The 142407-nt window shown below is 49.9% G+C and overlaps 2 protein-coding genes across 3 annotated transcripts; one reads left to right on the top strand and one right to left on the bottom strand.

The window, feature by feature from the left end:
- The first annotated feature begins 26042 nt into the window (after window positions 1-26042).
- Lgmn (legumain) lies at window positions 26043-44880 on the top strand. The gene is made up of 13 exons (XM_051196506.1): window positions 26043-26216; window positions 33181-33278; window positions 34216-34297; window positions 35691-35776; window positions 36390-36465; window positions 37191-37253; window positions 37890-37956; window positions 39019-39137; window positions 39228-39317; window positions 40862-41062; window positions 43170-43340; window positions 44029-44096; window positions 44367-44880. The coding sequence occupies exons 1-13, from the start codon at window positions 26073-26075 to the stop codon at window positions 44407-44409; spliced, it is 1308 nt and encodes a 435-aa protein (XP_051052463.1). The 5' UTR covers window positions 26043-26072; the 3' UTR covers window positions 44410-44880.
- A 2745-nt stretch (window positions 44881-47625) lies between these two features.
- Rin3 (Ras and Rab interactor 3) lies at window positions 47626-140993 on the bottom strand. Of its 2 annotated transcripts, XM_051196502.1 has the most exons (10): window positions 140709-140949; window positions 111846-112053; window positions 101858-101975; window positions 81792-81864; window positions 73511-73602; window positions 63412-64872; window positions 60093-60401; window positions 54566-54697; window positions 50348-50511; window positions 47626-48916 (listed from the first exon to the last, which is right to left on the bottom strand). In XM_051196502.1, exons 1-10 carry the CDS (start codon window positions 140747-140749, stop codon window positions 48596-48598), a joined length of 2919 nt encoding a protein of 972 aa, XP_051052459.1. In that variant the 5' UTR covers window positions 140750-140949; the 3' UTR covers window positions 47626-48595. The 2 variants fall into 2 exon arrangements, with proteins under 2 accessions (XP_051052459.1, XP_051052460.1); XM_051196503.1 differs by lacking the exon at window positions 47626-48916 and having other exon boundaries at window positions 50362-50511; window positions 54566-54639; window positions 140709-140993.
- Window positions 140994-142407: the final 1414 nt, after the last annotated feature.

The raw sequence follows: 142407 nt of genomic DNA, 5'->3' as shown, positions 1-142407 counted from the left end.
GACACCCCACAAGCCTGATTTACAGAGGAAACCTACTAAGATAAGAGAGACCAGCTTGTACTTTTGTACTTCGCTTCTAAACGTTGCTTAATCTTTAAAACTTGTTGCAAATTACTTTAGGAGCAATGTGACTTTTAAAAACACAGAAGATGTGGGCACCTGGCTAGCTCATTTGGTAAATCATGAGACTCTTAAAAACACAGAAGTGTGTGTGTGTGTGTGTGTGTTCTGATTATGAAGACACTCTCTTTCTCTCTCGCTCCCAGACCTGAAGTGATTCAATTCTGTACTCTCTCACTATGACTTGTATTGAAATTCTCTTTTTCTACTGGGATAGGACCTCAGGCATCCCAGGTGAGATAACTGGTATGCCTCACTTTACCCTGGTATACCCTGGCTTTATATGCTGCAGGGGATAGAACCCCAGGCTTCATCCGTACTAGGGGAGCGCTGTACAAACTGGGTGTTAGTTCCTAAAATTCTTTTTTTTTTTTTTTCTGGAAGGTCCCGGGTGGGAATCCCTAGGGCTGTTACAGCCATTGCTTAGGTGCATCTCCCCACTACAACTGATTGAATCAGCTCGTTTCTACAGCCAGATCCAGGACACTTTACTAACAAGAGTGCCAAATGAAGAGTGAGCACTTGAGAACAAATATGTCCCTAAATTTGGCCTTCTAGGAGCTGCTCCTGGCTTATTATCCCTCAGCAAACAATCCCTGTGACCAACAAGGAAGCCACAGTGTTTCCTGTGGCCATCGTGGGAGTGAGAAAGCAATACTTCCACTTCAACCTGCTGATTTCACAGTGTGTCAGGAGGATTCTCTAGGGCTGGAGCATCAGGAGGTAAAGATCACTGGGCACTACTCTGAGGGAGCAGCACCACGCAGAAGAGACAATCATGTTAGTAACTTGATAGAATATTCTGGGTGGCGATACAAAGCCACTGTGTTGCATCCGTGTCACCAGTTTTCGAACAAAGGTTACTAGCCAGGCCAGCCCAATTACATTCTGTCACTCTGGCCAATATGACAAGGGATAAGTAGTGGTGAAAGTCAGAGAATGGAGACTTTACCAGTGTGGCCACGTTGGGAAGAGGAAAAGAGGCCCTGTGATCATCCACTTCCAAGTGTTTTGTTTCTGTTTGTTTGTTTGTTTGTTTTGAGACAGGGTTTCTCTGTGTAGCCCTGGCTGTCCTAGAACTCACTCTGTAGACCAGGTTGGCCTCAGATTCACAGAGATCCACCAGCCTCTGCCTCCTGAGCGCTTCCATTAATAGTGCGCATCACCACCACCTGGCCCAAGTTCATTTTTTTGAGGTATTCATAAGGAACCTCCAGTTTAGAGGGGAAAGGAGCCTGGGATGAGAAATGTGCGTAATTCCTTATTCTTGGTTAAGGATCAGCCCTTATCTCAGTTTCTAGAGTAATCTGTACTGTCATTGCTTGAAGGGAATGATTCAGTTCCTATGACCTGGCTACAGTTGCCCAGGGGGCAACCTCGCCAGCAGAGATAATTGTGTCTGCTCCACTAGGCTGGCAGATGCTGGGGTGTTTTCAGTCCATCCTCACTCCAAGGAGCCTAGAAGAATGACTCAGCAATGAGGGCAAAGGAGCCGAAGAAGGACAAAGGGGAGTCAGTTAAAGCAGAGACTATACCAGCGGTTCTCAATGTGAGGGTTGGGGCCCAAATCCCCTTTCACAGGGGTCTCCTGAGACCATCGGAAAACACGGATACTTAAATGAGGACTCACAGCAGCAACACCACAGTCATGAAGTAGCAACAATTTTAAAGGTGTATGCGATGGCTCACACCTTTAATCCTAGCATTTGGGAGGCAGAGACAGGAGGATCTCTATGAGTTTGAGGCCAGCCTGGTCTACAGAGCAAGTCCCCGAACAGGTTCTTAAGCAACACAGAGAAACCCGGTCTCAAAAAAAAAAAAAAAAAAAAAAAAAAAAAAAAAAAAAAAGAAGAAGAAGAAAGAAAAGAAAGAAAGGTTAAACAAGCCATCAAGCCATCAAGCCATGTAGAGAAAAAGCAGCATCCCTTCCTCCTGCATGGCCTCTGCATCAGCTCTGCCTCCAGGCCCTGTGTGGGCTCCTGTTCTGACTTCCTTTAATGAACAGTGATCTGGAAGTGGAAGCCAAATAAATACACCCTTTCCTCCCCAATTTGATTTTGGTCATGGTGTTTCATCACAGCAATAGAAACTCTAAGACTCTGCGTGTGTGTGTGTGTGTGTGTGTGTGTGTGTGTGTGTACACCTGGAGGATGGAGAACAATCTCAGTGTCATTTTCAAGAATGCTATTCTCCTCTGTAGTCAACTTTGTCTTTGAGCCACCAGCTCACAAAAAAACAGCAGACAGACTACCACTGCCCAGCTTAACAAATGATGTCTTAAGAAAAAAATCCAGGACGAGCCCTACTTACGTTATTTATTGTACGTGAAGTCATAGCCAACATAATAAAAGAAGAAAAATAAAATGTTTCAAGTTGAAGCAAATGATCCTGGTCTTGTCATAGTATCTGAAACAAGATCTTTGGGGTGGGGGGGTTGCTGTAGAATATTATTTTGAGGTGTGTTACTTTTGTTTATGCTCTGGAGCATTTGTTTAATGATGCAAAGATGTGTTTGATTAAATAAAGTTCACCTGTGGTCAGGAGGCTGCCATCAGCAAGTAGCTGACAGGAAGTTGTAGGGAGGAGCCAGGTGGAGAAGGTTCGTTAGGAGGGCGAGAAAAAGCAGGAGGGCTTCTTGGGAGATGTGAGGAGGTGAGCTAGTGAGTGGTTGCTACTCAGCCTTTCTGGGAAGCAGGCTTCTACCTCAGGCTTTGAATCCTGAGTTCTTTGGCAGGACAGAGGTTTAAATAAGTTTCCTTAGTAGCTTTGAGAGAGTGCTGGAAGGAACAGAATTCCCTCAGGCTTCTGCAGCCTAGCCACTACTGGTAGCAACAGAGCTGTAGTTGCTAATAGAATAGCCATAGCATAAAAGGCCGAAAAAATAAAAAGAAAAACAGCAGGAATTTGGAAAAGGGATTTATTGTTTTTTTTTTTTTTTTAAACAACAGGAACAGTTAGTTGTTTGGGAGTGGGAATACAATAAAGATTTGTGAGCTCCTGGCCTGAATGACTGAAGAGAAGGTAAGGACCCTGGTTGTTTGTTACCATAATGCATCCTTACAGAGTGTGTTGAATCTGCTTACACCAGCTGTTTTAGGTTTCACATTGATTCATATCTCACGATAGCCCGGGTCTGGAGCTGAGAGTCTTTCGCTGAGCACACTGTTTTGCCAGATATTTTCTGCTTCCTGTTTTGAGTTGGTATTTCCTCAGTAGTGATCTGACTTTTAAATAAATGCTTGTGTTAGAGAAAGAAGAAGTAAAGAGGAACTCGGTCCTCGTGGTAACTATTTTTATTTTTGAGCTAACGCTAGCTATCATGTGTGCGGTTTGCTGAACATCACCACTGGCCAGTTTTACTGCTTGCCCAATTCGGACCCTTCGGGAAAGTTGGGGCTCTAGTATACCAATATAAAGAATGAGGGGGTTCAACCAGCCCTTTTCTAGCTCATTAGGGGCTGGAAATGGATGAACAAGAAAGACGATATTGGTAGTAGGTCTGTGTTGTACAAAGAAAAAAAGGCAATTGGAGAAGGAAGCATAAGAAAGGTGGTCTAGCCGGGCAGTGGAACAGGCCTTTTGACCCCAGCTCTTGGGAGGAAGAGCAGGCAGATCTGAGTTCAAGGCCAGCCTGGTCTACAGAGTGAGTTCTAAGATAGCCAGGGCTACACAGAGAAACCTGACTCTCTCCCCTCCCAAAAGGCCTAGTGATGACAGGAAGTCATCCCACAAGTCAGGGTGTGTTGGCTCAGATTGGACTCAGTCTCTCGGCCTCTCTCTTTCCTACCCTGAGGTATCTTGGCTGTGAGCCAGCTGCTCACTAGGCCACTGCTGCTTGAGCCCAGGTAGCCTGTGTCCTTCAGGGCCTCAATTCATGTATCTGACAAACCAGGCCAAAGGGTATTCCAGCTGTAAAATTATGTACAACCGAAAGTCAGACAGGGAGCTCAGGGCAGGGGGTGCGGCTCAGCAGTAGTGCTTTTCGGGGTAACACCACTGAAGACTAAGCGCGGACGTGCATCCATCCTGTCATCCCAGGACTCGGGAGGTGGAGACCGGAGGATCATAGCTTCAAGTGAGTTTGAGGCCAGTTTAGGCTACATGAGAACTGGCATGGCTTCTCTTCCAGCGACTCCAGAGGGCTCTTGAGGTCCATTCCTCATTTGGCATTCAGCCAGCATGTGCTGAGTGCTCATGGTGTTTTGCGGAACTGGGTGAAAGTGCATCTCGGAACCTCACCGGACTAAGCAGTGATTTCTGAGCCAGACATGGTTTCGGGAAGCAGAACAATCTGTCCAGGAAAACATCGAAGCAACTCCGCCTTCCTCGTGCAGAGCCTGGAGAAAAGTGTTCTCAAAGACGACCCTCTAGGGAAGAGACTATCTTCAAACCTTTTAGCCTGAGCTCCCTCCCCGGAACCTGAGTGGAGGAACCTGCATGTCTGAATGGGCTGATGGAAGGGAGATGGCTTGTGAACGCTGAAGCGGATCAGATCTATTATTCATCTCTCAGACCGGTTATTGTTCCTTCTTAGAAGATCATGTGAGATAGGACAAGAGCAAACGCTGTCTTCATGTCCCTATGTCCCACACACAATTCCAGGCTTCATCTAACAGACATGAACACATTTAATCCTCCTAACAGAGAGGAAGGGATTATCATTAGCCCCATTTCTCAGCCAGGGAAGCAGAGGCACAGGAAGATAATTAACACTTTCAAGATTGCCAAAAATATGCAGTGGACCTGGATGTAAACACCTGTGCCTGGAAGATTGTGCTGTTAACCCTAACCTCCCTCTATGGGTCTGTTCCTGGTGTAAATGAAGTTGGAGGTGTGGGGAGGTCCCCGCATGACCCATTGTAGTAGTTTTCTGTGGCTTTGGGTTACAGACTTGATGCCAAACACATGGAAAAACGCAAAGAGATGCTGAGGAGATATCTCAGTTGGCAAAGGGCTTGCTGGGCAAGCACAAAGACTTGAGTTCAAGCCCCAGCTCCTGCGTATACAGATTCATGATTGAATACAAGAAAAGCAAAGCAATCAGTCTCCATGGTGTGGGGAAGGGACTGTCTGAGCTTGAGCCCAAGGGGCTTCTGAGGAGCTGATGGGATTTCAGTTTCTGAGCCAGGTAGTGAGTACATGGGTTGACCATTGGTAGTCCAAGCTAGAAATGTATGGTTTATGTAGTTTTTGAAACCAGGTCTCCATAAATAGTACAGTGTTAGCTTGATCTCCCACCTCAGCTAGGAATAGAGGCATATATCACCATGCTCTATTTTATCATCTGTGTTTAAATCACAGCCCCCCCCCCACACACACAGAGTTTCTCTGTGTCACAGCTCTGTCTGTCCTAGAACTTTTTTTTTCCTTTTTTTTATTATTTTATTTAATTTTATATAACAAAGTCTGTCCTAGAACTTGTTTTGTAGACCAGGCTGGCCTCAAACTCACAGAAATCCTCCTGTCTCTGCCTCCTGAATGTTGGGATTACAGGCGTGTGCCACCACTGCCTGGCTCACAGCTCTCATCTGAAGATGACAGTCTATTCTGGAGCCGTTTCCAAAGACCATAGCTTGGGAACATAGTTGAAGTTACCACAAATTCCATGTCCCAACTGAAAGCAGTGTCACAGGCTTCTTTTTTTTTTTTTTAGTTTCATAGAACAAAGAAATTGATAAATCAAGACAAGTTTAAACACATTGAGTTCACCAGAGAGGCAGGTACATTGAGACGAGGAAGCTGTTCTGTAGGCCTAAGGCGCCACCTGATGTATTCTTAGCTCTTGGATTGGGAGAAGTTAGTGTCCTGCTAAGATAATAACTTCTAAGAGGTTTTATTTACTCTAGTGAGGCATTAGTTCAGATACAGATCAGGGCAAGGCATGGCTGTTCCAGAGGCTAAAACTAGCCCAACATAAAGTAATTAGCCTCTGAACCTATGAAAGCCCAACCTCTCCACAGTACTGAGTTCCAGCTGGTCCATCAGTCTCTGCAGACATAGAAACTCCTTCTAGGACCTTTTTGTTCACAGCTAGACACAGCTTCTTTTTAGGAATTTTCCTTTGTACAACAAATGTATATTATATATTCTTCTGTGCTCTTTTTATACCCTACAGAACACACAAAATAAGCAAACAGAATGAGGAACCTACCTAACTCGATTTTAAGGGCAAATGCCATTATGCTGTATTATTAAAAATAAGTTTCTATTTACTGTGAGGGTTGAGTAGCTCTGTTTCCTGGAACATGACATTCCCCAACCCATGGCCTTGATTTTTTTTTTTTTTTTTTTGAGAATATCCTGGCCCTGACCCTCTGACTCTTTGACCCTGCTAATTACATGGTGATTATATGATTTTTCTTAGGCTGTTTTTTTTTTTTTTTTTTTTTTGTATTTCATTATTGCCCCATTGTCTACATTCTGTAAAATTACTCCATAAAATTACTTCATAAAACAGGCCTAAGGGGTGGATTTGGGGTTATTGTCTTTAACCCAATTTAGAAGGCAGTGGCTAGCCAGCTCTTGAATGCACCCCAATAAAAATCAAGCTTGTTTCAAATTCAGCTCAGATTGTGGTATGGATTTTATTCTCAATGTTGGGATCAACAAGACTTTAGGGACTTGGTGTAAAGAGCCCCTATTTAGGAAAAGTCCAAGGGTGGGCCTTAGGCAGGGTGAATTTGGTATTTTTGAATTACAGTTAAGAGGTGGATTTGGAGCTGGGTGGTGGTGGTGGTAGTGGTGCATGCCTTTAATCCGAGCACTCAGGAGGCAGAGGCAGGCAGATCTCTGTGAGTTTGAGACCAGCCTGGTCTACAAGAGCTAGTTCCATGACAGCCTCCAAAAACACAGAGAAACCCTGTCTCGAAAAACAAAAACAAAAAACAAAGCAAACAAACAAAAAACCAAACCAAACCCAGACAACAACAAAGAGGTAGATTTGGTTGGGTAGGCGGGAGCCAGCAGATAGGGAGTGGCGACTGAGGAAGCTGGGAAGGTAGGTCACAGGGGCCTTAGACGGGGGCAGATAAGTAATCTGAATATTGAAAATGTGATTCTAGGGCTGGAGAGATAGCTTCTCAGATAAAGGTGGCTGCTGTCAAGCCTGACACATGGTGGGAAGAGAGAACCCGGGTTTCAAGCCGTCCCCCGACCTACGCATGTAGGCATGTAATAACACACAAATAAGTGTAGTTAAAACTTAAAAAATGTGGCTCTAGCCAGGTGTCATATTCCTTTAATCCCAGCACTTGGGAGGCAGAGGCAGGTGGATCTTATTGAGTTTGAGGCCAGCCTGGTTCCAGGCCAGCCTCCAAAGCTACATTGAAACCCTGTCTCGAAGAAAATGGAAATACACACACTTTGGCCTCTGTGTGGAATTTGACGATGACGGTGAGGTATGCTCAGGACGGGAACTGGGGATGAATGGAAGAAACAGCACAATGCCTAAGCAGCTCAGAGGACTTCATTGTTTGCATCACATAGACAAGAGTGTCTAATTGCAAGCAGTGGAGCCAGGGTTAGGAGTCGAACCCAGATCAGTCTAAAATAGAGACCCAAATTTACTTGATCAGATGACAAGGTTCATCCATTCTTATTGACTTGTAGGATTTTTTTCCTTTTTGAGATAAGATCCCTCTGTAGCCCAGGCTGTCCTGGAACCCACCGTTCCAGGCTGGCCACTAGGTACCACTTGCAAATCTATATTCATTTACCTGCAAAGTGGACACAAGTGGCTACTGCTTTGCTTTGGTCACAGTTTAGCATCTTCCCTGGAAGATCTGGGAAGCAGCCACCTCTCAATTCCCTTTGTGTTGTTGACTGAGTTTTGTTTCCCAAGGTTGTAGGGCTGATGTCCCCATTTCCAAGGTGGTGTGGGGGATGCTTTTTAGCCCTCATGGCTGTCTGCATATGCCTGGCGGTCCCCTGGTCAAGGCAACAGCAAACCTTTTTACTGCCGCCCACTAAAAATTCTCCACCTTTAGAGTGCAGTGCCCTGCTGGTCTCTTTGCCACTGGACACAATCGCAGGGCCTGGCTCACTATATTCAGACTCTCAAAGGGAGGACCTACTGGTGAGAGTTACGGGGGGGAGGGGGGGCACCCAGAATACAGCCTACCACTGAGTTAAGTGCCTACTTAACTACCTGCCTCCATAATCCATGATAGCATTTTTGGCAAAGACTTTACCACTGAATTGCATCCCCAGACTTGCAACACAATTTACATAGGTTCTTTTTTTTTTTTTTTTTTTTTTTTTTTTTGTTTTGAGACAAAGTCTAATCTAATCTAGGCTGGCCTTTGAATTGTTGATACTCCTGCCCTGTCTCCTAAGTGCCCAGATTATAGGCATAGGAAGCCATGCCTGTTTGTTTAATTCAATTAATATTTTTTTATTAAGCACCTCTTACGTGATAATAGATACTATTTCAGGTTTGAGGGTTAGAAAATAAACAGTTGAGTGCTAGCCATCAAGCTACCAGTTTGAAAACTAACAAATTTAGTTATTCATTCTCTCTCTCTCTCTCTCTCCCTCCCTCTCCCCCTTTCCCTTTCTCTCTCTCCTGCTTCCCCTACCCTGTTTCCCTCTCCCCCCCTCTCCCTCCCTGTCTCTCCTCCCTTTCCCCCTCTCCCTCTCCCCCTCCCTATCTCTCTTTCTCTCTCTCTCTCTTCCCGTCTCTCTCCCTCCCTGTCTCCCTGTGCTGGGGAATCAAACTCAGGGCTTCATACATTCAAGGCAGCATTTTTCTAGCTGTCTATATCCCCAGCCCCTCCCTCCCTTCCTTTTACATTTATTTATCTATTTTAATGTGTATGTGCATTGGTGTTTTGTCAGCATGTATGTCTGTGTGAGGGTGTCAGGTCCCATGGAACTAGAGATAGATCTTACCTGCCCTGTGGAATGGAACGTATGTCCTCTGGAAGAGCAGCCAGTGCTCTTAATCACTAAACCAACTCTCTTCTTTTTTTTATTTTTAAAGCAGGGCCTTGTTCTAGGCTGTTCTGGAACTCAACTCAGGTTGAGTTCCTGCCTTCAGCCTTCCTAGAGTTGGAATTACAGCAATTTGCTACCAATTTAGATAGTAAAGCTGGGTAGAAGACTAGATCAAGAAAGGCACGTAGGTTATTTTAAGTCAACCGGCTCAAAACCAATGCTCCGGGGTGGGGTTGCCCTCATGACCATAGAAACCAGCTGTGAGAGTGGAAGAGGAAGGAGATTTTGGGAACGGACTGCACAGATATGAAGGTTGGGAACTGGCTGCATAGGGGCAAAGGCTGGAGCTGGACCAGTTGGAAATGGTGAGAATTGAAGTCACAAGGAGAATCTGGGATCAGAGGGTATTAGCACTATTCCTGGAGGGATGCGAATGGTTTTGTGTTGGAGATTGTGATATGAAGTTTGGCAAACAGTGGTGATGGTAGCACAAGCATGTTGGTGTCACTGATGCCGGTGAGTGCGCATTGAAAATGGATATAATAGGGGAGGGGTCTGGGGAGATGGTGCAGCAGGCAGCAGTTAGGAGAGCTGGCTGCTCTTCCAGAGCAGAGGAGTTCAGTCCCCAGCACTCACAAAGGGCACTCCAACTCCAGGTCTGTGAGTGCCAACAGAGTGCCAGTGCCCTCTTCAGGTTCTCTTGGACACCCTCACACATCTATACATGGGTGCATATTACTTTTTAAAAACTCTAAATGAAAAAGGGGGGCATTAAATGGAAATTTTTATGTTGCATGCAACCACCACAATTTAAAACATGAATAGAAAAGACAAATAGTACTTGATAGGGATAATGACAAAAGAAGTTGGGAGCAAGAGGAGAAAACACAGCCTGGTGTGGTGGTGCATGCCTTTAATTCCAGCACTTAATAAGCAGCAGGTGAGTCTCTGTGAGTTCAAAGCCAGCCAGAGCTACATAGTGAGACCCTGTCTCAAAAACTAAAAGTAAACAAACAAACAAACAAATATAAATAAAAACAGGAGAAGACACTATTAAACTTCCCAAGTTAGCCGGTGGTGGTGGCACACACCTTTAATCCTAGAACTCAGAATGCAGAGGCAAGCAGATTGCTGAGTTTGAGGCCAGCCAGGTCAACACAAAGAAACCAAGAAACCTTGTCTTTAAAAAGTGTGTGTGTGTGTGAGAGAGAGAGAAAGAGAGAGAGAAGAAGAGGAAGGGAGAGGGAGGGAGAGAGAGCGAGCACAGATATCTCCAGAAGGAAACTGACTTAGAGACCAGCAGACAAGTAAAGGCTAGAGGTTTATCTTGGATTGTGGCTTGGCTTCTGCTGAGGGCCTTGTGCTATATTGGGACTTAGTGGAAGGGAAGAAGAACTCGTGTGGTATGAAGTGATGCAAGAGAAAGCCAAGGAAGTCAAATTCTTGTGGCAATCCGTCTCAAGATTACTAACCTCCTCCCACAAGAACCAACTCCTAAGAGCAGAGCAGAAATCCCCACACTGCAGGTCTGTATTACCAACACACCTTTTTAGAGCAGGCTGCCTCCGGCCCACAGAGATCGGCCTGCCTCTGCCTCCCATATGCTGAGAACAAAGATGTGGCTGCCACCGCCCTGCTACCTGCACACCTCTTAAAGGTCCCGTACCTCTTACGCTATTGCACCGGGAAATATGGGGCGGGCGGCACAGGGACCTTTAAGGGGCACGGTCAGCTATAGCAGTCATTATAGTGTGGTGGAGAAAACTGACTGTAGGGTCTTGAGGACTCAGGTTAGTGCTTGGCTCTGTCATATAATTGGTAATTAGTTTCACACAGTGCTAGATCCTGTCCTAAGTTTTTCCATTACACGTATGTCTTCTCTGTGCTTCTAAAGCAGAAAAACATGAACTATAGAATTTTTGGAAAAATTTAAAATTATTTACTTAGTGTGCACTACAGCACACGTGTGGAGGTCAGGGGACAACTCTGGGAGTTTGTAGTTTGTTCTCTCTGGCTCTGGTTTGTTGAGGCGGTTTCTCTGTGTAGCCCTGACTATCCTGGAACTCACTATGTAGACCAGGCTGGCCTCGAACTCACAGAGAACCTCCTGCCTCTGTCTCCTGGCTAGGTTCTGAACTTTTTCTTCTGAGACAGGATTTCTCTGTGTAGGCCTGGGTTCTGAACTTTTAAAGAGCGTGTATTAAAGACCGTACTGTCCCTTGGGTGTTAAAGCAGATTGCTGTGGCTGACATTGTTAATACCACATATGCAGACCCTGGAGCTCAGTGAGTGGCAACGATTGTCTGAGGTTGCATAGCAGGAAGTCCTCGAGCTGGGACTGAGATCCAAGCAGTCTGGGTCCAGTCTGGCCTTCGACGGCCAGCTCTGTATGAATGACTAAATGCATGCTTGATGGGTGTATTCGGCCCTCTGAATTGGTGGGTCTAAACAGGGTGTGTGTGTGTGTGTGTGTGTGTGTGTGTGTGTGTGTGTGTGTGTGTGTGTGTGTTGCCTTGCCTTGCCTTGCCTACACAGTTTTGGTAGCATCGGTAAACTTTCTTTCTTTCTTTCTTTCTTTCTTTCTTTCTTTCTTTTTTTTTTTTTTTTTTTTTTTTTTTTTGTCACAGCTTGGCGGAGGGATGCACTGGGCAGTTCTCCCCAAAACAAAGAATCTCATACCCCAAACGTCCGCGGTGTTGGGGTTAGGGAAACTGCTCTAACCCTTACCCAGAGTTTTCATACTTTTCCTAGCTCCTGCTGCTATATGACTTTTTGTTGTTGTTTCTCTGTCAGCCGGTCTCCAAACAACCCTTTCACAGGAGTGGAATATCAGATTTACATTACAATCGCTAATAGTAGCAGAGTTACAGTTGTGAAGTAGTAGTGAAAGTGATTTTATGGCTGGGGGTCGCCACAACATGAGGAACTGTATTATTAAATGGTTGCAGCATTAGGCAGGTTGAGTGTGGGCTGGAGAGATGGTTCAGTGGTTAAGAGCGCTGGCTGTCTTTTCAAAGGACCTGGGTTCCATTCCCAGCACCCACATGGCAGCTCCTGTAAGGATTCAGGCATTATGCTGGCCTGCCGGTCACCTGGCAGAATGCACTCAGGCAGTACCCTGGCCAGCACAGGGTTCTGTGGCTACATAGTCTGCACGTAGGTGCAAAGGACCCCTTTAAAAGGAAGAGCCCCGCCCACTTACGCTCTTTCTTGCTGTTCCCCTGGGGCAGAGAGGACTTTCCCTGTCCCCTCTTTTCTTCTGTTCCGTCTCTGTGTCTCTCTCTGTCTCTTTACCTTGTTTTCTTACCTCCCCTTCAGTAAAACTTTCAAAAAGAGTCACATCTACAGGTCTCTTTCCCCATCTGCCTGCCATCCATCACCTGCCCAGACCGGGATTCTCTGGGTCCCAGCTTGGGACTGGGAACCTGCCACTTGAGGTTCCCTTATCTTGTATTCCTAACAACTCTCTGTAACTCCAGTTACAGGGGAACCGACACCCTCATATAGAGTATATACAGGCAAAACACCAGTGCATAAATAAGTAAATAAAGCTTAAAAAAAAAAAAAGGAAGATTGAGTATAGTAGGCTGTGTTGTGAGCCATCTGTCTGTGCCCCACCTTGAGGGGCCATTGGTCGGTGTCCTGCATCCGGGAGACAACAGCTGGGTCCCGCCTGGCTTGTTTGTGCTTGGGGGATGTGTATGGACTAAGAAATGGCAGGTGGAAAATTAAAGATGTTAAAAGATAGAAACATGGGATAGAGTCCAGAGGGCACCTGATGACTCCAGGGACTATTGTCACAAGTTTATTATTCAAAACTCTCTGATACCTCAGTCAAAAGGGGGGGGGGAGATACAAGAAAGAAACAAATGAAAATACTTCCTTAATATTCAAAACACTCAGTAATCACCCCCTAGACCAAATATCCTGTTGTTAAGACATCCATTGTTATCTCCCTAGGCCGAGTTCTGTGGGTTTCCGCAGTAGAGAGAACCCTTGCTCTATGTACTCAGTCTTCAATCTCCCATTGTTTGTCCTTCAAAACACTTGCTATGCCCAGGTGGTGGTGGCACACGCCTCTAATCCCACCACTCTGGAGGCAGAGGCAGGCACATCTCTGTGAGTTTGAGGCCAGCCTGGTCTACAGAATGAGTTCCAGAACAGCCAGGATTACACAGAGAAACCCTGCTTTGAAAAAAACAAAACAAAACATGCCACTACCACTAAAACAAAACAAAACAAAACAAAACAAAAACACCAAACCCTTTTTCTGAAATGGCCCTCTGTGCTGGTACCTCTGTGGAGCCAGGAGGCTGTCAAACTCTCACATCACCTTCTAATATCCTGTTTCACCAACCTCTGACCCCAAGGTGGAAGCTGGGGCCACAACCAGGAATTTTCCTGGCAGTTGTTCTTGTGGGGTGATTTTCGTGCCCATGCCTATGTCTGCAGGGAGTCTGGTGCTAGCCTGCTTATTTAGCCAACATCTATCTTGTACTGCTATCCCATGAGTGGGCACCAGAGTGAAGGCAGTTCCCAAAGTCACAGATCCTTCGTCCTTCCTTTTTTCCTTCCTTCCTTCCTTCCTTCCTTCCTTCCTTCCTTCCTCCCTCCATCCTTCCCTCTCTCTCCCTCCCTCTATCCCTTCATCCCTCCCTCCCTTCCTCCCTCCCTTCTTCATTCCCTCCCCTTTCTCTTTTATTTTTTGAGATCGTGTAGGAGAGGTAGAGGTCCTAGAGTTCAAGGATGCAGTAAAGCCTTTGAGTCATATGAGTACCAGAACCCTGGCCCCTCCAGAGGATGATGTAGCTTTCCTGACCCCAGGCAAGGAAGTCCTTGGGAACAGAAGCACCCAGCCCTACCCTGATGCAGGGCCAGAGCTCCCAGAGTCCTTCCAAATTACCCAGTGTCTGGTCATGTGCCCCTCTGAGTGGAGGGGCCTGTCAGTTCTAGTGACCAGATCTTCTCATATAAGGTGCCAAACAGGGAAATCTGTGAACACAGCCATAGCCAGTGCTCCCAGCAAGGCAGGGTATCATGATGTAGCCCAGGCTGGCCTTGAACTCGAGGCAGTCCCCCTGCCTCAGCCTCCCAAGCATGTGTGCTCCACCATACCAAGCTACCCTGTTTTTCTCATTAGAATTCTCAAGTTACAACCCAAGGGGTCACCGGACCTCAGTGGTGGCTAATATTTGCAGGACACTTAGTTGATGCCAAGTATGGGAAAAGCTCAGCACTGAGACTGTTAGAGCTTGCTTGGATCATGCAGCTTATAGCTGGCATGGAGTTGAAATCTGAATCTAGGTAAGGAAAACAGAGCTCACCTGTGCTCACAGGCCTCTCTGATGTCACCTTGCAGGTCTCCTGGGCTGCCCATCACCTTAGCAACCCCCAGCAGCTCTTCCCATTGCATATCCACTTACAGTGCCTGCTCTTCTGGTCCACTCAGCTCAACTGTTGCTGCGGGGGTGAGGGGGGAGCACAGGGGCTGTCCCAGGCCTTTGTCTAAACATATCAGGCTACAGGTTGCCACTTTCCTTTATCATTAAGATGTAAGCAGTCAAAGTCTACCATTAATTGTGGGTGGAAGGGAGCATTTAAGGACACATTTCTGTATCTCCTGCTGGACTGCCAATTCCCAGAGGAAGAAACAAAATCTTATTTATCTCAGCACTTCACAACATGTGGTGCTTAAAGGGACCTGGTAAATACACTGAATGAGGTGAGCGAGCTTCACATACAGTGGGAGACCGGAAAGCGTGTTTGGTCATGGGTCCTGACCTGAAGCCAAACGTCACTTTCAAGCTTTGATTCTAGGCCATGTAGCTAAAGCCAAGGACTGACAAATGTCTTCAGGGGGTCAGTCGTCATCTTCATGTCCATGCCCCTATAGTCTGTTTAAGGCTTTCTTGTTTGCAAAAGTCTCCAGAGATTAAGCTGGCAGGTGTGATATGATCTTATACATTTTTATTACCCAAGATAGGGAGCAGGCCTGGTATGGGTTGGCAGACCTACGATTTACTGGGAAAAACAAACAAAAATACAACACCAAAGCCCCAAGACTCAAGGCTGGGGAAATAGCTCAATTGGCAAAGTACATATTTTGCTAGTATGAGAATGTGAGTTTGATCTCCAGAACCCACATATTAAAAAAAAAAAAAAAAAAGGGCCAGGTGTAATGGGACATGCTTGTAATATGGTATACACACACACACACACACACACACACACACACACGAGAGAGAGAGAGAGAGAGAGAGAGAGAGAGAGAGAGAGGAAAAGCCCCTGTAGGTGGCCTTACTTGGTCCTGACCTGATATACTCACATGCATTCTATCACACTAACTCCATCAATTCAGTTTACTGAGCGCCAGCTCGCGACACTTGCTCATATAGTATTTTATTTTTTCTCCAGCTCTCTGTGACACCCAACACTTGAGACATAACAGCAGATTAAGATCTTGGGATTCAGGAACCAGACTGCTAAGGTTTGTTTCTGCCACTGAAAGTGTTCTAGGAGCTTGAAAACATTAAGGTGCATGGTTTTGTCAGGTGTTAAGTTGGAGTGGTCACCCATCTCTCCTGGTTGTGACTGCAGGTCAAAACAGGCTAACAAAATAACAACACACCCTGGGAGGGTGGTGGCGACATGGGAGCATGAGTAGGCCCAGAGTGCTGACAAGGCAGGAGACCCGCGACCCTTCACTGTTCCCAACCCTTCACTGTTCCCAGAGTCCCCAGACTCAAGCTGCTCAAGCTTAGCTCATTGTAGGAAGGCAGGTCGGCCCAACCCTAACCACAGGGCCCTGAGCCACGCCCACAGGGCCTTGCCCCGCCCATGCATTCTGGGATTCGTGGTCCTTTGGGCTCGCCGGCTTCAGTCTCAGCTTCTATTGGTTTTCTTAAACGCCACGCCCTGAGGCCGCACCAATCAGGGATACGCAGATATCGGAGCGCAGGGAGCGGTGGCTGCGCCCCTCAATCACGGCGGGGTGGACTCTGGAGGTGCTTGGTCTGAGGCTGCGCAATCCCCGGAGTTCCCACGGTCCTGCAGTCAGCGCGGCGGTCACCCGCCCAGGTAATCGCGGGCCCCCGGGAGGACCCACGTCCCACGAGAGGTAACTTACAGGCATCTGGCTAGGCTTTCCATCCCTCGACCCTTTCTGAGTACTATTTCCCTCCTGGGGCCACCGAGCTGGAGGCTTGTTTGTGTCGCGAGTGTGTTTTACTGAAACGGGGGGGGGGGGGGATTCCCCTGGAGGGTTAAACTGAGGTAGGAGGAGGAGTCAATTTGCTGATGCCCACAGCCCGCAGCACCTGACGGGGTCCTGGGCGTGATTGTTGATGCTTTTAACTTGGAGCATTGCACCGGTGGAGAGGGGCAATTCCCAAATGTCAACAAAAATACCCTGACAGGAATACCCCTAAATATTCCTTCCGAGAAGAATTGGTGGGTTTCAGGACGGCTCACATCCAGCTTGAAAGTGAAAGCTAGCCTTGTGTGGTCCCCAGCCCTTGTTAGGGTTAGGATTATTTTGTGCAAGCAGTTTAGACACTGAGGACTGGAGGATGGAACTTACGTCACGTGCTCCGTGGTCAGGTTTTGAGACTCGCCCTGTGGTCTGTAGCGACTGGAGTATCCCTTATTCTGGGGCTGCAAAGCAAACACTTATTGGACTATATAGTAAGCTTCTGTTTGGTTTTGGCTTTGAGACAGAGCTTTAAACTCAGCATATATCCCAGGCTGGTTTTGAGTTCAGTGACCTTCCTGCCTCAGCTCTGTGAAGGCTGGGATTGCAGGACTGGGCCACCATGCTATATTCTTTGCTAACATTTTTTGAGGCGAGTTTATCTTGTCAAGGATGGAGATAGTCCTTTGTGTACAGGGACAACATCCATTCTCACTTGGGAGGATGTAGGACGTTGTGGGGGGGGTGGAGTGAAGTTGGAGCGGTGTGGGCAGAGGCTAGTGGAATGGAGGAGTGTGCAGTACCTGGAAAACAGCACGGCAAAGCTGTGGGCTACCTGGAATTGTAGAGTCTGTTTGGAGAAAGGGAGTGAATTGATCCAGGAGAGCTAGGAGCCCTTGACTGGGATGGGAAATTTGGATGTTGTCCTGAATACCCAGTGAGCTGCCTTTAGTGTAGATTTCTCTTTATTTTGAAGTGGTTTTGGCGTTAGAGGAGGCCACAGTGAAGACCAGAAGGGCGCCACAATAACCCCCAGGGGAGTTATAGCTGCTTCGACCTGTTAAGGAAGTAGACTTCATCATGCCCAGACGTAGCTTTTTTGGTGGGGATGTGTTCTGTGACACCTGTCACACACCATGGGGGTAGGGAGTTTTCACAGCCTGCATGGTGTAGGGTACTCGCTGGACCAGCTGCTAGGTATGGTCAGAGATGATGTCGTGTGCATGAGAGATATGGGGCTGGTGGCTGCTGCCCGGCCAACCTGGCTGCTGTTCCATAGAGTATTTCCTATTTATAGCAACTGGGGGACTCTGCAGTAATTAGCTAGTGAAGGGTCATGCCAGGCACATAATTATATGTCACTGGCAGCACAGTGGCTTTGTTGTTACCAGTATCGTCCGAGACACATGAGTCAAGCGCTGGGTCACTTTAGTGATGGGAGGGATGGGACGTTCTGGCTCTAGATCTTCTGGGACCACCATTGTTTACGTGATGTGGTTGCTGGTAACAACAGCAAAAGTCACATTTCACTGCATTGAAGTAAAAATTTTGCCTCTGGAATTTTCCTGTGACTCTTTGGAGAAACGCTCATTGTTGTTGTTATTATGATTATTACTGTTTTTTGGAGACAGTTTTTCTATGTAGCCCTGTCAGTCCTGTAACTTACTACGTAGACCAGGCTGGCCTCAGAGACCCTGCCTCTGCCTCCCGAGTGCTAGGACTAAAGGTGTGTGCCACCAGCGCCCTGCTTGAAATTTTAAGGCTGGGTGTGATTGATAGTGCATACTTTTAGTTTCAGTGCTGAGAAAGGCTAGTGGATCTTTTTGAGTTCCAGGCTAGCTGGGGTTGAAATCTTCCTTTAGTCATTTTTGGAAAAAGACCACAGACTGTAATGGAACCAGTTTTCAAAAATAATAATCTTGATTTAAAAAAATTAAATTCCAAATAGGCATTGAAGATAAAAGTGTTAAGAAGTTGTCAACCAGGCCTGGTGGCGGTGGCACACGCCTTTAATTCCAGCACTCAGGAGGTAGAGGCAGGGCGGATCTCTGTGAATTCCAGGCCAGCCTGGTCTACAGAGCTATACAGAGACAAACAACCAAAAAAAAAAAAAAAAAAAAAAAAGGTTGTCAGCCACCCACTGGGGACTGTGTCGCTGGACACCTGAGGCTTCCCACCGGCAACCTTGACCTTGATTCTGTTTGCTTAGGAGTATGTTAGATGCTTGTGGTTTCTGTAATGGTAAAAGGTAATTTTTTTAAAGGTGAAGTTATCTCTGTACACATCTCAGAAATGAATATGTGCTAAGGGCTTCGCTTATGAATAAGAAGACTAGCTGAGCTGTTACAGCCAGTTCCAAGGATGCTCCCAAGTGCAGCCATGTCTGTAGACCGGAAATACTGGAGTGTGAAACGGGGTAGGGGTGACTTGGGGTCAGGGGAAGTCAGTGTAGCCTCTCTTTGTTAGAACCATTCGAATGCTCACCCGACAGTTATTTGCATAGCTTTTTATCCACAGGAAGTAGGTAGACAGTAAGGGAACCAGAATTAGATGGGCCTAGAGAGGTTAGGTGGCACACAGTCTGCCTCCTCACCAAATCTCAAATTCTCCTGGCTGAGTAAAATGATAAGCTCATCTGGTAATACGTTTTCATTTGAGAGAGGATCTAGTTACCATCGTCTTCAGCAGGAACAAACAACTTTATCCTGTAGTCCTGGAGAGGGAGTGGTTGCTGTGTTGTAGCACAGGGTCCTGCTTTAGAGAGAAATTAGGGTGAGGATGAAGCTTAGTCACAGAGTTTCCCTAGAACTTGTGAGGCCCTGTCTGGGTTTGATTGCTAGCACCTGAAAACAAGACTGGGTACCTGGCACACTGTAACCCCAACACTTAGAAGGTGGAGGCAGAAGAATCTGGAATTTTGGGGGGGGTAGTTGGATATAGTGGAAAGTTTCTACACCCTGGTAAGCCTCTCCGCTGATGCAGCAATCCAAATCAAACTGAATTAGAAAAAGCCCATGTTTAATGGATACAAGGCTCCCAAATGGCCTTCCAACCCTCCAGAGAGGAGATGGGAAAGAGAGACCCGGAAAACCACTTGTCTGTTTTCTGAGGGGGGCAGTTTAAATACACTGTGGGAGTGGACTTGAGCATCTCTGGGGGTGGGGGTCATCATTTGGTGGGTTTGAAGGGAGATAGGGGCTTGGGGCTTGGGCAGAACTTCCACCATAACGTAGTAGGAATAATAAAAACCCAGAGGCAGATACTGGGGTTCAAGCTGAAGATCAGAGAAGCAGAGCAGCTGGCAGTCACTAGCTCTCACCTCTACCTCAGGCTGAAAGGGCTGTTTTGCCCTCAGTGTGGTTGGAGAATACATCTCTGAGACTGTAAACTGAATGCCCACTTCTATCTTATGTACCTCTCCAGAGCTGCCATTAAGGTGCGGGATGCCAAGTGCTGAGATCTCCTTTGTGTGAGCTGTTTCTCTTTTAGACAGATGCACTGTAATGTAACCCTGGGTGACCTAGAACTCACAGGGATCTATCTGCCTCATCTCATGAGTCCTGGAATTAAAGGCCTGTGGCCCCCCCCCCCCACTGCCTGGCTCTATGCTGTGGCTAACTTTCATCTGCAGTAGTTTTATTAAATCAAATAATTTCACCACAAGTGGGTGGTTGAGTGTTTCAAGGTAGGGTTTCCCTGTGTCTGTCCTGGAACTCTGTAAACCAGACGGGCCTTGAACTTAGAGATCTGCCCATTTGTTTCCTGAGCGCTGAGGTTAAAGATGTTCGCCATCAAGCCTGGCTGCGGATCTGGAATTCTGTTATCCTTAGTTACACAGTGAGTTTGAGGCCAGCCGAGGCTGAGACTGTCTCAAAATACAATAGAATAAAATACAATAAAAGAAATCGGAAAACCAACATAGAATATATATTTTAAGGCAACAGCCCTAGCTGGCGGGAAGTAGTCATGCACACCTGTAATGCTAGTACCTTAGAGTTGGAAGCTGGAGGATTGTGTGTTCCATGATAGTCTTTGCTCTATAATGAGAACCTGGGTCAAAAAAAAAAAAAAACCCAGCAAAACAAGCATACAGTCCATACCAGCTCTTTGCTATCAGTCATTTACAGGATGCTTTTACTTTGACCTCCCAGAAAACAGAGTGATGAAGACTTTCCTGTAATGTCATCATCTAACTAGCTTCTTGGCTTGGCTTGCTGCATGTGACCAGAGTGGTATCTGAGGCTGTGAACTTGACCTCTCTACTTGATGACCCCATGACCTTGGCTTATTACCTGTATGGCTCATGACAGACAATTTATCTAGGATGCTCACTCTGTCCCCATGTCCCGAGCTGAATTAAGCCCATTTGACGATCCATTTCTTGAAGTTGATTCAAGTCCTTAACTTGATTTTCTGGTCTAGGCCTGTAGTTGAATAGTGTAGTGGGAATGGCAAATGATGAGCCTTTGGCAACTGGGAAAGTTGGTGAGGTTTGTCAGTTGAGTGAGGGAGTGTGTGGCTCAAGGTCTCCATGGTGGGGCACACGAGAGCTCCCCCTAGTGCCTTAAAACGGCACTTGAGAGGTCATGGGTGTCCTGGGGGTGGGGGGAGGGCTGAAGACCCGCTCTGTGTTTGGGCCCCACGCTGGAGCTGGTGTTGGTGTCTGTGGTCGTGGACCCACCAGGATTTCCCAGGGGCAGTGCATAGCCCACCCAGCCAGACTCATGTCACTGATCTGCAAGTTTCTCCCCTTCTCCTGGCCTCAGTTTCCTCCTTGTCCAAAGGAGCTGTGTGTGTGTGTTCACAGGGGTCATCCACTGTGAGGATGAGGGAGGAAGGGGATCCAGGCAGAACTCTGCCGTTCTGCTACTGCTTCCTAGCAGCACAGTGACGTGTGCGTGAGAAAAAAACCAAGAGCGGCCTGGGTTTGTCCAGCTGCCACCGCGCTGGCTAATCAGGGTGGCTAGACTGGCTTCGTCTGCTCTGCTGCTCACGGTCAGGTTGGACATTGATTCCAGAACAGTCATGTGGGTGTCGCTTGGGCCTGCTTCCAAGGTTCCCTCGGATACCGAATGGGATGCTCAAGTCCCTCCTTTGAAAACGGCATCATTTGTTTTGAGCCTAGGCTTACCGTTCTATAGTCTATAACTTTATCCTCTCATTGAATGACCTCCAAACCCTAGAACTTTGATAGGTGCTAAGTTAATTGTCATCTTGTCTTGCTCTGGGGATAGTGACAGGAAAAGGAAGGCTATTACTACAGATCCAGCATTGATGAGCTCCCCCATATAAATACATACACATTAGGTGTATATGATATGCTTTATGTATGCATGTATGTGTATACAGGTGTGCACATGCTGCAGGTGCCTGTGGAGGTCATGGGGCAAACCCTGGTGTTGATCCTTGCCTTCCGGTTTGAGTAAGGCCAAGTCTCCATGGTTCACTGCTGTGTACATCGGGCTATCTGACTCATGGACTTCTGTGGGTTCTCCTATTTCTATTTATGGTATCACTGTAGGAGTTCGGGGATTATAGGTGACCACTACTACACCCAACTTTGAAAGGAGTCTGTTGAGTCAAATTCAGATCCTCATGCATGGGGGCAAGAGATTGACCCACTGAGCTGCCTTTCCACCCCTCCCCCAACCCCTCAGTTTTTTGATTCAAGTTTGGTTAAATCTGTGGATCTGGAGACTTAGGACACTGAAAACCACATGGATTTGATCTCCCCCCCCCCAAATATGAGGAGAAAAATCACTTATCCCTTTTTGGGATTAAGTCACACGAATCAAACTTAGCAGAGACTGCTGTAAACCAGGGACTAGTCTGGTGATTTTGATGGGAGATTATAATAGCTATTCAGGCTGTCCTTGGGGCCAAGAGCTCATTCTGTTTTCTCCAGGGCAAAGTGAGTAAACTGGCCCATAGGTCAAACTTGCTACCTGGTTTTGTGTGTGTGTGTGTGTGTGAATAAAACTTTATTTAAAAAAAAAAAAACAAACAGCCATATTCATTAATTCTCATATTGTCCATGGTTGCTTTCATGAAATACCAGCAGGGTCAAATTGGAGATGGCCTGGGCTACAAAGTCAAATATATTTACTGTCTGGCCTTTCACAGAAAAAGAAAAAAAAAAACATTGCTGGCTGGGCCTTGGTGGCTCATGCTTTAATCCCAGCACTCAGGAGGCAGAGGCAGGCTGTTCTCTGTGAGTTGGAAGCCAGCCTGGTCTACAGAGCAAAGGCCAGGATAGGCTCCAAAACTACACAGAGAAACCCTGTCTAGAAAAACAAAACAAACAAAAAAACCAAAAAAAAAAAAAAAAAAAAAAAAGAGAGAGAGAGAGAGACAGAGAGAGAGACATTGCTGACTGGTTCTTGGGGAAAGCGTCCAGGCAGCTAACTGAAGCTGAGTGAGCTCAGGGTGCTGGTCATGCCCACCCTCCCTCTGGTGGGGCCTCTACTCTTCGGTGTCCTCTTGCTTGTCCCTGAGTGTGCCTCGTGTGGGCCCTGATCAGGCCGTCGGGACTGTGGAGGAGCCTTCCTGGGTTAACATTAACAGACCAGCAAGTCCTACATTGAATGAAACTACCTCAGCTGCTCACTAATCTGTTTGTCATTGTGTCACACTTCCCCACCCCCACACCCGGTGACCAAACAGGGAGCCTGGGAGTGTTTTCTAGAGTTACTCCTCTATGAACACTACAGTGCAGTGAAAGAAATGGGAATTGAAGCTGGCCATTGGTGGTGTGTGCTGTGACCCCAGCACTTGGGAAGTCAAGCTGGCCAGTGGCGGTGTGTGCTGTGACCCCAGCACTTGGGAAGTCAAGCTGGCCAGTGGCGGTGTGTGCTGTGACCCCAGCACTTGGGAAGTCAAGCTGGCCAGTGGCGGTGTGTGCTGTGACCCCAGCACTTGGGAAGTCAAGCTGGCCAGTGGCGGTGTGTGCTGTGACCCCAGCACTTGGGAAGTCAAGCTGGCCAGTGGCGGTGTGTGCTGTGACCCCAGCACTTGGGATGCTAAGGCCGGGGGAGCACAGGCACTGAGACTGGATGCTCAGTTAGGAGCGAGTGAGAGACAAACTTGAGATGCTATGGTATGAGAGAGAGACACACAGAGAGGGAGGGAGGGAGACAGACTTGGGATCCTAAGGTATGGGGAGGGGGGAGAAAGAGGAGGAGAAGGAGGAAGAAAACAAAACCCAAAACCTTAATTTGCACGGACTGAGGCTTATAGACTCAGGATCTGTTCTTGAATTTGAAACATTCACTGTGACTAAGCATCCCAGTCCCGGGATGCTGGGCTTAGGGCCAAGGAGGATGGGTGCCCATTGAGTTCATGCCCGAGGTCTCTGCATCCAAGGGCAGACTGAGGCTGGCAGCATCTGTGCACCCAGGAGAGACTTAGAAATGCAAGCCATTCCTGGGCTACGGTCATAGTCTATACCTGATGAGACTCTCATGTGAACCGGTCCTGAAGTATCCTTACTAGAGGCTGCACCCCAGGGCCCTGGCTTCCTCCCCCTCTCTGCAGGCATAAGGCTTCCTTTACCTCCTCTCTCCATCTCTTTTCTGATATTGGGAGAGTTAGGATAGAGGATGGGGCTCTTTTAGCTTAGAGACAGACCGTTGCCTTAGCTGCGGTTTCCCTGAGGGCAGAAAGCAAGGCAGAGGCTGCCCCACTGACTTCTGCTGAGTCCTCATACCTCTTACCCTGGGCCCCAAAGGCCTGGGTGTGTCATTTCAGAATGCATGAGTCAGGACACAGGGAGAGGCTAATGTCACAATGTGTGGTGGCCAGCATATGGCCTTATGACTACCATGCGTGTTAAAGGGTTTTTAAAGTTTTGGCCTTAGCATGTGTGGTGGGACATGCCTGCAATCCTGATTTTTCTGGAAGCTGAGGCAGGAGGATTATTACCCAGGTGTTGGAGACAAACCAAGACATTTGTCTCAAAACAATACAAAACAAATTTTGGCATTAAAGAATAATTTGGGCTGGGTAATTCCTTAAGTGTGAAATCTTGAGATGCAGAACTATGGGTCAAAAACTAAGGAGCCAGGAATTGAGACCACATAAGGCTGGTCTTTGGTCAAACAACTCTCTAGAAACATTGGATATGTCACTTCATGCCTTCCTCTGCCCTCCTTCCCTTCATTTAAGAAATATTTATTTTAGCTGGGTGGTGGCGGCCCATGCCTTTAATCCTAGCACTCGGGAGGCAGAGGCAGGCAGATCTCATCGAGTTTGAGGCCAGCCTGGTCTACAGTGAGTTAGTTCCAGGACAGCCAAAAAACTAAAGAAAAGAAAGAAGTACTTATTTTTATTATTGTGTATGTATATGTGTGTGTGTGTGCGTGCGCGTATGTGCACATGAGTGTAGGTGCCTGTGGTAGAGGGTGCCAGACTCCTGGAGCTGGAGTTAAGGGCAGCTGTGAGCCACCAACATGGATGCTGGGAACTGAGCGCAGCTCCCCAGTAGGAGTTGCACGGGCTCTTAACCTCCCCTTCTTGTAAAACACGTGAACATGGTTGCCTCACCTGGTACACAGTTTGGTTTTTAACTTATCCAGATGGCTCATACTTAGGCTTTGATTGTCCATCATCATTGTTACTATTGTTGACACAAAAACATAGCCCTCACGGCAGAGGGAAGAGAGTTTGTTCTACAGCCAAGTATGAGTGACCACGCCCCAGGGATGGAGGTTATATGCGGTTTTCATTAGGGACAAAACAAAATCATTAATCTAAGTATTTACCACATTTAGTTGTGGGGACTATAGACAGCTAAGGGTGTCCTGCTCTAGAATTCAGATGCTAATGATGACATTTCTTGGCTTTTGGACTGGTGGACTGCAGTAGTCTGCTAGCCTACATTCTGAAGTTTGATAGTCACAAGGATGTTAAGTTAGACATCCTTGACTTCCAAGGGGCTAAAAGTAGCCCAAGGTAATTTGGTTCCAGCTTGTAACATTTTAACCCCATAATCTTGCAGCTCAGGCCTTTGGTCTTGTGGAATCTTTGGTCTTATGCAGCATCTCTGTTTCTTTGTTCCCTTCCTGGAAACTTGAGGCCACACTATTGTTCTTTGTACTGAATACAGTTTATAAGTAATCTAAATTGGAGCTGGTGTGATGGGTCAGTGGGTAAAGGCACTCGCTGCCAAGCCACCTGACTTGAATTCAGTCCCTGGGATCCAGAGTGGAAGGGGGTTGTCATGTGACCTCTGCAACATGGCAGTACGTACCCTACCCCTCTGAATAAATTTTAAAAATGTAAATACATTTGGCAAGTAATGAACATTTATTATAATAAAAAAGAGACAGTTTAGGAGATTGCCCCCCGCCCAGCAAAACAAAACAAACCTCCTGTTAATTTACATCTGCTTTGCACATTTTTTTTCTTTTCTTTGCACAGCGAGGTCACATGTGTTTCTTGCACAAACAATTTAGAGTGCACTGTGGATATATCTATCACAAGCACAGATTGATTGTGTCATCCGTTGCATTCTGGGTTGTGGTAGGAACTTGAGAAGTTTACCCAGGTGCTTTCTGGATATTGGTTGGTTGTGGGCACACCTGGCTCCTGTAGCACGGAGGTTTGGGAGGTAGGGACAGGGCTGCCCTTTGACCCCCACCAGTGACCACAGCTCCAAGAGGTTCCTCTGTCTTCATTGTTACCTTCAGCACATTCCTAGGGGCTAAGCAGCCGCCCTCTCGACCCAGCTGCTGTGACGTTATCTCTGTTATCTCCAGTAGTTCTCATCCCTTTAAAACCAGCTCTGCGTTTTCCTTTCTAGCCTTCTGTAGCTGACACACACGTGTGCAGAATGATCTGGAAAGTGGCTGTGCTGCTCAGCCTGGTGCTGGGTGCTGGTGTTCTTGCTGTTGGTGTGGATGATCCTGAGGATGGCGGCAAACACTGGGTAGTGATTGTGGCGGGCTCCAATGGCTGGTATAATTACCGGCACCAGGTAAGAAGCTTCAGTTTCTTTATCACTCACTGGCTGTGTCCGTGAAGTGAAGTGGTCATTTTGGAAGACAATTTTGCCTTAGTCTAATGCGGGGCTCCCTTGCCTCCCACGCTGGTGGCCCTCAGGACCAGGTGTTATTCCCCTTGGGTTAGTACTGTGTCTGAACTGATGGCAGCATCGCTTGCCTGCCTGTCACAATTCAAAAATCAAAATGTCTTCAGACATCACCACATATCCTGGGTGTAAGGTTACCAGGTGAGAGCCCTTGGGCTAACACCTTCACTTTATAGAAAGGACACTGAGGCCCCATGGCGAGAGGAAAGCAGGGCTTCATGAAGCTCTGAGGAATGGTCCTGGCCCCTCTGCCCCCCATATCATCTCCCCTGGTGTTTCCTGCAAGCAAGAGGGAAAAGCCCAGTTAACAGCCAGCCTTCTGCCGGGAAGAAGGGGCGGCCTTGGGGAAGCCGCTTGGTAGTCCTGGAGAAGGTGACCAGTTACCGAGTAAGTACCCAGAGACCCCACTCCAGGGAGAATGTTCTGGAATTAGAAAGTGGTCACGGCTGCATGGGTAGTGACCTGACTTCTATGTAACTGAGAACGCGTCATTTTGAAAAGTTGATTTAGTCCGGTGTGGTGGCACACGCCTTTAGTCCCAGCACTTGGAGGCAGAGGCAGGCAGATCTCTGGATTTTGAGGCCAGCCTGGTCTACAGAAAGAGCTAGTTCCAGGACAGCCAGTGCAAACCAACCAAACCAAACCAAAACAAGAAGTTGATTTAAATTTTTCACGTAAGGTGTGTAGATTTTCACAGGATCATGTTGTAGGTTCTCCTCAGAGCATTCTGAGGTCCTTAATCCTCCCGGTGGGGCTGTGTGGAGCCTAACCTTTCTTAATTCCCTTCATCCACCAGTGCGGTATAGCTGGCAAGCTGTACGTGGGGGGTTGGGCAGGATGCAGACCCAGCCAGCTGGCTTGAAACCCGCCTGGTCCAGTAAGAGCTGCATGAGTCATGGAAAAACTCTTAGCAGCCGCACTTGACAAAGCTTAAAATATGTAGGAGGGGCCGGCGAGATCGTGTGTTCAGTAAAATGGCTGCTGTGCCAGCACTAGGACCTGAGCGAAACACCTAGAATCCACAATAAACAAACAAACAAACAAAAAACCTCCAACCAACCAACCAAACAAAAACCACCTAGGAATATAGGGGTGCATGTGTACTCCCAACTCCACATAAGGAGGTGGAGGTAGTTGGATCCCTGAAACTCAGTGGCCAGCCAGTGAGAGACCATGTCTCAAAAAGGGGGTCTGTAGTGTTGGGTAGGCTGGAGAGGTGGCTCAGTGGTTGATAGCACTTCTAGAGGACCTGGGTCAGCCTCCTGTAACTCCGGCTCCAGGGGATCTGATGCCCTCTTCTGGACTCCTTGGGAAACTACACATAACATGTGCATACAAACAGGCAGACATAGACATACGCAAATAAAGATAAAGTGAGTATTACCTGTCATACAAGGCAGCGCTTATAAAGAAAGTATTTAATTGGGGGCTTGCATGCCGTTTCAGAGGATCAGTGTGGGCTGTTGAAACCTCAAAGCCCACCCCAGTGACATGCTTGCTTCAATAAGGCCTCACCTCATAATGCTCCACTCAGTTCACCAACTGGGACCAAGCATGCGAATATATGATGAGCCTAATACGGGCCATCTTCTTCCAAACCACCGTAGCACCTGAGGAGCAGTACCCCAGATTGTTCATTTGCCCACACACACACACACACACACCCCTCCACAAATGTGTAAGCACAGAAAATATATATAGGAAATTAATTCACATCTTATTTAAACCATATGTCCAAATGAATATCGATTCACCATGTAATTAATATAAAAATTACTTTGAGATAGCCTACATTCTTTTAAAAAGTTTTCATTAGATTTATTTTTCTGCGAGTGAATGTGTGTATATGTGTGAGCACAAGCATACTATGACACATATGTGTGGAGGCCGAGGACAACTTGCAGGTATTGACTCTCTCTCTTCACCATGTGGAGGTCCTGGGAACTGAACTCAGATTGTCAGACTTGGCAGCAAACACCTTTGTCAGTTGAGCCATCTTGCCGGCCCCTATGTACTTTTCTGATGCGAAACCATTGAAATCCAGTGTATGTGTGAGTCCAGGGTGTCTGTTTAGTCTGTTCATGGTACAGGTGCTTGGCTCCTGAACAGTGAGGTTGGCAGGGATGGAGCTGTGTCCTTCCCTGTGTGTGTCAGGATGTTTGTCCGTAGGTCATCAAGTGGCTTGGCTTAGGTGAAGTTCTGACTCCTCTTGAATGGCCTTTGTGTGCCAGCCAGAAAGGAAATTTGGCCTGATTAAGACCTGTTATCTCGACTGATTCCTTTTCCTTTGAGTGAAAAGATAAGTAAGATAAGTTAAGCACAGACCACAGGCGGCAAGCCTGCTGATTCATCAGCCTCTTTGTTTTTATCCCACCAGCTTAGGAAGAGACATTGGTTAAGCATTACCTTCAGTGCCTTAGCTTCTAAGGTCTTTTTTCCCCCCTTGGTTGGTTGTAGCCACAACTGCTATCTAACTCACAGCCACCCTCCTGCTTTAGCCTCCTGAATGTAGGATCGCACTTTTATTAACAATTTACATGTGTTTAAAGTTAGCATAGAAAACTTAGAAAAATCAGGTAAACCAAAGGGTGTTTCTTGCCTTCCGGTCAGTGTCTGGTGTGTAACATTCTAAACTGTCCTCCACCATAGTGTCTCCTGAGGCATTAAGATAGAATTGACTTGAGCTGGCTCACCCTTCCATTTAACTTCTTTTACTTGGGGTGCATGGTTTGCAAGGGATGTGGTGGTAGGGGATAGAGAATCAGGTGGAAAGGCCCACTGGCCTCAGATTGACAAAGCTGGTTCCTGTGGGAACTCTCAAGTCCCAGATACGGGTCAGGGTGTTACTAAACTTGGCCAGGTGTGTGTGTGTGGTGGCTGATTTTGTGTGTCAACTTGATATAAGCTAGAGTGATCAGAGAGAAAGGAGCCTCAGTTGAGGAAATGCCTCCATGAGATCCAGCTATAAGGCATTTTTCTCAGGTAGTGATTGATGGGGGAGGGTCCCCTGGGCCATCCCTGGGCTTCTGGCCCTGGGTTCTGTAAGAAAGCAGGCTGGGCAAGCCAGTAAGCAGCGCCCTTCCATGGCCTCTGCATCATTTCCAGCCTCCAGGGAGAGGGGCTTCTACAGAAGGAACTATGGAAGAGCTGCGTGTTCCATGTGAACTTCAGCAGCACAGAATCACACGAGGGAGTAGCCCGTCTGTTAGGTAGCAGAGCCTCCTCCGTGTTTTAAATGGCAAGTGTGAGAGCCCTGGGTTGGCCACTTAAACTCAGGCCCATTTGGGTTAAATTCACTTTCCAATTTTGAGATCCTGTCTCCAGATAAGTGCTCCTTGGTACAAAATGATTACAGCAGCTCCAGGTGTCACCTCCTAACCAAACCCCTATAGAGGAGAAAGAGGCCACCTGTGCCAGTTACCCGCCTGGCTCTTTCTCTCTCAAGTGTGAGTGTCTTTTTCTGCAAGTCAGTGTGGACTTTGTCCTGTCTGGCCGGCAACTGTTGCATCATACATCACATGCTTATGTTAACATCAGTTCCTGGAGAAGGAAAGAGAATTTCTGGTTCTGACTCAGAAGTTCCTGACAGGATTTTGCTAGAATGGTACACAGTCCAGAGAGACTGGAATAGGGATGGTTGGGAGAGTGGGAGTGAGCTATATTAGAAGGACAGACTTACCAAGCCTCGTTTTCTTCATTTTGACAGAACCAGGCTGAAATTGGATGGAGACTGTCATGGTGGTGCACGCCTTTGATCTCAGTGCTAGGGAGGCAGAGGCAGGTGGATCTGTATAAGTTTGAGGCCAACCTGGTCTGCATAGTGAGTTCTAGACTAGCTGGGGTTACATAGTGAGACTCTGTAATTTTTTTTTTTTTTTTTTAAATTGGACACAGGGTCTCTCTACTTAGCTCTGGCTGTTCAGAAACTCACTATGTAGATTAGGCTGGTCTCAAACTCACAGAAATCCACTGGCCTCTGCCTCCCAGCGCTGGGATTAAAGTTGTGTGCCACCATGGCTGGCTCATAAAATTTCTTTGGATAGAGAAGTTGAGTTGACCCTCATGTAAGTACTAACAGGGGTGTGGCACCCTGGACTCTGTGAGCCTGCTTAGCCCTTCACCATCCTCAGTACAACGCCATTATTGTCTGTCTCAGGACCAATCAGCAGACTCTTCCAGGAAGGGCCAGGCAGTAAATGTTTGAGTGTTTGGAGTACAAAGAGGCACAGTGCAGCCTGGTGGGGACAGGAGCTAGGCAGCAGGACTTTGTGTGTGTGTGTGTGTGTGTGTGTGTGTGTGTGTGTGTGTGTGTGTGTGTGTGTGTGTGTGTGTGTAGGGGGAGCAGCAGACAGTGCCAGCCATATATTCTGTCCTCGAGACAAACTATTCACTTAGGCTGATGTCTTTGAAGTTAGTTCTCGTTGGTGCGAAGGTCAGCTGCTTGTGCTTAAAGCAAAGCATCCTTTGAAGATGCAGGGAGGAGAGGGTTGGGAGCCCTGGGTGGGGCTGGGCTGGGACTGTGAGCCCAACAGTGATGAAGATTGGAGTGTGTGGCATGGCTGGGCTTGCAGACCCTGCGTACCTGCTGTATACAGGAACAAAGGACATCAGCTCTCACTCTAAACCCCAAGGACTGGGTGGGAGGCTGGGCCAGGCTCTGCAGAACAGCCCCCTCCCCCCCAGAATCTCCCCACCACTGCACTTGGGTGTGAGAAGCCTGGGAGGCAGGATGCTGGGGAGGCAGGACGCTGGTGGTGGTGGGAGAGCTGTACGCACCTGTCAGGCAAACATACCTGGTCAGAAAGCCTTTCCCCGTGATAAATACAGCACACACCAGCTGTGTTTTGCCTTCGCTCCGAGTGCCCTGCCTGACTGTGCTTACAGCTGGCGGTGATGGGCGATGCCCACTGTACACGTGGCATTGTGAAAGGCTTCAGTATCAGGTCACGGGATTCCTCAGTGAGCCTGGCCAGCTCCCAGTGTCTACCTTGAAGTCAGCTGAGTCAGTGATTTCTGCTCAGCGCAGAGGCTGTGCCCTGTAATGAGGTCATGCTCAGTCCAGCTTCACCCCCTTTGGCTTTGCTGAGGGGAAAACAGGAGTTCTGCTCTTCCCGCATTATCTGAGTGAACTTCATTGAACTCCACTAGATTTCATATTAACTCAGGGCAGAGCCCTTTTGCTAAGGCAGAGGCAGCTGACTACTTCTTAAGGCCTTGCTGCTCTGGCATGAACAACCATCAAGACCTGTAGTCAAAGTGCGTGGCCCTTTTCCTCCATGGGTCTAGTGTGACTTGAATGGGTCACCTCCTGTCCTCCAGCTGTAAGATGGGAGTTGTGACTTTAGTCACCTGAGGACTAATGAGATAGGGACCTGAGGTCAGTCCAGAGCAAATCGAAGGACTTGGACCCACACTTAGCTGTCCATTTGTCTGGCAGCTCTTGAGTGCTGGACCCATGCTTCCCATATAGTCACAGCAAATGGATGTTAAACCCAAGTATTTGCCATCACACGGGTCCATCTGAATGGGCATCTGCAGGCAGAAGCCTGGCACTGTGGACACTTTATTTTCTCGGTCACCTCATGTGCTTTGTGGGGTGCTGTGTGTGATGGCCATGTGTACTGCAGTGTCTGCCTAAGGATGCTGGTGCTAGCCATAAGCACTTCTCAGTGTTTAGGTGTCTGTTCCCCCGAATGGCATTGCTAGTGGAAAGTTAGGCGATGCGTTTCCTTCCTCCCTGACTCAGTAGTTCTGCAGAGAGAGCAGTGTGCATCATCTGACACCAGGGATGGTTTCTGTTCCCTTTGGTTGCCTTCTTTTTGTTTCAAATTATGATACTAATCATTTTTTGTTGTTGTTTGCAAACCAGAGTTCCTGTAGCTTTGGAGCCTGTCCTGGAACTTGCTCTGTAGACCAGGCTGATCCCCACAGAGATCTGTCTGCCTCTGCCTCCTGAGTGCAGGGGACAAAGGTGTGTGCCACCACTGCCTGGCACTAATCATTTTTTTTTTTTTTTTAAAGACAGGATCTCATGTGCCTTGGCTGACTTCAAACTCACTGCAGAGCTAAGGAACTTGAACTTCTTGCCTGCCTTTACCCCCCAAAATGTATTGCAAATGCAAGCATACCTCATCTCACCCAGTTTGTGTGGTGGTGTACTTGAACTTAGAGTGCTAGGCAAGCACTCTACCAACTGAGCTATAATCCCGTCATCATCAAAACGGCTCTTCCAAAATTGTGCTCGCTCTGTGTGTGTGTGTGTATGTAGGTATGTTTGTATGCATGTATGATCTTGAGATAGTCTCAGGAGCCCAGGCAGGCCCCAGACTTGCTGTGTAGTCCGACTGGCCTTGAACTCCTGTTTCTCCTGCATATACTTCCAAAGAGCTGGGATTGCAGGTGTGCCTCACAAGCCTGCCTTCTGAGTTGGACTTGAGATGTGACGCTTGCCTGAACAGTGACTGTTGGGTGAATCAGAAACTGAACGTGTTGCTTCATCCTTCCCGGGCATTCTCCATACCTGAATCCATTCTCTTGCACTTTCATGTGGTCTGAAATAAGAAAACAAGCTGCTTAGGACTTTCAGAGGCCTGTTAACCTGCGGGTGTGACAGTGTGTGCCTGTGTGTTTATGCATATCTGTGCCCGATAGTACTACCTTGCTACCAGATACATATGTGGGTAAGAAGAGTGAGGACCTTTTAAAATTGAAGTTTAAAAAAAAAAATGAATGTTGTTTAAAAAAAAAAAATCATTTCAAACCTGACCACTAGGGAAAATGAGCCCCAGGGAGCCTTTTGTGGGCCGCCTCCCCTGTGATATCTAAAAGCCAAGGGAATCATTTCTTCCAGGCAGACGCATGCCATGCCTACCAGATCATTCACCGGAATGGGATCCCCGATGAGCAGATCATAGTGATGATGTATGACGACATTGCCAACTCTGAAGAGTAAGTGGGGGGCTTTGAACTCGGCCATGAAACAATTTAAAAGCAGTCAGGCTTATGGGGCTCCTGAGGGCAGTGGCCCAGTGTGGGAATGGTGGCCCCGGGGTTAAGGCCACAGGGATTGTGTTGAGCTCCCAGCCTGTGGTAGGGTGCTGTGGGGGTGGTGGGAAACCAGAGATGAGCAAAAGGAGGCTCTTGAGGGGGTCAAAGCAGAGAGGTTAAAGTACTGCCCCTCCCCCCAAGCTGGGAGCCTGTCCTTAATCTCTGAGCTGAGGCACTGCTGTAGAAGGTTCTAGTCTGTGCAGGACAGCCTACCATGCTCCTTCCTGGCATGCGTTTAGTGTTACATATGGCTCTCATCTACACTTGCCCAAGTTTTCTGGAAACTTCGAAAGACAGGTATGGCTCTGAGCTTAGCAATTCCTGGCTCTGGCAGAGCCCCTCCTGATTGTGGTACTTGAGCCTGGGTGTTCAGTTTTGCTTTGTGTCCTGTTTGGTTTTTCTAGACAGGGTTTCTCTGGATGTCTTAGAACTGTCTCTGTAGATCAGGCTGGCTTGAACTCACAGATCCACCTGCCTTTGCTTCCTGAGTGCTGGGATTGAAGATGTGCACCACCACAGGCTTGTCTTGTTTTTTTTTTTTGAGAGCAGTGTTGTCTGCATGATCTTGCCCTAAGATGCTCTGGTTCCCAGCAGGAGCAGGACCCTCCCTCCACTTTGGCTCCTCTCCTGGGTTTGAAGATCTTTTCCTCTCTGCTCTCACCAGGTGTGCTTAGGTTCAGGTCGCTGAGATCCCCAGCTGCCCAAACCACATGCACTGGTGCCTGTCGAGGCGACAGGAAGTGTCTTCAGGAGCAGAGTGGTCTGCTGTTTGTTCATGTAATGGCGTGTTTTGAAGGGAGACACATTTTGTGTTGTAACTGTGTCCTTTAATTTTCAGTAACCCCACTCCGGGCATTGTGATCAACCGGCCCAATGGCACAGATGTGTATGCAGGAGTCCTAAAGGATTACACAGGAGAGGTGAGGCGTGCTCACCTGAAGCCAGTGGCTTTGGGTCTTAGTTCATGGATGTCTCCCCTCCCTTATTTGTGCTTGAGAAGTGAGTGGGGAGAGATTTCCTCGGGGAGAGGGAGCTGGGGCTGTAACCAGAGCTTCGCATAATCAGTCACGTGTTCTGCCACAGAGTCACATCCTCAGTCTTAGTTGTTTGTGTTGATTTTTGAGATAAGGGTTCTTTTTGGTGGGGAGGGGGGGGTTCAGACTAGCCTTAAACTCCTGGATGCATGCAATTCTCCTGCCTCTTCTTCCCGGTAATGGGGACCATGGAGACATGTTACTGTTTCTAGTTTAGCGTTTTGGAAGCCAACAGAGAAAAGGAAAACCAGGATAGGCTTTCAAAATAGATTACAGTCTGTTGCTATTTAGATGCTAGTCTTTGCATGTATCAAGTATGGTGATGTATTTCCTTCCGTGACAACCCTGAATTTCCTGAGGTGTTAGTGGAGTTAAAGATTATCTGTGCTCTTTTATGAACAAATCCATTTCCTTAACCCACACCTTGCACAAAACACATCAGGATTTTCCTGAAGATGGTTTATTTTATTTTTTTTGGTGGGGGGGGTCACCAGGTTTTAATACAGGGGTTCTCTGTGTAGCTCTGGCTGTCCTGGAACTCTGTCTGTAAACCAGGCTGGCTTCAAACTCACAGAGACCTGCCCGCCTCTGCCTCCCAAGTGCTGGGATTAAAGGTGTGCACCACTGCTTGGCTTTTAAAGAGATTTTTTTAAAAAAAAAATTAATATTCTAATATATTTCTCCCTAAATAATTTCCTCCCAGTTTAATGATACTGTGTAAATTGTCATTTATGGTCTTTATACTTTCCTTTTCATAACTGTCTAAGGCTGTCTTACAGCGCAAAGAACATTGACACAAAGCTTAGCATTTCTTCCAGTTTTGTTTGACTCTGTGGTGTCTTACACATTCCATTTGAATTTAACATATATGCAGGATAGTGGATCCCATCTTAAGCTATAGGGATATGTTTAAATCCTCAGGGGTGGAATTGGAGGTGATAGTTTGGTTTTGATGATCAGGTGTCCTTAGACATCTGGTACCCTTGGGACTTGTGCTCTGAGGTAGTAAGCTGGAGACAAGGCTCTAACCCTTCACTTCATCCTCTTTTTTGCCCTCTGAGTACTTTCTTCCTGTGCCAGCAGAATCTTTTTATTCCTGAGTTGCCACCTGCCCCAAACAAGATGGCATTTTCACAGGGCCTGGGCTCCAGACCGCCATCCTGGCCTGGTGTTGCAGTGTTCATTAATGGGCTGGAAGCTGGGTGCCCTGGGCCTGTCATGCTCTGTAATGTGCCTAGAAGTAACGGCTGCTCTGGCTTTAACTCCCGATCCCTTGTAGGATGTGACTCCGGAGAACTTCCTGGCGGTGCTGAGAGGCGATGCAGAGGCTGTGAAGGGCAAAGGGTCGGGAAAAGTCCTGAGGAGGTACCTGTTTTGCGGCTTCCACACTTAGAGCTGCAGCCTTACACAGAGGATCTAAGTGGGGGGGGGGGGTTCTTTGCTCCTGTCACCTTTGAGAAGTTAGGACAGCTTTGTCCTAACTCAGGATCAGGTCACACAGGGCTGTTTCTGTGTCACATACCCCTGTCATCCAGGGTCTCTCATTCATGGGACTTAATCCATGTATCATTAAGCTACAACCCTAGCCAACCTGCCCCGCCCCCTTCCATGCCTGCCTGCCTGCCTGCCTCTCCCTAGAAGACCCTCCCATTTTTTGATACAGGCTGCTCTTGAACTTGTAGTCTGACTCAGCCTCTAGAGTTAGCATGTGACTGCATTCGTGTATGAGCGTTTATTTTCTCCTTTCTGCGTTTTGGAGACAGGGTCTCACTATGTGGTCCTGCCTGGCTTGGAACTCCTTATATAGAGAAATAGATCAGTCTGCCTCTAGCCTCCCAAGTGCTGGTATTAAAGGCATGTGCTACCGTGCCCTGCTCAAACTTTTTGATGAAGGCAGCTTTTCAGGGACATGGACAGGGAAAGAGGAGCGGGAAGCTGTGGCTTCTCTGGCTCACTCTCTTTGGTCATCTCTTGGCAGTGGTCCCCGGGATCATGTGTTTGTTTACTTCACGGACCACGGAGCTACTGGAATCCTTGTGTTCCCTAATGATGATGTGAGTTCTGCTTACCATTTTGATCATGGGTTTTTGTTGTTGGTATTGTCATTAGATACTGGGGATTGAATGCAGGGCCTTGCATATGTTAGCCAAATGCTGTACCACTGAGCAATGCCCTTAGCAATCTTTCTTAACATTAAACATTGATTTTTACATTTATCTGTGTATGTATGTATGTGCACGTATGACGTGACACATATGTGGAGGTCTAGGGACAGTTTTTGGGAGTCGGTTCTCATCTTCCATCCCGCAGGTCCTGGGGATTGAACTCAGGTCATCAGGCTTGGCAGCAAAGCTCCTACCTGCTGCCCCTTCTTAACTCTTCAAAGAGACGTGAAAAGGATAGTTTTAACAAGGCCTGGGTGTTGAGATTAAACGTATGTTGTTTTCTGATGTTCCGCCAGGGTTGGTATCAGTGCTGTGGTGGGGTGTGGGGAACAAGGGTTGCAGCTGGAATGCTGTATTTTTCTAGCAGTTTCTCTGCATGCCACATAGTGTCAGTCAGGGCTGAGTACATCACAGACAACAGCACAAGAAAGCCTGAATGCCGAGGGCGAAGCTGTGCACGGAGAAGTGTCTCCTCTTGTCTTTCAGCGTGTAAATGGAATGGCCGATGGCGCTCTAGCTTTCACGGCTCACCGTGGCTGCTTTTACTGACTGGGTTAGGTGTTGGTGGCTGCTGTAGGAGGCTGGTCTGAATGTCCTCCCTTTTTGCCTTTCAGCTTCATGTCAAGGACCTGAACAAGACTATTCGCTACATGTATGAACACAAAATGTACCAGAAGGTAACGTAAGTTTCTGAGTGCCTTGGGGAGGGAGAAGCCTACACTGGCATGCCTGGCACGTGGACAGGTCGCTGGGCTTTCTGGGTAGGGTTTCACCTGGTCAGCTTTGGCCAGGGGTGTCCCAGGCTTCACTGTACCTTGTAGAGAGCTTGTTACAACACAGCGTGGGCCTCGCCCCCGGCTTGGACCCAGCAGGTGTTGACAGGGACTGGATGTGAGGACTGCTGCTCCTGAGGCTCCCCCAGTTTGGGACAGTTGGAGTTATTCTCTGTCCCCTTGGAGCTTTCCTCTCTGTACACTCTGTAGAAACTGTAGAGGGTGGGGTATACATGACGTTGATGCAGAAAGATGCTGGGCTCTTTGGAGCGGCTCGCCGTTAGGTCCCAGGACCAGTGTCTTCCGTGCACAGCTCCAGTCTTCCCCTGCGCTCTGCTAATGCAGATCACGTTATTCCCTTAGTGAAGAAATGCGATTACTTTTTGTCAAATGGCTTCCGTAGCCTTTGGCAGCGGCTTCTGGCCAGCAACAGTGACTTCTCAAGTCCAGAGCAAGGCTAGTGGGCAGGGGATGGAGAGTGACCGCCCCAGGGGCTGGTACTGCCCGCTGGGAGCTCACCTGTCCGGGACGCCCTTGTAGATGGTGTTCTACATTGAAGCTTGTGAGTCTGGCTCCATGATGAACCACCTGCCCAATGACATCAATGGTAAGTGTTGATCAGGCTGAGGGTGGTTGTCCTCAGATGCTGCCCATTTGAGACCAAGCGTTCCCACCTGCACAGGGCCACTGAGGGCAGCCCGATACACAGATGGAGGACATGCTTGTGGCCAGATGTGGCTTCTTTTGCTCCACAAGTATTCATAAGGAATAAAGATTATTTGGGAGACTGGAGACCAAGCTCAGTGGGTTTAGGGCCATGGCGGGGCATAACCGCCTATAACTCCAGTTTCAGGGGAACTGACGCCCTCTGCTGGCTCCCTAGGTTCAAGGTACATGAACAGGCAAACACTCATACTACTCACAAACTAAAAATAAAGGGATTCTAAAAACAGACCCTGTAAAGCAGCCGTGTCAAGAAGAGTCTCTATACAAGCTTGGGCCAGCTCTGGTCCTTTGCTGTGTTGGTCACACAGTCTCTCCGATCTCAGGCAGGGAGGTGACTGACTTGGTCCTTGAATGTGGGATAGTGACTCCCTGCATGTTAAGAGTCACGTCTTAAACGCAGACATGTTAAAGTCCTGGCCAGCTGAATGGTTTGTATGGGACAGAGTCCTTGTAGTCCAGGCTGATCGCAGACTTGCTATGTGACAGAGGAGGACTTCAAACTCCCCGCTTTTTCCTCTACCTCCCAAGTGCTGGGATTAGAGGCGTGCCCTGCCATGCTGGGCTTTCTTGTCTTGTTTAACTGCTTTGCAGGGCCTCACCTGCTTAGGAAACCCCCCCACCCCCATTTCAGGGGTTTCTAAGTAATTGTCAACCCTCCCCAGAAGCCAAATTGGGCCCATTTTCTTCAAGTTTCCCAGTTCATTAAAATCTGTCAGCCATCTTCCCCTAAGTTGTGTTCTTTGAACACACGGGTACACAAGATTTTGCTCATAGTTGCAACAAGAGTCCCTTAATTCTGTCTTCCCTCCATGTTGGGAATGGTCAGTGCCATGCTATTCCAGTGTTGAGTAGAGCTTCGATGCCACCGGGGGAAGGACAGTCTGAAGGGTTGTCCAAGGCCAGGAGTGAAACATGCTTCAGAGATGCCTTTAACCTGTTGTAGTGTATGCGACTACCGCTGCCAACCCCAACGAGTCCTCGTATGCCTGCTACTATGATGAGGAGAGAAACACATACCTGGGTGACTGGTACAGCGTCAACTGGATGGAAGACTCTGACGTGGTAAGACCCTTGGTCAGGGCCGGCCAGCCCGCTGCGGTGTAGCCCTCAGGCTTCAGTCCTCGAGGGGCTCCCGTGTTTTCCTTCTTGCAGGAAGATCTGACCAAAGAGACGCTCCACAAGCAGTACCACCTGGTGAAGTCCCACACCAACACCAGCCACGTCATGCAGTACGGGAACAAAGTGAGTCTCGCCTGCTCGTTTCCTAGTCCTGGAGCCCCGGGCATGCTCGTTTAGAACTTTGTCTCCTGATAAAGAAAAGCGGGGTCCAGGTGTGTAGTGGTGTCAGGGTGACTCTGCCTCATGGGGCTTCTCTGGCCTGGGGCCTCAGGCTCAGGAACCAGACCTGCTAGGTTCCCACTGCCAGACCAGGGCACGAGGGTGAGCTCTTTGGACCCGTGTGCTTCGTCATCTGTCAGAGCCCTTGCTTGCAGGGTAGCCAGCTACACCAGACAGGGTTGTAAGTGGGAAGCGGTGAGCAAGGGTCTGTCACATGACAAGAGGCTGCAAGCATGTCATTTCACGACTGTCCCCCTGGACCCCACGGTTTGCATGCCAGGCTGCGAGCTATTAGCATTCCTCATTGGCTGGAAGTTAGAGACCGTTCGTACATACCCCACTGCTAACCCTGCCTAGCAAGGACTAACATGGTCAGATCGTAGTCTTCGGGGGCTTGCTCTCTGGCTACAGAAGCCTTGAGCCGTGGGTGGGAAGGCTTTGGATGTGTAGCTAGGCTGGAAAGAATAGATAAATAGAGTGGAGTTTTCAGTGTGCCATTCCCCAGGCCTAAGAACTTGCCAACTGAGATCTGTGCCTGGGTTCAAACTCTGGCATTCTAGAAGAAAACTCATGGCAGAAAGCCCAGCCCTCTTTTACACAGCCTGCAGAGCGGGGCCTGAGAGGCTGTGAGCCTGTCAGTGGTACGATGGGCACTGTATACGAGGAGTGTGCCCAGGTTGCTTTGGCCTGGCCTGGCACTTCAATAGGTGGAGGAGGGAGCAGGACACGGTGAAAGAGACAGGTGACTCGGAATGCCCTGCCCTGCTGTGTGGCTTTGCCTTCAGCTCCCCATTTTTCAGTGCCGGTGCTTACCTAGTCCATTTCCAGTCGGTTAGGGTGAGGGTGTCTATCTCTGTCTCTTGTGTGAGTGCTGGATCTCTTGGAACATGCTGTCTTTCCATTTGTATTTTGGTTTTAGTTCTAGAACACGTTTTGCATTAATGTTGCTTTAGTCACTTCTTTCCCTGGGGTTGGGTCTGTGTTGGCCCGTGTAAGCAGACAGACTGACAACTTTGTATTTTGTCAGCACCTGAGGCCATGGCCCTAGCTCTGCGGTTCTCATGGGACCCAGACTTCAGCTCCAGCCTGGACAGATACTTGGAACCTCCTTGCTGCTCGTCCCTGGGGACAGGCAGGGGGAGCGGGGGTGAGCACATCCAGGGTTGCCCAAGTTAAAACAAACTTTGCACAACTGTGGATCTGCGCTGGCTTTGCATGTGAAGGAGCTCTTGCTGCAAAGCACACTGGGTAGTTTTCGTCAGTGGTGAATTTCTGCCACACGCGTGTGTCATCCTGCTTGTCTGTGTCTTAGTTTTCAGGTGACTAGGGTCCTTCGGAGTTCCTAAAGCTAGGAAGGAACCGTGACCCTCTCACAGAGGGCCGAGCCTGGTATGTTTGGCACAGCTGCTTTCCTCACCAACGGTCTGTTTGTATTCTCTCCCTTCCAGTCTATCTCTGCCATGAAAGTGATGCAGTTTCAGGGTATGAAGCACCGAGCCAGTTCTCCCATCTCTCTGCCTCCAGTCACACGCCTTGACCTCACCGCCAGCCCAGAGGTGCCCCTGACCATCCTGAAAAGGAAGCTGATGAGCACCAATGACCTGAAGCAATCCCAGCGTCTTGTCGGGCAGATCCAGCAGCTTCTGGATGTAAGTAGTAGCCAAAGGGACTCTTCCTAGACGCTGGGCCAGTCTAGACTGAAGGCATGTGCATGTGTGCATGTGTGTCCTCTGCAGATCTTGGAGTGCTTCCTCTCGATAAAGAGTATTGTCTGTTTGCTCTGCATAGGGCAGAGCAGTAGTTGTCTTCATTCTTTATAATGACTTGACATCTTCAGCGGCAGGAAGGGAAGAATTGGAGGTCCGCCTCCTCAGACTCCTGCTAAGATGCTCTGGCCTGGGGGTGATCCCTTCCAAATGTTTCTATCTCACTACTTCTAGTCATAAGTCAATTTTTTTTTTAATCCAGCCTATAAAACCAAGGATCTCATGGTCACAGCCTGAAGCTCTTTCTGAAACTGTTGTCTGTCCTTCACCAATGCTGCTGTGTTCTATAGTTGATGGAATTGGCAGGAGGGTCTTTTTGACCATAGCTGTGTACTCTCGTTCATGGATCTGTCCCAATAAAGCCCTCCTGTGTTAATGCTTGTCCCCAGTCAGTGCAGCACACTGATGGACACATGGTCACGCATCCCAGGCTAGTCATCTCCAGCTTGCTGCGCAGCGGAGGATGGCCTTGAACTTCCGATCCTCTGAGGGCGGTGTTGCATCATCGCCCGTGTATGTCGCTCTTAGGATTAGGAATTGAACCCAGGGTTTCATGCATGTGGGCGAGCATTGTGCCAGCTGAGCCAGTTCCCTAGCCCCCACATGTGTGTTTTAAATGCTTAGCTTTAGTTTTTGGAAATTTGTTCCCCCTGAAAATAACAACATGAATGGCGTGTGTGTGTGTGTGTGTGTGTGTGTGTGTGTGATTTATTTTTGTTTTGTTTTTTCAAGACAGGGTTTCTCTGCATTACTTTGGAGCCTGTCTTCAGGATGTGATTTTAACTGGTCTCAAACAATGGAAATCACTGTCTTCTTCCTAAAATCACTGTCTTCTTCCTTTCTAATCTTTGGTCTCCTAATCTCTTTTATTTATTGATCCTAGGGGAGGTTTTGTTGTGTCTGTGGTGGTTATTATGTCTGTTGTTACTGCATTAAGAGTTAAAACGACTCAGGCGATTGTCAAATGCCTTAAATCCTAGCGCTTGGAAGGTGGGGGCAGGGTGGTCAGGAATTCTCAGCTGTGTACTGAATAGAGGTTAGAGGTCAACCTGGGTTACATGAGACCCTGTCTCAACAGATAATGACATAAAAAGGTGTTTTGTCTCTGTTCTCTGTGTCACAGGAACTAAACCTGGTGTTGGCTTGAGCAGTTGTGTACATTGTAGAATTTTTCTCTCGTGTCTACTCTACACCTGAAAACTATTTCTAAGCCTATACTCTTACTGGAGTTGACAGTTTCCTGGTAACTGTTTAATTATACATAAAAATGTAATGATGTAAGAATTTTAAAAAGTCAAGATTAAAAAAATCATTTAACTTATTCAGAAATAACCGTGACAAACTCCCTCTGTGCTCTTGTATGATTTCTGAAAAATAACTGTTTTCAAGAACAAAAACAGACTTTTCCATGCCCATCATGAGAGCAGACAGCTGGACACTGTGCTGATGTTTACTCTGTGGCTCTGGGGTTTTGGCTGAAGCACAGGGAAGCCATTACAGGGCCCACCGAGCTCTAGGGACCCTGTATTCTGGTCCACCGTGGGTGGTGCGTGTGAGGAATTCAGGCATGAAGGAGACCAGCCCTGTGTAGGTCAGAGGCTGAGATGAAGAGATCAGGGTCAGGATCAGCACTGTCTTTCTTTACATTGCTGTTTTATCCTCTGGAAGGAACATGGAGCCTCTGCTTTTTATTCAACCAGCCGTGGTTTCCTGAGCAGGCAGAGGTGCCCCCTGGAGCACAGCTGCTCCCTCCGGGTGCCAGGTATCCGATTCTTCCATGGTAGGAGGAGGTCAAGGCGGCCAGATCCTTCCAGTGTCACAGAAACCAAGTGCACACCTTCCATCTCTCACGAATACATTTCTTGGCCCGTTTTAGTCCACCGTGGGCCGAAGGCTGTGTCAAGGGAGTTCTCTGCTTGTGTTTCTTACTGGAGGCCCCAGAGAGAGTACATTAAGCCAGAACTGTTTTGAAACGCTCCTTTCTTTCTAGGCCAGGCACGTCATTGAGAAGTCTGTGCACAAGATCGTCTCCCTGCTGGCAGGGTTTGGGGAAAATGCCGAGAGGCTTCTGTCAGAGAGAGCCGTGCTCACAGCGCACGACTGCTACCAGGAGGCTGTGACCCACTTCCGCACACACTGCTTTAACTGGCACTCCCCCACGGTGAGCCCAGCCGGCGCCCTCAGGCTTCTTTGCAGCTGAGATCTGTCCGGGCCTTAGGAACATAGACGGACGCCCAAGTTTGACGTTACATGTCTTAGTCCCTGAGACTCTACCCGAGTCATAGGTGACAACTCCCGTTACTGTTGGCTTGGGAGGGCGCCCGCTTCTCTTGATGATGTGGCCCCACCCCTCACCTGACCCTCACATCTGCCACAACATCGGCTTCTTCCTCCTGATGTTCATTTCCCCAAGCATACTCTGGTCCATAGAGAGGCGAGAGCGATGCTTCTGCCGATTGTAGTGTGTCAGTCAGCTCATTGTCCCCTGAAAAGTCCTGTGGTTACAGTGGGACGCTTGGGTCCTGCTGGAGAAAGGTGGGCAAGCTGCGGCCTGTAGACCAAGCCTTGGCAGAGCCTGCTTTGTCATCCAGTTTGGTGTTAGTATGCCATCCTCTCTCCCTGCCATCCAGCCATGGCCAATGAGTCCTACCCTCAGACTCACCAGCCCCCTGAGGTGGTGCGGGGGGCCTTCCATATGCGCATCTCTCCTGGGAGAGTCTGTAATTTCCCATCGGTTGACAAAAGGAAGGTCCATAACCTAAACAGACTTTGTGTCTGAATGCAGAAGTGAGGTGGACTGGTCGACCACACAGTGAGATGCTTATGTGTGGTCCTCTGTTCTCTTACAGTACGAGTATGCCTTGAGGCATCTGTATGTGCTGGCCAACCTCTGTGAGAAGCCATATCCAATTGACAGGTAAACAGCACTTGGTACTAGGAAGATGGGTATCATTCTGAACGGATCTGGGGGCGCACCACTGGCGTGGGAAGACTTGGCCTAAGTAGACAACAGTTCCATGGCCCAGTTTTCTTCTGGGGCCATTTGTCAGTGGCATCAGAGGGGCCAGGTTCCCAGTGGTGATGACCGGAACTTTGCCCTAAATGACTCCTGCCCAGGATTGGATTAGGTCTTGCTTTCTTCAGGGTTAGCCTAACTCACTAAAATCCATCTCCCTGTCTCTTGCAGAGTAAAGATGGCCATGGACAAGGTGTGCCTTAGTCACTACTGAGCAGCGGCCTTCCCAGTGCTCCTTGAAGAGTGAGCACAGTCCATCGGAATGTGTCCCAACCACAGATTGAAAGGGTGAAGCCAGAGGTGGTACTAAGCCCAGCTCCCCGGGAATGCTGTCAACCCTTCCCAGGGCTTTCTTTCGGAAGATACTGACCCACTAAGAAGCTGGTTCGGGTGGTAAAGCTCTCTGGAGGAAGGAACTTTTGCTTCTTAGGAGTTTTTTTTTTGTTTTGGTTTTTGTCCATTAGCTTTCAAGAGCAAATTCACTGCAGCTTCTGTGGCCATGGAAGGAATCTTTTGAGAAATTTGAAGCTGAAACCGATCTCTATCTTCACAGTGATTTTACTAAAAAGGGATGTAAGCCTCTAAGGGAGAATGAATTATTTTTAGAAAATATAATTTTTGATTGCTTTTGTATTTTTTTTTTTCCTGTGGTAATGGATGTCTTTAAAAAAATTAGTGAAGTGGCCTCTGGCTTCATGGTCTGTTTCACCCTTGTGGTGGGCTCTGTTCTGGCTCCTACCGCTCTGTTCTCCACTGCTCCACACTCTGTAAACTTGCAGCCACCTCGCCCCCTTGCTGTTTCTCTTGTTCTGGAACGTTGTTTCTCCTCTTCAGCTTCGGGGCCTTTATTGTCCTTAAGTTTGCTTCCGCCTCAACATCTCCACCTGTTATGGTTTGAATGGGGAATGTTCCCGACAGGCTTCAGTGCAGTGTTTAGTCCCTCCATAGCAGCATGTTTTGGGAAGTTCTGGAAGCTTCAGGATGTGGGCCTAGCTAGAGGAAGTAGGCTGCTGGTGATACACTTACTGTGGAGGGAATGCTTGATCCCAAGGTTCTTCCTTTCGCTTGGCTTCTTGCCCACTGAGAGGTATAGAACACCCATTGTCTGCCATACACTGCGTCCCTGCCAACGTGATATTCTGTCCAAGTGACTGTGCTCCAAACCTCTGAGACTGTGAAGCAAAGTGTTCAAGTCCTTCCTCCCCTAAGTTTCTGTCAGCATGGTGAAGCAGGCCGAGTAAGTCAAAAACACTCCCCATAGCAGCTGTTTCCGGGCCCCTGTGTGTCCTGCATCTCTAGCAGCATGGTCAGGTGCACGGCAGGGAGGGGACAGACCCCTGGAGAAAGTGAGCTCCCCGGGGCTGAGGCCACCCAAGGCCTAGCGATGGGTTTGTTAGAGTCAGTGCTGCTCTAGCCACACAGGAATATTGTAGTGCAGTAAAATGAATAAGTGTCTGTGCAGGGTACAGCGTTATTAGGCCAACTGAATGGAACCAGTTGCTAAAACTACCACATGTGAGATGTGCAGAATCGGCAAATCCACATGGAAGCTTATTAGTGCTAGGGCCTAAGAACAAACGGGAGCGACTGCCCATAGGTACAAGCCTGCCCCCCTCCCGCCCCCTCTTACAGGATCTCGCCATGATGGAAGGCAGGCCTGGAACTCAGGAGTCCTCCTATCTCAGCACCCCAAATGGCCAGGACACAGGTGTGCTCCTTCATGCCTGGATCACAGCTCCCCTCAGAGGTGATGGGTTAGGAAGTGACCTGTGATGTCTCCGCAACGCAAGCACATTGAAACCCAGACACCGGGGTTTGAACTGTGTGCGGGTGTGTAGGAGTATGACTGCTTGAAAAACACAGGTGACCCACATAACCTAGAAATAAAATTAAAGGTGTGCCATGAATGTATAAAATATGTGGCTAAGTCTATTTTTATCACTCTGGTAAAGTTTATACACACACCTGGCACCACTAACAATAAAGAGACTTAGAAACAAAGTAAGATAGTGTTACATCCTAGCTGCAATAACAGGCATCTCTTGCTATCAGCTCAAAACTCCGGGCCTTAGGACAAGACCCACAGGACAAGGACATGGAACTTACCTGTCTCTTCAGCTGACTTCGTGTCCCAGTGAAGAGTGACCTCGTGCACATCTCTCTCCTTTCACCAGATATAAGACGCAAAACATAACACCCTAGGTTCTGGGCTGGAGAAATGGCTCAGTGGTTAAGGGCACTGGCTGTTGCAGGAGGACCCAAGTTCAATATCCCAGCACCCACACGGTGGCTCACAATTGTGTATAACTAGTTCCAGGGGGCCCAGCGCTCGCCTGGCCTCCACAGGCATCAGGCACACATGTGGTGTACAAACAGATATCTCGGCAAGACAGTCGTGTACATAAAATAACATTAACAACAACAAAACCCTAAACCTATGCTGTGGACTATCATGTTAGTGGTAAGCCCAACAGTGGGCGTCACTAGTTATATTTGGAGGGTGTCAGATGTTTTATTCTGTGGGGCTGGAGTGATGGCTCAGTAGTTAAGAGCTCAAATTGCATTTGCAGAGGACCTGAATTGGGTTCCCTACATGTATGATAGCTCACAACCCCATGTAGCTCTGCCTCCAGGTACTTCTGACACCCCCTTCTAACCTCCTTAGGGATTGCACATGCCTATACATAATTTACCCTGATACACACATGCACATATTAAAAGTAAAATGTCATGGAGTTCTATGCAGATTTTCAACTGCTCAGGTGGTTAGATTAAGTTGGTATGTGAATTAAGTCTCAATAAAGTAAAAGGCAGGCATGGGTGGTGTGTAGCGGTGGTCCTGGCCACTGGAGAAGCTGAGTCTGAGTTCAAAGCAAGCTGGGGTAGCATAGCAAGGGCATGTCTCCAAAAGAAGCTGTACAAAAGGCTGTATACCTAGGTGGGTGGGTATTAAGAGGGCTGGAGAGATGGCTCAGCAGATAAGAGCACTGGCTGCTCTTCCAGAAGACCCGGGTTCAGTTCCCAGCACCCACACGGCAGCTCACAACTGCCTAATTCCAGGGGACCTGGCCCCCTCACACAGATGCACATGCAGACAAAACACCAATGCACATTAGAGTAAAAATAGATCATTAAGAATATATACATAGATAGAAAGCAAAGGGCTGAGGATGCAGTCACTTAGGCAATCCTGGGTTCTAGCATGTATAAACCGGCTATGATGGTGTCCTAGAAGACTCCAGGTACTCAAGGTTATCCTTGGCTACATAATGAGATTGAGGACTTAGTCAGGGGACCATGTCTCAAAAGGAGGAGGAGAAAGGCATTAATTAAATCTGATAGTTCTGACCAGTGAGCTATCTTATACATATTTTCTTGTTTATCAGTGCATGACTGACACTAGGAATCAAGGAAGGCTTCCTGGAGATGGCCTTTGAAGGATGCATGTAAGAGCCCAGCGCAAAAGGACTGGAACTCCCAAGAGTAATAGCAAAGGGTAGAAGGGATAGTTCTAGAAATCTAGAGCCTGGGGAGATGGGAACTCAGGATGGTGGAGATGCACCAGGTCCCTGGACTGGTGAGCAGAACTGTGATCCCTTCAGAGGACTTAGCATTTGCAAAGGGCTTTTATTAACCGCCCCCCTCCGCCACAGTATATCTGTCAACACCCGTGACCTGTGGTGTTTCCATCAGGGGACAGGTCCTTCAGTGACTATGCCCCAACCCCCAGTCTCATGGCATTGGCTGAATTTGTCCATGTTTCCCTGGAGCTGGCTTGGCTGTGTCCAGTGGGGCTCAGGAGCTCTAGTAGACTGGACAGTCTGGTAGCTGAAGGCAAGCTCTGAGGCAGGGGTGGGGTATAGGGCTCTCCAACACACACGTGGGTAAGCTCCTGAGATCTTGGGTTGGTGTGGAGCATCTCAGCTCCATCCTGAGGCTCAGGGAGCAAGCAGCCGGGGCCAGGAACCCCTTCGTTAGCCAGTCCTGGAGAAAGTGAGCTCTTCTCTAGGACTAAAGGTGGGTGTGGGGCATGACCTGTGGAAGGCAGAGGGAATGGCCTGAGGGGCTGGGTGTGAGCAGGGTCGGGTTTGTTTGCTGCAAGTTAGAGAGTTCTTCTAAGCCTCTTACTATTTTTTTTTCATATTTTTCCTTACTGTCCAATGAATAACATAGTGCCTCAGGCTCTGACTCTGCACCTTTGGTTTAGGCATGCTCAGTGAGTGGCACACCAGTGTGACTGACACAGACACTTGTGCTGGGGTATGTGTGGCCAGACACGCAGAAGAATAAATGGCCATGGCTGACTTGTGTTTGGGAGTGGCCACCGAGAGCCCAGTCCCTGCCCCTCTTTCCTCCTCGTCTCAGGAGACCCTGCCACCACAGGTCAGCAGTGGGTCATCTCATAGGAAGTTGGGCTCCCGCACCACTACATAGGGCTGGCTCCAACCATCCTTGCCACTGTCCAGGGGTCGGTACACAAAGTGGAAGTCTCGCTTGGGCTCGCTCCGGAGCAGATAGCCCTTGATGCGGTGTGGCAGTGCCTCGTCAGCCAGCTGAAAGCAGCGTCCATCCACCAGCACGAAGAGCCGGTAACCCTGGGGCTGTGTCACCTCAAACTTCTCGGCGCACTGTGCACACAGCGCCTGGGCTTCTGTGTCTGCCCGTGAGGCCAGTGTCCGGGACTGTTGCTCGGGCTCCAGGTATGACACACAGATGAAGTCCTGCAGGCGAGATGGAGGAGGCTTGAGGTCACCTGGCTTGGCCAGTTGCATCCTGGGTCGCCCTCATCCCAACAACGGGAGCTAGGGCCGGCAGAAAGGAGCACGACGCTGGACCTGTCTTTGCCTCAAACAGTTGTGCAGCTGAGAGTTGGGGCATCTGTGACCCCTTCTTACTCTGCCATTGAGCCTCGTGGGTAACTTCCTTCTCTGGGTCTCACCTCCCCTGGGTGATTCAGTCATGTTTCAAATACTAATTTAGGAGCTGGAGAAATGGCTCAGCGGTTAAGAGCACGAGCTGCTCTTCCGGAGGTCCTGAGTTCAATTCCCAGCAACCACGTGGTGGCTCACAACCATCCACAATTTGATGTCTTCTGCCCTTGAGGCAGAACACTGTACATAATAAACGCATCGTTTAAAAACAATCAAATAGGAATTTAGTTGTTGTGTATAAGCATGATGTATGTGTGTGTCCTAAATGCCCGTGTGGAGGGCCCAGGGCAACTCTGCGGAACTGGTTCCTTCCTTCCACTTTTTCCACGAATCCCAGGGATCGAGCTTACACAGTTAAATCTGCCCGGTGAGCACCGTTGCCAGCTAAGCCACCTGGCTGCTTCAGTCGTTTTGGAGTCATGGCAGTGAGGGAGTTGCCTCCTCCCACCTACTAAGGCTGCAGGCTTCTCCATCAACCCTTCCTTGCCTTTCATGGTCCAATCATTTATTTTGTACTTGCCCACTGGGCCCGGCCTGCTCCTCAGGTGCAACGTTGGAAGGCAGTAAAAAGTTGGGGGTGCAGACTAGCACCCCACCCTCCAGGCAAGGGAAACCCTTAGAACAAGGTTTGCCTCTACGGTTTAGAGGCAGGGCACGATGAGGCTCAGGGGAAGCTGGGGATGGGGAGCAGAGAAAGGGTTACATTTAGGATGGGTGGAGATGGGCATGTGAGATGATGCCCGTGGTACTGTGTGTGTGTGTGTGTGTGTGTGTGTGTGTGTGTGTGTGTGTGTGTGTGCTGTCAGGGGAACTTCTCAGAGGGGCTGTTAGAGATACTGTTTTGTGGAAGCCAGTGACAGCCAGCGAAGAAAAGGAGATACGCCAGCCTGGATGGATGCTGGGTAGCAGGGAGCTGATCTGGGCTGTTGGGGACGTGAGGGTGACTCGATTTGATGCAGCCTGGGGTGTATGGAATGACTTGTTCCCCCAATGCCACTTTGTCCCCTGGGTTACAACATCTGCCTGGTGGCACTTCTATGCCCCGCCAGGATCTGCAGAGTTGGGCAGATTTGACCATCAGAGGCTTGGAGCCATCAGAGGGGAGCCTCACTGCTCACACCCTAAGAGTACACGCAGCTGGTAGGCCAAAGCAGCCAAGCACAGAGCACGGGTGGATTCTGTGTAGGCTGCGACCCCAGTCACTGTGGTCCCCAGCATTACCTGCACAGAGGAGCGGGAGGCCCTGGCCTTGTTGAGCGTGCGCCTGCGTTCCCAGCGATGGATGGAGTCTTGCACCTCCATGCTCAGCTGCCTCGTCACTGTGATCTTGTCATAGCTCTTGATGTGTTCTAGGGCTCCATAGGTGGTGGTCAGGTAGTAGGAACCTGTGGGGTCAAGGACACAAGCTGAACTAGGAAGGTCTGGATCTACCCACAGTGGAGAGACCTGGGCCTAAAGTGTGTGGTGCAGCTCATGGCTTCCAACATGCCTCTCTCTCCACAGCCACCAGGGGGCGTCCACACTCTACAACCTGCTTCAGAGGCTTCTTGTAACTGTAGGGCACTGGGGCAGCCTCAGCAGTTGATACTTTACAGTACAGACTAGCTCACATCTTTCCTTAACCTCCTTCAAGAAGGGATCAATTGGGTTCATAACATTTATGTATTATTATTATATATAGTCAAACATAATTATTATACACAACACACATATATAACATAAAAACAAAACAATGATATATAATATTATATAACACATATTTTATATAACATATATTACTAGTTATCTCTGGCCTGAAGTTCATGATGGAGACCAGGCTAGCCTTGAACTCATAGAGACCTTCCAGCCTTTACCTTCTGAGTGCTGGGATTAAAGGTATAATTCACCACACCTGGCTGAGGATTTTTTCATCGTGGCCACAAAGGGGGAAAAAGACAGAGACCCAGCAATTCCCAAGTCTGTGGTCCAAACTCAGTATTTCTAAAATGATATTTTAAAATAAGTTTTTAAATTTAAAATGAGATTGTAAGTGTTTGAAAATGTAGGATACACAAGAAAACGAGAGACATGGATGTGTCAGGTGGGGAAAGTCAGTGCTGGGAGACAACTCTCTCGCTGTATCACACACATTCTTTAAAATGCGTATGTATTATTTATTGTAGTGGCACCATGAATGTACTATCGTAAAAATAACTTTCAGACGTACAGAAAATTTTAGTTATTGTATGAAGTTTTTAAGGATTTAAAATAGTAAAAAATTTTGATGCTAGGCAGCCATAATTCCAGTACTTGTGGACAGAAGCAGGTAGATCTCTGAGTTGGATGCCAACTTGGTCTACATAGCAAGTTCAGGGCCAACCAGAGCTACAAAGTGAGATCCTGCCTATTAAAAAAATTATTACATTTAAAACTTTATTTTGTGTACAGATGTGTACATATATTTGTGGGCACACTCATGTGGAGATCAGAGGGCAGCTTGCAGAAATCAGTTCTCTGCTTCTACTACATGAGCTGTGGGAATTGAACTGGGGTCCTCAGGCTTGGCAGCAACCGCCTTTACCCACTGAGTCACCCATCAAAATATTGGCCCATTTAAATTTTTTCTTTAAAAATAATCTTAAATATCTAATTCAAGATGCACGAACCACTTGCTTTCTCTGTGTAGCCTTTGCTGTCCTGGAACTTGCTCTGTAGATCCGCCTGCCTCTGCCTCCTGAGTGCTGGGATTAAAGGCGTGTGCCACCAACACCTGGCTAGAATTTTGAGTAAAGGACAATCTTCTGTAGGGATATTTATCTGCTTGTTAGTTTGTTAGGAGTTGAGAACCCTGCTGAGGTCCTTCACTTTAAAGGGAAGCAATTGAATCCCAGAAAGGAGACGTGGTGTAAGGAGTAGGTTTTCCTGCCTGCCGCTGGTCTTGTCCCGCCACCGTGCCAGCCCCAATTAACACACAGAGACTCTGTATTTGATGTAATGCTGTTGGCCAGGTACTACAGTGTACCACCCCTCTCCCGCTAGCATCCTGCTCTCTTCCAGTCCCTAGCTTGCCTGACACTCCCCAGACTGCTCTTCCTGGCTATAAAGGTCAGGACAATGATTTTAGACACAAGGCTGATTCTGCCATCCACCCACCCCAATCTATCTTCCCACCCTAACTCCGCTGTTATCTGAGGACGTGGCTCTGGCCTGAAAATGCTCACTTCCCAGACTCCCTAAGCTCAACTGAGCAGACAGCCCTGAGTCATACCCCTGGCTTCTCGATATCATCATCTGTGTAAGGGGCCCGGTTTGGTCATGCTTGGGTAAGACAGTTATATGAACTTGGATAACAGTTCTGGGGCTTCTAGTCCTCTCAGAGGCAGAGCGAAAGAGTTCCAAGCCCTTTTGGGGCTCTCTTATCCCTTCAAGCCCTACACATGGCCCTTCTAGCTATTTTTGGTGGAGACTATGTAGTACCTGCTGTAAGCACTAGGTGGCAGGCGACACCACTGTGAGCTTTGCAGACCTTTCCAGACAGTATGTGGGTGGGATTGATTGGAAAACCCCAGTGGTGAGAAACCCTCCCAGCTGCTCATGGAAGGCCCTGATCCTTTTTGCCATAGATGTCTGCTGCAAAGACCATGGGGAAGCAGCTATCAGAGTTGTGCTAAACCATACCTCACTACAGGCTGGAGGGGTCAGGAGAACAGACAGGATACACAGTGCCTCTACTGGCAGGGGGTGAGCCAGTGCAGACACCTGCACAGTGTGCCTTCCCCTGGCCCCCAGAACTTTCATGGACATAGTCTCAGGGTAGGTGCCACTCTTTTAGCAGAGTGAGTGCTGGCTAGAGATCCTTGCCAACTTCCCCAGTTTTTGATGCTTCCATGGGCATGGAAACCCAAGAGGAAGCCTTGGGGAGCTCGGGGTCATGAGTACGGGTGCAGAGTGAGGTGCTGCTTGCTCATTCTCATGAGATTCCCAGCCTGGCATGGATGGTTCAATGAGTGCTTGGGTTGGTAGATGGATATGTGGGGTTTGGGTAGAGCAATGAAAAGTACTTATGGATAGACTGATGAATGGGTATGCAAGTTTATGGGTAGATGGGCTGGTAAATAGATAGATGGGTGGGTGGGCAGATGGATGTGTTGGTGAATGGATGTAGGATGAAGACAAGGATAGATAGGTAAATGCATTGGTAGATAGCTAGCTAGGTAGGTAGATGGACTAACGAAGGCAAGGATGAGTAGATGGATGGATGGACAGGGGTGTGGATGGGCAGATGGATGGTGGTGGGTGGATGGATGTGTTGGTGGACTAAAGAATGTTTACTTCTCCTGAATTGCTGGACTTTTAGGAAAGAAGTTTTTCCAATTGCAGGTAACATTTAACTAAAGAGGGAAAAGCACAAACTCCAGGTGTCACAGTCGCAGCCTGAATCTACATGTGACAGCAAAGTTCTCAGCCTTCCCTGTTCCCTGAGTTGTGAAAACCTCAATGAAGCACTTACGTCAGGCCTTCTGTCTCCAGAGATGGGCAGATGCAAACACATGCAAAGGTGGCCAGCCTCTCAGGAACCACAAAGCCCAAAGGGGACAGTTGTGCCTGGGAGGCTAGTTCCATTCTTCAAGGTGGAAACCCAGAGGATGTGTCATGGTCCCTCAGTGCCCATTATCAGGGCTGCTGTATCTCAAGGGATTCTTAGTGGAGGGTGGCTGAGGTCCTAGCCTGAGGAAGTGGTGGGTAGGACAGGGGAAGGGAAACTGAGGTAGGTTGCGGCCAATCATAGCCCTCCTTCGTTCAGCCAAGGAGTACGAAGCCCTTAACATCTCAGCAACTTCCTCCTACAGACAGAAGTCCTGGTCAGGGCTGGATAAACAGGGGCCGAGTCCTAGGGGACCACTCCAACTGAGACTTGATTTCTATTAGTCACACTCCACGTAGACACCTTCTGCCACCTCCCCCTAACTTGTTATAGTACTGACTTCTGCTGTGCCCTCCAGAAAGAATGCCATTCCCCCTTTTCAATGTTTAAAAATTAATTTATTTAGTTCTGAATCAGGGTCTCACTATGCATCCCTGGCTGGCCTAGAACCCACAGAGAGCCACTGTCTGGATGCTGCAATTAAAGGCGTGTGCCACTGTGACAGGCGTTAACCTTTATCTGCTGGCTCCCAGTCACCCTTCAGTGCTCAGCCCAGGCATCACCTCCTCAAGAAGCCCTCCTTCATGATTGCATTGTCTGGGCAGCATGCTCCTAGGCTCTCAATTTCCTGCCATCCTCTTTTTGCCAAGCTATGGCAACACTTCTCTTTGCAGTCTAACTGCCTTCCTGATCAATGAGCTGTTTGGGCAGGGCATTTGTCCATGTCCTACCTAAGCAGTCCTTGCTGGGCCGCCTGGCTTGGGAGTGGGTGATGGGCCTGAGATGGTGGTGGGTAGGGGGTGGTGCCGACTTACCCTCTCCCAACTGCAGGGCGGGGTCCATGAGCTCCATCATGTACTCCACGTTGAGAAGCATCTCGGTGAGGTTGCTGCGAGCCAGTACGTACATGAGCACAGGCAGGAAGTCGTCGGCCCCGTAGGGCTTCCCTGCAAGAAGAGGATGAAAGCCGTGAGTTCCAGGTGCCCATGACCCTGGAAGAGCCAGGTTTCCATATTCTCATGATTCAACAGTGAGAACTCTAGCAACCAGGGCCAGCCCCCGGTGACTGGTGGCTCAGTAAAGGGTGGCAAGAAGGAACTGAGAAAGCTCTGGGCTGGGGTGACTAAGCTCTGGTTCCTTGTCCTTTGCTCGTTCTTCCCCTATGGCTACCCCTGGCTGCTTGCTGGGCCATCAAGTTCTTATACACTTAATTCATAGGCCTGCTACTGCTGCACGGGCATCTTCAGGGAAAATTTCCCTTTCTATTTGCACAAGTCTGAGATCCAATCCTGAGTGCAAGATCTACCTTAGTCTGAGATCCACCACTGTGCCTGAGACCCATCACTACCCCTGAGATCTACTGCTATCCCTGACACTACCATTAGCTGAGATCCACCATGGTGCCTGAAATCCATCATTACTCCTAAGATCCACTAATGCCCCTGAGATCTGCTGCTGAGATCCACTCCCGTCTAAGATCTATCACTGCCTCTAAAATTCTAAAATCCCTGAGATGAGATCTACCACTTTTGTACTTTGGGTTTTTTTTTTCCCCCAGCTTTTCGAGACAGGATTTCTCTCTATTGCTTTGGGGCCTGTCTTGGAATTTGCTCTGTAGATCAGGCTGGCCTCAAACTCACAGAGATCCACCTGCTTCTGCCTTCCGAGTGCTGGGATTAAAGGTGTGAGCTACCAACGCCTGGCAGAGATCTACAGCTTTTGAATTGAGAACATTACAGTACCCGACTGCCCCGACACCCACCCCTGTGCCTGAGATCCACCCATGCCAGCTGTCCGATCTCAACAATAAACAAAGGTGACTTTAGTCATCAGAATTCAGTGTCCCCTCTACATTCAGGCAATGTCATAGGCCCCTAGATCCCCATTAAGAGTCCTCCTCCCATCTAATTCTCCAGCCATTGTCCCTGCTTGAGCCATCAGTGGATTCTTGGGTCATGTGGCCTTTGTCAGGAGGTAGATGAGGAGGGAAGTTGGTTTCCATTATCAAGCGGTTGGCTCTACATCCCACCCCCTGGTCCCATGAATCCAGCCCTTGGTCAAAGCCAGTTGCAGTTTCTAAAGCGTACACTACTGAAGACATGGAGGGTGGTCTTTGTGCCTTCCAAGCCCCTTCTGTGCCTTCTACATTTATTTATTTATTTATAAATATATTCCATGTGCACTGGTATTTTGCCTGCAAGAATATGTGTGCGAAAGGTGTCAGATTCCCTGGAACTGGAGTTAGAGACAGTTGTGAGCTGCAGTATGGGTGCTGGGAATTGAACCTGGACCCTCTGGGAGAGAAGTCAGTGCTTTTAGCCACCGAGCCAGCTCTCTAGCCCCTGTCTTCTGCATGTGTATTGATTAGAACCTTCACCTGGGTTCCCTCTTGCCTTCCCATCCTCCCTGAGGGTACTTTGGTCATTCTTCCCACTCCAGGAATCATTCCCCTGCCTAGCTCTGATGTTCCAGAGGTGCCAGTGAATCTGAAAGCCTAACTGCCCTTGCCAAGTTCTGTAAAGCCTGAAGGAACCCATAGCTCCCAGATATGATGGATGCCAAGTTTATCCAAAGCCATTTGTCTTTAACTTCCCAGCCTGCCTGACATAGGACCCTCAAACTTGTGCTCAATTACTATCCCCAAAGCTGGCACTTGCTCAAGATGGTTGGCTGGTACAGTGATTACAACATAAGATTGGCACAGTGTGGCTCTGGGCTTGCATTCTGGCCAGGTCTAGGCAAGTGTGACAACCATTATCACTCAGGAAAGGATCCCTAAAGCACACTGATGGGCCAGCTAGCCGAACCCAATTGATGAGCTACAGGTTCAGTGAGATACTGTCTCAAACAATGAAAAGGCAGGCAGCAATGGAAGAAAGAAGACACCTCTACAAGTGTGCAGGCGAGCGCGCACACGTGCATACCCTCCCTGTTCTGGTGGGGCTGTTGGAGGTGAGGCCGGCCCGAGATGCAGAAGTCTGTATCCCACCTGGAGAACCACCGGGTGCTTTGTAGAACACTGGGATCTACAATGTGGTTCTCAGGTTGGAGACTAGGGAAGGAGAGTTCAGAGGCATCAAGACTGAGATGTCAAGAAACCAGTGGCAGAGGAAACCTCCCTCTCACTTGGGTATAAGTAATAAATGGGACCATAAAGGAGAAAAGCCCAGGGATCTTCAAGTGTTCGAGAAGGTGCTGCTATGTAAGCGTCCTGTAGAGCACTGGGATGCTCAGAGCCCGGGGCCCGGAGCCCCTGACCTTTCTTAGCTCTCTGGCCTATTCCCGTTCTCAGATTCTTAACATACCCTTTTCCTAATCACCTTTCCTATCTAATTCTACCCATCTATCCCGGTTCAATTCTTTGTTCCAGCAGAAAAGAACCTGGAAATCTCAGTGGGTGTTCTCTGAACTCTGATTCGTGCCTGTAATAGTCAACCTCCCCGTTCCCAGGAGCATGGTAGGTAGATAGTGACCTCTGCACTCCACCATCAGAACACGCACACTTGGGACCTCACACAGCCTGAGAATGGGGACCCTGAGGCTGAGGAACAGTAGGTAACCCCACAGCTTCTGGAGCCATCTTTAACCCAGGGACAGCACCCACGTGGTGCTCACACAGAGGTCTCGTAGATTTACCATTCAAAATTAGGGCACAGAAGTGGGAACTCAAACACAGCACTGTGTGGGTGGGTGACCTGCTTCCTCCCAAGCGAAGATGCTGAGGCTCTGAGTAGGGCAGCCCAAGATGGAGTTACAGCTGCTGGGCTCCCATTGCAGGGTTTAGCCTTGGTGGAAGGAAACTCACCAGCCCGATGAGATGCCTACTGGTTTCTAGCCCAAGGCTTAGACCTTGGCCTGAACCTCAGGGCTCAGAACCTCTGGCCTGGGCTGCCTGTTATCTCAGGTCTCACCGGCTCTGTTTTGCCTTCCCCCTACTGTGTCTGGCTGGCCCCCTTCTATGGAGGAGATATTACCTTCTTCGTTCTGTTCGCTTCAAAGTGGGCCAGTCTCCTCCAGTTCCTGCTCTCAAGGCAAGCTTTCAGTAGCTGAATTCATAGTTAAGCAATGCTCATGGAGTCTGAATGTCCCTCTCTGTGTCTGACTTTGTAAAAGAATCTCAGGAAGCCACAGCCGTCAGGAAACCAGGGCTCAGAATGAAATGGCCCCCTTTCTACCTCAGTCAGCAGACTCCTTGGGAGCTTTGACTTCACCTGGAGTGCTGCAAGGCTTGGGGGTGGGGGGGAATGATCTGTCCATGAGAAATAGCCACAGGTCAGACAATGCAGTTAGCTAGCGTGAGCATGCGGGGATGCACTAGTCACAGTCCCCCTGAGTCCCAGAGAGCTCCTGTTTACACAGGAGGAAACTAAGGCTGGTGTCTGTTACCTGGACAGTCATGCAACTAGAGGCATCAATCAGGGCCCAGACACATTTGGGTGGGTCCCTTTCCATGTCCTTCTCTTTCTGACTTGACCAAAGCACACTGCTTCTCCCACACACTCATGCAAGGATGCCCCAGGCCTGCCTGACCCCCCCCCCCCCGTTGTTGCAGAAGAGAATGTGTACTTGTTTCCATCAACCACAAGGGGGCCCTGCCCTTCAGCTTTCCATCGCTGCTGTGGGGCTGGCTGGGTGCCTTCCCTGGGCTCTGGGCCTCCGGGGCTGACTGTGACTCTTACTTACAAGAGTAAGGCTCTGGATCCTGGAGGCTGCCCACTTTTGCTGCCGTCTTTAGCAGGATTCAGCTGTGCTCACAGCCTAGTCCTGTTTCTTGGTCTGTAGACTGCACAAGACCCCCCCCCCAGGCTCCAGAAGACAAACTCATCCTAGGACCAGCTTCCCACCACACTTCTCCTTGACAAGAGTCATGGTGCAGCTTTATCCCCGGGTGGCATTTGCCCTTCGGGAACTCAATTCGTTCTCTCACAGTTGCAGGGCACACATTGGTCCTACACAAAAAAGGGATTCTAACCTGGAGCTACAGCTTCTGCCAGGCTTATGAGGGAAACTGGCTAGGGCGAAAGGACCTTGTCCCACGGCCCAGTGCCATGCCAATGGCCACTTTTCTAGGCTGCTCATCGCTAAGGAACACACAGATGAAGAGGGACCTCTCGGCCAGCCCCAGGTATTACACCTGGGCACCAGGGTCAAGTGTCACAGCCTGTTTCTAGTATCAGTAAGTATGGCTCTGACTCACTAGAAGCTGGCTTCTCTTCCCATGAGGAAGCTGGGCTCAGAGATAAGTGACGCATTCCAGGCCCCACAAGTGGTAAGGGGGCAGACTGGGAATCAGAACCCAGGTCTGGGTGGTGTGACACTCCCCTGTATCACCTGTCGTGGCTCCCATGTATAACTAACTACACAGGTGGTCATCAGCCATGGTCTGGGTGGAGGACAAATTCCAGCCAGCATTTTATTCCCTGTGGAGCACAAGTTCCATTTCCTGTGTACCCAGAGGAACGCTGTGTGTGGTAAAATGGGTGTGGTAATTCTGTCCCCTCCCTTCTTCCCTTCCTCCCTGTACCCCCTGCAATGTGACACTGAAGTGCCTTTCATCTAGAGAGGATGGGTCCATCTTGTGACTAGACAATGCAGGGTACCACACTGTCATGAAGCCAAGTCTTACTACAGTGGACTCCAGCTGGCCACAGGTAGATACCTAGAACAACATATTGGAGGATGAAGATGTTATGGCCCTTGAGCCCCACCCAGATAGCCTACATCCAGGTACCCACTTGGGTGTAGATGGGCCTGGTTGTCTTCTATCAGCAGCTCCCGCTGACTTCGGTGAGTCTAGGCCAGCTTCTCTTTGGTCCGGTGAGCTACTATCAACAGTCACGGCTGGCTGGACTTGAACCCTCTAAGTTCACACACGCTAAAGAGCCAATGTTATTTCCCAGCAAGGTGACCTTTTGGAAGTGAGGTCACTGCACATGTGATTGGCTGAGATGAGGTCACAGTGGAGTAGGGTGGCCCTGACCCTCTGCGGCCTGCGTCCTCATAGGAGCACACGGGAGTGGACACTGCTGGGTTTCAGACTTAGGAGTGAGGCTGGGTCAGATCCTACCCAGTGGCTGGAGAGAGCACAGCCCTGCCCCACTGTGATCTTGAACTTCTGCCCTCCAGCATCAAGATGCAGCGGCTCTGTGTTGGAGTCACCTGCCCTGCAGAAACATGTTTCAGGACTCCCTGCAAACTCACACTCCCACATGACAACGGTTGCCTGTCTTGAGGGTAGCGGGGTCGTTTCCTTCCTTGCCCAGGTCCCCCTGTAGGGTGCCCAGGGTATGGCTCCTACTCTCCCCTTGTCCTAGTTCTGCGGGAGGGACCCAGCCTGCCTACCTGGGTTGCCAAGGGCCATGGAGTCGTAGATGAGCTTGCAAGTCTTCAGCAAGATGGAGATCTTCTTCCCAGGCGAGTAGGCTTTGTGCATGCTGGTCAGCTTCTGCAGGATCTTCTCCATGACAGCCACCTCAGGCACGCTGGTGGTCACACCCAGGTCGGTGGTGGTGGTGGCCAGGATCACCAGCTGGTTCTCCTTGAGCTGCTGCAGTGAGCCGTCCCGGTTGTGGATCTCTAGAAGGCTGGAGTTGATGGCATCCTTCAGGGGCTTCAGGACACACTTGTACAAGGCTGACTCCACAATGGCCTCTGTGTGGCGGTGAGGGAATGAAAAGGTGAAGAAAGCTGCAGCCCCTCCCGCACGGCTCTACTGCCTGGCAGCACAGCCCTTCTATCTCCGGTTCCTATTAGCCCTGACACCCACGACAGAGAGAGACTGCACAGGCACAGGCCTCCCAAACCCAATATCCGGGTCTCTCCAACACAGTTTTCCCAAGTGCCAGGAGCAGAGCCTGCCCTTAAGCATGCATTTCAGAAGTCACTAGACACACTGCAGTAATGCAGTGTAAAGTCTGGGTAGCTGTGTGCTAAGGGCTGGGTACCCAGTAAATGTCCGGTAGAATTATTCTTTTGTTTGCTTTTGTTTTTCCTCCTGAGACAGGGTTTCTCTCTGTAGCCCAGACTGTCCTGGAATTTGCTCTGTCAACCAGGCTGGCCTCAAACTCAAGAGATCTGCCTGCCTCTGTCTCCCGAGTGCTTGGAGTGCTTGGATTAGAGGTGTGTGTCACCACTGTCCGGCTACCTTTTTTTTAATAATTTATTTTTATTTTATGTGCACTAGTGTTTTATCTGCATGTAAGTCTGTGAGAATTAGAGTACAGACAGCCGTGAGCTGCCATGTGGGTGCTGGGAATTGAACCCAGGGCCTCTGGGAGAACAGCCAGTGCTCTTAACCACTGAGCCATCTCTCCAGCCCAAGGCAGGGTTATTCTTGATGCCTCTTGTGCTTCTCAAATCCAGGCGACTTGCCTCACCACTCACACATACTTTCCTTGCCTGCCCTGCTCCTCCAGCCCGCCAGGCCTGCCTCTGCTCCCGGACTTGTGCATCTCACGTTCCCCTTGCTACATCGCACGGCTTGCCTATCGCTATCCACTGTCCCTCGAGTCAAGCTGCAGTCTGGATCAACCTGTGGGGAGGGAGTTAAGAGAGCTTGGCTCTCATTAGGTTAACTGAGGTGGGAAGATACACCCTATTAAATGTGGACAGCACCACTGCACCCTGCTGGGCTTGGGTCCTATGACGAGTAAGAAGGAGAAAAGGAGCTGAACCAGTGTTCATCACTCCGTTTCCCGACTGTGAGTGAGGCGTAAGCCGCTATCTCATGCTCCTGCCGCCATGACTTCCCCATCGCAGAGGACCAGATCCTCAAACTTGAAACAGAAACACTTCTCTCCTTGGATTGCTTTTGTCAGGCATTTTGTTACAGCAACAAACAGATACCTAATACAACTGGCCCTGCCCTAACCCAGTACTGGGATAGCTCTGGGTCTCATTCCCTCTTCTTAGCTCTCCTCGTTGCCTTCCAGGGCGGATCCTTAGACTCCTGCCTTGTGTCCCTCCTCTCTGCCTGTCCCCACAGTATCAACTTTGCCTGGAAGAAGCCCCTCCCACCACCCTGTCTACGGCTTGACCCCTCCCACTCACTGTTCTCCATGCATGGCTGACCACAGCCTTCTCTGGGCTGCTCTGAGCTGTCCGTGTCCCTCCATGTTCTTCTGGGGCCTTTCACGGCCTCCTGCTCTGTATACTGCCTGTGATCCTCCCTGGGCACGATCTAAGTTAGTCCTATGGCTGTTTGTTACTGGGTTCCAGACATGTCTTCAGCCCACATCCTCACAGCCATCTCTCTGACAATGAAACCCTGGGCTTCTCTGGGCCTGTGGACTTAGAGCTGTAGCCTCCCAGGAATGCTCACACTGGCCCTCAGCTATTCAGAACCCATACGAGGCCAGCCAGGTCTTTGCTCATTTCCATGGACTCGATCTGTGCCCACTGTTCATTGTGCTGTCTCCTGTCGCACCAGCCTGCCCCGGTGCACCTTGTCATGACAGCAGCTCTGCTTGCCTGAGTCTCTTTGTTCCTCCTCAGCTCTAGGATCAGAGCCACACTGGGCACAGGTGAGGCCCTGGCACTCCTGACTTGAACCTGCCACAGCCCGGTTCCTTGCAGAAACGCTAACCCTGGGGGCCATGATGCTCTGCCTACCTCTCCCAGGGCCTCCAAAACTCACTTCCTACCTACTTTACACTTCCTTTATGGCTTCCTGACTTCCTTGCAGTTTACCTGCCACTTGTCAGAATGAGAAGGGCAGGAGGAGGGACTTTGTGATCCGCTTGCTGCCATTCCCCCCTCTCCCCCAGTGTAACAGGTGAGGAGCTGGAAGCGTGGCTCTGTCAAGCTACTTACATAACTAATGTCTCCAGATAAGCTGTGGGGCAATGCCTGGGTCTCTGGGACGTGGTGACCGTTAGTGGAAAAAGTCAGGGGTTGTGTGGGTGGCCTTCTCATACACCACCCTGAGGCATCCTGCCCAGGTGAGCCTATGCACACATAGCTACAGCCTCTTGAGATGGCAATGCTAGCCTTAGACCTCAATATACCACCCACCACCTTACTACTGTGCCCTAATATTATATAGCCTGAAAGCTGTGTTGGTCCTCAGGAGCCAGCCATTGGAGCCCAGTCTCCCCCAGGGAAGGCGGTACTTAACAGTCTGTTTTCCTAGGACCTCTTGCTATGAATCATCAGCCTATAGTGTCTCGAAGCATCTTTCCTTGTGTCCAGAATTGATGCTCTTAATTACTGGGAGAAGGAGGAAAGGTTCAGGACCACACGGAGGCGGTGCCTGGGGGGGGGGGCAGTAGTGTAATCACAGACTCTAATACAGTTTTTGTTTTGTTTTGCTTCTTGGGACAAAGTAGCTCAGGCTGACCTCCAACTCACTATGAGCCGAGGATGGCTTTGATCCCCGTCTCTACTTTTCAAGGGCTGGAACTATAGGTAGAAGCTATCTATCATGTCCAGCTACCGCACTGTGGTTGGCCTGAATCTTTTCAATATTTATTCAGATAGGTAGGTGCTGCAGGGAAACCTGTCGCCATGAATCCTAATTGTAGAGAAGTGTGAAGGTTACTGGGTTAGTTAGAGATCTGTGGGGGCATTTGGCAAGGGGTTCCAGAGGTTTGTTCTGTGTTCAGAGGTACCTGAGGCTATTGATGCACCACACTCCCTCCCGCCCTCCTGGCCTGGCACTGACCGAGTTCCTCCTCTGAGTGCAGGTTGGGCTCCGCCAGGGCTTTGAGTTCGGTGCTCTGGAGCAGGTAGCTTTTGAGTTGGGTCATCATGGTGCGGATCTCCTGCAGCATCTCCGTGCTGGATGCCTGGCGGGCCATCATCTCCAGGCTGTACACCTTGTAGTCCTGCACGAGGCTGCCAAAGTAGGAGCCCTTGTCCTGTGCCAGCTCCACCACCTTCTTATACAGCTTGCGGTCGCTGGAGAGGAAGGCGTGGAAGACGCTGGAGAAGCTAACAAAGCTGAGGCGGTGGCGGGCCTTGTCCAGGATCATCGAGGGCTTCTTCTTCACGTTGGGGCTGCTGAACTCCAGCTCCTCCTCCGCACTGCTGGTTGAGTAGGAGTCCTGGTCAGCAGCGGAGGCAGGCACCCCCAGGCTGTCTGAGAGGGAGGCCAGGGAACCCTTGAACTCTGGAGAGCTGTGAGGACAGGTGCTGGTCTGGGCAGGGAGGTGCTGCACCCCAGCTTGGGGGGCGGGACTGAAGCCTTCCCAAGGTGCCCCAGGTGCTGGCTTCTCGGGGGACGCCTCTTGTATGGGGTGCTTGGGGCTCTCCAAGGGGCTGGGAAGGGTGGGGGCCAACTGCCGAGAGACCCGTTTCTTCCTGGGTGGTGGAATAGGGGGTTGTTTGGCCTTCCCAGGAGGCACTGGTATGTTGTTAGCATGGCTAGCTTTGGTCTCTGTGTCCTGGCCTTGCTCTGTGGTCCTTGAAGGCCTGTCCCCAAGGCTGCTCACGGTGCCTTTGGAAGGAAGGCTGAGTGAGGCTGTCCTGGAAACACTTGGGTGGTCTCTGACTGTTGCAGTCCCCACAGTTTGACTTTCCAGAGACACCCTTTCAGAGATGCGCCGTCTGGGAGGAGCTGCTGGAAGAGTCTTCTTCAAGGGCAGTGGAGGAGGAGCTGGCTGCAAGGGGCTGGGAGCCGTCCCAGGCTTCATTTCTTCTTCCCCCAAAGGGCCCAGGCCCACAGCTGGGCGTGGGAGACTCTCACAGGCTGTCATGGGTGGTTGGCTTGGGTGGCCCGGGGGGCCCGGGGCATGGGGTGCAAGGTGAGAGGTGGGTGTCAGGGGGGAGTTGGGCAAAGGGCAAGCAGGGGGCACAGGAGGCCGGGCAGGGCCAGCTGGAGGGGGAGGTGGGGGACGGCGTGGGGACCCCGTGGAGGTGGGTGAGGTAGCATCCAAGGTGGCAGGCACAGGGCGTGGAGGGCAGCTTCCCGAAGGCAGTGGGTCAGCCAGTAGGGTGCAGTCCTCAATGAAAATAGGATTCACAAACCACAGGCGGTCGTTTCCCACAGACAGCTCGATTTCACAGGAACAGTTTGCATAATGGCTTGTGGGCTGGAGGCTGGAGGCTGCAGGGGCCCCAGGGGCTGGGCCTCTGGGGGGCTCGGCAGGACCTTTCGGAGGGTTCAGCGAGGAGTCCCAGAACCCTGAGGAAAGCAGAGCAGAGGCAGTCAGCCCTCCTCCGCCTCCCAGCGGTGGGGGAAGGGCCCTTGCTTTTGTTTTCCCTTCTTGGACTCAAACTTCTCCCACCACTTCCTGCCTGGAGGGGAAGTCCCCTGTGTGCCCACCAGCAGAGGGTGGGGTAGAGCTGGGAGGGGACATGAGAGGCCCAGCTTCAGTTCTGTGCCCATGTGAGAGCTCGGGTGGGGGTGACTATGGCTCTGGCCATGTGAGAGCACGGCATGCAGTTGGGTACCCTGGGCAGATTGCGTCTAAGGGCTTGGTCTAGCTGTCCTTCCAATGGCGGCATCAGAGTGCTGGGGGGGGGGAACCCTAAGATAGAGAGGAAGGGGCTAGAACTCATTATGGCCAGTGCAGTTGGCACACACAGGAAAGGGGAAACCGAATTATGGACGATAGAATTGGACCTATAGCTGTCCACTACAGGCTGCTGTGACTTGGGGGGGGGTGTCTTGACACTTCAATGAGGAGCTAGGCTAAGGGACAAATGGGGACACAACTCCTCCCTTTGAGCACGCCCTGCCCTGCTCGCTATCTACCAACCAGTCTCCGTAGCCTCATCGTGACCGAAGCCACCACGGCAAGGCTGGCTTGAGAGATCTTGGCCTCTGGGTACCATATACCAGCAAACACCCAGGGATGCTCAGGGCCTTCCAAAAAGATACAGGGTTATGGCTTCTGGAGAATAGGCTACTCCGGGCTCACGAGAGTGGCTCTGTATGGAGAGGACCATGGGACCCAGGCCCTGGTCAACGTGTTCATTTTAAGTGTCGGAAGAGCCTGAGGCATGCTGCTGCAGGATTCTTGGAAGAACGGTGGGCACCGCTTCTCTCCCTTGGCTCCTCAATAAGATGCCAAAGGGGTCTGTCACCAAGGAATGAGAGTCAGGGTTTGTGCTGTGGACAAGCCATGGGCTGCAGTTGTACTGGGACTGTCTTGATGACCCCCTAGCCATAAGCTGTGTCCCCACTTTACAGATGAAGGTATGTGACTCAGCAAATATGCATTCGCCCAAGGTCACAGAGTACTGGAGGCCGAACAGGTCAGGCTAGCCCATTGCTGCACTCAGGCTCTTCTGAGGAACTTGCATCACTTCCCATTTCGGTTGCTCTGCTGTCAGTGGGTGGCTCTTACCCCAGCTGGAGGCTGGTGGCTTTTTACCCCAGCTAAGAGATGTGGTAAGAACACAGCAAGCACCTGGTTTTGTTTTCTTGCTGGCATTGGGGACTGAACCCAGGGTCTCTCCCATGCTGGCAAGTGCTCTACCGTTGAGGTATGGTTTCACCGAGTTGCCTAGGCTGACCTTGAACATTTAATCTTCCTGCCTCAGCTTCCAGAGTGGCTGTGTGTGTGTGCGTGGGGGGGGGGAACTACAACAGGTTATTGATTGTGAAAAGAGATGTCACAATATGGCAGAGTCATGCAGAGCCAGTTCTAATGATAGCATGCTCAAAGACATGGGTCTGGGCCACCTTGGTGGCCTGAGGTTGCATGTCTATCAGTGTGAGCCGGGTCCAACCTCATGATAGGAAGCAAGCTGTGGCCTACCCAACCGTGAACACCAAAGAAGCACAACACTCACCACGGAGCCCCGCTCTGGACAGACTATCGCACCTGGCAGCCAGCCCAGAATACCCAGCTGTCACCACAATAACAAGGAAGGTGACCTTTAATGTGTCTTTCTACAAGCTGCAAAGCTCCTGCATATCACACAGTCACAGGGTAAGACTTGACCGGGTCAGGTTTTTCCATAACCTGAGGGCCACTCTTCATGATGGCCAGGCTGTGGCTTTGCTTTGCAGGACAGCACCTAACTTCTGAGTGACCAACTCTTGGTAGCCAGAACACACAGATGCTTGGTTTCTGTGGAGTAAGCACTGGAAACTCTACACCCATGAATCTACAAGCCCGGTGGAGCGGTCTGGTCCCCTCGAAGTCTTCCTAGTGAGGAGCATCAGACAGCCAGGGAGGTGGACTATTCAGTAGCCCCAGGAAGCTGAGCTCAACTCCCTTCACGCTCATTGCCACAGTCCCTTAAGACATGCGGATGAAGGGCAAAATCATGGGGTTGCTGATGCTCAGGAACGCTCTCCCATCATTGCTTGTCTAGATCACTCAAGGCCTGGGAGATGGGAGATATGCCCTATAGGTGTTTTCTACAATTATCTACTGAGTTTTCACTCTGCTCTTAGCTTCTTCCTGGACACGACGCCATTTCCTCTGCTTAGAATTATTTTCCTTCCTATCTGCCAGGCTTTCACGAATCTCAGACTGGAGTACACTTCCTGATGTGTGCAGGGTGCCTGTGTCCCTTAGTCCTACTGTGTACTCTGACTGCAGGGACCAGCTGATGCCATCCCATGCTTTTGGTCTGAATGCTCCAGCGCACTCTGGGCTTCAGTATGACACCTCTTCCATTAGTGCATCTGCAGCCTCCAGGATGATGCTCCAGTGAGCAGGGGCCAGGCATCACCACCCAGCACTGGTGAGTAAAGCAGTCAAAGCGGAGGCAACATTCTAGGGTAGCGGACACTGGCTAGTCTAGCTTTGCAGGCTAGGTGGGGACAAGCTAAGGGATGGGAAGACGAGATGAGTCAGTGAGATAGGAGTTAAAAAGGAGGTAGAGGAGGTCGCATTGGGGAAGGACTGTCAGCCAGCTTATCACAGGTCTGCAGACCTGGTCCCCAGCTAGCACAGAATACAACAACACATCTCCATCCTGATAGCATCTCACAAGTGTGAGCAGGCACTGGGGCTCCCCTGAGGTCCAGAACTCAAGATGTTGCTTGCCTACCCCGAGGACAATTCGCAGGGCACAGACTCTCCCAGGCAATGAATGCACCTTCCAAGGGAGGGTGATGATGGGCACTAAGGGGGCCACCTATCAGTATCTGCGGCTGTGTAAGGGAAACAATGGGGGCAGCTCAGGGCTTTATGCTAACAAAACAAAACAAAAAACGGAAGCTGGAAAGCTTCGCTGCAGCTTGCAGAGAGCCAAGGCTGGAGAAGCAGAACTTTGTGTCACACAGTCCCAGCAGTTGGCATGAACTGGTGGCATTACACCAAGTCTTGGCTCAGATGTCCAAGTTCCGGTAAAGAAGGGCCTGTCTCTGACCGAGGCAGCCATTTTGCTGCTGCCAAGGAAGGTTGTCTGAACCTGGGCAGGGGGTACATCTTGCCAGCTTCAATCCCTGCAATGCTTGGAGGACCTGGGATGTGCCAGGTGCTGTACTGTGGTGCTTGAGGGAAAGTAAGGATTCCCATACCATAGGAATGGTTGGAATGCCCTGTGGACTCGGGGAATACATATTTTTGTAGCATCCGGGCTTTCACTCAAACTCCAGGGTGATGTTTGATGTATGTATGTATGTATGCATGTATGTATGTATGTATGTATGTAATACAACCTCGGAGTGAGACAGCCCTGCTCTTTGAGACTTTTTCTCGTTGACCTGGAATTCACCAATGAGCTAGTCTGGCTGGCCAGGAACCCACCTGTTTTCATCTCCTCTAGAACTCAAATCAGGTCCTCATGTTTACAAGCAAACACTTTACTGCTTACACTTATGAGCTGAGCTATCCCCCCAGTCCCCCGATCTCAAGCTTTTAACAAATCTTTACTAACCAGGAAATATTCTCATTGCATGCCATGAAGAACAAAACAAGATACATACAAACTTGGGAGAGCTACACAGTGTGCAGCCTTCCTGCCTTTAAAACACCAAACATCTATATGCCTTGGGCATGTTCGAGAGCCACGGCCCAGAATCATCTTCCCTCTTTGCATTTAAAATCAGTTGCCAAGCAGCTCAGTGCTGAATTCATCCCCGTGTTAGTTTAGTTTTGTGGCCCCTGCTAGCCCGAGGTGCTTGCATCCAGGATGACATCCTATATAGCCTGCACGGTTGAATGCTAACGTTTCCAAGTCTAAACTGGCTTTTCTTATGTCAGCTCATGCTCAGAAGCCTGCAAGAGAAGAGCTCTGCTTTGGTGACATCATCCCTGTCCAAATAGCTTAGTCGACTCATTAAAACCAAATCAAACCCAAACCAAGTATAATAGAGTACAGTCACTGGCACTGAGGAAGGAAGCGTTTCGAAAACGAAGAGTAATTCTGAGACCATCGGGTGTACTGAAAACCCAGTAAACCCATGTATGGTTGGCTAGACACTTCTTGACTCTGGGTATGAGAAGAACAACTAAAAGTCACACATATGTTCACACAAAACGACATCGAAAGGCAAAATGCAGAACTGTATTTTTGCAGCAGGGGAGGGATTATACGTCATTTTCAGCCTCGTCTTTCTCTGGTCTTGCCAGTTAAAAAGAAACTCTTAACATGCTGAGATTTCATAAGGAAAAGATGTCATAAAAAGGGAGGGAGGGCTCGCTGCTCTCCCTGTCTCAACATCCAATACAGCCTCCTTCCCTCCCTTGGCAATAGGGCCAGAGCAAGGGGAGAAAGGAGTTGAAGAGCGGGGAGCCGTGAACAGGGCTGGAAGGATCCGACGGCAATGGGCACAGACAGAAGACTAAGGTCTCACTTAGAGAGCCTCACGTGTGAATCCAGCTCCTATCACATCCTCTTAAAGGAAGCCTTAGTGTCCCTCTGTCGTCTCAACGGGGATGCCATTCACTTAATTCACCTATTTAAAACATTCCCCAGTGGCTTTAATAGAGTCATAGTGTCACAACTGTCTTTATCATAAAGGTTAGGGCATTTTTGTCAACCCCCCCCCCCGAAACTCTATGCCTATTATCAATCACTCCCCATCCAGTGGTTTGAATGTTTAGTATTCCCTGCAAGCTCAGGTGCTTCAACATTTGACCCCAGCAGTGATCCTGGTTTGGTTGGTGTGGAACTTTTAGGTGCTGGGTCACTGGCAGGTAGGCCTGGAGTTGTATAGCTTGGTCCCATTTCTAGCCCTCTCTTGCTTCCGGGTGAAGATGTGAGACACACACCCATTGACATAACCTCTTGCCACGGGTTGTATCCTGCTGTGGAACAATCTTTGTATTGCTCTCATTGGTTAATAAAGAGTTGACTGGCATATAGCTGGGCAGGAAGAGATTGGGTGAGAGAACCAGAATAGGAGGACGTTGGGAAGAAGGGCAGAATCTTGGGAGTCACCAGCCAGACCCAGAGGAAGCAGAACTTTGCACAAAATGAGATAACAGGCCATGAGCCACATGGCAGCAAGTAAAGGAATAGAAATGGGTTAATTTAAAATGTAAGAGTTAGTTAGTAACAAGCTTAAGCTACTGGCTAAGTATTTGTAATTAATAATAAGTCTCTGTGTAGTTATTTGAGAACTGGCTGGCGGGACAGAAAAGTCTACCTACAATATCCCCTCAAATCATGAGCCCAAACACACTTCTCTTTCCCTAAGTTGCTTCATTTGAGTATTTATCACAGGAACGAGGACATGATACTGGTGATGTGACAGCCAGCCCTAACCTGATGGCACTATGTCACGATGCACTGCCTGTTCTATCCTTGTCAATTAGTGACACTTGCCCCAGAGTGCTCCAACCTGCGTGATAATTTACACACAATTCTCGTGAAGGCTAAAGAAACTCAGTATGGTACCAGGCATCCCTATGTGCTGTTGACCTGTGCCCTGGAATGCCTGTGAGACCCTGCTGGCCTGCAGGTGAGTTAAGAATATAGGATAATGGTGTTTCTACTGTGAGGCATTTAACCTCTTGCGTTCTGCTTCTGTAAACTCATCCTGTGGGATGAACTGGTCTTCTTATTAAATTACTGTACAAGTGGAAAGGGAAACAACTGACAGGCTTCTTGCCTGGCTTTGGATCCCACAGGTAACTGTAATGTATACCTTTGATGCCCACCTTTATAAACCCTCTCTTTAGCCACTTTGGCAAGGCATGCTGTTTGGCTCTAAGGTTGCTGTCCTTCTGCGAGCAGTAAGAATAAATTCATTCAATCTAAATTTGAATTCAGTCTGAGCCTTTGGTCTTTCCCGGTGGATTTGAATGCCACAACAACACAACGTGTCGATCACTAGCCTGCTCTGTGTATTTGCCTCCCCTGAGCACATCTACAGTGGAGTCTCCCAAGTGCTTCTGAGTCTGGCTTCTTTCACTAAACCTTGTGTTTCAAGCCATGTGGTAGCACAAGACAGTGCTTCATTTCTGCTTACAGTTGAGGAAGCTTTTCAGACACCTTAAGTCCCATGGCTTCCTCTATCGTGTGTGTGTGTGTGTGTGTGTGTGTGTGTGTGTGTGTGTGTGTGTGTGTGTGTGTGTGTGTGTGTGTTAAGAATGTCTGCATCTAACTCGGTGAATTTGTCTCCCATCATGCTTCTGAATCTTCTGGAAGTAGTGCCTAGACCAAGAGAACACTTATCCCCAAGGACTCCCAACCCTCTAAGCTAGGTAACGATTATCTCAATTCTCCCTGGAGGTGCTTTTGAGGAACAGTGGCTAGGTAGGGATGGGGCTGGAGACCTAGCCTGGAAGGCTGGAGGACTCAGGAGCAGGGCTCTGAGCAGGCTGCAGAGTACAACAGGCTATGATACAGATCAGAGGCTGTTGCTCACAAAGCTCAATGGCCCTCACTCCATTCCTCAGGAATTCCCCATGCAAGTCTGAGTAGGTTTCAGCTTTCTGCTGTAACAAGTGTGTCAAATCCTTGCCCAACAGGCTGCACGAGTCCCAGGATAACTCAAAGTCATAACGTTACATAAAACATTGTGAGATTTTTTTTTTCTTTTTATAATTTGATTGCATGGTCCTTGTGTGTGAGCTCTGTAGGTGACAGCTTCTTGTTGCAATGTCAGAAGGTTGGACATGACTGGTAGAAGGAGGGACACGATGTGCTCAGCACAATGCCGGAGGCGCCTGGGCCCTTGGCAGATGCTTCCTGCAATTATCATCGGAACACACAGGCTCTGGCATGGCTGCAGCTCGCACCTGCCAGGGCCAGGTCTCCATCTGTTCGGGAGACGGACTGGAAAGCCAACCTTTCCTTGGCTCTGGGGAAAAGTCAATCTGCTGAGCTTGGCTCTGTTCTTCAGCACCTGGGATACCTCACTGGATCAGAACCTTCCAAGTGGTTCCTTAGTATGTCACACTTGGCTTTTAATGCCCCATTCTCTAAGAAGTCATTGCTGGCAGGCCAGTCTGCACCACCCTTGACTTCCTGCATGGTGACCTCCATCTCCAGCTCATTCCATGCCTGAGGCCACTCTGTTCCAGCCAGGAAGTCAGTTCTCCTGAGCCAAGTGGCTTGTTTCCATCCAGCAAGTTCTCCTAGGCTGCCACAGCAGGAGGAACCTACAGGGAGCCTTGGACATCAGCTCCAGGGACTCCTGCTTGAGCCTCAGAACAGGGCCAATGACTGTATGTGAGGTTCAATGCCCACTTCCAGCTACTCGGTGGACCAGTACAGCAGTGTTAAGGGGCTGGGTAGAATGGGCATGAGTTCTTCTTTCTCTCTGCCATCCCCAGGCCCCTCTGGGAGGAGGACAGCAGCCCGGCTTGGGAGCTGGGGGTGGGAGTTGTGTTCTCTGGTCTGAGGTCTGCCCCCGACTTCCTCTGTGGCCTGGCTTTTCAGTCTGGGCTAACTTCCCTCTGTTCAAGCAACATTAGTATTTATCGTGTCCAGTGTTTCTGGTGCTCTGAATCTCTGCAGAAACCAGTGGTGTGACAGCTAATTTTAATGTCTGTTTGTCACAAATTAGAATCACCTGAGGAGGGAGCCTCACCCAGGGATGCCTGAATAATTGGTGTGGGAAGATCCACCTCAGATGTGGGCGGCACCTTCTGGTAGTCGATGAAGCGGGGCATCCCAGAAAGAAGATTACTCATCTTTTGCTTGCCTGGCTTTCACTCTGGCTGCCGAGTTGATTTACCCTGTTGCAGTTGCCGATTCCCGTGTGGCTATCAGAACCAGGGTTTCTAGGCTTCCAGTGTTGACAGGACCAGTGACTCTCTCCAGGAATCTTCTAGGTCTTTGGTGCCAGCTGGGACGGCTGTAGCATGCAGCCTTTTGCACTGAGCAACTAGTGTGTTCTTGGCTTGTCCAATGTGAGAGAGCCACTATAGGACCACACAGACTGCCAAGGCATTGGGCCCCCAAAACCAAGCAATTATCATGTGTGTGAGATTGTTACTACTTCAGTGTAAGCTATGGGATATTCATTCTATTGGCTCTTGTGGTGCTTTGAGTAGGAATGGCCCCCATAGGCTCATAGATTTCAATACTTGGTCATTAGGGAGTAGCACTTCTTGACAGGAATGAAGGAGGCGTGGCCTTGCTAGAGAAGGTGTGGCCTTGTTGGAGGAAGTGCCCTAGTGGCGGTGAGCTTTTAAGTTTCAGAAGCTCAAGTTATGCCTGCATGAGGCCACATTCCCTGCCATGATGATAATGGACTAAACCTCTGAACTATAAGCCAGCCCCAATTACAGGTTAGTTTCCCTTGTAAGAGTTGCCACGGTCATGATGTCTCTTCACAGCAACAGGACACTGACTAAGACAGGTCTGTTCATCTAGAGAAGCCTGATTAATACAATGGGGGGACCCTAGTACTCCCTCCCCTCAGTACCCACCCACTCTCTGGTTCTGCAGAGAAGACTTACCCAGGCCCAGCTTGGAGATGGTCTCAAGGTCCAGGAAGCTGCTGGCTTCAAGGATGGCCTGAGGCAGCCGCAGCGTGAAGGGCAGCAAGTCTCTGTGAAGACAGGAAGGCTGTAGGTCAGGTCCCAGAGGGGCCAGAGTTCCTATTCTCCAGCATCCAGATGTCTAGAACCATGTCTCACATTCCGTAACTGCCAGGATTTTCATGTAACCTGGACATATTCCTAGGCCCAAGGGACAGGGCTGCAGTTGAGGGAGCTGCCAGCAAGACCCAGCTTTCAGAGCTCTGGGAAGAGCCCTGGGAGCAAACAGAACCTCTTACATCCCCTTCCTTGCCAGGTCCATACTTCCTTTAGTCTTATTTAGTGACCTCTGACCCTTGCCCTCCACATGGAGGTAGGCAGGCAAACACAGAATGGGTATCCAGACAAGCATTTAGCCAGCACTATCTGATGGCCGCAGAGAAATTGTTCAGGACTCCTTCCAGAGATCTCCAGCAGCCGTTCAGACAGAGGAAAACTGAGGTCCAGAGGGAGAAAGGGTTTTTCTCAGGCGCCCTGGTGGGATGCAGGTAGATAGTGCTGGGTCCTGGTCCTGCAGGCTCTAATGCAGAGACTGCCTCTCCAGCTAGAATACCTGGTCCTGATTCTATGTTTTATCCTGGCATTCGGGGCCTGTCTATCATTTCCCAGCCACTTCTCTCTCTCCTCTCAGCCTGTCTTCCCTCCACAAAGGCAGAGATTGACCACAGGACCAAGAGGGCACAGAGCAGCAGAGTTCAAAACCAGACAGCTACCAAGATTAACAACCACGGCCCGCCCCCCACACGCTCCCCCTTTCCAACCCAGTCCAAGCAAAGAAACCCCATCCATCCACTTGTGACCCCTGTTGGCCCGGAGAGCTCTCCCCCTCCACCCAGGCCCACCACTGTCTCCCTCCTTTCCTTGTTAACTGTAGTCTGGGGGCTTCCAGTCCCTGGCAGGGTGGGGCAGGATCTCAGCTCTTACAGTAAATGCCATAGTGACCAACAGATCTGCTTACAATGGGACACCGAGCTGAAGCAAGGACAGCATCCACTTGTGGTTGTGATGGGGCTGATAGAGGGTGCTCATGGCAGGGGCCCAGACCACCTACACCTGCCTGAGACCTCTCTGCTAGGCGATCCTGCCAGGGGCTTCTGTTAGTGCCTGCCACGCCCTCCGGGAAGGTCTTTCATGGGGGAAGAAAGCATGGCTGACCGGGTGGCTTTGGCTTCTTCACTGTTAGACCGGGTGGCACTGCAGCATCTCCAGTCATCATCATGTGACTCTCCTGTGAACCCGAGGCCTTCTGATGTCAGCTGCCCATCCCTCCACACAAGGCAGGCCCGGCCCCATACTGGATACCCTCTCAGGCTCCCTCTCCCCTCCTCACTACCTTTACCCAAATCTCCAGTTTCAAAGGTTGACAAAATTCATCTCCCGTTACCTCAGCTTACTTGGCCGACTCTCTAGTTTGTCGGTAGGGTTTTGGACGGTTCCTGTCCTCAGAAAAGTGCCGATCACGGTGGCCAGCAGAGGTCACTCAATTCTCATGCTGTCAGAAATCTAACATTGTCACTTCACTGTCTTTCTTACGATGCTGAGGTGGACCTCGCCTCAGACTCCAACACACAGGGACACCTCTCTAGCAAGCTCTCAGAACCTCCCACCCACTGAGGCCTGTGCCTCAGTGTACTCACTTCCCTGCGGTGAATGTCCCCTCTACCCGTGTCTGCTTAGATTACTGTACTCTTTAAGGCCACACCACGGGCCTCCTCCTCCTCGCAGACCTGGTTGTCATTGGTTTCGCCATCCAGTTCCCTACTCCTCCCCCCTGCAGGGACACGCCTTCCGTCCACACGCAGGATGCGGCAGCTAGCCGAGCAATATCATATAACATCACTATTACACTATTACAGCACAGCAACCACATTCCAGCTTTTACAGGCAGTGATTGGGGGTGGGGGCAGCCAGAGAGGTTGAGGTTAATTGCCCAGGATCACTCAGCTAAGAAAATACCTTTATAGAGCATCACAAGTCACCTGTCTGATTGGTCTTGCCTCTGGTTTCCTACCCAGGCCTCATAACTCTCCTGGGATGCTGACACTACTGCTGTCTTCAGTTTTAAAATGCTAGATTTTTGCATGGCTAGTAAGATGGCTCAGCAGGTGAAGGTGCTTGCAGCCAAGGATGACGAATTCGATCTCTGGGACCCACATAGTGGGAGAAGAGAATCAAATCCCACAGACTGTTCTCTGGCCTCCACACTTGTGCCATGGCCTTTGCACACAGATGGGTAGACAGTGATAGATAGAAGGTAGATGATAGATGAATAAATAAAGATGCTAGACTCTGAGGTAAGGGGTGGGGATGGAACATAGGGTCTTGCCTGTGGTAGGCACATGATCTACCACTGAGCTGCAGTCCAGCCCTATGGTCTGTTTTTGTTTTAATTAGAAACAAAAACATATTTGCTGTAAGAAGTCAACATTACCCAAGTGTTTAAAAGAAAATGTGCCTGTCTTTCCTATTCAGACTTCCTATTCAGACTAGTACATGGCTTACTTCCCGCATCCTTCTACACACACACACACACACACACACACACACACACACACACACATACACACACACACACACACACTCCTATTTTCAAAAGTAAATGACAGCCTGTTGCTTTTGTGCATGGTTCTTTAGCTCGCTTCCTTCATACAATAATAGTAATAGCTGCCACTGAAGAGCATTGATGCAAGAGCACTAACTTTACCCTTTCCTGCACCCCCAGTACTCCATTTTATTCTTTGGATGGGTATCTAACCATGTTTCTTCTTTCATTGTAGCACATTGCTTATGCCACACTGGGTTCTGGTCTAGCACTTCCCACAGGTCCTCTCTTAAATGCTCTCATGGAGGGAGATAGTTTTCCCTGATCCCTTTCATCACTAAGCAACCGGAGGCTCAGAGACCAACTCATAAATGCCAGTGTATGAACTTGAATGAAGATTGGATCTAAGGTCAGACTTTTCATTACTAGATAGATTACTGCCTTTTAGTTAAAAAAAAAAAAAAAAGAAAGAAAGAAAGAAAAAAGGACAAAACTATTCGCATACTGCCATTGGCTCAAACAACATTGCTAAGTAGAATTTTAGTTCCCAGCGACTCTGCCCTCCGCTAGCATTTCTTTTGTGTAGATTCCTAGTGAGTCTGCTAGGCCATAATACTTCATACAGGACATAATACTTCAAGATATGACAGCATTTGCTACTCTTGCCCCAAGCTTATATCCACATTCAGACCCCAACAGAAATGGTCTCCAGATTATGGCACTTTTTGTCCTTCCAATCTGGAGCATGACTGAGCAATCCACTGTAGTGGACTTAGTGGTGGCCTCTGTCAATGACAATGACATGCAAATTGTCCAGTTTGTGGTTGAGTAACTAAAGAAGTCTTAGCACAGTGTGAAGGTGGGGAAGGCAGGCAGCCAAAAACAGGCTTAGTCACACCAAAGTTGTGAAGTCCCTGGGCTTTGGGGTAACCCCAGTAAAGCCCTCAGATGGTGCTAGGTCAGTAGGCATCTGTCCGCAAACCTATCAACTGAAACCTAAAGGGGCACTGGACACTTCTGAGGGACCCTACGATGTTTTTAGTGTCTGTACTCTTTAGACTTCCTAGATCACACCCTCTGGGAAGAGGCCAAAAGTGCAGGCTCCTCTGTTTAAGATTAACAGCATTTGGACCTAGGAGAGCTGATGTTAACATGCATGCATGCATGTGTGCGAGCATGTGTGGTGTAGGGAATTGATTCAAGGCCTCAAGATACCAGGTAAGTATCCTACTAATGAACAGCACCCCAGTTACTCTTTAGCACCTGCATTTCTAAACAGTTCACAAGCAGATCCTAATGAGCACAGGCTTTGGCAACAGATCTTCCCCCAAAGCAAAGGCCACCAAACAGTGACTTAATCAAACTTACAGATGCTTTGTATGTACACATGCATATCTACGTCCCTATGAACTATCAAGTCCAGTTTTCAAAAGTGCATCCCTCCGAGTGGATGCTTTTAACAACCACCCCTCACTTTTGAGGGTCAGCTTGCACACCTCTCCGTACTTACACCCCTCTCTGGAGGCCACTGCTTTAGATAGCACATTTTACTTTTTTTGATCGGGACTATGTAAGAAACACAAAGCACAGGCACACATATACACAAGCTCAGCAACACAAGACTTACTCCCTCGGTACAGGACTTTTTTTGGGGGGGGGGGAATATAGCCCAGCTTACCTTCTTTCTTGCATACACAGTCACAAAATCGATTTTCTATCCTTATGTGACCATTTGGTTCCCTAATCGCCCAGTTTGGTCCCAGTGTTAGTTACCTGGAACTGAAATCAGACTCTGTAGACTTCAGGCCTCAGTGACTCTCATGGGATCCCCTACTTCCACTGCCAGGCATAGGACCTGGACCACCAGCGTTCCTAAGCCACTGATGTGGGACAGTGCTTCATAAGCACTGTGACGATCGTTATCTTCAAAGGTGGGAGTGACCAATGAGCCACTCCCTGAGGAGGGTGGTGGCTTAGCCACCGTGTGGGGCACGTCTGAAGGATGATGGGCCCACAGAGCTCCTTCCTTCCTCATCTTGGGTAACAGCATTGGTTTGAGTTAACTGACCAGGGTTGCGTTGAGGATCAGCCCCCTCCCCCCCCCCCCACGATCATGGTAAGGGTGTTAGCTAGCATCTGGCACTATGGTTATGCTCAAGAAGCAGTGTGACTAAGCATCCCGCCACTAACAGAAAGCTCCAGTGCCTCCCATCTCCGCAGCCCAACGTTTTTTCTTCAGTGACTGCCTCCTCCCTTTTGGGTGACATCTCTTCATGACTCCAGATGACTTCAGCAGCCCCTGGCTGTTCTTGGATCTTCTCTTCCTTCAACTCAACTTCCTGCTGTAGCCATATTGCTCTGTCTGGGGCTGTCTACCCATGGGAGACAGACAGCATGGCTCATAGCAGCTGCAAGAGGAAGCCCCTGTAACTCAAGGCATGGCTTTGTCTTGCCCTCTCCATGGAGCTACTCCTGAGGTTACTGGTCATTTTCTTTCTTACTTTTTCTTCCTTTGTTTCCTTCTTTCCCTTTCTTTCTCTCCTTCCTTCCTTCCTTCCTTCCTTCCTTTCTTTCTTCTTTTCTTTTATTGTTGTTTTTTGAGACAGGGCTTCTCCGTGTAGCCCTGGCTGTCCTGGAACTCATTCTGTAGATGAGGCTGACCTCGAACTCAGAAATCCACCTGCCTCTGCCTCCTGAGTGATGAAATTAAAGGTGTGTGCCACCACTGTCCGGCTCTATCTGTGGCTGGGCCCTTTGTCTATCTCATTTCCTCTGCCTGGAATTTTCTCCCTGCCCTTCTTCATCACAAGTAGGGGCCTCCTAGCTCCATATACAGAGGGGATAGACTGAAGGGAAGCAATAAATGTACCATTTCCTCTACAAGTCCGGTACAATACCAGGGCTCAGATTTGGCTTTGGAACTTGGCTGTACCACCTGAGGTCAGCCACATACCAGCTTCAGTTTCTTCATCCCTAACATCACTAAGAACACACAGAATGGGTTCTCCATATCTGCTACTCTACTAAGGCCCCAACAGAAATCTTCAGCGCAGTTCTGGGGACAGGCACTATTAACTAGCCTGGTGATGCACAGCCATCATAGGGACTCTGGAGATGTGTAGGCAGCACTGAGCACACAGACACTCAAGCAGCAGACACTTTTCCAGTTCTGCACACTCATCACCGAGCTCCTGGCACTGTCAAAAGTGAGACGCTTTTTTACAAGAACTGGGGCTTCCAGAGAGGGGGCTGTTTCTGAAGGCTGGCATCTGTGGTCCTCGCAAAGGTCTGAGAGGGAGCTCCTAATCATTAGGCACGAGGTGTGAGGAGGATGAGATTCCTGTTCAGGTAAACTTTTCATTGTGTATTGAACTCTAGGGCTAGTGTGTGTGATCCTAGGAATGTCTCTACGAGCTGCCACCAATGCCCAGGGACTTCAGTGCCCAAAGAGAGGAGGAAGCCAGTGGCCTTCCTCAGGGCTGGGCTTGGGTTTAGTGTGGCGGTGGGGACACAGTTCTAGCAAAAGTGTCGACTGGACAAATATTTACCAGCACACCCCGCAGGGGGCATCGGTCTATACGAAGCATCTGCAGTGCATTTTTAACTGCCTCCAGTGTTTGGTTCTGAAGGAATCTGCAGGTGGGATCTTAGAATCAATCGCAAAGCTGCAGACTCTCATACCTAACTGCTAATGTCCCCTGAAAAGAGGCAAGTGTGCCTGGAGAGGTCAGATGATGGACCTGGAGTCACACAGCTGCAAGGCGACAGGCCTCTGACTCCAGGCCTGAGGCTCTGGTTCCTGAGGTGCTCAGCATTCAGGCCTTGTTGCCTGACCACCCCCCCAACATAGTCACCCCCATCTCTGAGATCCCTGGAGTGTAAAGACAGGCGAATAGGTACCTACTTTGCTAGCAGTCAGAGGCGGAGATGTTGGGAAGCAACAAGGGTAAGCTTGGTGGCCGTGGCTCCTGATCTTTCTAGACACTTAAGCTGATGCCCAGAAAACTATTGTATAAGGAATGACAATGACAGTCAGGGGTCCCAGGCAGTGCACTCTGTCTTTCATGGGCATTAACTCACACTTCCTCCAGCATCAAAGCAATTGAAGTGAGCATTCCCGATTATAAAAGAGGAAGTTGAGGCTCTGAGGTATTAGATATCTGCACTCTCCATCCATCCATCCATCCATCCATCCATCCATCCATCCATCCATCCATCCACCCACCCATCCATCCTTCTACCCAGCATGTGCCAAATACTGAACAGAGCTCCTTTAACTTAAACTCAAAAGGGCCTATCTTCCCACAGTTTGGGGTCTATGCAATTATCTCTTGTCTAGTGGGCCAAGCCAGCACATAGAAATACTCCAGGTGCACTGGTGTAGAGCTGTCTTTAGACTGAACTTCACTCTGCCATTTACCAGTCTCCACGTCCTCATCGAATCAACGGGAACAACCCTTGTGGGTTGGCAACGTTTTAAAAGACAACGTGGAGGGACGTGGAGAGATGGCTCAGTGGTTACAAGTACTCCTTGCTTCCCTCAAAGAGGACTTGGGTTCAGTTCTCAGCACTCACATGGTGACTCACAACTGTCTCTAACTCGAGTCCCAGGGGATCTGATGCTGTCTTCTGCCCTTCTTGGGCACTGCATGTATATGGTGCACATACACACATGTAGACAAACATTAAGACACTAAAAAAAAAAAAAAAAAAAAAATCTTAAAAGGTAATGGGTAGGGCAGGGCAGTGGTGGTGCACAACCTTAATCTCAACACTCGGGTGGCAGAGGCAGGCAGTTCTCTATGAGTTCAAGGCCAGCCTGGTCTACAGAGTAAGTTCTAGGACAACCAGGGCTACATAGAGAAAACCTAGTCAGAAACAAAATAAAACAAAACAAAGAAAGCAGTGGGTATAAAAATCCCTCAGAGCCCCACGAGTGCTGGGGAGCCCTCACTAGGCAGCAGGAGAGGTCAGAATCAACTGTAATTATCAGTGTTGCTCTGCTGGCCTGGAGGGTGGGAGGGGTGTTATTAGTGGAGCACATCTTTCAGCAGAGGCAGCCTGTGGTTAAGGACCCCAACACATCTTAGCAAACATCTGATCAGCCCTTGTGCAGCCCCTGCGGCTTTAGCTGATGGGTTATGGCACCAAATGTATTTTTAAATTCTTGCTGCTCGGAAACCAGTTCTGAGTGAATGGAGCAGAACTTTTGGTGGCCTGCCCAGCTGAACAATTCCAGGCCACCACCCGCTAAAGGACATCAGCCCCTCTTGCTGTCGTGATAGGAAATCCCTTCCGACCTCCCTGGCACCGTTTGGTCTGAAGAGTCCCAATCTGTCCCTGGTGCTGGTGACTCGAGAAGTTGAAAGACTAGCAAGAGCCAGGTGGGCAGGTGGCTAGCAGAAAAGCCCTTACCAGAAGAGTCCAGGAAACATCACAGCTGATCTCTCTTCTTGTAGTTACCAGAGCAAAGACAAGGGACTGTCCCCTCTCAGTGCATCCCCCCCTCCTTTCCTCTGTCCTCTCCCATGCCACAAACACACCCAAGGTTGCACAGATGTCTGTTGCAACTAGGTGGGTGTTTTGTAGCAAACGGGCTTCTGTTAAGACAGGAAGGGAAGCGTCCCCCACAGCCTCCTCTAGGGCTAGGTTACTCACCTACTGACACAGTAGAAAGCAATCAGTCTGAAGATGTCCTCAAACACAAGGACGGAGCCTTCCAGGTACAAGACTGGGGAGAGACAAGAAAGGCCCTTGTAAGTCCTCTAATAGCAAGGGGGGATGGACTGGCTGCTCTCTGAGATCTGGAAGGTGGTACCTGCCTGCCATGTTCTCTGTGGGTCCTGTTGCCTCCCAAAGGACCCCCGTGTGTGTGAGCTCCCAACTGCAGTGAGAAACAGAACTCACACGGTGTGTGTTGAGAGTTCAAGGATTACCAATTGCTGTGGCTGATATCAACCCAAACATGGCATTTTTGATAAACAGGAGTCTAGATTATAAAAGTAGAATGATATCCGTAGCCAGTTGCTAATGGCAATCTCAGTAGCACTGGCTTTCATAATGCCTATTATCTCAGGCCCACGACAAAACCCTGCCAATTTTTGTTCCCTAAACTCGGGGATCCACACTGGGCTTCCCTGGGCCTCTGTGGTGCTGAGCAACATGGGGACTGCGTTTTGGTATCCGTGTGACACAGGAGGAGATGGTCCAATTGGACTTCCCAGCTTCGGCCCTGGAACGGATAACCAGGCTCTGCAGACATCCCTTTCCCGCTCTGTGCCTCAGTTTCCCTCACCTTCCAAGGGAACAGCCCTTCCGATCCTAAAGACAATCATTCAGGTGATACAAGCCTGCTATGCACTTTGCAAAGCCTGGGACAGTTTCCCACAGGGCAGAGAGTGACACAGATCCACAAATATATATATTCCAATTTCTCCTCCCCCCCCCAAGCACTGTTCTTTCTCAACAGCTCTGGTGATTTAAAAAAAAAAAAAAATAACATTTATCTACGACAGACCGTGACTTCCTGTTTTGTTAGATATAAAAATGTATAAAGACTCTGTGGTTTCTCTTTAGATGTTATAAATCTTTTGTCTTTTATTAAAAATGTATAGAGATTTAAAAAAAAAACAAGAAAACAAAAATCCTGTCATTGGTATTGCTGCCCTCTGGGAATGTCCCCTGTGGGTTCCAACATAGGCTCAGGGTCATTCTCCCTAAAGGCCCAAAGGGATGGACACCCTGAACAGAGGTGGGGGGTGAGGAGGAGCCTGTCTGGGTACCCTGAACCAGAGGAGCCTGTCTGCACAGTGCCTCACAAACTTCTGGAGCTGAGGAGCATGAGAGTTAGCATGAGATGAACCATCTTTTGCCCTAGGACCTTTATTTACCTGCCTGAGGGCTTGGGTGTGCATCTGGGCATCCAATCTCTATCAAGTTGTTGCACAGCCTCTCTCTGCCTCAGTTTCTCCAACTGTGAACCAGCATTACAAGTGTACCCATTTGCTGAGGACTGAACTGTACCTCCCCTTCCCCACAAAAAGAAGTATTGAAGTCCTGATGCTTAGAACATGACAAGAGACCTTTTGGGGAACTCTTTGCCATGTTTGGTGTCCTGGTCTCATGAACACACAGGACACCAAGGCTCAGAGAAGGAATGACCATGGAAGACAGAGGCGGAGCCCGGAGACCAGGAAGACACGTGGGTCTGAGGCTTTGAAAAATGTCAAGCTCATTCACACCTTTGTTTAAGGTCTCCGCCCCATAGAATGGTTAGAGAGTACGTTTCTGTTAGTGAAAGCCGTCAATTTGTGTCCTTTGTTGTAGCAGAAATGAAGAAACATGCCACCCCTTGATGGTGAAATGAAGCAATTCTTGGGAGCTGCTCCTGATAGCACCGGCATGTCAAAACAACAGTGATGATCCCAAATGGCAGTTCCAGCCAGTAGGATGATCAGAGAGGCTGTTGGCAGTGGGAGGGTTCCATCCACACATGCCTGCACATGCAGTTTCTGTACAGAAGCTGTAGCCGAGGCTGGACCCTTCCCATTTCCATCTTGCATTCCTCATTTCTCCATCTCTGCCCAGCCTCCAGAGCTCTCAGCTCTCAGTCTACCCTGTGTTCCCAGCCTTTATTTCCTCATTTCCATCCCTCCCTCTGCCGGGCCACACACACAGGCAAGAGTCAGCGAGGGGTTCAGTTGGTACCATAGGCTGGGAAGCAGCAGACATCAGGAAGGTCTTGCTTTCCTGCCCATGTGCCCAGCATACCACTGGGCCAGGCACACAGCCAGGGCCCACAAAGCACAGGGTAGGACAGGCCTTCTGGGGAAGTGGAAAGTGGGAGCCTTCCCTATCTAGACAGAAGATGGGTGGTTGCTTAGGATGGTGTGTGTAAGCTGGGGTGGTGAGGTGGTAGGGAGTGGGGGAGGTTGGAATGAGGGGTTCTGTGCTCAACTATAGACAGCCTATTTAGCAGAGTTCAGCACCGCTGTGTATGTTCACACTGTTAGGCAACATGAGGTTTCTTTCAGATGTGGAGAAACTCTCTTAAATAGTGGTGACGGTTGCCCAACTCTGAATACACTAATGCCACTGTACTATACACTTTAAATGGGTCAATCACATGATATCAAGCATAGTAAATCACATCTAAATAAAATTTAAACACAGCTGTTACATAAAAAAGATGAAGATTCACTACAGAGTGGACTCAGCTTTCCTTCCTGCATTGTTTTGCTGGAATTTTTATAATGAGCAAGTATGACTTCTTAGAAAAATATTTCATTTTGTTTTTTATGAATGCGTTCTTTGCCTGCAAGTATGTCTGTGCACCACATGCATGCCTGGTGTCTGTGGAGGCCAGAAGAGGACATCAGATCCCCGGAAACTGGACTTATAGATAATTGTTAGATGCCAGGTAGGTGTTGAGAATTGAACTTGGGTCCTCTGGAAGAGCAGCCAGTGCTCTTAACCACTGAGCCATCTCTCCAGCCCCAAGTATGACTTCTATAAGCAGGGGTTTGGCATCAGTGTCCCCTAAAGATTAGTTTCTAGTATTTCCTTAGAAGCTGACAAAAGCTGACAAGTGTCCAGATCCTAGAGACCATGTCACTTCACCACCTTACATTGCCTTTAGTCAGCCTTGGGGACGTCCAGCATCCACTTCTGCACTTGGCAATACCCTGTGGTACACAGCCTGCCAGCCTGTCCCTCCCGACAAAGATGTCTGGCCAGCCAGTCATCTTGGACTGCCACAGTGTTTATCTTCTCCAGGGCCCCTCAAGTAAGAGCCTTAGCCCAGAATATTCCAGAGATCTGACTTCATGTGGTGAGGCTCTAGTGCCAGCCGGTGGGAGCCAGTCTGCATTGAAGTGGCCACAGGTGGCAGCAATCAGAATCTGCCTCTTAGAGAGAAGGAAGACTTTCACCTGAGCCCTCTCCATCAAGGCAGGACTGGGGAGGTGTGCCAACCTGGATCCTGGCCTTTACAGTATCAATGTTAGCATGGAACAGCCATGAGAAACCTGAAGGCTATTGAAAGAGAAAGTCTACTTTGTCACCGCGTAAACGTATGTCCTGCAAATGGCAGACTATACATGGCTCTCTTCTTTTCCATGGTACCCCAGCACCGGGCATAAAGAGCGCTACTGTGAATACCTTTGCATACGATCTTTCATGGGCATATTCATGGTCTCTTGGTTGTGAAAGAGGCAGAATTCCTCAGCTAGATGGTAATTGTGTTACGTTTAAGAAACTACCAAACCATTTCCCACAGTGACATCACTTTTACATTCCCATCAGCCATGTATGAGAGTTCCAGTTTCTCCCTATCCTTGTTAACACGTTGTTGTCCAATATTTTGACTGCAGCCATACCAGTGGCTAAAGCGTATCTTGTAGTTCTGATTTGCATTTCCCTAAAGATTGGTGAGGTTGGACATTTTTATTTTTCTGTGTGTTTATTGACTGTATGCCTGCATTTTTTCTTTCTTTCTGTCTTTTTTTTTTAAACAAAAACAAAAAAGTCTATTCAGATCCTTTGCCTATTTTTACATGGGTTGTTCTTTTAAAACTTTTCCCCCTTTAGCCACACATGGTGGCACACACCTTTGATCCCAGCATTCGGGAGGCAGAGGCAGGCAGATCTCTGGCCAACCTTGAACTAATCTAAATCTAAAAAATGATTTTCAAGACAACTACAGTTGTTACATAGAGAAATCCTGTCTCAAAAAACAAACAAGCAAGCAAGCAAGCAAGCAAGCAAAAAACTCCCCCTCTATATCTCTGTGTGGGTATTTTGTCTGTATATATGTGTGTCTGTGCACCACATACGTGTAGTAGCTATGGAAGCCAGATGATGGCATTAGATCTCCTGGGTCTGTAGTTACAGAGAGTTGTGGGTTGCCAAGTGGATGCTGGGATTCAAGCTCTAGCTCCAATTGCTTATTCATTTTTGATGATGAGTATTGAGAGATAGGGTCTAGATACAAGCCTTTTGTTAGATTTATGCTTTGTAGACACTCACTCCAAATCTAACTACCTTTCCAAAGGTTTAAGAATGAACAAAGAATGCTGTCTAAATGTGTCCGTAAGATTAGAGATGCCCAGCTGACATTGCCTAGTCCACCTCAGTGTGTCCAACAGGCTTTCACTAATGGTCAATTCTTCTGCCCTCTGAAATGGCTTATGGAGAGGCAGAGACAGGTGGATCTCTGTGAGTTTGAGACCAGCCTGGTCTACATAGTAAATTCTAGAACAGGCTCCAAAGCTACAATGAAGCTCTGTCTCAACAAAACAAAAACAAACAAACAAAAAAAACCAAATAAACAAAAATATGCTGTGGGACCTGAATAGGTCATAGGTCACCAGTCTCACTTAAACCACAGTGGTATCTGCTGTCTTATCCACATTGTTTTCCTCACAGATATGGATTTCATAGATAGGGGTCACAGACACCGTTTCATAGATGGAATGGTAGAAGTCAGCTCAGATCATGCTTTTTTTTTTTTTTTTGGTTTTTCAAGACAGGGTTTCTTTGTGTAGCTTTGGAGCCTGTCCTGGAACTAGCTCTGTAGACCAGGCTGGCCTCAAACTCACAGAGATCCACCTGCCTCTGCCTCCCCAGTGCTGGGCATGCACCACCAATGCCTGGTCTTAATCACTACAAATCCCCAGTGGCTGAACAAGTATGTTCAACAAATGAAAATGTGTCCTTTATGGATGCAACAGCTCTGACAAGGACCACTAGTAAGTAACAAGGGTCACTAGTAGGTGAAGGGTGAGCAGATGGGACCCTCAACCCAGGCTACAAAAACATCAAAAGGGGATACACGTTGACAAAGGTTACTGTGTATAGGGTACACATTTACTTGGGAAACAGAAACTCAACCTTCCACATTTAGACAGCTACACCAACTGTAGACATCACTACTTCCTCCCCCTCCTGAGACAGGGTTTCTCTGTGTAGCCCTGGCTGGAGAACTCACTTCCAATATGCTGTCAACAGTAGCTCTTACTAAAATGTTTAGCTGTGATGCCCACATAAAGGGCTTGGTCAGAGTCAGTCCCTGGCCTGGCCTGTAGAAACAAAGGTAAGTAGGTAAGAAAACTAGGAAGACCCTCACAGAAGGGACTTTTCCTTTACATGGCCTGGGGATCCATCAGGAACTTCTTCCTGGAACTAGACATCGATGTAGCCATCTGCTAGTTCTCTACGGATGATTGAAAATTGGGTTGGGTGGGTGGAGAGATGTTAATTTGTTAATCCTGTTGCAGCCAGGCCTCTCTATGCACACTTAGGGGGTGAACAATCAATGGGTCAGATCTGCTCCAGGAGGAAGCGGTTGTGAAAGGGGTTTGGGAAAGTGGACACTCCTCCCCCAGCAGAGTCTGAGCGCCAACCTCTTAGAAGGCTTGGAGAAGAACTGGCTGGGGAAGACTTTGGGGGGGGTCCAGGATTTCTTCTTATCAGGGTTCTTAGGTGACACCACGGAGCTAATCTCTGAATTCTGCTGTCACCCGGAAAGGGTTGGAACATCTAATCCTGGTAGATTTTTGACACCTAGGCTCCAAAGGGACACAATGTGACTGGCCAAGTCCTAGGCAGACAGTGGAGGTCACAGGATGCTGGGGGCCAGGCAGAGAATAAAGCCTGCAGGGAAGGGAGGCACCCCCACCCCCCACCCCAGGGACCGTCCCATTTCCAGCCGGTAACCCTGGTGGGACATTGCCAAGCGTGGGCTGCTTCCCAATTTTGAGGGCCACAGATGTGTCATGTGTGTCTGTGTCTGTGTGTGCATGTGTAAGCTGCTGGGCACTAACTGTAACTGTCACAGGAACTACCACTTGGCCAATCTGCGGCTGGCAGAGGAAGGACTGCCTGTTTCTCTCATCTCAATTTTGTAAAACCTAGGTAAGCTGCTTCCCCGGGGAGGGGGTGGTGGTAACAATGACTCTGAGTCTAAAGTCTCATTCGTCCTGAGACCGTTATCTCGCCAGGGAGCCAGGAGAAGAGGCCTGAGCCTGTTGAAGAGGGTGCTTTGTGACCAGAGCCACCAGTCACACTGCTATCACAGAATAGAAGCAGTCAGGGTGTGGGAAGGGCTAATTCCCCCAGTGCGCGTGCATGAGCGCACCCCTCCCCCCCCCCCCACAGCTCCTGTCTCCCCTGGGGAAGGGTTGAATGAGGCTGGGAAAGCTAGTTCCCACTACTGGTCAGGGCTGTAGGACACTGACACAGTCAAGCTGTCTCTAGTCACAAGACTGAGGCAAAGCGTTTCTGAGACCCCCTTCTGGAGCGCAGGCGAGAGCCACAGTGGTTGACCTAGGCCCTGTGAGTCGATGCAAAGGTCAGAGTGGCATGCTACCGAGGCCGAGTGAAGGAGAGCAGTCCCTTCCATAGCAACAGGACCACACACAGGGGTTCAGAGAACCTGGATGTGGAGGGTAACACCGAGTGAGGCTCAGGCAGCTGGGAGAGTGTTGTTCAAAGTGTGCCCTTTCTACCTCCGGCTTCTGGCTGGTCCTGGAGCCCCTTCACTGTGCTCTGGCCAGCCAGCCCGGCCCTTGTGGTACAGCCTATCTCTGCAGTTCCCGGGCCCGTATATGCCAGTCTTCCTCAGGGCCAAATTCTCCACCAACCAGTGCCCCCAAAAGGACCTGGAGCATCGTGGGGACAGAGTGAGACTTGCCTGGGGTACCACAGCTGGAAGTTAATGGGACAGGTACAAGGAGGCCCAGACAGAGGTTGAAACGTGGGTCCCTTCCAAATGCCTTGATCATTGCTAAAGGCAGGAAACCAGGAAGGTTCAGTAGTTGGCCCAGAGGTGTGGTCAGGTCCGGTAGGTGCCACAAGTAAGCTCACAGGCACCTTTTTCGTGAGCAGTGGCATGGTCAGAGAGGAAAAGGGATAGGGAAAATACAGAGTTTCCATTGGAAATCAGTCTTTGGTCCCTGCCTGGAGTCAGCAGAGAGCCGCTCCTTCAGGCCAGTCTCCTCCCTAGATCCCGGAAGGCGGAACTTGGGGAGGCCTTCCTGGGCAGGGCATTGCCCACATCTTGTTCTCTGGGACAGGGTGTCAGCATACCACAGGTGTCACAGGCTCAGCCATGAGCATGAAGCCCGTCTGAGCTCTGGGATCTCTTGGGAGCTCTTATTACCGCCTCCCCCCCGGTTTGCATCCATGAACAATCATCTTTGAGCCCCACAGGGCAGTCATACCGTCCTTTATTATAACATTCTTGTTTAAACTTGTTTCAGCAAGTGCAAACAAGACGCTTCAAGACAGGAACACAGGACAAACACACGACGCAGACGGGACTTCATCTGGAAACTATTTATAGGTTCAGATGCCAAAGCAGATGGGGGCCCTGGACAGATTTGCGAATTTGCCAAGTGCCAGGGAAGACTAAATACAGAGTAGGACATTGAAGGTCTTCTGGGAGAAGAGAGGTGGTGATGCCGAGGGACCCTCTCCCTGCTACTCCGAACCGGCCACGGGAGGCTTGTGACTGCCCACACGTGACTGCCCACACGTGACAAGAGAAGGGGCAAGTGGGGAGGGAGGTGGCCCAGGTGCCACCCTGATAGGGAGGTCAGCTCTGAGTGTCATGAAGGGCTCACCACGAATAGCCAGAGAACACCACTCCCGACTTTAGGATCTTACATGTACATGCAAAATTGGCTTCCAACATACCAAGGCCACACAGAGCAGACCTTCTGTGTTCTCTTTTCCGTGGTAAGTGTGGACGATCTGGGATGTGCTTCATCTTGGTGCAACTCAGCCACATTTCTAAGACTTGAGAGCCACCACAATAGATACAACCACGGTTCTTACCTGGGAGCAAACTGGTCCCCCAGAGTTGGCAATGTGTGTAGATGTGTCTGGTTGTCACGCCTAAGGAGATTGTGCTACTGGCACCTAGTGGTCAGGTCAAGAATGCAGACAACTTCATGCCAGGCCCAGGGCAGTCTCTCAACAGAGGACGGATAGACCGATGTGCTAGGGACCGGTGTGTGTAGCCTGCAGCACCTGGCCGGGGACTAGAAGGGTTTGGATAGCAGTTTCTAGCCTGCTGCTGGCATAGTGGGCTCCCAACATCAAAGCTTGGAGCTGAGCTCAATGGAGATCTCAGCCCTAAAGGGTCTGGGTTCCCATGTTCTAAACTAGCAACAGAGAAACAGAGAGCAACAGTGTGAACCAGGAATCAGGAACAAGGGGCCAGTCTTGGGCTACTGGTACTTTGCCTGATGGGAGACTAAGGAGCCAGGCTCATAAATACCAACTTTCCTCTTGGCTGCGTTTAGCATCTCAGGCGGACTGAGCCCTTGCTCAGCCAGGAGTCTGGACCTCTGGGGAACAAGGATGATGGAGGCAAGGATGGGGTATCCCCTTGTCCAGCTATTGGTCAATTTGATGAGTACATCCACCTTCCTCACTGTGTCTACTTGGGCAGTTTTGAGTAGGGGATATCAGAGCTAGGGCAGAGCCCTGGCCTCCTCATAACACTGCAGGCACAGGCCATAGCTCCTAATTGACCCCTACTGCAGCCCTAGGTCAGGATGGGGTGCCACTGTTGTTGGAGGCCGTTCCTAGGCATTCCCTTCCTGTCTGCCAGCTGGGAGCTAGCTGGCAGTCCTCCAGGCACACTGAGGTCTCACATTTCTCTAGCATGTCATTTAATGCAAATGCTCTTTGGTGACAAGTTACCACCCTAAGAGAGCACATCAGATTGCTCTCTAGGTACCGAGAAGAAAGGGCCTCTTTGCTCCAAAGGGCAAGAACATCATGAAGGGACACATACAATTAATTCAGCCTCTCATCCTGGGAGCTTCCTTTGCCTTCATCCTGACACTAAACCAGGAACTCATTCAGCCTGTATTTGGTAGCTATTTGCTAAGCACTTACTGCATGCCAATCCCATACCAGGTACCAGGGTTAGTCATGTCATTTGCTGTGTTCCCTCCCACAGTTCCTTTCCTGTCTGCAAGCCTGTTCTCTTGGATAATTCTGGGCCATATTTCTTCTCCTCATGCCCACCATGACTTCCAGGTTGAGAGCGCCACCATGCCGTCCCTAACTGTTGCCATAAACTATTCTCCAGTCTTCAACCTCAGGGCCTCTCTTGCATTCTAGCCCTTACCCTCTCCCTGCCCCCCCACCTACACACACACACACACACACACACACACACACACACACACACACACACACACAGAGAGAGAGAGAGAGAGAGAGAGAGCTTCTCTGTAAAAGGCACATCAGACGATGCCCCCACCCACATGTCCTTTTCTGGGTCCTGGAGGGCTTTGGACAAAGGCTGAGCCTCGCTCAAGGCCCGTGTGCACTGCTCTGGGACAGCCTCGGGGGCCTCTGCTGGCATCTGGTTCTCTGTTCACCCCCTCCCACACACCCACATTCTGCCCACAGGGAACTTCCCCTGGACACACCCAGCACCCTGGCACTCTGCATGAGCTGGCCCACCACCTCATATGCACTTCCTCTCTTGTCCAATTTGGACAGTCCACTGTCCTTCAGGACACTCCACACGTCCACGCCCGCCTACTCATCACCAGTGCTGGGCGGATTCTTCTGAGGGCAGTAAAATCGTCCTATTGCATTCCTTGGGCCTACAGTACTCAAACAAACTAAGGTATATAAACCTCTAATCATGGCAAGGGAGTGACTCCTCTTGGATAGAGGCTTCCTAAGGGCAGCTGCTGCTGTTTCTTCCTCCTCCTCCTCTCCCTCCCCCCTCCTCCTTCTGAGACAGGGTCTTATTTTGTAGCCCAGGACGGCCTCAGACCTGTGATCTTCCTGTCTTTGCTCCCTCTCCAGCCCCCTCATACTGGGATTACAGGTGTGCAGGATCATGTGGGGCTCTGAAGCATTTATTTTTGGTTTTATAAATTACATTTATCTATCTGCAGGGGAGGGGCAAGCCACAGCGCACATGTGCCCGTGTGGAGGTCAGAGAACAAGTTATGGGAACTGGTGTTCTCCTCTACCATGCGAGTGGGTGCCTGGGTTGGAACTCAGTTGTCACAATTGGTAGTGGGGACCCCTGCCTGCTGAACCATTTCACTGGCCCAAGAACAGAACCATGAGGGGCCAGGCGCAGGGGCCAGGCGCAGGCTGCCGGAGTTTAAATCCTGGCTTTGCTGTCAGTCATGTGTGATTTTGATTAGCACCCGTTTCTGAAAAAACAGGCGTTTGATTCTTGTTATCTACTGCTGTGTAACAAAAGACAAAATTGAGTGACTTGGAAATAACGATCATCTTTTTACAACTCATGATTTGTGGGTCAAAAACAGGCAATGTTCAACCGGGTGACATTTCTGCTCCTTGGGGAACTGACTTTTTTTATTGGCTAGTATCAGCTGAGGCCTGCTTTAGTTTGGAGGATCCAGAATGTTTCCCCTCAAATCTAGTTCTTTGGCAGGGAGAGTTAAAAGGCTACAGTCAGCCAGGCCCATCCCCCACCCTGGCCTCTCTCTAGAATGGAGGCAACTGGAGGTTAAGAGCACTGGCTGCTCTTCTAGAAGACACAGGTTCAATTCCCAGGATCCACATGGCAGCTCACAACTGCCTGTAATTCTGGTTTCAGGGGATCTGACACTTCCATACCAATGCAAATATAATAAAGTTAAATTATTTAAAAGAAAAGAAATGCCAGCTCTCTGAAACCTTTGAGGAACTGGCTAGAGTCATTTCTGCTTATTTTGTTGATCACAGAAGTCACAGGCCAAAGTAAATTTAAGGGAGGGGCAATAGACATCACCCCAAGAAGGAAGTGTCAAAAAATATACCTTAACCTGCCACACCGTGGAGCCATATCCTAAAGCTGATAATGCAGATTGAATTAGCAGAGCAATCGTAGTTCCAGCAATTAGGAGGCTGAGGCAGGAGAATAGTGTGTTTAAGGCCGGTCCAAGCATGTAGAGAGAGCGTGTCTCAAAACTAAAGGTTCTTTGTCTTTCCCATTATACCCAGTGAAAGCCCAGCAAGCAGCCAAATCTCACTAAATACTTTTTGTGCCATAGTTCTGAGGGAAGAGGCATATGGACAATGTTTTAGGATAGGCTAGAAGGGGTAGATTCTTGTACCAGTCCATGAGCCATATCCTGAAAACTTGGGGTCCTGCTGGAGTCCCAAGACTGGCAGGAAAAGGAAATCCTCAGAGGCCCAGGGGGTACAACAATCTAACACATCCTTCTCTCAGGGTCTCCCCCAAAATCTGCTTAAGGAAAGCTCCATAGGTCACTGGCAAGGAGACTGAACCGCCCAGGTTCATCCACATAGTATGTGGCCATTGGTCTTCAAAGCTAAGCCTGTCTGCTTTTTCTTTCACAGTCCCTGCCATTCTTATTTCTCAAAGAAAAGCACGGGGAATCTCCACGGCATCTTTCCTGTGAATGACAAGCTGTGGTCCTTAGGATGCTGAAGCCAATAAGGAGCACCTCAGACGTCTATGAGGAAGTTCCTCTAGACTGTAATGCCAGCCATGAGTGGCTGAGTCTCATGATCTACCCGATTTCTCCAGAATCTATGATTCTATCATAGTGTGCTCAGCTTCAACTCAAACTCTGTGTTTCTCTGTCTCTCTGTCATCTCACACACACACATACATCATGCTTTGGTTTGTAAGATGCTCGCATACATGTCAAGGCCCAAGGGTGGCCATTCGCATCTTGGTTTTCCAGACTGGAAGTGAGAAAAGCAGTGGGGATTGTCACCTCTGTGGGGACAACCACCCTGGATATAAGCCCTACTGTTTTCACAGTACATTTAATCCCTAGCTGGGAGAGGCGCAGCTCCCCACCGCCCCCAGGGGCTCTGACCAGGTCTAGCACTACCAGGGCCAAAGCCCAGAGACAAGACTGCTTATGTTCAACCGTCAGAGACAATGACACAACCGTGCAAGTATTAATGACTGTACTATGGTCTGCTCTATTTCCCCCGCTGCCGTCTCCCTGTGGCCCTTGGAGAGTCCACTGAATGACGAGCAGAGACATGACCAAAAACAACCGGGTTCTGCTAAAAGAGCCATGCATCTTTGCTCGGCTGAATCCCAGTTAACATCCTTGGGTGCCATTAGCTCGGCTGCAAAGAGGAGACCCTAACACTTGTTTCGGGGGGAGGGGGTGGGTGGGTGGTGAAGACAGAAGACAGAGTGTCCAAAAGCCATGTGTAAGTCCCTGAGAACTGAGGCCAAAGGCTTAAGATTTCAGAGCCCAAGCCCAGTGAGGGGGGCTTAGTTTCACCAGGAGGCTTTTACCATTGGAGATGCCAATGGTAGTCTCAGACAGGGAACTAACCGCATAAAAGGAACATTCCAGCAGGGGAAATTTCTCGAGGGCAAGTTCCCTACACATTGACACTATAACCAAGACAGAAGCAATAAGCTCAATCAAGGTTGGGTCAGCTGTGCCACAAAGAGCAGCACAACCATTCATTGACCCTGAAACGAGAGGCAGGCACAAAGGGCGATAGAAGGCACTAGTCTGCTTTTTGTGGAACTTCCCACAAGTTCCCGCCTCTGTTGGTGAGAGACAGGTATTCTAATATGGCTTCCCCAAAGGCAGCTAGGCAGTCTGGACTCAGCAGCTTGTGTTTTCTAGGTTGCGGGGAAGCTTTCAGCTCTAGGTGTGGGGGACACGTACAGCTGGGCAAAGGTGTGGGGCCTTATTCTTCCAGGGGAAGTCAGGAGTCCCCTCTCCCAGCAGGCCTAGAGGCACTGAGTGGCTCATATAAGGCAAGCAGCAAATTACTGGGGGAGCGCACTTTGCTGACACTCACACCCAGGGCTTGTCCAAGCTCACAGTGGCTCGACTGCTCTTCATTCTTCTTAGGGTAGAACTGCCTGGGAATTCCCAGAGCAGAAGCAAACCTGGGAAGTGAGCCAGAGGTGTGCTGAGGCAGCCACCAACTTCCCCAAACTTGCCCAGAGCGAAGGTTCTAGGAATCTCTCCTCAGATGTCCTCTATGTCTGGCGTCCACTCAGCATGAGTGGAGCCTCCACACAGGGGTACGCTGAGAGCTACAAGGCCCGAGTCCACTGTCCGGTTTTGCCTGCTCTTGCCCCCATTCTGGTGACTCGCAGGAGCCTGCTCTCTCGGGGACCTCCATAGTGTAATACCATGCTGGCACCACCCCCCCCTTACTGAACAGGAAATCTGATTTTATCCATGACACCAACTTCTTTTCACCATCCTTTACCTTCCACCACCAAGACCCTGTGCCCTCCATCTTTCTTGGATTCTGTCAAAAAAGATCTCTTGTCCAGCTCTCAAAGAACAAAAACTCCCCCAGTTTTCTCACAAGGCATTGATGCCTCCTGAGTGCTTCACTTCTTTATCTGTTGGACTCTCCTGCCCGTCTAGGATGCTCCCATGACAATTCAGAGTGCTCACCTCTCCAGGGTCCACCTCCAATGCTGCTTTGCAGCTCTCCACCTCCTAAGCAGTCACCAGGTTTTTACTGTTGGCTGTTTTCTGCAGCCCCCCCCTCCTCTTGTTCTATTGGGACTGGTCGCTGTCCCTGCCAGCTGCCACACAGCCCAGAGGCCTAAAGCAGCTCAGAACCTTTCCATGACACTACAAACCAAATCCTTAATGGTGAAGCATCATTGTCATAGCTGCTGTGAGCTACCCAGCTCCGCCCTTGCAGCCTTGACTTTGTCTCCTCTTCAGTTACCTCCTGACCAGCATGGCTTCCTGGCTGGGGTTGTGTCTTAGCCCCTTTATAAGTGTCTCCCTTCAAAACCCATTCATTGTATACTTAACTGAGGGTACATTTTGTGATGTGTCTAGCAACACAGCGCTGAGAAAGCTCATAAGAAGGGGTGAAAATGGAAGGGTAAACAGTGGCATGCTTGACTGTGACTCAAGATCTATTGAAGAAGGAGGAGGAGGAGGACAGGGTAGAGGAAGAGGAGGAGGAGGAAGAGGAGAAGGAGAAGACGACCAACACAGCTAGGCATGTAATCACACCACTTAGGAGGCAGAACACCAAGAATCTGAGCCCATCCCAGGCTTCAAAAACAGGGAAGACAGGAATATGAAGAGGTGGAAAGATGAGAAAACAGGGAAGATGGTAGTACACGCCTGTGGTCCCGATATTTGGGAGGGCGAGGAGGAAGGGATCAAATCTGAAGCCAGCTGAGCTCCTCTGTGAGATCTTAAAAATGAAGACGTAAAAGCAGGAGGAGGAAGGATGGGGAAGTTAGTCCCCACCAAGGTTTTGCAGTAGAGCTCTTAGAGCTAAATTGACCTCCCTGCCTCATCCCAACACAACTCACAACTCCAGGTCTGGAAGCTCAGAGCTGGGGTGATGAAGGCAGAAAGAAAGGAACTGTGGCTATTTTAGCCCAAGCGGCTGTGGCCACTAAACAGCCTGGGATGGACGTATCTGCTTTTTAAAACAGTCCTCGGGAGGAGCAGCACAGGAAATGCAGGGTTGTAAGGCGTGAGCTGCAGGTTGCTAATTATAACTGCCACTGTGCACTGAGTACTTGCTACATGCGGGGCTCGTGACATCTTCCTAGAAATGCCTACATTTAGATAAAGGATGCTGAGTGCCTCCCTGCTCATAGCTTCTTTCACGCATCTGCCCACAGCTGTGCTGGGAAGACCCCCCCCCCCCAATTCACGGATTAAGGAACCGTAACAAGGACATCAGACATCTTACTTGATGTCCCAAGAATAAAAATCTAGAACCTACAGTCATCCTGTCTATAATTCATGTCCTAAAGAAGGGGGGGGGGTGCAATGACAAATCAGCAAGGTCCCCCACAAGGCAATCAAGCCTGCAGTACCTTCTGCTAAAATACAGAGTCTCCACACCAATCTCTCCTTTATGAATAACAGTTTCTCTCCTGTTCATGGCCTTAAGCCATCTTCATTCAAAAACAGGTCATCCTAGGGTTTCAGCCAGTGACAATCATGCTCAAGAGTATGGAGAGAAGTTAAAGGCCTTCTGACAACACTCTGTCATGCCCGTATGCATCTCTACTGCCCAGGAGGACTCACCCCGAGAGCCCTCCCTTGCAGCTAATGGTGATGATCCCCATACCAAACAGCACAGGAATTCACCATACTCGCTCAGGAGATGGGCTGTTCCCCAAGTGCTGATGTCTCCAACTTGACCTAAAACACACACGTTACTTCATATATGTGTGTCATAATCATATGTGTACTACAGTACATCCATGTTGTATTGTGTATAAGCACAGGGTTTAGGGCAGTCTGTCCCCGCTACAAGCTCAGCCCAGCTCACAAAATCAGGGGGAAGCCAGGTGGTGGTGGTGCACGCCTTTAATCCCAGCATTCGGGAGGCAGAGGCAGGCCGATCTATGTGAGTTCTATGTAGGCCAGCCTGGTGGTCTACAGAGTGAATTTCGACACAGCCAGGGATACACAGATAAACCCTGTCTTGGAAGAAAAAAAAAAAAAAAAAAGCAAAACAAAGGGGATTCTAAATGTTTCAAATCATAGCTGTGGTCAAAGCAAGACTCACTTTTGGGGCACCCCCTGGCCTCCTCCCTACACTCTGTGTGGGGAAACCAGAAAGCTCCAGTGCTAGGCCTAGGCCTTCTCATTTCCCACTTCCTCCTCGGGCCACTCCACTGTAGTCACCCTGACCACGGAGTCTCACATCCTATGTCATCTGGACAACACATTCCTTCCGGGACTCTGACAAAGGTACCATCATTGCTACGCTCCAGACATAGGTGCCAGGGCCTGGAGGGGCGGAGCCTTTGCCCCTGCCACGCAACTGGCAGCAGGCAGAGGTGAAAGGTAACCAGGCTGCCAGGCTGTGTGGCTCCCACAGTCTGTGTCGAGTCCTGATGTCAGGGCCGGTGTGGTGTATGTGTGTGCATTTGTGCGTGTGTGTGTTTGTGCGTGTGTGTTAGAATTGCTGAGACAGGGAAACAGCCCAACCACTGGCCTTGCTCTAGTGCAGGACCTCAAGGCCAAGAGGTTTGGGAACATCGGAGTAATGTGAAGAGAGAACAAAATAGACAAACCACGGGCATCTCTGTGTTTGTGGTAAATGTGCAGGAATAAGGATTAAAGATTACATGGGTGATTTTGATTACCTTCAGGGCAAAGCTGGGTTTATTTACAGCCTAAAATGCAGAGGATTCTACCACGTGGCCCTTGGAGGAGACCAAGAACCTGAGATGTTAGTGCTCCCATTTCTGAATGGTCTGGTGTAATGAAGTTATTCTCAAGAGACACGTGTGCCCCTTCTCTGGGCTAGCACACTATTGGAGTCATTGACTCCAAGGAACTGAAGTGTCATTAGGAGAAGACAAAAGCTGGGGCCCTGGTGGCAGCTAGAGGAGGGCTCATTTCGGGCAGATTCCACAGTTCTGCTAACGCCCCAAACAACCTTGCAGGGCACACTGAGATCCAGACAATGATGGGGTCAAGGATGGGTCAGGGATGGTCACACCCCTTGGCCAGGACTGCTTACCTTCAACTTGAACCTCATGTGTGGACCCTGAAGCTTGACTTTCTGGGGGACCGTCACTGCGTCTCTTTATTTGTCCCCACACTGAGCCACTCTCGTCTTTTCATGATTACTTATCTGTTTAATTTGCCTATGGAGAGAACAAGCAGCCTAGCCCAGTTCAGTGGGGCCGCCAGGGCTCTAGTGACACTGTCCATCTGCCTTAACAAAACTTCACTCAACCAAACTGTCACAGGCTCCTGGGCCTTCTCAGAAGCCTCTCCATATACTTCCTGTTTTAGCAACAACCCCTCTAACTGTGGCAGGAACCTCTACCCCGTCTCTCTGATCACCATCTAGACCCAACGGGGTTTTTCTTGTTTCCCTTCCCTTAGAAGCAGCCAGCACCCCACTGAATCACCCAGCCACTGGCCCCCACCTTGCTATAAATTTCCACCAGTGCCAGCTGAATTGGGACTGGGCCAGCTCTGTACTGTGGGCCCTTTTCCATGCCTGCGATGCTTCTGAACTGGGTCTGTTTTAACCCTAGTACCTCCACCCCACTCCTGTTTTAACCCTACTCACCACCATCCTATTCCTGTCTGCCTTCCACGGGCTCTGAATTGGAAAGTGGTAATGGAATAAAACCACCACCCTGCCTGGCAAGGGGAGGGCTGTGTTTACGGTGCAGAGACCTAGATGTGATGGCCCCAAAGGCCTGGAGGACAGAAGAGCAGAGCAGGACTCTAGACAGTTCCTGGGCCCGTTCCACTATCCCCGCCACTCGAAAACCTCAGGCACCCTGCCTTGAACCAGGACTCTCTCCACAGGGCCCCGGGCACACCCCCTCCCGAGCACTCTTCCAATCCTACAAGCTAAAACTCACTCAAGGCAGTTGGGGCCCTAAGAGTTCAGGTAACTGATGTGTGGCAACCAAGCCCCAGGAGTCATGACTCTCAGTAAGAGGTGTGACAACTTTCTCTGAGGGTCACAAACACAGGCCAGAGACACCTTCCCCTGGCCATAAGAAAAATGATCCAGGTTTCTTGGAAAACAGGAGACCACCCAAACATCTCCACCCGTTCCAAGTCAAAGGACACCACTTACTCCAGTAGTTTAGTAAAACCACAGCACCGCTGCCCCCCCCATCCTCACCCCCTGACTCCACAGTCCTTTCCCAGCCCCACACCTCTACCCCTCATACTCAGGGAGCAACTCTTAGTTCATTAAAATCCAGCAGCTCTGCTTGCCTGGGCACACCATTGACTACATTTCCCAGTGTCCCTTGCAGGTGGGTTTGGTCATGTGACCGAGTTTTAGCCAATAAAATATGGGTACAAGAGTCAGCCAGACTCCTTTCCCAGTACAACAGTTGCCTTGAACCCAACCCTAAAATATGGAGGTCACATTCTGGAGGTGGCAGAGGAACAGGGTGCAGGCAGGGGCCCTGGGGGGAGGCACATCTTGCCTGAGCTTGGAAATTCGCTTTCTGCAACTTAAGCAGAGGCAGGGCTGACTTTCCACATGGCCACATTCCACATGACAGTAAATACCTTTCCACTTCTGTCTCTTATCTCACTTGATGCCCTGAAAGGCAAGTGCTGCGTGTTCCCGCGCCAGGAGATGCTCACTCCGAAACCACGTGACAAGTATGTGACGGGCACATGTGTTTTGTCCATGTGGTCCCAGTCTCTGGAAAGACCCCTCCCAGGACGGGGAACCTGCCCTGCTTTCCTTATGTAGAAAACCAGCCTTTGATTGAACTAACACAAGCAGCTTCACAGATTCAGTTCCTAGTACTAAAGCTTCCTCCTCTTAGATGCCAGCTTCTTCCCACAGAAAGGAGGATCTGGGTCTGCCACACCCCTCCACAGGAGTCCCTGTCAAGCGATGTTAGGACAAAGCAAGCGGTATTTGTTTGCTGTTTGCCCTGCTCTAGCACAAGCCCCACCCACCTGACTGGAGACCCCCGAGGCCAGGGCCTCCACCTTATTCATCTATGTATTCTCTCAGTAGCAGGAGAGTATTTACTGTAGCTTCCCTAGCTGCTGTCACTTGCGGCTGATGAGGGTGACAAGGTTCAGGGAACACCCTTGTTTCTATGGGTATCAGCTGGTGCTTGGAATGAATCCTTCCCCCCAAGACAGGGTTTCTCTTTGTAACAGCTCTACCTGTCTTGGAAACTTGTTTTGTGGACCAGGCTGGCCTCGAACTCAAGAGATTCACCTGTTTCTGTCTCCTAAGTGCTGGGATTAAAGGTGTGTGCCACCACCGCCCAGCTTTATCCTATGGATTCTTGTTACTGGCTTCTTGGATTTTAAAACCCAACATGTGAACGCATGGCCTTGGAAAGGAGGCATGCTGATTCAAAGGGGTGAGCCTAGGCCAGAAGAGATCCAAAGCCCCAAGATGCCTTTATCAGTACAAACCCACCCTGGGACCCAGGCATGGTGGTGTGCACCTCTAAGCTTGATACTGAGAGGATGAGGTAGGGGGCTATGAGTTTGAGGCCAACCTGAATTAAAGACCCCCAAACAGGCTCCCCACTAGCCCAGCTCTGTTCTGGCAGTCCTGTGCACACCCAGAACGTCTGCCTTTAGAAGTGCTTACACATGTGACCCTTAAGACTCCGGGACAGGTAGGACAGTGACTGTTAGATTCATTTGATAAAAGGAAAAGTCTGAGTGTCTTCATGCCACCCCCTGGCCACCATGTGAGAATGTACTAATGTGCCCCTGGAACCCAGGGCCAGACATTTTATTCCCTCCTCTTTCTTCCCATTCTCTATCTTCCTTTGTGCTCACACACAAGAGAACTCAACTGCAAACCAACCAAGACATAGGCAGAGAAAGTGAAAATTAACAGTGACTTTGCTTGACGTTTTAAAATAGAGCCTTTCTAGTTTGACATTTGTGACCTAACATTGCATAGCTGCGCCTTCAAGTTGCAGCGAACCTTCCTGCCACCGTCTCATGGGGCTAGGAATACAAGCATGTGCTACCATGTCTGGTAATTTTAACATCTGAGTGACCAGCTGTGTTTAAAACAAACCTGGTCAAGGTCAAGTCCATATAATGTGGGCATAGGAGACATATCAACTAACACATGTCTCCTCTCACACTCTTACCTAATCCCAACTACCTTGGACCCAACCATAAAATGATGATTTTCCCCATTCTAGTTTTACGCATGGGGGCAGAGTGGAGGGTTTGTGGCTAGCAGATTCTACTGCTGCAGCTTGGAGGGAGGAAGCTGAGGCGAGAACTTACTAGATTTTTCTTCTTTGATGGGGTACTCCAGGACCGAGGTGGAGTCGTCTTTCAGGGAAGGGAAATGGACACACAGCACCAGGCATTTCCGGCTGCTGTCCCGGCACACTAGGAACGTCTGCAATGGTAGAAGCAAAGGCTCAGTGAATCGGAAGCTCTGGTGGAGGAAAGAGGGGCAGGAAGGTGGAAATCATCCAAAGAGTATGTGAAACGACCCTGAAGGGGAAGTGGTCACACTTGAGGCAAGTGGACCTGACCCACATCCAAACTGGAGACCCTAGAGTTTCAGTTTCTCCACTGCTGAGGCAAGGAGTGGGGGTGGGGCTCTGTATGAGGGTGGTCCAGGCTCAGAAAAGCCCTGATGGTTGCAGTCGGTTAAATTTTAACTCATGCTCTAGCACCCAGATGATTTGGGGTAGGAGGGGCTGGAGGTGGGAATGCCTGATGGAAGCAATCACAGGTATCAGAAAATTCATACTTTTTTCCCCCTTTGAAAGCAAAAAAAAAAAAAAAAAAAAAAACCAGCCATGCAGTGGTGGCGCAAGCTTTTAATCCCGGCACTCAAGAGTAAGATGTAGGCTGATCTCTGTGAGTTCGAAGCCCACCTGGTCTGCAGAGCTAGTTCCAGAACAGCTAGGACTACCAGAGAAACTCCCATCTCAAAAACAACAACAACAACCCAAAAACAAGCAAGCAAGCAAACAAACCAAACAAACAAAACCCTCAATAAAGCTAATATTTTGTTTGGATTTTATGGTGCTGGAGAGTGAACGCAGAGCCTCTCGCACGCACGCTAAGTAGCAAGGCCCTTCCACTAATTAAGTCCCAGCCCCAGCCTTACTTTCACTATTCTTTGAGACAAGGTCTCACTAAGATGCCTGGGCTGGACTTGAACATGTTCTGTAACCCACAAGAGCCTTTGCTTGAACTTTTTTTTTGATCCTCCTATTTATCCTCCTGAGTAGCTTGAATTACAGAGCTTTGCTATTAGTCCCTGCTAAAAGAAGCAACCAGTTAACCTGGAACTCTCTGGCAGAATTGTCAGGGTACATCATATACTTAACTGGTTCTACTTTCTCCATCACCCCATGGTGTGAGTTTTGCTTTTGCCCCTATTTTACAGGTAAGAAACAAAGAGACCCTTGACCATCACTGCCCAATACTACGGGAGGATGTAGTGACTAACTCAATGCCTGCCTAAACCACAGGATAAACTCAGGAAGGTTGGCCCGCCCAGGACATTAAACAATGACAGTTTGCAACAACAGAGAGGCCTCTGGGGACAGCGTCTCAGGATACTCAGGGCCTTCACCACACAAGGGCTCTCTGCACTGACCTGAAAGGAAGTTCTTTGAGGCTGTCTTCTGTTGCAGATCCTGTCTGAGCTGACAGAACCAACAGACAACCCTCTGGGCCAGGGGCCATGTGTGTCTGTGCTCTACTAAGCCAGAACTGGCTGACCACGGACAGCTCAGAACCCGTACCAACTATTTAGACTAAGCTGTGTCACTTGTGACCACTTAGTGGCTCTACTCCAAATGGTCCACAGAGACAGTGGCCTCCCAGGTGCAATCACAATGAGAAAGGCCTCTCCTTTGTTACAAATTGTTGTTTAATACTGTCCCTTTCAGGCTCAGCTGGCCCTTCCCAGCTCATCCCAGGTGATACCTTCTGGAATATTCCCAGCCTCCTCAAATACACTGCTGATGGGAGATGTCATTCTGTAAATATTTTTCTCATACTGGTTAATGAATAAAGCACTGTTGGCCAATAGGAAAGAAAGAGAGGAGGGACTAGGAGACAAGGAGGAAATAGGAAGTAGTAAGAGGGGTCAGAGGTAGAGACCTAAGAGAACAGAGGTTCTGGCCCACTCTCCGGTAAGAAGAGACCACGTGGAAACACTTAGATGAATAGAAATGGGTTAATAATTAAGACAGAGCTAGCCGATAAGAAACAAGTAACTGGCCAACAGCATTATACCTAATACAGGGTCTCTGTGTGTTATTTGGGGTTATTTGGGGCCGGCATAGCGACGGGACCAGGGGGGCTGGCGGAGAAACCTTACTCACACACTGCCAAAGGAAGGAAGCACTTGGTCTGTGTCTCCATTCCCTCCATCATCACTCTGCCCCTGGACTCTGTCTCCTGGGCTCAGGTCCCAAACAGCTCAGCTGGAATTCCCAAGACAGGAGTGTGGCCAAGCTGTTGAGGGCTGGCTGAGGAGCAAGGACACCAGGACATCCCCAAGTGTGGGAGGCTCTGGAGAAGACCTCTCCCTACGTTCCAAATGCTGCTGCCATGGCTACTGCTTATTAATCCCACCATGACACTGCCAGATCACCCTAGCATGAGTGTAGTGTTATTAATAAAGCACACATGAGCTCATTGCCCCTGAGCCACTGTAGCTGACACGTACCAGTTCCCCAGTCAGCCCCAAACATGAACTTACATGCTAATTCTACAGGGGGTGTGGTTATGAGGAAACAGGTAAGAAGAGCCAAGTAATGTTTAAGATAGAACAAGAAATGCTAGAAATGGTTTATTATTGTTATTATTATTTGGTTTTTTTTGAGACAGGGTTTCTCTGTGTAGCTTTGGAGGCTGTCCTGGAACTTGCTCTCTTGAACTCACAGAGATCCAGCACCTGGCTCTGCCTCCCAAGTGCTGGGGTTAAACAGATATGGGTTTGAAACTCAGGCTGTTGGACTCTGGGTCCCAGGCTCTTAAAGGTTGTTCCTTCGTGAGTATGCATGGCCCTTCTGGAAGTTAGCTGAAGTGAGAAACGGGTGTGTGTGTGTGGGGGGGGGTCAACCTCTCTTCTGGGCAGGGTGAAGGGAACAAGAGAAGAAGTGGAGAGGAGGGAAGAGGAGTAGCTCGTCTATCTGCTTGTTTCTAGATGCTTCCATTACGCCTCACTCCCTGCCCAGAGACAATGGTCGAGACACTGAACTTTAACTGTCCTAAAGATGTCTCTCAAATATGAAGTCACGTTGTTTCTTCGACAGAGGTTCAAGGTCAATTTATCTCCTTGCCCATAGGTCCATGGGAACCAGCGGGACTGGAGGAAATGCGTGTGAATGAGTGTGTGAGTGGGTGTGGCACAATATGAAATACAGCTGGTCTTTGTTTCCAGTCCTTGGTACAGAGCTTCAAAACCCTGGGAACTTCCTGAGGCAGGCGGGGGCATCTGTCATTTGTAAGGACCTTTTCCAACCAGGCATGGTGCTATGCTAGCAGGAGGCTCTTATGCCCTGGGTTTCAGAGGCGGGCTGAAAGGGATTCCAGGCTGGACCTGCCAGCCCCACCCTGACCTAGGGGAGGTGGGCAGGCTTGGGATGGGTATCCTTACACAGTCTTTTTCATTCTTGCCCAGGCAATGAGACCTCAGTAGAATGTTGCTGGCTAGATCTGGTAGCAAGGGCCTGAAATGGTTTTGTTTTCATCTTTCATTTTGGACCAGAGCTGTTTGTACCTGGAGAAATTTCCCATCATGCCTATGAGGTTGCATCTTATTTGGTCAAAGCAAAAAACTTCCAAGGCTAGGTGGGCAGCCCAGGGGCCATCCTAGGCACCTGCAGCCAAGGTCCTTACCCCAGCTCCCACCCCAACAGAGCTGAGGAGTGCAGGCAGAAGATCAGAGACCTGGAAATGGACCAAGTTTCGTTTATGAGCCATGGGAAACCGTAGCTCGTCATTCCTCTGACTTACATCATGGCCATGGCAAGGCCCAGATAGCATTTCTCAAGGCTGGTCACAGCTCAGAGTCACCTTGGGAGCTCTAAAAGCGTGCCAAGAGCTCCTCTTTCAGAGAGGAGACACACAACTTGGTGTCAATGGATGGATTAGCTTCTCAAGCACTGAAGGGGGGAGATCCAAATGTCCCAGCCCCACACAGAGTACCCCCACTCAAGGCCCAGCAGGTCAGAGGATGTTAGATGGAAGAATACTAGATTTTTCAGCCAAGCCAAAGGACTAAGCTGAGGGCTGGCGCTGTAATATTTGGGGCCTCTGAAGTCAGCCAGTGATGGAATTGAATGAGCTGCTACTCAGGGTTTGTGTTCCCCTCACAGGGTTGATTCCTAAGTGTGGATGAATGTAGAGTGTAGTGTGTTCCTGTTCACAGGGCTGCCACAGGGGTGAGAGAGGGGACCGGTACTGATCCTCCCCACCATTTTCAATGCTACCTTTCTCCTGGTCTCAGCTTCAGCCCACCAGAGGGAAATAGGACTTCCCCGTATACCCAAGGAACTTGTCGGAAGGGAATTAGCACTGTTGCCATCTGCCAAACCATCGTCTGCCGTTCCGTCGGACGGCATGCATTCCCACAGCTCTTAAGCTAAACCCTCTCTACCACAGAGACTTTTCTCATTGAAGAGTATCTAGTCATCCTCTGAGAGCCATCATACTCTCACCACGGCCCGTGTCCCACTCCCCCGTAAATAGAGAAATAAATAAATGAAAACTCTCAGCCCAGAAATGAGGACAACTCAATAGTAACATAACCAGGTCACATAAAGACCTTGGCTTCTAGGAGAGTTCCTTAACCAAAGGAAGCAGAAGTCCTTGGAGACACAGGATGTGGCTGGACCCTGGGCTGAGGCGAGTGCACAAGATAACAGCATCTTGTATGGCCAGAAAATAAGGAAGTGCTCCAAACAGAAAGCAGGCAAGGACACCTGCATTCACAATCACAGAGTGTTGGGGCCAAAGGGACCCAAGAACCATGTCCTTGATTGCTTTCTATTGCTGTGACAAACACTGTGACCAGAAGTATCTTGGGGAGGAAAAAGATTTCATCTTATCACTCATGGTCCATTATTGAAGGAAGTCAAGGCAGGAACTCAAGGCTGGGACCTGAACACAGGAGGCAGGGTGCACCGCCCCTCTTTAGAGCGGAGGGGCTTCCCTTCCAAAGAGTAACAGGGAAAGGGGAGGGTAAGAGTGAGGTGTGGGAGAGAGAGGTCCCAAACTGGCAGGGGGCAAGCAAAGCCAACACCATCAGGACAAGTTGCATTGCTATTGTGCAGGAAATGTCCCCTACAGATTCATGTGTTGAAGACTTAAAGCCGAGGTCCCTGACTTAGGGTGTTCATTCAGAGGCTCTGGGAACCTTAGATGTGGCTTGACTAAAGGAAACAGGCAATTGAGGGTGGGTCCTTATATGACCCTGGCTCCTTCCTGTTTGGCTGTGTGTGTTCCTGTCCACTATGAGGCGATGGGCTCTGCTGTTACTTCCTGTCCACTATGACACGATTGGCTTTGCTGTTACTTCCTGTCCACCAAGAGTTGTTAGACTTTGCTTCATCACTTCCTGACTGCTGTGAGTTGATAGGCTTTGCTCTATCACTTCCTGTCCACCATGGGGTGATGGGCATTACTTCCTGTCTACAAAGGGGTACTGGGCTTTGCCTATCATTGGCTCTGTCATACTGTTCAGCATCACTTCAGGTCCACAGCAGTGTTAACTAAATACGAGCTAAGGTCTCTCAAACCATGAACCCATGTAAATCCTTGTCTTTTAAAAGGTCTCTCTCAAACTCATCACAGCAACAAAAACCATGGCTAACATAGGACCTTTGAATGATGGGCTGGCACTGGCTTTGCCCCTGTTACTCCACCCAGGTTGGTCAATCTACACGTAACCACTAGACAAACTCCAACGGAGGACATCCTGCTAAAAGCCTAATCTGTCCTCAAATCTGTCTGAAAAACAATCTGTCACCACCAAGAGGAGTCAAAGGAGTATGCTGAATGCATGGCATATGCGTCCTGGAGAGGTCCTAGAGCAGACAGAGGACATCAGACTTTAGCTGACACTAATGTATCAGGACTGGTACAGTAACTGTGGCAAGTGTTGGTTAGCTGCTGGGGGGGGGGGGAGCCTGCGAGTGGGTGGGCACAGGGCATGCTCTGTTCTCAGGGTACAGGGCACTCTCTGTTCTATGCTTGCAACTTTTCCATAGCTCTAAAGCCATTCTCACTAAAATAACAAACCAGCCTGAGTGCAGAACAAATAAAGGCAACTTTCTGACTGCCCTGTTGCTGGATACATTGATTTTGTTTTCCTTTTAAAAAGGGCCACAGTGTTCCCAACTCCTTATCAGAGAAGAGGCTGCTTGGGAGTAGAGGCAGGTCCTGGGGAAGGAAGTAGATGTGGCCAAGGTCACACAGACTGGGGGCTAGAGAGCTGGCTCCAGGCACGACAAAGGCTGCCTCTCACAGTGCTTCGGGAGGTGGACTCAGGAGATCTCTGGAATGTCTTACAGCACAGGGACCACCCATGGTGTCTGTGGTTTTCAAACTAGTGTATCACCACACTGGTTCTGTGGGAACCATAGTGTGCAAAGGGCTTTCCCAGCATCTCTGAAGATCTCACTATGAGCCTCTCCTCCCTTTTTCTTTGGAATAGAGTCTTACACTGTGGTTTAGGCTGGCCTACAACTCCCTGAACTATATTCCCCAACCCCACTCTTCCTAACTGTGTGACTTTAGGCAAACGAGTCAACATCTCTGTACCCCAACTGGAAAAGGTGGATACTGATTGTGCCTAGCAGACAGGGACCAAGGTACAAGAATCAAATAATATGGGCAGTGGCCATCTTAGCTTAAGTAAGAAGTTGTGGTCATTGCCTCTCAGAATATATCCCTGTCCTTAGCTAACACACCTGAATCTCTATACAACCTGCTCACATCCTCCTCTACTCTCTAAACCATTCTGGGACCATTCGTCATCTCTGAGCCAGGCCAGTGATGTGTAAATGGGGGTTATGCTGTACCATTTAGAGTCTACACTGTTCAGTGTAGATGAACTGTCCCCCAAAACGTTTTCTATCCATAGTTAATGTGCAGGTAAAATATGGTGTTCTGAGGGTGACTGTGTTTGCTTTTTTCCTGTTTCTCCTTTGCTGGCCTAGTCCCCACTCACTAGCCTCATAACCTGAGGTAGGTGAGTGACCTCACTCCCCAGGGCTAGCAGCCTTGCTATTCACTCTGCACTGGGCCATCCCTAGACTCCTAGCTTCCAGTCCTGCCTCCTGAAGCCAGCTCCACATCCCTTTAACGCAGGGCTGTTCCCGGCAGGGAATTGTTCTCACAGAACAGGCAGAGAGAGAGGGCTGGAAAAATGAACTGTCAAACCTCTGTAATTATAATAGACGGATTAACAGCACGAAGCTTCCAGACCATCAGGCTGGTCTGCTCTGAGGTGTGTGCTCCACGCTGCTTTCCAGGGGGGGGGGGGGTCAGTTAGTGTGGATAACCTCTGCCAACCTCGTTTCTTGATTCTTTTCTGGATACCAGTGGCTCTAAAAGGCCGGCACTGAGGAAACACTCAGGCCTCCTCACAGTTCCTGAAATAGGATAAAAGCAGAGCCTTCTTGATGACAAGATGACATCTGGACAGCACAGGGATGGTGCTCACAAACAATCCAAACAGCCATCTCTGCCCTTAGGGGCCTGGAAGATGTCAGGTTCTTGTGCTTTTTGAAGAAAGGATGGTACAGGGAGTTGGGGTGCTTGCTAAACACAGCATTTATGATACCACTGAGCCTACCTCTAGCCACAGAAATACTTCTGACAAGGCCACGTCTGTTGCCCTGGTTGTGATATGACTCCCATCAAATATTCTTCCAGGGGCTGGGGTGGGGTGGATCTGTTCCTTACTGCTCCGTGACTAGGCTCTCGTTCCCACAAACTGGGCATACCCTTCCTGACAGCCAGCTGTGGTAGTTTGAATGATGAATGCCCCCATAGGGTCAGGCATTTGAATACTTGGTCCCCAGTTGGGGGCATTTTTGGGGTAGATTCAGGAGGCATGGCCTTGCTGGAGGAAGGATGCCACTGGGGTGGGCCTTGAGTGTAAGGGACTTTTCTATAGCCAGATTTCTCCTTCTGCTTCTGCGCTTGTCGGTCATGATGTTAACTCTTACTATTCCACACCTGCCAGTTCTCCTCCATGACAGACTCTTTCTGGAACCGTAAGCCCAAATAAACTCTTCCTTTTGTGAGTTGTCTGGGTCACAGTGTTTGTCACAACAACAGAAAAGCAGACAACACACGAGCACCAGCTTGCTCCTTGGCCCACCTGTAAGCTGCTTCCTCAGGAGAATGGAGCAGTGAATCCTGCCTCACAGGGGGAGGTACAGGCTGCTCTGGGTACCTGTTGCGTGGGCCCCAGTCACTGAAGGACTGGAGACCTTTAGAGAGGAATAAACGGTAGGTTTTTCTTCTGGACCACATCACCTCCCTGCCTCCCTGCTTCCTGCCACGGACCCCTTGGGGAAGAAGGCATCTATGGACACTCAGGCTGACCTCTGGGCACCTTCCCAGCCCTCCACTCACTTAGTGGCAGGATGGCTGACTTGGCTAGGTCCTCTGGCTTCCAGTCCTCTGGCTTCCAGTCCTCCCACATCAGGCATAAGTGACAGCTCTGTGCAGCTGATCTATTTGGGGCTAAGAGTCTGAGCCCCAAGCCTTAGACTGAGGTTGAGAAGTGCCTGAGACAGAGAAGTGCCACAAACCACACCCAGGTGAGAACAGCCAGGAAGCAAGAGTCCCCAGCGTCAAACAGACACAGTGTGACACAGATTCTAGGAGCACGACAGCCCAGGTTCAAATCCTGGCTCTGCTGCTCCCTCCCTGTGGCCCCTGGGAAGTAATAGCAATAGTTGCCTTAGGTAGTTTGGGGGTCATGGTCCACTCCTGAGAAGACAGTGGCAGAGAACCTGGGACACGATGGGGAATAGGGCTGCTAGGGTGTGGGACACTGTGGGAGACGCCTGAAGGGTACAACCCTGGTCTCTGTCAGATGATCCGGAAGCAGAGAGGGTCTTGGGGGAGGGGGAGTGGATAGGAGCTGCTTAATGGGAACAGGTGAAGAAAGAATGTCTCAGGACCAGATGGAGGTGGCAACTGCATGGCCCCAGAGCACACTAAACGCCTGTGGTGCACTTTAAATGTCTGTTTCGATGTGGTGTGATGCGATGTGTATTCTGCCTTAACATTTTTTAAAAAGCCTTCTGGGGAGTGAGTTGGCCTTGAGTAGGTGGAAAAATCCTTCATTAGACATTTTACTTCTGACAATTTTGTTCATTTCTGTCCAGCTTGTTTTTTTTTTTTTAAATAATGAATGCATGTATGGATCACTTTTATAATTAAAACAAATTACATGCTGTTTTTGAAAGGAATAGCATTTGAGAAAATATGTGTGCGGGGTGACAGGGGCAGGGGAGGCGCTCTGACTCATTCTATCAACTGTCACCTGGTCACCTCTGTCTATCCAGCCATCAATTTATTTATACTCCCACCCACCCACCCACCCATTTACCCACCTACCCACCCATTTACCCACCCTTTACCCACCCACCCACCCATTTACCCACCCACCCACCCATTTACCCACCCATCCATCCATTTACCCATCCACCCACCCATTTACCCATCCACCCACCCATTTACCCATCCACCCACCCATTTACCCATCCACCCACCCATTTACCCATCCACCCACCCATTTACCCATCCACCCACCCACCCATCCACCATCTACTGTTCACTCCATCTCCCCATGAACTGGGACAGCATATAGAGAGGAGATTATTAAAGCTCCCATTTCAAAGAAACAAAAATGAGTCCCAGAAACCTAGGGCCATTTGCCCACCTCAAAGCCCAACTTCAGGACATCTGCTGATGAGCCACATGGCCTCTCGATTTTGTCCATAAACAAGGGGCATATAAATCATGTTACCTCTGACACTCATGTCCCTGATCAGTGACCCAGCTCTCAAAGTCAGAGAGAGCCAGCACAGTCCTATAACTCTGGTGTCTGAATGCCCCAGAAGCCCCTGCTAGCACAAGCCTCACATCCCCACCATTCATCCCAGACAAACTCCATGTCAGACAAACAGAGGCAAGAAGAAGAGCAGAAAGCAGTTGTTTACATGCCCCCACTTCTGTAGGGTGCGATCCAGGGTGGACAGAACAGACTTACCCCAGCAACCTCCTGCTGCAGGATCTTGGCAGCCTCCGCCTGGCCTAGCCCTAGCTGCAGCCACACAGGGCAGGTCTTCACCAGCTTCTCCAGGACACTGATGCCCCGGCGTGAGATGCAGTTCTTTAGGGTGGTTGGCGGACGGAGCCTCATGCCGTCTTTCTCCTCATCTTCCTCTCCCTCTCCTTTGCCAGCATCTGGAGTAGCACTGAGAACAGGACACAGAATCAAACGGTCGGTGCACACTTCAGAGCCATGGAAGGGTGGACAACAACTAGGGATTGAATCAACCCTATTTGCTCATTTAACATCTGTGTGGCCAGGGCCCTTTTGGGGAATGGTATCAACAGTGAGTCTCCACCTAAGGCGTGTTATCATCATAGCAAGTAAGACAGACACAGCCGGCTAAGGCCCAAGAAGAGATTAAAAGTAACGGGAGTAGGGTGGGCACACTGGCCCAGGTGAACTCAAAGAAGCATGTTGGCATCTGAGTAGACCCCGAAGGAGGGTTTTGAAATCTTTTAGTAAAGAACAGCTGGCAGACGATGAGTTACACACATGACTTGTATACAGAGAGCTCCATTTTGACTTGCCCACGCCCATGTAGTTAGCGCCGTGAATGAGACCTGCACCACATGTGATTTGCCACATGTGGGTCACCGGGTTAAGAGTGATTGATTGGGCCATACTGAAAATATAGGCTGAGGTGACCACAGAGTGCAAAACAGAAGAGGGTGGGAACCCCACAAACCATCCGGGCATTTTCATTTCAGAGACAAAGGAGGTGCTAGGTGGAGTAGTTTGGATGGGACAACTGCAGGGGAAGGGCTAGGGGGGCTGGAAGGCCAAGGAGGACCCCAGCACACAGTGATTTTAGACTGAAAATGTCAGCTGTCTGGCGGAGAGGTGTCCAGGAGGAACTTCAGGGATGGGGGCAGGTATGAATGTGGAAGGTGAACTTCCAGGAGGACAGGGGACTTCCGGAGCTCTGGAGTCATTGGGAGCCTTGGCTGTAGGTATTGAAGCAGCTCCCCTAGAGTCCCAACGCTGAGGGAAGGACCCTCTAACACCCTGTTCCCTGCAGACTTATAGAGGTGGACACCTCCCCCCCCACACACACACACAGGGTCCTCTCTGCATCATGAGTTACAGACTGCTGCTTTCCAATGACCAAATGGAAACTTCCAGACTCTAGCTTTAGTCACGGGGACCTAACATTGTGCTTCCTGGCTCTAAAATCTTCTGCAGGTCCAACTTCCTAAAGAATTAAGGTCAGTGCCCTATTATTGAAGGCATTCTTATCCTGAAAGGAGCCCCACTAACACCCCACAAAGACAGCTGTCCATCACCTCTATAGAATCTACATTTCTTTTCCAAGTCTTCTGCTTGAACTGCCTGTAGTTCCCATAGGGCCCTTGACTCACTCCAGCAGATAAGAAAAACGCATGAGACAAGATGTCCAAAACAACCATTGTATTAAAAATAAAAATAGCTGAATTAGAGTTGAAAACGTCTACCCAGGTCTGGATGACTGGAAACAAAGCATTTTCCAGGCAAGCATGAGATCTGAACTTGATACTCAAGAATCTACATAGAAAGCTGGGCATGGTGGCACACACATTTGCAGTCTCGGCACTGAGGAAGTAGAGACAGGTAGATGCCTGGAGCTTGCTCTCTGGGCAGCTAGCTTAGCCTCCTTGGCAAGTTCTAGGTCAGTGAGAGATCTAGTGTCCAAGGGTTACTATTGCTGTGAAGAGATACCTTGACCACAGCAGCTCTCATAAAGGAGAGCATTTAATTGGGGTTTGCTCTCAGTTTTAGAGGCCGTCCACGGTTATGGCTGGGAGCGCGTGGCGGCAGGCAGGCAGACAGGCATGGTGCTGGAGAAGGAGCTGAGAGTTTTGCATGTGGACCCACAGTCGCAGGGAGGAAGAGGGTACTGGGCCTGGCTTGGGCTTTTGAAATCTCAAAGCTCTCCCTCCCCACAGTGACACACTTCCTCCTACAAGGACACACCCACCCCAACAAAACCACACCTCCTCCTAATTCTTTTCAAGTAGTGCCACTCCATGATGACTAAGCAAGAGAAATATATGAGCCCATAGGAGCCATTCTTATTTAAACCACCATATCCTGTCTCAAAAAGCAAGATGGAACATGCCTGAAGAAGAGCTCGTCCTCTGCCTTCCACACGCACGTGGACCTATGCATGTGCACACAGACACATGTACACACCTCTGCCAAGCAGCTTAACTTACAATAACTCAAAACTGGCCCAGGTACCCATTGATGGGAGGGGGGATGAAGAAGCTGGGTTCCCCACACAAGGGAACAGCTAGCAATAAAGAGATCCACCGATGATGAATAACCGCATGGGTGAATCACAAATGCCCTCACTAAATTAAATCCAGGGGCAAAGAAAACAGATGCCATGAATCAATGTGAAGTTCAAGCAGTGTATATTCACACCCGCGTGTTTATTTGGCTCATATCCATTTTATATTAAAGCAATAAAGAACAGTAATCTAATACTGAACTCTGTAGTTAACTCATATGCTAACACATTCAGGGAGGTCTAGTACTTCCTCTGGAACTCACAAAAACAGAGTGAACTTACAGATAGATGAAGGCCTGTAATAACACAAACAGGGAAAAACATTAAGGGCAAGTGGTAGGTATGACAGTTCGCCGCAAAATCTGCTCTTTTGCCATGTTTCACATTTAACTTTGCTGTTTCGGGAAAGTGAGATTAAGCTCTTCCCATCCTGTGAAGCCCATTCAGATGAAGCCTAATTGCTGGACCAGAAGCCCGGATCCGAATTCAGGCTGTGTGACTTCGGGCTCATTATCTTACCTCTCTTGGCTTCAGTTAATTACCTTTAAAAAAAAAAAAAAAAAAAAAGTCTTTGCAAAAAAAACACAAAAAAGGTCTTTTTTCCCCACAGAATTACTGTGGCAATCTGTTGCAGAGTCTATTAAAGACTTAGCACAGTGTTTACCTGTAATTCAGCAGAACTAGCTTCTGTGTTCTCTTCCTGTTACTTCCTGTTACAGTCCCCCTCTGTGTAGACTTGATATGAGGACTCAGCTCATTGGACCAGAGTGAATGGTACTCTCCCTTCTGTGCTGCTGGCTTGCGTGCGAGACAGCTGGTCCTGGTGGCAACCCATGAGTGCTAGCATGTAGGAAACATGGCATGAGCACAGACAGTTGCCAAGAGGACAGATCCAAGTTTCTTAACCAAGTAACGAACCCCAGGGAGGTGGTGAATCAACAGGCAAGGCCAGCCTGGTCCACACAGCTGGCAGTGACAAGCACCATGGGTCAACCCAACATGAAGATGCTTACAGGGAAAGTCAGCTCTGAGGTTCCTCAGGGTCCATGCTGGGCTGGCTCAGAGCAATTATGTTTTCTTTTTTGTTTGTTTGTTTGTTTTTTGTTTTGCTAGTGCGTGTGGGGAATTGTTCTTTGTTTTTTTGTTTTTGTTTGGCCTAGAGGACTCTATAACAGGTCAAAAGCCACAGTCCTTGTCTCCTGGCAAGGTATAGAGAAATTGGAGAAACCAAGGCCTCGGGGAGGTGTAATCTTCATATTAGGTTGAAAGTGACCGAAACTAAGGGACAAAGCCACATGGTATCTGCCAGAGCTAAAGAAGATGACACAGGGGAGCCTGTGTTCTCAGCCGTCGCGGTGAACAGGCAGGAGGCGTGATCTCACACGCTGAGCTGGCCCACTCTGAGCTTCGCCTGCGGCTGTGACTCCTGCTGTCAGCGATGGTGGCTGAACCCTCTTGGCACTGTGCCTGCCATCTGTTGGCAGAGCAGAGACTCTTGACACCCACGCCCTCCCTCCTGACAGCAGAGGCTGGAGCCACTGTACCCTGAAATCTTTGATTGTAGATAAAGCAGCAAGCAGGCGAGACACGTGACAGTGACAGGGCCATCATGAACAGAGTCGACAGCACAAAGGAACTAGACCAGGGTTATAGAGGAGCTCTGCCACAAACAGAAGCCCTCCAAGAGTGATGTCTTTCAACGCATGGCTCGAGCAATGGCTCTAGGGGCCCCACAACCTTCCCCTCCCACAGCTGTCCAGGACACTGCTGCCTCTGTGTACCTGTGGTCACTTGCCCAAGAAGTCCACAGTACACCTCAGCACCCAGCTTCTCTGGGATGTCCTGAGCAGCCCTGGAACAGTGAGGAAGGTCTGGGCTCTGTCGCAGGCCTAATGAACCCAAGTGGGAAGAAGACAGACACCCTGTTGGGGGTTCAGAGCAATGGGATGGCAGCCTGGGCTCTGGCTGGCTGCCAGCCACTTGGAGGCGAGTATAGAAGTTTCCTGGCCAAGAGCCAGAGGCTTTGGCTGCCTGGTGAGCTCCTGGAAGCTTTCCTGAGAAAACTGAACCCTCTTGTGTAGACTCGGACAAAAATTGGAGGGTTTGAGGGATGGGAGGACTAGGAAAAAGCCATGCTAACCCACCTATCATCATGAGTTCTGGCAAGGCCCAGACACTCTGCACAGGGCTGCAAGGGAGCAGAGAAGGCATGGAGAGGTCACAGAGGCGACGTGAGCTCTGCCACCCTCATACCTGCTGCACCAGGCTGAACTGTGTTCCCAAAAGTGCTAAATCTCCCTCCCCCAGTACCCATGTATGAGACTTCGAGAAAGGGTCTTTGCAAGCCGAAACAAGTTAAGGGTCCTAAGATGAGACACCCTGGGGTCAGCCTCTGGAATCTGTGTTTCTAACCATTGCACTAAAAAAGTTCCCAAAAATTGGTTCAGTAAGATGGCTCAGTGAGTAAAAGGGCTTGCAGCCTTGTGTTTGTTCCCCGGGATCCACATGGTGGAAGGAAAGAACCAGCTCTTTACCACTTGTCCTCTGACCTCTACAGGTACCTCATGGTACACATACCCCCACATGCCAATAAATAATTAAATGATTAATGCAATAAAGAAAATTTTAAAGTAAGTTAAAACTTTTAACTTTAGAAAAAACAGATTTTTTTTTTAAAGTTCCACATTCGCATATCCTTATAGTAGCTGGCAAAGAAAATTCAGTAATCTTTAAAAAAAAAAATCTTGTTTGGGAACAGATACATACAGAGACACATAAATATGCACAAGGAATAATTTCCAGACGGCCATGCAAGGCATCATTATAGACAGTTCTGAGATGTGCGGAGCAGGGAGGTAGCTCAAATCATTTTAATGATTACACATTGCTTCTATGAGGAAAATTTTCTTAAACCAACAATTTCTCATCTATTCCATGGAGCTGGTAAAGCCTGGCCCATGGGAACAGCTGAGCTAGGTCTCCCTAGGTAACAGCGTGGGCGGCCACCTCTTCTGCCAGGGATACCTAGACTTCGAGATCACTTGCCGGTTCATTTCACCCAGCTCCACCCCATTCCTCTGCCCACTGTGCTTCACTTACTGTGAGGCAAAATGGGTAACAGACCAAGGCTAAGAAGAACTATTTCTCAGGTCTGAAAGCTAGGCAGGCGTGTGTGTGTGTATGTGTGTGTGTGTGTGTGTGTGTGTGTGTGTGTGTGTGTGTGTGTGTGTCTCCCCTAAGAATGGAAGGTTGTGACCACTCACATGACAATCTGTCAGATCTGAGAGGTGAGATGCTGTCTCTCACGCTTCCCAGCACCTCCTCTCCTGTAGATGGTCACAAAGGCCACCATTGCTGTGTCATGTACCGGGGGAAAATGGGAGAAAGATTCCAGGGCAGGATGCTGGCTGTAGGTAACATGCTTTTTGTGCAAGCAGGAGGACCTGAGTTCAGATTCCCAGCATATCTATGAAAGACAAGTGTGAGAGAACAGGTCTGTAACCTACACTGGAAGTAGGGGCAGAGATGGGAGGGTCCATGGAGCTGGCTCGTCAGCTGCCTAGCCAAAATGGCAAGGTTAGGTGACAGATCCCACCTGAAAAAATAAGGCAGTGAATGATGGAGAAGGACATCCAGGATCAACCTCTGGCCTCCGTTATCAGCATGCATGGATGCATACATGAACATATATATCACCTGCTCACACCGTACCACACCTGCACATACCATGTGCATCCCCACCAAAGTGCAAATCCTAAGACATGGACAGGTAAACTTCCGGGAAGTCATCCCTCAGTTGACTGCATTGGTGATCACTTCCCTGGGGCAAAGGTGAAAGGGATGCATGTCCTCAGCTCTTGAGAGGAAGTCACTGAGGTCTGTAAGGCAAACGACAACAAAAACCAAACGATGCCTGACACTTAGCATTTTACTGAGTCAGGGAAAAAGAAGAGGGAGGAGGAGGGAGACATTGTTCACATCAATGAGAGGAGCTGCCACAGGAATTCTTTGTTCTGTTTCTTCAGCTACCCCAGGAGTCTGGAACAAAGCCCAAAGAGAAAGTCTTAAAGTCAAACAAATGAAAACAGAATACAGAGAGCAATAAGCAAACTACATGAGGAGTTCAAAAAGCATTCATGACAGCTGTGTATCCTCTATGGCTACAGCTCACCAATGTGGGCAAGGGTGCTCCCGGGCGCGGGGGGGGCGGGAGGGCGGGGAGGGTGCTCCCGGGCGCGGGGGGGCGGGGAGGGTGCTCCCGGGCGCGGGGGGGGGGGGCGGGAGGGTGCTCCCGGGCGCGGGGGCGCGAGGGTGCTCCCTAGTAGGGAGGTAAGATACTCCCAGGCGGGGAGGGGGGTAAAGATGCTCCCTGGCACGGGAAGGGTAAGGATGCTCGCTGGTGGAGGTGAAGGAGCCTTGGAGCAGTGTCCTAAGACTACTAACGAAGATTCAGGACAAACTTGGTAACACAAGGGGATGACTTGAGCTGGACAGCACCTACACAGGGCATTGCTGAGTTTTCTGTAGGTTTCTCTGGACTTGGAATAGTTCTAAGTTTTAAATTGTGTTTATTTATGTACTGTGTGTGGATGTGGAGCCCATGTGCTACAACAGTGTGGAGGTCAGAGGACAATTTGTTGAGAGTCTACTTGGTTCTTTCCTATTTCCGCGTGGGTCCTGGTGATCAAAGTCAGGACTGTCAGGCTTGGCAGCAAGTGCTTTACCTGCTGAGCCAGCTCACCAGCCCTGGGCTCGAACATTTACTTGAAAAAAACAAAGCCCACATGCCTGCACCCATTCTCTGAGGTCTAGGGAAGGTAGTCTAAGGAAGCCAAATCTTTTCCTTCTGCCTGAACAAGACCCTCAGCCCATCTGCTGGGAGGGACAGGGGCTCACTACCTTCCCCGGCAGCCTGATCTCAGCACTTATTCTTGGTTTCCATGGAGATGACATCTATGCTTTGCCTTTTCAGAGCTTTGAAGTCAGATCAGAAGCCTGCACACCCATGCTAGGAAGGAATCGGAGAGTCCAGCTTGGGGTGGGGGGGGGCAGTCCATGGCCACCCAGAGACTTAGGGAGCAGCTTGGACCCCATCTCTAGGACATTCTAACAGAAGCCCAAGGCAGCCATTGGGAACCACTCCTCTCCCCCCCCTGGTGCTACAGGATTTGGGGCAAAGAGCAGCATCTGACACTAAAGACCTTCAGACCTGAAAGCCTGGCCTTAGCATATTCACAGTAGCATAAGGCAGGTTACAGTCCCAGGGAAGGGATAGAGCCTCATTCTGGGGCCACTGCACGCTCATGGCCCTGGTAAACCTGGGAGAACATCCCACCTACCTTAGCTAAGGACTAAAGGAGACAGCGCTGTCAAGAGCTCAGTCCGTCACTGACGGAGCAAATGGCAACTGCTAGATGAGATGAGGTCTTCAGACCAGAGTCAGGAGGGAGGGAAGGCTGAAGTGCCAAAAGGCAGGGCTGTCCTACTAGGACAGCGGGGGACAGGGTGAGGGCTGAGGAGACAGCTCATTTTATAAAGTGCTTGCTGTGCCAAGGCGAGGATTGAGCTGGCTGTGGCAATGTGCATCTCTAATCCCAGCGCAGAGGATTGGGGTTCGCTGGCAGCCAGTCTAGCCAATCTGTGAGCTCCAGATTCATGGAGAGACGCTTGCTTCTTCTACATTTTGCTGGTCTGCGGTGACAGCCTCCTGCCCCTTGACAGCGCCCCCCAACAACTTTGTGATGGCAATGTACACCTCCCTCTCTAGGATCTTGTGCCATGCAGACTGAACAGTCCCTTTGCCACACACACAGCACTCAGTGGGACATCTGTCAGCTGCTGCTCTCAGACAGACACCGAGCCACACATCGGCACACACCGTCTCTAGAAATATGCTGAACAAGCAGTCACTTTTGAAATAGCTCCTAAAGTGGCTGGCCCCATGGTTTTTAATATTGTCACAGCCATCACCACAACTAGTCTCAGAACATTTTAGCCGCCAGTCAGTCCCCATTCCCCATCACCAACCACCACTTGATTGTTCTCCTTTTACAGACTCGCCTAGTCTAGGTATTTCCTGTAAGTGGACCTGGGCACTGTTTAGTTTCTTTCATTTTACAGATTTGCAAACTTTCTCTCTCTCTCTCTCTCTCTCTCTCTCTCTCTCTCTCTCTCTCTCTCTCTCTCTCAGATAGGGTTTTTCTCTGGCTTTGGAGCCTGTCCTGGAACTTGCTCTGAAGACCAGGCTGGCCTGGAACTCACAGAAGTCTATCTGCCTCTATCTCCCAAGTGCTGGGATTAAAGGCATCCACTACCACTGCCCAGCCCTTTGCAGAACATTCTCAAGGTCTACCCGCATTATTGTGGTGACTAGTAGGGTCCATCATGGCTTCTGTATCAACCTTTTGTTTCCTATTGACAGATGGGATTTGTTCTGTATGGACAGACTTCACAATCTATCCGGTCAACTCTTGTTAACAAGTCCTAAGTTACCAAGCATCAGTTTTCTATAGATCACTAATTGGAGAAATTGTAGCAGATTAATTTGCCTGTGGGTGTAGTTCCATCACAGAAATAAGGGAAACAGCATTCATGAGTCAGGTAGTTCATAACAAATGCTGCTGTTGGCAGAACAGGTGTGGCACTGGGCATGGAGTCTGATCACAGACTGGGCACCTCCCTCCCCTCTCTGATTCAGCAGCCTCTGTAGGAAAAGGAGAGGGTTGGGCTCAACCTCAGATGCCTGGTAGGTTGATTCTCCCCATATGAATCCCAGCTGCTTGGCAGTGCTCAGACAGTTATGTTTAGGGTACCACAGAGCAAGAATGTGGGGATCAACTAGTGATGTCTGTGGGGTGCTCTATATACTGGTCTACATAGTTAGTGATCAACTAGTGATGTCTGTGCCTGCTGCTCTATATACTGATTGGGCCTCTGTTAGGCCAAAGACTAAGGGTCCTCCCAGTTCTGCGAATTCCATGGCTCTGTGATTCATCTGACCCTTGGCTGTGGGCCTCTGAAGGCTTCTCTTTCTAGCTGGGCTGGCCCTGTCCCAGAAGACAGCACAGAAAAGGCAGAAGGCCAGGCCAGCCTCGTCTCTTCTGCCAGCTCCTTTCCCCTGAGTGTGCACAACTCAACCCCAGCTGCTGCCTCTTTCCTGGTCTGGCCCAGGCTGCGGAGAAGCAGGACCCAAAGCAGAGCTCCAGGATCTGTGGGATAGAGGAGAAGTAGCAAGTAGCTGGATTCAGACCTCCATCACCAATGCTCCACAGACACCTGCCGTCCACTGCTGGGGTGGAATGGCTGTTGGAGGTCCAGGCCAGTACCCACAGGCACTTGGAGGACAGTGACCAGAACCCATGTTTTATGGATTTCTCCTTCTCCCAACACTGAAAGCCTTGCATGGTGAGATAGGCCCTCTCCAGCTCTGCCCAGCATTGGCCAGTTCTGCAGGCTGCCCACAGCCTCTTTGAGGGGAAGTCAGCTCGAGCAGATCTTCCGGCCCCCGGAAATAATGAGAGCAGACCAGGTCACCTCAGGTCATACGTCACAGCCCACATCAAGGGGTCTGGCAAGTCAGAAGCCTTCACGCTTTCTGTCTGCCTGCAGAGGCCTTTGTCTCTCCCGAGTTGGGAGTTGGTAGTCACAGCTCAGTTCCTAGCCCTGCCTTCCTAAATCTACCGTGAGTCCCAGCGTGCCCTTGGACTCACCCCATACACACACACCACATGGCTCCCACAGAGGCCACAGAGGTACTGGTTTCAATGCTAAGGCTCTTTAGTGGCAGCCCTCACTACAGCAGACCAGCCCTGAGCCTGCTTCTCAGATGCTCTGATCTGCTCACTGTGTCACACCCACTGTGTCTCCATCCCTGTTTCTCTTCACCTAGAACTCACTCGATTGTTTTGAGTCCTTCTGTCTTCCTTCAGCACTTCCTCTGGATCGCAGGAGCCCTTCCTGCTCAGGCTCTACTATCCTGCCCCACTCCCCAAGTCTTGGATGGGACTGTCTACTTCTGTCCAGCCCCAGTTTGTAGGTGATTGGGCCAGTTCTTGGCCATTGATATGACAAGGGCTGTGTTGCCTGGTGCTTAGGGTGTGCTCTTGTTTGCCTCTATCTCTGTGTTAAAACACCGACCAAAACCAGCTCGGGGTTGGAAATTGTTTATCGAACTTACAGGTCCGGATTACAGCCAATCATCGAGGGAAGTCAGTGCAGGAACTAAACCAGGATGGAAGAAAGCTGCTTGCTCTCCCTGACTCGCTCAGCCTGCCATCTTACAGACCCCAGAACCACCTGCCCAGGGGTGGCACCACCCACATTAGTCACCGATCAACAAAATGCTAGTCTGATGGAGGCTGTGGTGGCTTTAATGACAATGGCTTCCATGGGCTCATATATTTGAAGGCCTGGTCTCTAGTTGGTGAAATCGTTTAAAAGGATTAAGAGGCGGGGCCTTGTGGGAGGGCATGTGAAACTGGGGGTGGGCTTTGAGGTTCCAAAAGCTCATGCCATTCCCAGTCAGCTCTTTTCTGTCTCCAACTTGGGAATAAGACAAACTCGCAGCTGCTGCTCCATCACCCTGCCTGCCTGCCTGCCTGCCACCAGGCTCCCCACCATAAAGGCCACAGACTTGTCCCTAGAACTGTAAGCCCCCATAAACGCTTTCGTTTACAGTTGCCTTGGGCATGGTGTTTTGTCACAGCAATAGAAAAGAGAGAAGTATTATCTCAATTGAGGTTCCATCTTCCTAGATGGTCCTAGCTTGTTCCAAACTGACAAAAACAAGAGAAACAAAACAAAAAACAAACAAAAAACTGAGCTTGGAAACCATGCAGGCTGCAGAAAGTCCCACTGGGTGGCCTTCGCAAGTCACTGCTCCTGTCTTTGCCTCTCTGCACATGTATTTAAGAGGGGGTGGGAGTCTGAGCACTGTCTATACAGATTCTAAGAGCTTGAGGTTGTGCTTCAGTGAAAGCAATGCCCAATAATATGGGCACCACCCACCCACCCATCCACCCATCCATTATATTGATTTAGCTCTTCTACGGACCTGCCCATTCTAGGCTGATCATAATACTATTGAAGTAAGCATTAACGTGTTCACTGCTTTTGCAGAGAATCTGAGTTTTGTTCCAAGCACCCACACCGGGTGGCTCACAACCAGCTGCCATTCCAGTTCCAGGGAACATGACATCTCTTCTGGACTTTATGCACCAGCACTCATACGTCCACAGACCCCCCCCCACAGATCTCCCCCACAGACCCCCCCACAGACCCCCCCACAGACCTCCCCCCACAGACTCCCCCCACAGACTCCCCCCACAGACGCGCACACAGACGCGCACACAGACGCGCACACACAGACGCGCACACACAGACGCGCACACACAGACGCGCACACACAGACGCGCACACACAGACGCGCACACACAGACGCGCACACGCACAACTAAAAATTAAATGAATCTTTAAAACAAAGAGCAGCTGGCATCTTGCACCACCCATTCAAAAGAGACACCCAGAAAGATCATTAGATGTGGAGAAGGCGGGATTCAGTATAATGGCCAGGACTGAAGAGAACAGCCTCAAAGGCATGGGGCCCAAGTCCTCATGGCATGGATAAGCCCTGTATGTTCATACCAGGATGATCTCAGGAAACCTGTGTAGGGACAGAAGGAAAGGTGGCCAAGAGGTGCCCAGAGGGGACAGAGAGCGGTGGTGGAGAGGGGTGATTTTCCATGGCACCTTGCTGCCCTTTCTGACTTTGGATCATGTGACTGCACTGTGGGCAGGGGATAGAACAAAGGTGGCTGTGAACGCCAAGAAAGCCAAGTTCTTCTTAGGAGGATTCCCTGTGTGTGGCTGAGCAGCATGTGGCTGTCCCACTCACAGAGCTCGGCCCTCTTTGGGCTAAGCATATCTGTAGCAGGCCATTTTTCTTTTAAAACCTACCTCAAAGAGATCTCTCAAGAAGGCAAACATGTTTCCTGTGGCATGACTCATGGCTGACGGAAAAGGGAAAAATCAGACCGTGGAGGTGTCCCACCCTCATCCTCGTAGATCCCCTCTCCTTCCCAGTCTGTGTTTTGGTGCTGAGGATGTCTACATCAGGGCCCAGCACACAGCAGGGGCGAGGGAAGAAAAAAAGGAATGGCATATAAAGATACATCGGCAGTATAGGCAACTGGCAACATCCACCCACACTTGACCTACAGAGTGAGCAGTATTAGATGCTAAACTTAGTAGAAACACTGAAATAACATACAGCCATTAAAAAAGTTCCTAGGGTGCATTTAGCTGGCCGGAACATCAGGTTCCATGGAGGGTAACTTTTTGACTTATAATGCAATTGCAGATGCACATACCCTTTGACCCAACAGTTGTGGAGAGTCATCTTTATAGATGGAGTTTCTGTGTGCAAAATAATTCATGGAACAGCCAATATCCCCTGGAGTCACTGGAGTATTGTCTGTACGGGGAAAATGACTGGAAACAACCTACATGCCCATTGATCCGGGATCAGAAAAACGAGGGGCAAATTATGCAAGTGAAAAATGCAAGATGATGCAGCGTCCTGGTATGGAAAGAATGACTGAAAGCGGACAGAACCGCGGACAGAACCGTGTATGTCCGGAGTTTTTCTGTTGGACAGAGTGGCGGTGTTGAGGGCGGAGGGAAGGGGCTGGGAGAAGAGGGAGGAGTGGAGGGTGGAGAGGGAAAGGCCGAGAATCTGACTAATGCCTATAGGAACAACCTTGAAGACAGACACAGCTCCTGCCCACCTTCACCCCTGGGGGTGGGAGAGGGGAACCCCGCCCTGGCTCTACACGGGGAGGGTAGCAGGCACTGTGGGTTTCTTCACGCCAAAATCCAGATATTTCTGTCTCCTTTATGCTTTTCTGTACAGACTATACCTTTGTACGTTTATATTAATACTGTCATCAGAAAGTAACCGTGGAAACTACGAAGGTAGAAGAACAGGGCTGAGGAGGCTCAGCCAGCAAAGAGCTTGCCTCAAAGAAAGGTAGACTCTGAGTTCTACCCCAACCCACATAAAAGCGCATGCCTGTAATCCCCGAGACAGGAGGTGGGAGATGGGCTCCCTGAGGCTCACTAGCCTACTTAGTGAGATTTCAGGCCAAGGCGAGAGCCTGTCTCAACCAAAAGCTGAAGACTGTCTTTATATCTCTGCACACACAGTACATATATGTGGTATGTATACACACACATGTGCGCACACACACATACACACACACACACACACACACACACACACACACACACACACACACAAGAGTGGATAGCCAGGAATAAACCTTCCAGACTTACTTGCTACTTGTCTGTCTGGGCTTCTTGTACAAGACAGGGCAGAATGGGTTGGGGCGGGGCACTCACAGCCCAGCTCATTGCCTGGGAGCACCTTGGACATCCTGACGGTGCTGGGGAAGACTGGGCCAGCACTCCCCACACTTGAGGGCCTTTGACTTCTCTGTGCTCCAGCATCACAGAGTGGATCTGAAGTGTCTTCCCAGAACCTAAGAGTGAAGGGTCCAAGGTAGTGGAGTTGAGAAGTGAGGCCTGTGAGAGGTGACAGGTCAGGAGACCTTCAACCTCATCCAGGCAGCCATTCACTGGTGGATCATGGTTCCATGAGCTTTCAGGAGGTGGCTGTATTTCACAATTGAGTTCTCACTGCTGCCTAGCCACAGTGAGGCAGACAACTTCTGTCCTGATGCTCTGCCTTGACACACAGACCCCGGAACACCTGAGCCTGGTGACTGGGATGGGGACCTGAAAACACGAGACAGAATAAACCCTTCCTCCTTGAGTCGATTCTGTTAGCTATTTTATCTGAGCCAACTAACACATTCAGATCCCTCCTCTGGAGGAAAACAAGTAGGAAAAATATCCTCATATATCCAAAGGGCCAGAAGCCAGAGGGATCAGACAGGATTGTGTATGTGGAGTTGTGTAAGTGCAGGAATGCTGTCTCCAGGATACCACAAAAGTGCAGTACAGAACATCGGTCCAGAGGAACCCAGCTCATTCCAAACGTTAGTCAGTGGCTGCTGGTAGGTTTTGCTAGTTTGCAGTGTAGCCAGTGCTGTCTCTAGGAAGCTGGTGTGATGCTGGCAACCTGCTAGATGCAGTGCAATCTTCATTAACTGCATTTAACGTGTAGACAGCTATATGAGGCCAGTGGCTATCCCAGGGGATACGGCAGATCTAGACTTCTCTATTGCTTGCCTTTCCAGGGTGTTCGTGAACTTGTGTTATATGTGATTGTAAAGAAAAGGGGAGTGAGGAGGGGAGTCATACATTCTTGCTGGGCCTCACTTCCCTAAGCACAGCCCTGATGGGAAAGCCCCGCAGGAAAGAAACCCCCCCCCCCCCCCCCCCCGTCATCAATGACTTTCCTCCCAGGAGCTGTTGCATGGGGCAGGCTGGACGCCAGGCCACGCTGACTCCAGCTGCTGGAGTTCCTGGGGTTCCTGGGCTTGTATTGACCCCTCCGCTTGGTGCCTTCCTTGTTTCTGCTGCTTTCTTTTCCCACAAAGGGAGCTTTTGGGAACCCTCAACAAGGAGGCCTGCCTGAGGTACAGACAGCAGGAAGCTGCTTGTTTACGTGGGGTTCTCACCATTTGGATTGAGGTGGAAAGGAAAGAGACAGCACACACACACACACACACACACACACACACACACACACACACACACACACACACCATGCACCGACACAGGAGCTCAGGGTGGCGGGGGCAGGGGCAGGGGAGGGACACAACTCACCACATAAGGGGACAGAGACCCAGGTGCTTCACCCAGGCACCTGCCTGCAGTACCAACCCTGACTGACCCAGAGGGCTGCTGTGGGGAACACCAAAACCAGGGCGTCCAGAGTTTAGAAATGACTCAGTAAATGACCAGCTATGGCCACCATCCAACTTATGCGGCTCTGGGCAGGGTAGGCAAAGTTCTGTCCTAGAAATGGAGCAATCATCTGCCTCTGCCACTGACTTGTTGTGTGAGCTTTTGCTATCCCTCTTTCCTCTCTGAACGAGCTTCCTTGGCAGTAAAGCAAAAAAAGGGTTACATGCCCCCATCTGCTTCATGGGGCTGCTGCAGGGCATGGATACTGGTCGAGGGAGGGAAGTGTGCTTTGACCAAGGAGTCCCCATCTCTGAACAGAAAGGCGACTCAGAACGCAAGGCTGGCTGGCTTCCAGCAGTTGCCCCTCCTTGGGCCACTGCTAAGAACGAGAGGGTGCAGACAGGACACAGGCCTGACCAGAGTCTTACACAAACCACAGCGTCACGACGTCTGTCCTGCATCTGTGCCACCGAGTCACCTGGAACCCTCCCACTCAGCAGCTGTGGCCACAGTTCCTCTGCTGGGTGTCAAGTGTGTCACTCGTGTGCCCCAGGCTGACTGTTCTCCTGCTGATTCTAAGGGCGCCATCTCCCAGGCGATCTCGAAAAGCATTTCCTGCCCGGGTCCAGAACCCCACCACCCAGTTACTCCCTGTTAATATACACCCAGCTACCCCATCAGATGGGGCATGTGACAGGTGTGAGTGTTCAGGTGGGGGAGGGGCTGGGGGAAGCCGAGGACTCCGTCTGTCTGCTCCCAGATGCCCATGACAGAACCTTACCTTATGGGATGGTATGAGGGGATGGGAGGGTGACGCCTCATGGGTGGATTTTTTTTTTCCACCTCAGAGAGAGGCCCAGAACACCGCATGACCCTCTTGCATTTGAGGACAGAGCCAGCAGCCTTGTGAGAAACAGAAAACGTCCCACTGACTCTTCAGTGGCACTGTGAGTTTGGACTTTACAGCCTCGAAAACAGCAGAGGGAAACCGCTGTTGTACATACACTGCTGTCTGTCTGCATTTTCTCATAGCAGCAGGAGATGGCAGGGTGCCGGCTAGTGAACTTGAGGTGGTGTGAGGGACTGAGGTGGGAGAGAGGGGGAGCTGAAGACGACTCCGGCATGTATTCCACATCTCAAATGCCCCTGCAGTTCCAGAGACTGGCACGTAGGGGCCTGACTTCCTTTCTGTGCCTTCCAACTTGGGTGTCGCCCTTCAGTAGGGCTGGGGTGATGGGAAGGCCAAATGGCAGTCCAGCTGGGACCCAGGAATTCCTGCATCAAGGGAGGTTTCAGGCACTCGGGGGTGGCAGAGGATGAAGAACTCAAGGGATCATGGCTAAGCAGAGGCTCTGGCTGGGACGGAACTCCATTCCGGCTCCAGGTCTATTGTCTCTGTTCCCTCCTCACCTGCCAAGGGGCACCAGGACCCCAGCCTTGGAAGATGGTGACAATAGGGAGGGAGAATTCTCAGAGTGGTCAGACGTGGATCCTCGGGATGCAAGCTGGGGTGATCAGGGCACAGCAAGGGTGCTCGAGTCCCTGCTCCTATCTCAATAACACACACGTATCCATGCTCCCAAGAGTTCTTTTAATAGAGTCACAGAACAAGTCACTTGCCCTGACTGCTGACCTCCTCAGAAACTGGCCTTCCTCAATTCAGACTTCAGTGGAGGTGAGGGAAACCTCAGGCTCCAGGCAGGACCTAAGGGACAGTGTGTGCTTTTCTTGGCAGATCACAGATAAAGCGGACACTCCACAGCCCGGAGGCCTAAGAGGGAGGGAGCTGGCAGGCCTCAGAGCTAGATTCCTACTCCTGTGAATACTGAGAGCCAGTACTGAACCCTGTTCTCAGGGCCTCTGGCCAGCCCCAAGTCCAGCTATGTGCTGAGTGAATAACACATCCTCCATTCATTACTATGAAACACCACCGGCCACAACATCGCAGTTCATGCCCATTAGAAGCTTGCAGTACCCACAGACCTTCTCCTAGACACATCTTGGCCTCCTGTTCTTAGGGACAAGACATTTCAGTGCTGTTGGGGCCACTTGGAATAATACAGCGACCGCCATCAACAACAACAAAAGGCACAATGACACATCTGATGTGAAGGATGCTTTGACAAAGACATCCAGCTGTCTGCAGCAGGATGGACACACAGAGGGGTGTGTGTCCATCTCGACACCTGCCCGCCTGTCAGAGGGCCGCTAGCTCTCAGCAGACACTCTCAGAGGATTTCACATGAATTTTAGCCAGCAGGCAGGTTTTCAAACAGAAGTCGCGCAGTATGAGGACCCACTGGAAATGTCCCCATGGCACGATACCAATGGTAGCCATTGTGAGCCTGGCTTCTACACAGGACCCTGGGGAAATCAAGACCTGTGGGGTGGGAGGCTCTCCACACAGCCTAGCAGCAGCCTGCTTGCTCACCTCCCTGTGGAGGCACGGGGTGTTCTTGGAATGGGAGGGGAGGACTGGCCAGTGGCAGCTGCAGAGACGCTCATACCCAGGCCTCCTCCTCATCCCACCATGCATGGAGAGGTCATACGCCTTTGTGCAGCATCAGTGTGTGATGACTGTGAGGCCACGCAGCACTCACTTCATCCCGTGACCAGCGTGTGGGGACCTCTTCATCTTCATGCTGCATTCACAGAGAACACAAAGACCAGAGAGGGCAGGCATCTATCCCAAGGGCTCTAAGGACGTCCAAGTGCACCATGCACAGGAACTAGATGCCAGTTTGCACAAGGCATAGAAACACTATAAACTATAAGCTGGGCCATTGCCAGAAGGCTGAGTAAGTGTGAGGAGCAGGGACCTTCAGCAAAACACGTCACAGAACACCTGCTTTATGTTCAACACTGTTCAAACTGCTCACACATATTAACTCACCGACTCCAAGAACTCCACCAGTTAGGAACAGTTACGATTTTTCTTGCCCAATGAGGAAACTGAGGCAGAGATGGGAAAGTGCCAGTTTGCTCTAGGCCCTGCTTCTCTGATCACAGTGTACTGGCCTCACCAGGAGTACACTGAGTCATGGCCATCCCTGTGCCTGAGGAGTTGCCTGGGGAGGAGGAAATAGCACCCTCCCCACCCAAAGGCGTGCACACACACAGCTCTCTTCCCTTGTAGGGCCGCTTGCAGCAACCCCACTGCACTGCGTCTCCTCTGCCAAGATCTGGTCCAGATTCTGAGCCTTGTGCAGCCCAGACCCCTGTAGTAGTAGCCTCCACAGCCCGGGCTACTCACTAGCTTTACCTCTCAGCTAGGGCGCAGCCATGTGGGTTCCAGTGTGGAAATCTGGGCACAGACATCTTCAGTGCCTGCATTTGTGATCACCTCAACTGGAAGCCATTGGGCTGTGAGGACCTGGATATACAAACCAGCATACCAACCCAGAGAGATCCCAAGTGCAAACAGGAAATGCCTACTGAGCCCCAAGCAGCTCAGAGGGCCTCAAATTCAGGGAGCTAAGGAGTTGCAGCCTGCTTACAGAGGGCACACTGGGCCCATTCCAAGGGATACTGAAGGGCACACAGTGAGCGATTATAGGCCTGGGTGGGACCATGGGAGCTGGCAGCCCTCACTCACAGGGTTGCATGCCCTTCAAGTCCGGGGATGCAAGCTCCTCTCCAGCCCTGGCCACTGTCCCTCAGCGCAAGTTTCCTTTGGGCTGAGTACCCTGTGCTACTTAGTTTCTTCTTTGGTTGGGGTCCCCAGTGGCCCACAGGGGGCCTCTGTGCAAACTGGAGGAGGGTGCTCTTTGCTCTGCCCAGAGGCAGGCTGAGCTCACCCCACCTCCACACAGCTGTCATGACATTCAGCTCTGAGCAAAATGCAATTTCCTCCCCCCCTCCCCGACTGGTGTTCCCTGAGCCAGGCGCATCTGAAGGACCTGCACAATGGTGTGCAGCAGTCTTGAGGTGGTATGGCACATCCCAGAGCACAAGGCTTTGCAGTCTGACGCGGGCTAGAATAAATAGCCAGAAGCTTCCAGAAGCTTCCAGTGAAGTCTAAAACTCACATGCCTGCAATCTAGACCTGGAGGGAGAAGGCCCCTTCTCACTCTCTCCTTTCTGCCCCCACTGAGAACAAGGACTTGCGTATAGTCCTGAAATTCTGGTTAGTATTTCTGGGTATGGACAAAAGATATAAAACTCTGTTACTTAGGAAAGGATTTGTAATAGAAAAAAGTAAAGTCACAGTGATTTAAATAGGATGAATATGTGTTCCTCCCTCATATGAGGCGGCGTGTGTAACTCTGGGTAAATAGACCAGAGGGAAATTGAGTCTTTATGTTTTGAGATCCTAACCATATTGTTATCATACCCCCTATAGCTTCTTTGGAATCCAAGATGGCTGCCTCAGCTCTAGCCATGGTATCTCCATCTCAGCCAATAGGAAACAAATCCTTTCATTGTAAGGGCATCTTTGAACAAGCATCATTCCCTACTTACACATCATCCTGAACTTAGTCAAATGACTATATCTACTGGCAAGAAAATTGAGAAATATTGGCTTAAAAGTATGTACACCTAAAATGCAGGGATCAGCCATGAAGGTTTGCTGCGTTCTTACCTGAGACTCAAAGATTCTTGGATAGAAACGAAGAATGACTCTAAACCTTAGACCTGTACACGTTAAGCTTTCATTTAACATGGAGGAGACTAGGGATGATGTTGAGCAGTCCACATAGGCAATGGCTAAGCTGGCTCTGTCTATTACATGCTCATAACACAGGCCAGAGAGATGGTTCAGTGGGTAAGGGAACTGGCACCAAGGTTGAGGACCCGAGTTCTATTCCCAGGATTCGCATGAAGGAAAGAATGAGCTGAAAGGTCTAGAGACCTACAAGACTGCCACCAACTAACAATTTGAGCGACTGTGGAAAGGCTACCATAAATGCCCTTCCCTGATAGTGAGATCAACAACTAACTTATCCACCATCATGGAACCCTCATCTAATACCTATTGGAAACAGAAGCAGACACTCATAACTAAACACTGAGTCGGACTAGAATCCTCTAGATGCAGAGGGAGAGGACAAGACCAGGCTGCAGAAACACAGACAGACAGCTTACCTGAACAAGGATGAGCTAACGGGCCCCCAGACTGATAGCTGGGAATCCAGCACGGGACTGACTGAGGCCCCCCCTGAATATGGGTCTCAGCCAGAAGGACTGAGCAGTCTAAGGGACCTCAGACAGTGGAACTAGGACGTAATCCTGGTGCACAAAAGGACCTTGCGGACACATCCCCTATGAAGGGATACTCCCTTACCCTAGAGACAGGAGAGAAGTCCTGTTTCTAGTACTACTTCACATGACCTGTCAGATCTACATGACCCCACCTGGATGGCATCACCCTACATGTGGAATTGGGGTGGGGGGATGGGAGGGGAGGGTGGTCAGGGTGCATGTGAGGGGGGAGAGAGGGTAAGAGGGAAGGAAGGGAGGGAGGAAGGGAGAGGGAACTAGGATCTACATGTAAAAAAAAAAGGGGGGGGGGAAAGAATGAGCTGGCTGCATGTCTGCATGTCTGCACACGGCACCTTTCCCTGTCCCACACTAAGACTCTTCAGGGCTCTACATGCATGACCTATTGGTACCAACTTTTCTTCTTCCCACTCAAGCCAACAGCTAAGTGAATTCCTTTCCCTATTCCTGACCTCAAGAGCTAATACGCACTCGCTCTTCAAGACATAACCCCAGTAATGTCACTGCCCGAGCCCTCCCTCTCACCATAGCCAATGGTAATACCACCTCGGCACCTTTGTCCACAGTGCCTTGTGCTTGAGCTGTGCACATGCCTCTTTTATGTTCCTTAGCAGATACGTTGGAAATGTCAAGATGTCGGAGTGCTCAGTGAATTGCTAGATGGGCAGAAATCAGCTGATGGATGGATGGATGGATGAGAGAAGAGATGAATAGATGGACAGACGAATGAATATGAGACTTACATAGATAGACTCGACTTCTGGCTAGACGGCTGTATGACTGAGCAAATGGAGGGCAGGTAGCTGATGGTGGCAGCAGGGCAATGGGTGGAAAATGAAGGGTGGATAAACAGGTGGGGTATGAACAGCTGGCTGAATGGCTGCAGATGAATGAGTGAGTGGCAGGTAGCCGGCTGGCTGTAGGAAAATGGATCGATGAACGGACAGGAAGATATTCGATGACTATAAAGTGCCCGAATATGCTTTAGAAGGAGGCTCAACCTAACACATAGAGCAGGAAGACATCCAATGCTGTCCTTTAAACTTAAGTGTCCTAGACATCCACAGGGCCAGTCTTTGACACACTGAGAGGGAGGAAACCAGATGTGAATCTGGAAAGAGCTGGGTGAATCTTGTTTTGACAGCTGACTCAGGCCAGAGGCCATCAGACAGGATACAGCCAGGCTTAGTCTTTCAGCAGCCTCTGAGCCCCAGGGAGCCTATGGAGGGCCCAGTCCGCATGAGCTCCCTCCTCTTCTGGGCCAGCCCACTCCTCCTCCCCAGCTGGCCTTTGAGAAAACAGTCTCTTTCCATAGGCTCCAGCATCCACTGGGCCCCACGCACCAGTGGGGTCGTAAGTGTCTCCCAAGTCTCATCTCTTACTAGGGAATAGCAAGCGCTCAGCTTGTTTGAAGATCCCAGAGTCTGCACTAACAAGAGGCCAGCATCCCAGAGGGCAGGGTCCAACAGGACAGCCTGTCTCAGGTCCCACCCCTCTTCTCATGGATTCTCTCCTCCCCAGGCCAGAACTAGAGGTCCCTCAGTCCACCTGACCCTGAACAGGAGGGTGCAGCCTTGGCCAGCGCCTGGGGCCAATGCTGTATAGGATGTAGCCTGAGCTCACTGTAGCTACCTCAGATACAGACAAGCCTGACCACAACCCTCCAGAGGTGGGCCAGTTTGTCTGCCTCAGGCCGATGCATTCTTTTAAATCTACTGACAGGAGTTGGCGAGACAGCATGAGGGACTCTGTGACCTTTTCCAAAGTGCAGGGCTATAGACTATGGGGCTTGTACCTGTTTTGGAGCAGCTCTCACATGCCTTGATCTAGGCGGGAGGAACTGCCCCTGAAGTGGAAACCAAGGTACTTCCAGATTCTTCTGTGAAAAGCGGAGGCTGACAGCCTGAGAGAAGCATAGTGGAGACAGAGCCCCTCCCCCCCTCCCTCCACCCCACCCCACCCCACCCTGCTCCTCTGCCTTGTTGATAACTGAAGAAAAGTTCTTCTGGCCTGTCCACCTCCCTCTCCTTCAAGGGCAGCCCATACTAAATGGAGATGGAGGGCACAGAGTCACTTCCTGGCCTCCTACACAGGGACTGGCTGACTGACAGGGAGTGTGGTGAGGAGACCGTACTCTGGCAAATACCATCCATGGGTTCTCTGGCAGAGAACTCATCCCAGGCAGAGTCTTCTCTGACCTCCATCCTTCCAACCTGACAAAGGCTGATGTCACATTAGACACAGTGTAGACAACCGGAAGTTGATGGGACTTCCCTACTGTTCTTATTCTACCCACTGGGAGGTCACTCGAACCTGCCTGATGCCACCCCTCCACGGAGAAGCCCTCCTACCCATCTTCAGCCAAAGCTCCACTAGGAAACCCTGGCCTTACCCACAGTCACAAGCTCCCTTGCATGACCAGCTTTGTCAAATAAACCCACAGAATGAAAGCATTTCCTCCCCTCTGCTCGGACAGAGAGGTGGCCCAGAAGCTTTCTTTTTGAGTCTGCCTTTGTTTCTTAGGAAAAGGAACAGCATGCTGTAGACATTCTGTGAACTACCTTTCCAGTCATTGGCAGGAGAGGCACTCACTGCCTGCCTTAGTGCCCTAGTCTTAAAGGGTCCCATTCCTGATGCCCATGGGCCAGCGCTGGAGGGAATTCTGCATGTCCCTGGAGCAGTGGCTCAGAGATAAATCTACTTACTTGGGAACCAGAGATGCACAGAATTGCTTCCTAGGAAACCAATCCCCAAACCTGAGAAGGGACCGGACCCCAGGATGTCCTTTAGCTCTGCAGATGTGTGTGTGTGTGTGTGTGTGTGTGTGTGTGTGTGTGTGTGTGTAAGTCCCTATACAGCCTCCAGATCAAAGGAAGACAGGCTCCCCCCAACCCTGCAACCCTCCCCCAACAATAGTGCCTTTAAATTTTGAGTTTCTCCGAGTTTAGAGATCTGCAGTTGAAACCTTGTGAGGCAGCCAGGGACCACAGAACTCCGTTCTCCAGGCTCAGGAGATGGTCTACTCTGCTCATCCCTGAGAGGGGCACATAGCATCCTGGCAGTTAAGGACCATGGTGGAGTGGAGTTCAGCTGGGTCCCCATTCAATGGGGTCTGAACTCCCTGGAGGGGCCTTTGAACAGGTAAGCAAGTGCTTGAGGGTGACAAGGGGCTGGAGGGACATGCTGCTTTTCTTGCCTAGCCTAAGAGTCAGTCCTCCAAGCAGCTGAAACAGCTGCCCTCTTTCTTATCCGCAATACTGTGCCACCATAAGGGCTTCTGATGACAGGGGAAGGTGGGACACGGGCCAGAAAAGCCAAAGATGTGGTTTTGATCCTTAGGTCCATCTGTTGGGGAAGGCTTCCATGGTCCAGACCTCCCTGAGGGTCAAAGCAGTGCACCTTTCTGATTCTAAGAATAAAAGGCAGGTTCTGGGCAGCATGCGCCTTGACAGGAAGCTCTGGAATCAGTTGTTGGATCTGTGCTCACCCACAGTGCTGGCTAATTTTATGTCAGCTTGACACAAGTTAGAGTCATTTTCCAAGAGGAACCTCAGTGGAGAAAATGCAGCCACCAGACTGGCCTGTGCTACATTTTCTTAATCGATGATGGATGTATGAGGATCCAGCTCTCTGTGGGCAGTGCTGGGTACCATGAGGTTGACTGAGAGCCACCACAAGGGGCAAGCAAGTTCCTGACCCGATAATAAATTTAATTAATTAATTAATTAATTAATTAATGATGGACTGTGATGCATGCGTGTAAGATGAAATAAACCCTTTCCTCCCCGAGTTGCTTTTGGTCATGGCGACAGAAACCCTAACTAAGTCACCCACTAACTGGGAACAAGATGCCTCACAGCCACCTATTCCTTCACTAATGAAGGCTTGATAAGAGGGGCACATAAGAATTTCAGGGCTTCTTCTAAATCCCCTCCCTATGCTTGGGTTTTTTTTTTTTTTCTGGGCACAGGATTCTCCTAAACTCCTGCAGTAGCCAGGAAGCCACCTCCATACACCAGTATCTTTTCCATCTACCACCACCCCCTCCCACCCCAGCCAATGTCTTCTGTTGCCAAAGTCCCTGGAGAAGCTACAGGGTCGCCCACTTCTGGAGAGTGCAGGGTTACCCATCCCTTCCAGTCCTTGCTGGGGATCCCAACTCCGAGTCTTTCCAGGCTCCTCGCTTCTCCAACCCTCCTCTGTCCCTTCTTCATGACTGCCTGCCAGTTCAGCTCATTTGTCACTGTCTAGTGACATGAACCAAGGGGTGAGTCACTGCCATGACAGGTGGAGCCTGGGGGAGGGCCGGAGGGAAGAAACTGCTGTCACCATGGACCCTGGGGGCCAGCTCTTACTCCCTCTGCAGACTAGTTGTGGGATGGTGGAGTGTGGAGAGTGACTTGTCCCTGACACTATGTGTCCCTTGTACTTCTAGCAGGGACGCTCAATGGTTTCTTCATTTGTGATGTCTACACTCTGCCTGTGTTAGAATGTCAGTGCCTGGTGACGCCTTAAGTTTTCTACACAGATTGTGACCCAGGACAGGCAGGCATCAAGCGAGAAAGGGGAGTTCAGGAGGACCACAGGGATGGGTGTGTCTAGATTCTTCCATACCATGCCAACTGTCAGGAGCTGGATGCCACACCTGAGAACATCAGTCCCTGAAAGCCAGGAAGCCAGAGAAGGCAGAAGAGCCGTAGGAGTTGAGGCCCTGCTCTGGGGGCCTCCCGCTGAAGGCCTATGAGTCCAGAGACTAAGGACTGGTCTGCAGGGCCTTGACGGCACAGAGACCCAAGCCCACCCTCCTCTCTCAGGGTCTGTTTCCTCATTGTCATATTAAGGACAGATTGGGTCAGAGCCCACCATATTTGTTCTAAGAGACGAATTCTTTTACAGATTTGAAGTAAACCCATAAACCCTTGACATGGCAAACCTAGGAAAACGTACAAGGTGTGCGTCCCACAGCAGGGTGGTGTTGAGTGCTGGCCAGGTCTCCCCTAGGCCTAGAAAAATCTTCCAGCTTTCACAGGCTCTGCGGGACACCTATCCATTCTCCTAGGACTCCACAGTTAGGTGTCTGATCCTAAGCAGCTGCCTTCCACCATCTCAGCCTCTGGATTTCCCTTATTCCCTATTCCATTCGTCTACCTTCAGTCCATCAAAAAGGTCTACCGATCTAACCTGTCATCTAGACCTGGCTACAATAGGGAGGCCTCCAGCTGTTATCTGTCCACCTATAGTCTGTCACATCAGCTGGGCCCTGAGCACTCACCAAAGGCTGCTCAACCCCTGCAAGACCCACTTTCTGCAGCCCTGGCTCCTGCTAACCACATTGCCCCACCCCTAGAATGTTCTAGATTTTCTTAACCTCTGCTACATGTCCTCGCTTCCCAATGACCTCCTCTGGCCACCTGTCTAGAATGCTCTGAGGGGTTCTCATGCCTCCTGCCCAACTTATGTTTTTTGTGGACACCAGCCGGTAGGCAGAGCCTGTTTTAGGGATTGTTAACTGTCTTAACTGTATCGCAGAGTCCTTCCCACAACAGTGGGTGGAAAAGAATGGCTGCCCTTGGTGTAGCCAGCGACCAACTGCATTTTCTCTTCTCCCCAGACAACTGTTTCAAGAAGCACCAGAATTTGCTTGCAAAGACCCTCAGTACAGGAGTCAGAACTCAAGTGACACTATTCTGGCTGCTTGCAGGTAGCATTCCCCAGCTATCTGAATACCTCCTACCCCAGAAAGGCGTGAGCTCTGGGCCAGTAGTGTGCAAAGGCAGACTCAAAAACCTTTCAGGACCAGTCCTGCTGGCAGCAGGGTCTAGGGGTGCCTTGGGGGGGGGGGTGTTGTGAAAGTCTGAGTTTTTAGATGTGTAGCTCAGGTGCAGGGCATGTTGGTCCCCTAGTACTTGAGAGGGACCAGCCAATGAGCAAGGACCAGGGCCATTAGAAGCAGATGTCAGGGGCTCACTTGGGTTTCTGTATGCAGAGGGTGGCCATTCATGGTAACCCCTCTGCCACTGGGGGTATGAAAGGTCATCTAAAAAATGTTGCCCTGAGGTCCCTGCCCTAGGTACAAGGATTGACACACAGCACCTAGGAATCCATCCCATGTAAAGGGCCTCTAAAATGTCAAGCATTTTCAGCAGCAAACTTCTACTCAGAGTGCCTAGTATATACCAGGCACTGTCCCAGGCAATCAGCAGTGGCCTAACCCCTGTACTGCCTATAGACAGATTTATCTGGCAGGGCGGTGGTGGTGCACGCCTTTAATCCCAGCACTCAGGAGGCAGAGGCAGGCAGATCTCTTCGAGTTCCAGGCCAGCCTGGTTTACAGAGCAGGTTCCAAGACAGGCTCCAAAGCTACACAGAGAAACCCGGTCTTGAAAAACAATAAAACAAAACCAAACAAAAAACCCATCTAGGTGCTGGGGCGATGGCTCAGTCAGTGAACTGCTTGCTGTGGTAGGGCATGAGGACCACCTGAGTCTGCTTCTCCAGAGCTTGTGTCAAATCAGGTGAAGCTCTGTAGCTCGCTGGCCCGCAGTCAAGCTGAATCATTGCGGTCCAGTGAGAGACCGTGTCAAAAAAACCAGAAAAACCTGAGGCCAAGAGTGACTAAAAAAGACATATGACATCAGTGCCTGGCCTCTACACACACATGAGCATCCAGGTTCACACATACCAACACATACCCCAACCCCCACCACACACACACACACACACACACACACACACACACATACACACAATCCAATCCAGTGAAGGAGGGGTTATAGGACTCAGGATTTCCAGAAGTGGAAGTCAGATCACTTTGTCCCAATCACCCAGTCGGCAAAATGAAAGATCCCAACCAACAGATGACAATGACAATGGTCATAATAACATGAGGGTGTCGACTCTCTGCCAAGCTGCAGAACGCTTCCCACTAATTTAACCCTCGGAAACTGTAAAGAGTAGAGGCTGTTGGCTATCCTTGTAGGTAAACTGAGGCTCTGATTAGATCACTGGTACAGGCACAGCAAGGAGGGAAGCAAAGAGGAAATGGGTCAGGCCAGGGCATCCTTGGGGAAAATGGAAGTGGGTGAGGTCGCAGCCTCGTTCCTCACCCTCCTTTTCTAGCCGGCTTTACCTTCCTGACCAGCACACTTGCTGCCTGGAGACCTCTTCCCCATCGGAATTCCCAGTTCCCCAGCGGATGACATTTGTCTCTGCAGAGATCACTTCCGAGGGAAGCATCAACACAGAATTTCCGGGCTGTGGCTGTAGCTGGGATTGGGAGGCAGCCACATCTACAAGGCTTGAGAGGCCAGTCCCTCCTACCCTAGTGAGGGCCAGTAACATCCTACTCTCCCCCACCCCCAGCCCGGGACAGGACCGCACAAGATCGGCTCAGCATTCCTATTCTACAGTGTGGAGACCCAAGGTCCTGGGAGATGAGGTCACAAGAGATGAGGTCACTGACTTAAAACAGCCAGCCAGCCACAGGAGTCCACCAGAGGCCAGGCCCGGGACTTTTAAAAGGAAATACAAAGTGTGGCACCCCAGATGCATCCATCTGCCCTGGCACCTTAGAAAGCCCTGGAGCTTTCACAGAAATCATTTCCTACTCGTTGTTGCTTCGAACCTGACCCTCCCCGAGCTACTCTCAGGAGTGGGCTGGATGACAGGACATCCTCGAGGTGGGGGATGGGGGTGGGTAAGGAAGAGCACCAAAGTAGGAATCCAGTTCGAATGGCAGTCACCCACTTCAAGATAAATCTGTGCCCTGAGACCCCGCCAGCCATAAACACCCTAAACCCTCCTCACACACCAGGTTTTACAGATGCAGAGGGCAGTCCAAAGGTCACTGTCCCCAACTGATCCAGCGGGCTAGCAGAGGGGATCCTGGTGGCGCCTCAATGGGGCAGAGGATCAGCTGCCTGGTAGGGCTGCCTGAAGTTGTAGGTGCTTTTGATCTACCACCCTACTCTCCTCCTGGCCTCAGGGCCTCAGAGCGCAAGCCGGGGCTCATGAGGAGCAGCGGTCATTGGGGTGCGCGGGGTTGGCTGGGTCGGGACAACGACTGCTTGCATCCAAAGTTCAGCCAGGCAGGAGCCATGTCTACACAGACACACCGGGCTCGAACAAGTACAAATACAAATAGACTCTAACCAAACCCGCCCAGCCGCGGGGAAATGTGCGCTGCTTTCAAGTTAACAAAGTCTGAGTTTGAAAGTTTGGCCAAGTGCTGCAGTCACTAGGGCCGCCCCCTTTCCCTGTAGAACCCAGGTCCCTGCTGGGGCGCCGAGGGTGGGGGTAGGGGTCCCATCGCAGCACGGCACCCAAGATGTCCGCAGCCCGGGATCCCGCCTGAGCACCCGGGACTCTTGCGGACCAAGCAGAGCAAAGGTGTAGGGCACGAGTCACCTGGGGAGAGGCGGGCGCCGGCTGCCACTTACCCGGAGGGGTGGGTGCTCGGGGTCACCTCGGAGCGTCTCATCCTGGGGTCCGCAGTTGGGGACGCGGCTCCGCGGGGCTCAGAGGCGCGGCGACCTCCGCGTGGCGCTGGCGCTGTCCCTCGCCGAGGGCCGGGCCAGGCGCCGCCGCCAGCCGCGCGCCCAGTGGGGAAGCGCGGGGCCGCTGGCTTCCACTTCCTGGATTGCAGCGCGCGGGGCTCGCAGGAAGAGGCCGGCCCTGGTGGTCAAGGGCTTTTTGTCAGAAGCCATTCGGCGGCGGCTGCTTGCAGCCCGGAGCCCCCTGGGGAGCGCGGAAGCCGGGCCGCGCCCCTGGGGCCGGGCCTGGCGGCGGGCGGTGCCGGGGTCTAGGGCTGCGCTGGCTGTAGCTGCAGCCCGCGGGGAGCCTGCGAGGGAAACTTCCAGGAAAGTGTCCGAGTTGGCACTGGATAGCGAGGCTCTCAGCGCCAGCAGGTGACAAGGCCCAGGGCCCGACTGGGAACTCTTCCATCTCAGAAGAAGCCGCAGCCCATCCTCAGCTCCCGAGGCAGGGCACCTCCTCCACATCCCTGACAGGTGACCGTGTCTCCCTTTGCTGCCTTCTCTGTTTATAAACTCAGTATTTAACAGAGCAGATAGCGTCCGGCAAGCCTGATATCTAGCGCACCTGCGCTACTCTAGGCACCACACCCAGATGAAGGCAGAGAGAGAAAACCTGTTTGTGTTTTCAACAACCACGAGGCTGAGGCCTCTCCTTTAAGTGCCCAAACACTCAAAAGTTTCTCCAAGCCTGCCAAGCCCGTGAGACCCGGTAACAACAGACCTCAAAATATCACCTTGTCTGATTCATTCTCACCCCGGGCACTATTTAGACAACCGGGGACAGGTGAAATGAGCTCTTGTGCATTATAGGAGTAACCCAACATCCATCCACGTCCTTGCTTACTTGTTAGCAGAGGCATCACCCTACCTTGTTACTAGTGTCCACACACCCCTTACCACCACTTCTCCCTAGTCATTTCCCCCCAATCAGCCCGTGGATAAAATGATAAAGGCACAGTTAAGAGCGTCCTGCTGGGAATGGAAATGTGGCATTTATTTTGGGAAGCAGACTTGGCAGTTCTTCAAAAAGGTTACCCTGTAGCCAGAGATCCTACCCTCAACTGTACATCCAAAGGGGGTTATTTCAGCTTTGAATGCCAGGTTACAATTCATCGTTGTGGGGAAGTCAAGGCAGGGATGGCAGACAGCCGGTCACAGGACATCCACAGTCAAAAGCTTAGAGAAATGAATGCGTTCCTGCTTGCCCTTCCCTGCTAGTGCTCAGCTCAGTGTCTCCACTCATATATAGCTCAGGACACCCTGTCCGGGGAGTGGTGCTGCTCACAGCAGGCTGAGTGTTCCCACAGCAATAACTTAAGATGATCCCTCACCAGCGTGCTCACAGGCCAAACTCATGTTGACAGTTCCTTATTGAGAATCTCTTCTCGGTGATTCTTGGTTGTGTCAAGGTGACAAAGCTATCCATCACAGTGTGTTCAGCGAAAACGTTGTATATGACTGTTCATATCAGCCCTATTCATATTGTCCCGGGCTGGGGCAGGTGCCTGGTAGAAGAATGCTTGCCTAGCATGTGGATGTGAGGCCCTATGTTCAATCCCCAGCACAGAAAAAAAAAGACAAGCTATTCACAGGAGCCAGTATG

This window comes from Phodopus roborovskii, unplaced genomic scaffold (assembly GCF_943737965.1).
Source record: "Phodopus roborovskii unplaced genomic scaffold, PHOROB, whole genome shotgun sequence".
NCBI lineage: Eukaryota > Metazoa > Chordata > Mammalia > Rodentia > Cricetidae > Phodopus > Phodopus roborovskii.
Note: the sequence above shows the minus strand (reverse complement) of the source record. Positions and strands in the feature narration are given on the sequence as shown.

Bases quoted from the DNA above. Each gene is read 5' to 3' on its own strand.
- Lgmn (XM_051196506.1), top strand. From the start codon at position 26,073: ATGATCTGGAAAGTGGCTGTGCTGCTCAGCCTGGTGCTGGGTGCTGGT. The intron at 33,279-34,215 runs GTAAGTGGGGGG...TTTAATTTTCAG, and splicing joins GACATTGCCAACTCTGAAGA to TAACCCCACTCCGGGCATTG. The intron at 41,063-43,169 runs GTAAGTAGTAGC...CTTTCTTTCTAG, and splicing joins AGATCCAGCAGCTTCTGGAT to GCCAGGCACGTCATTGAGAA.
- Rin3 (XM_051196502.1), bottom strand. From the start codon at position 140,749: ATGAGACGCTCCGAGGTGACCCCGAGCACCCACCCCTCCGG. The intron at 112,054-140,708 runs GTAAGTGGCAGC...TCCTGTTCTCAG, and splicing joins CCGAGCACCCACCCCTCCGG to TGCTACTCCAGATGCTGGCA. The intron at 60,402-63,411 runs GTCAGTGCCAGG...ACCGCCACACAG, and splicing joins GCACTCAGAGGAGGAACTCG to AGGCCATTGTGGAGTCAGCC.